At 40.1% G+C, this 144,179-nt stretch overlaps 4 protein-coding genes and 1 pseudogene across 5 annotated transcripts in view; 2 read left to right on the top strand and 3 right to left on the bottom strand.

Moving 5' to 3' along the window:
* Positions 1–2,548, bottom strand: part of LOC140329131 (eukaryotic translation initiation factor 2-alpha kinase 3-like) — a 17,733-nt gene extending 15,185 nt beyond the window's left edge. The window contains exon 1 of the mRNA XM_072409240.1: positions 2,266–2,548. Within this exon, the coding sequence (XP_072265341.1) occupies positions 2,266–2,382 (117 nt within the window). The 5' untranslated portion in view covers positions 2,383–2,548. The remainder of the gene's footprint in view (positions 1–2,265) is intronic.
* Positions 2,549–34,123: 31,575 nt separating this feature from the next.
* Positions 34,124–86,813, bottom strand: EIF2AK2 (eukaryotic translation initiation factor 2 alpha kinase 2). The gene is made up of 14 exons (XM_072409235.1): positions 86,743–86,813; positions 79,638–79,750; positions 78,510–78,657; positions 72,345–72,397; positions 71,515–71,557; positions 71,328–71,431; positions 63,575–63,707; positions 63,404–63,471; positions 62,776–62,842; positions 50,193–50,248; positions 50,034–50,102; positions 47,246–47,368; positions 44,322–44,438; positions 34,124–34,266 (listed from the first exon to the last, which is right to left on the bottom strand). The coding sequence occupies exons 1-14, from the start codon at positions 86,743–86,745 to the stop codon at positions 34,209–34,211; spliced, it is 1,155 nt and encodes a 384-aa protein (XP_072265336.1). The 5' UTR covers positions 86,746–86,813; the 3' UTR covers positions 34,124–34,208.
* On the bottom strand, positions 68,149–68,304 carry LOC140330176 (U2 spliceosomal RNA; annotated as a pseudogene).
* A 23,861-nt stretch (positions 86,814–110,674) lies between the features above and the next one.
* On the top strand, positions 110,675–118,405 carry TAF5L (TATA-box binding protein associated factor 5 like). Of its 2 annotated transcripts, none has more exons than XM_072409233.1 (5): positions 110,675–110,907; positions 113,180–113,324; positions 114,157–114,261; positions 115,062–115,789; positions 116,694–118,405. In XM_072409233.1, the coding sequence occupies exons 2-5, from the start codon at positions 113,183–113,185 to the stop codon at positions 117,489–117,491; spliced, it is 1,773 nt and encodes a 590-aa protein (XP_072265334.1). In that variant the 5' UTR covers positions 110,675–110,907; positions 113,180–113,182; the 3' UTR covers positions 117,492–118,405. The 2 variants fall into 2 exon arrangements, with proteins under 2 accessions (XP_072265334.1, XP_072265333.1); XM_072409232.1 differs by having other exon boundaries at positions 110,676–110,897.
* Positions 118,406–123,100: 4,695 nt separating this feature from the next.
* On the top strand, positions 123,101–137,934 carry URB2 (URB2 ribosome biogenesis homolog). Its single transcript, XM_072409231.1, has 10 exons — positions 123,101–123,219; positions 124,308–124,452; positions 126,015–126,191; positions 127,189–130,486; positions 131,566–131,726; positions 133,911–134,021; positions 135,691–135,933; positions 136,509–136,599; positions 136,846–136,985; positions 137,513–137,934. The coding sequence occupies exons 2-10, from the start codon at positions 124,327–124,329 to the stop codon at positions 137,711–137,713; spliced, it is 4,548 nt and encodes a 1,515-aa protein (XP_072265332.1). The 5' UTR covers positions 123,101–123,219; positions 124,308–124,326; the 3' UTR covers positions 137,714–137,934.
* The last annotated feature ends 6,245 nt before the right edge of the window (positions 137,935–144,179 follow it).

Genomic DNA, 144,179 nt, shown 5'->3' with positions numbered 1-144,179 from the left:
AGTTTCCTTTCGTAGACCTGGAAAATATCTCCTCTTTTTAGGATAAGGAGATGCTTTTTTCTATTGCAAGGCTTTACTGAGCAAATTAACAAATGCAGTCGCCAAAAAAAAAAAAAGCAAAAAAACAAAGTTTCTTTTCCAACTTCTGAATCAGAAATGTATGAACCCTGGGAAAAATCTGCTTGAACCATTGGTTCCTGATACTCAGAAGCAATATGTGGCTGGGGTTACAGTCACTAGTAAATTTACTTATCCTCTCAGAAATGCCTTGATTATTGTAACTTCCTTATCCCAGCATGCTACTGTAAAGAAAATTGCACAGACTTATTTAAATGATAAGGCTCTAGCTCCACAGAACCAACATGATCCTTTCAAAGGACATTCATTTGACTGACTTCTAGAGGGAGAGCACGTTTTCCTCCTATTTGAAAATTCATCTTGAGTTTTCCCCCGTCCCTTGAGCTCTTTAAGGAGAAATAACAAACCACGCTAGGTGATATGTTTGTATTTCCTGGCATCCTTCTTCCCAGGGCTTTTATCTCTGTAACAAAGATGCATACTATGAGGACCCTTTTAAATTCATGACTATAAGCAGCTTACCCTATACAGAATATTGCCTATCTTTGCCGCAAAGACAATGCTTGGGAAGGAGGAGAGGGTGAGCTTGGAGCTATAAAACAAAGTAAAAAATCCTTAAAGACAGCATAACAACGATAAAAACATAAATAAAAAATCATACCTAATATCCTACCAGAACCACAAAAGCAGCAGACACTTGTCAGTAAAGAATCTGGATTTAAAGAGGAACTAAACTAGAAAACTAATCTTTCAATTATTAATCTAATCTTACTTACTTGCACTAAAATGTCAGTTTCCCCTGGTGGCAATGTCTGGGTCAGCTTGTATCAATGAAAAATAAAATGATTTATGAAGTGTTTAGTGTGAAGTGACCAGCTTGTGACTGGCAAGTTTACGTTTTCTTCCTCTACTGACCTTCTCCACCCACTCCACCTCCCTCTCCCCACTAGCTGGAGCCCAGTAAATATCAGAAAGCAGAAAACTGCTGCAGACTGAGCAGTCGCACTCAAATGACATAAGAGGCGACGAAAGAAAAAAAAAAAAACCTGCATAATTAGGGCATTGGAAGTGGATTAGAAACACTCCCACCAAGGATGGCTTTTTCTGGAATGCACTTCACTGCCTAAAAGATGGAGAGCCCTAGGGGTGTGGCTAGAAAGTTTTTCATGTTTAAAGGTCAAAGCAAGCTGAAAAAAAAATATACAGATGATTATAACTTGGGCTTATGTTACCCATAAGCCAAAGTTGATTTTGTGATCAGGATGCAGGACGGTGACCATTGCCTAGAAATGGTGAAGCTATGATTAATATTCACCAGAGCAATTTCTCTTAGAGGCCAGATCATTAACAATATTGCTCCATTGTTGAACATGCATCTTGTCCCCTTGTGTCACCATTTACTCAGTCTTCACTTGCTTTCCCCATTGGTGATTCTGGACATTTGCAGAGAGCAGTGTTCACCACAAATGTTCCGGAAGACCAACGATTGAATGATTTGTCAGATGGGAATCATCAATTAAGTTTGATGTCAGTAAGCCTGAACTGGTGGGATTGTTGGTGAATACATGATCTTGTAGAAATAGAATTAGGAACACGGGATGGGGGAGGGGGGATTAGGAAAGGGAATTTTTTTAAAGCTTGGTATGTGGACCTGAGGGGTGAAAAAGGGCAGAGCTGACTTATGGGTGCACTGTCAGGAGTGGAAATTTTATTTTTAGATTTGTAACTAAATTTAGGTATAATTAGGTCATCAGCACTGATAAAAAAAATCCAAAACTACTATATTATATATATATATATATATATATATATATACACACACACACACACACATATATATATATATATATATACACACACACATATATCTATATACACACATACACACACCGCCAATTCGCCAAGAAGAATACCCTACAAAGCAACTTACTTTTATCATGCAGTATACATAGTTATCATTTCCTTTTTCTTAGAGATCTGCTACATATTCCTAACATTTGCAAGTGGAAGCATACAAAATAAAAAGTTCCAACAGGTGTCGAGGTGGAAAGAAACAATTTTATCAATGTTGATTGCTTGTTGTCAGGAACTCTCTCAGGACCAGGACTGTCAGTTAAATAACAAGGTCTACATGCATGTTAGGAATAATAAACTATGACAGTTACATAAATAAAGTGACTTGCTTACCTGTTCTGGAGCCATATAACGTTCTGTGCCTTTTTTAGCAGTCCTAACCATTCTTTCTTTATCCAGTTTTTCACTAATTGGTGTTACCAGACCAAAATCTGCTATCTTTACTACCATGCCATCTGCAAACAAAATATTTGGAGGCTGCAAACAGGAAACATAAGTGTTAAACTACATTGCAAACCATGCCATGCAATAGTCTTTAAACATGTCAGCGTAGTGCCTAAACAGGAGCAATTGTTCTGAACTACATAACCGAAGTCATGCTCAAAGGAAAATACTCAATATTTGAATTAGGTAATGAACCATTTCTAAACGTTCAATAAAGGGGACTTAAACTCACATTTTCATTATGGATGAAGCCCAATTTATACTGTTCTATATTGGTTTTACTTTTGTTTCAACCTCCTAAAAACTGTAAAAAAAATTACTGTCCCCTCCTCCTGGGGTCTTAGGGCTGTGACAGTAAAGAGGAGACTGCAGGTGCTTATGGGAGATCAACATCATCAGTCAAATAGAAAAAAACACTAAATATGTTAGCCAATCAGGACAATGAAAGTGGCCTAGAACTCAATAACAATTTTAGTGCTTTTTTTCTCTTTTCCCGTCATGTATCAGTAGAAGATGGGAAGGTCAGTCTGCCATACACAAGATGGGCACATCTATATATATATATATATATATATATATATATATATATATATATAATTTTTCATGGATGCAAGCTGTCACAGCCAGTGCCACTAGGAGGAACAGACATTACAGTGCAAGTAAGTGGGAACAGAGATCAAGAAGTGGGTATGATATTAAATTGTCTTATTAAAGGTCTGTATTAACTATACTTTAAAAATCATAGTTTTTTTTTTTCTATGGGCCCTTAAAGTTACTATAACATAATTAACACAAGTACATATGTATTACTAATACATATAATATATACATTTAATATATGTAATCTATATGTTTTTTTCAAACAAGTTTACTGGGAAGAAAGATAAGGTTACAATTATAACAATAAAATACAATTTAAGGAAAAATAATAAAAATAAAGTTTATACAAATATTAAAAGCATTAAATTAATAGGTTATATTAAAAAAATTTCTTGTAACTCCCATCAGTCCATCCAAATTCAGTGCCAAAAGCACTTCTATTTAAACATCAAGTTCAGGCAAGGTCAGGTGGGACTCTGATCACGTGTGCAAATTTCAAGTGCCACATTAAAAATGCAATGGGAATAGGGAATAGAACCAAGAAGTGTGCAAGAATTGGACATGCTAATACAATCCCATCCCATTCGTTTGGTCTGCTTCATCATTACCTATCTACCTGGACTCCAACACAACTGCTGCTGCCATTCTAAACTGCCTTTCCACCAAGTCATCTCTCTGACTGATTCATCCTATCCCATTTCTGGAACTCAACAAGCAGACAAGCTTCACTACAACCCATATTACAGTACCTGCTCACACAGACTTCAGTTTGCTACATTGCTTAAGGTATTCCTATGGCTCACAATTATCTGTTACAATGTATCATTCACTCTGTACTCTCTTTTTTGGCTCTATTCTCTCTCCTCCCCAGTCTGTTAACTCATTGCCTGACTGTTCCTTCACTCTCCTGCTTTCTCTGTTTGTGCTCCTGCACATCTCTGCTCGACTGCTCCTTGCTAGTGACATCTCACCCAACCCTTGTCCCCCCGTCTCTCTTTTCTGTACCCTTTCACCAAAATACACCCTCTTCTAACCTTATTCCCATTCACCCTACCCAAAATTCCTTAGCCCCTTTCTCTGGCAGTCTTTGGAATGCCAGAGCTGTTGGCAATAAATTAACCTTGATCCACAACCTTCTCCTCTCTAAATTTTCTCGGTCTCACTGAAACTTGGCATTACTCTTCAGACTCCGCCTTTACTGGACTCTGCACTTCATACATACCCTAGACCTGGCAACAAATTAGGGGGTGGTGTGGGTCTCATTCTCTCCCCTAACCATACAGAGTCCTTCTCACCCCACCCTCTCTCACCTCTTTTGAAGTCCACTCCGTCGGTCCTTTCTGCCCCCTAACCCTTATTGTTGCTGTTGTCTACTCCCCCCCTCCCCCCCTCCTCCCCGAAACACTTTCACAATTTTTACCTCTTTGCTCCCACACATTCTTTCCCATGACCTGCTCATTCCTAACCTCCATGACAATAATGTTGCAATGGATGACCCAACAATATTTCCTCAGCCAAACTGGTCTCTATTACCTCCTCCTTTGAACTCACACAGAACACAAACGACCCCACACATATCACCGGACACACTTTAGACCTGGTATTTTCAAAACTCTGCAACCTCACCCACCTTGACAACTCACCATTTTTCCCTTTCTGATCACAACTCAATCACCTTCAACTTATCTCCCCCCTTTGCCAAATCCCAGACCTGGGGGGCACTGGTGAGCAGTGATCCAAGATAGCCATTTGATCAAGCTCCGCAACTCCCAAAAGTGTAGCCGATCCAGGAATCAGTTTAGTAGGTCTTTTCGGTTCCTCTTGACAGGATTAGGTACCCTTATTCCAGTGCTGTTAGGATGGGTAAGAAATCAGACAGTCATGGACTCCCACCACTACCCTGTCTACGCGGCTGGGATCCAAGTTGGCAGGTCCAAAGGCCTTAGATGACACGCTGCCAGTCTCTCCTATACTCACTGTGGACAGGGACGAGATATTCAGCAAGGGCTCTACCCTATCATTCCCTCATCTTATCTTTCAAACATATATATAATTGCATCCATCTACAATTGCATTCATCTGATGCATCTTCTCCTGCCAAGTCACCACCAGTTCCTCTGTTCTGCAGTCAAGAGATTGCCTTTTCTGTCCAATAAAAAGAAAAAAAAAAAGAACTTCAACTCAGACCACCATAATTTCTTGTGCTATAGGCAATCACACTTTCTAGACCCCCTAGGGTGAAAGTGTGATTGCCTATACCATGAGAAATTATGGTGGTCTAAGTTCTTTTTTTTTTCTTATAAATTTAATATGTTAAGTGCCTCTTAGGGCCAATTTGATACTGCTTGGACCACAAGAGATTATTGTGGCCTATCTTTGAAACTGTTATGTTTTTTCGTTTATATTTGGTATTGTCTATTGAGAATATAATATACCATTATTCTTGTGCTAAAAAAACCCTGCTTTTTCTCTTCCTTCTTATCCTTCATTTCATTCAATAGTAATTCCTCATCTCCCACTCTCCTACCTGCTGAAGTTTTCTTTTTACTCTACCCCTCCTCTCACGGTAGTCCCATATCCTCCTTTGGTTTACAGTACCATCTGTATGCTGATGACACTCAAATCTATCTGTCCACCGCTGACTTGTCCTGACTTGTGACTCCTAATGAATGGCTGACAGATTTCTGAAACTCAACCTGGATAAAACCGAACTCATCATCCTCCCCCTCACATTCCAAATCTCCCTGGCATATATCTAACCGTCAACAACACTGTTATAAGTCCCTCTCCTCAGGCATATTGCTTGGCATCACATTCGATTCTGCCTCCTCAATTTCATCTTAGCAACATCTCAAAAATCCGCCCCTACCTGTCACCAGAGACCACCAAACTCTCTGTACACATTCTTATCATCTCTCGTCTGGACTACTATTACATCCTCCTCTCTGGTATTCCACTAACCTGACTCTCTCCTCTACAATCTATTAGGAATGCTACAGCCAGATGCCACACTTGGGGAGGCCACTAGAGGGCGCTACGGCTTGCACAAAAGTGGTGTAAGTCCTAAGAAGTGCCAAGGCGCAGAGTTCAAGCAGCAAGCTAGCTAAATAGCCCGGGATGATTAAGAGGCTATTTCCTAATTGGCCGGAGGGTTAGGGGAAACTAATAAAGCTTGAGAGCATAGGCATGCCTACGCTTTAGTGAGGAAAAGGTAAGTAACACTACCCTCCCCATTTTACAGGGCCTCCCCACCCACCGAGGTCCAGGTTTCAGAAAGAATCGAAGATGGAACCTCCTGGCAAGAAGAGGTGCAGACACATGTGTAGCTGGAAGACACAATCTCTCCTCAGGACTGAAACCTTTCCAGTCAAATAGGTACATCAGCTTCTTGCAAGAAATCTTGGAATCCAGAATTTGATGGACTTAATATTGCTGAGAAGAGACACATGGAAAGAGTTGAATAACTTGAGATTTGAAGGTAGGCAAAGTTATTACAAACTGGGGTGACCTGGGCAGCAAATAACATATGGACCAATGAAACACAGAGCAAACTTCAGATAAGGGCAACCGAAAGCTCCTCTGCAGGACACTGAGTGCAGGTACAGAGCAGGTATAGGGGACGGGAGGCAAGGATGTTTGGTGTAGACAAAGTAGAATGGGGATTCTTTGGTGCTGGTGCTGACATGGTTGTGGGTGAACTCCGCCCATGGTAGCAGTGCTACCCAGACATCATGGTGGGCAGACACAAGGGCTCAAAGATATTGCCCCAAGACCTGATTAACTCTCTCCATCTGCCCATTTTTCTGCAAGTGATAGGCTGAGGAGAACTCCGCAGAGATGTCCAGGGATTTGCAAAAGCCTTTCCAAAAGCGAGAGTTAAATTGCAAACCACGATCAGATACTATATGCATGGACATACAGTGAAGCCTAAAACTTTCACTAATAAAAATTGGCAACAATGCAGCTGCTGATGGTAAAGGAAGGGGTACAAAATGGTCCATTTTGAAAAAGCGATCCACTACCACCCTAATGACCACACAGCCATCAGAAGGTAAAATATTCATAATAAAATCTATAGACTGTTGACACCAAGGCTCCTTTGGAATGGGCAGAGGAGGAAGTGGTCCTGCTGGGGCATAGTTGGACAACTTTGTCTAAGCACAGGTAGCACAGGCCTTGACATAGTCCGTCACATCCTTATGAATGTTGGGCCACCAGTACAGATGCAGAAGAAATGTGAGTGTTCTATGAACCCTTGGATGACCAGAAAGTTTAGAATCGTGCAGTAAGGTTTTACCTGGGGAAATACCAGATTCTTGGATAGAGGTCAAGGCTAGGATGCGGGCTGGAGGGATGATAAACTCTATGCTCAGCAACAGTCTCAGAATCCTGTGGATCAAAGGAGTGAGAAAGAGCGTCTGTTCGGAATTAGCAGAACCAGGTTTGAAAGTAAGGAAAAAATCTAATCTACAAAAGAACAAAGACCAATGGGTCTGGCGAGAGTGGAAGCCACGAGCAGTCTGTAGGTAATAGAGGTTCTTATGATCAGTAAAAATAGGACCTTGTGAAGGGAACCATCCAAGAGGTATCACCATTCCTCCAAAGCTAGCTTGATGGCTAGGAGCTCCCTAGTATTTCCTTTCCGTTGGGGAGAATTCCCTTGGGAAGAAGGCACAGGGGCGTCAAGCTCTGGTGGGGGTCTCAAAGAGAATAGCCCCCACTTCAATGGAGAAGGGCTTGGTGACATCTGGGCTAACCAGAGCTGGGCCAGAAAGAAAGGCTTTCTTCATGGAATGAAAGGCCTCGGGGCCAGTTCTTAGGATCAGCATCCTTCAGGGTCAGTGCCGTGATGGAAGCTACCAGAGTGGAGTAATTCCTAATAAATTGCCGTTAATAGTTTGTAAATCCCAAAAAGTGCTTCGTAGCCTTCAGACCACAGGGCAGAGGACAGTTGGAAATAGCTGCAACCTTTTCCAAATCCATGGAGAGACCCATCTTTAGAATCAATGCTAAATAGCCAGAGATGATTAATAGGCAATTTCTTGATTGGCCAGCAAGTTGGGCGAAACTGATGAAGCTTGGGAGCGTAGGCACGCCCAATGTCAGAACTCCCCGCATGCGCAATAGAGGGACGCCTGCGCTTCAGTGAGGAAAAGGGAAGTCTGACACTTATGATAAGTCTGACAGACTTATCAACCCTTCCCATCACTCCTCTTCTGCTGCATCTCTTTGTAGTTCTCTTCATTGGCTTCCATTTTACCCTAGAAGCAAATTCAAGCTACTGGTATTTGCTTTCAAATCCCTCAACAGTTCTTGTCCCACTTACCTTTCTGACCTATTAAAAAAAAAATACTCCCCTAGCTGCTCTTTTTGGTCCTCCAATGACCTACTACTGACTTCCTCACTTATAACCTCATCACACGCACAGCTCCAAGACTTTTCCAGAGCTGCCCCGACTTTCTGGAATGGTCTCCCTCGTCCTATTCAGCTTGCACCTACTTTGTCAAGAAAGGGGCAAAGTGTAAGATTGGATTTCCCACATGAGGATGTGGAGGTTTAGTTAAAACATAAAGGATAATACGTCAAAGATGTGGTAATGTCCGAAGGATGTGTAGGAGAAATATCTGAAGGAAAATATTCAATAGGGTCCGGACTGAAGGTGTCCGTAATTTTCATGTGTTACTAAATGTGGATTGATGGATTATCATCCAGGGGTATAATTCCAAGAAGAAGGGCAGGATGATCTGTTGACATGTTGGGTCCCCATACGTGACTTCTTTTCTGAAGGTGAAGTTGTGAGAGACTGTCGCAGAGATGAGTGAAGTTCCAAAAAAATAAAAGTAAGCAGCGTCTTCAGGAGTTGATGTCTAGCATTGTTGGCAATCAAGGCATTGATAATAAAAAATAAAAAATAGGATGGGAAGGAAAGCCCCATTTAAAGGCAATTTGGTAATAAATGGGAATGTCAAGATAGGGTTTCATCGCTTCTCTTTTAAGATGGTTGAAGGAGATAAATCAGTAAAGATGTGGTATTCTTGCCCCTGAAAGATGAGTGGGTGAGATTAACTTTTGTCTGGCTGCTTGAAGAAGCCTCTCATTTGAATCATAGTATAGTAATTTACCTAGAATGTCTCTAGGAGGACCTTTGGGAGAACATTGTGTCAAAGCTCTGTGGTTTCATTCAATTTCTAGGCATTCCATGAAAATATCAGGAGTTAATTCTAAAATTAGGGTCATAACTGTTGCTTGTAGATCATTAATATGCTCCGGATACCTTGGATATGAAATTCATTCTGGATCTATTTTTAAGATCCTTGAGTTTGGAAAGTAGAGTTTTACTCACAAATAGAATTTCTTTGTTAGGAGACTCCAATGACCCTGATTGGTCGTCACAGCAGTATTCTAGTCAGGCTGATGGCCTATCTCTCCGATTTCTTTAGAGAGACAGTAAGTTATTTGTCTGGATGTCACCTGAAGTGCTTTCTTTACCATAGAGTCCTATTTTGGATAGTAATTGTGACTGGGAACCAAAGGAACAAGTTTAGGGCAGGCTAGGTTCTATTTCCAAATCGTTATGTCCTTCCAACGAGTCTTGAGGTGAATGAGAGTGTTCTTTGGTGACAGGAGCCGTCTTAGGTGTGCGCATAGTCACAGACGCAGAGATTTTTGAAAACTTAGATGTCTGTATATTGTGAACCATACCTTACAGCATTCCAATATTAAATGAGTTCCTGAAGATGTCTGAGTGACGAGGAAGCCATTTAGAGCTAAAAGATGCCTGTGTCTGTTCTATAGGCATGGTCTTTTAGCCGCTGCAAGCTCCCGCATGTAATCTATATTTTACTGTGATGGTAATGCCCTGCAAGAATATTTTTATTTTATATGCCATCAAAAGACAAAAATCCGTAAAACAAAATAATGCTCTTTTTTCTACTTAGATCAGCTTTTATTAAAATAAACATAATACTACTGTAGTTAAAATATATGATTTGTGTTCTGTCTATAATTGCACTAGCTTTATGGTTTTAGTACAATTTTTTTTTTTAATTGTGCTTTTTAATCTGACACTAGAAAGAAAGGTAATCCTGAGTGTGACTCGGTGGATTTTACTCGGGGTCGCCTAAAACCTAAAAAAAAAACACTGGTCCCCACAGCTTCTCTGCACAGGTCTTCCTTCTTCTATCTTCAGCTGGCGAATGTAGAGACAATCTCTGGGGTTTTCGGGTGACGTTGGTGCAGGCTGGAGGAGCAGTGGGAAATTCAAATCATTTTGTATTGAATTCAATACAAAATAGCTGTATTGAGTCCAATACAAAGAAATATATATATATATATANCTCTGCACAGGTCTTCCTTCTTCTATCTTCAGCTGGCGAATGTAGAGACAATCTCTGGGGTTTTCGGGTGACGTTGGTGCAGGCTGGAGGAGCAGCGGGAAATTCAAATAATTTTGTATTGGATTCAATACAAAAAAACTGTATTGAATCCAATACAAAGAAATATATATTTTATTATACATGCTACTGTACAGTTACTTTACGTTTCACTATTTTTTTTATTTTATTTTTAATAGATTTTTGTGTTTTTTTATTTAAAGTTTATTATTATTTATTAAATATTGGACATAGTTTGGTGAATTATGTCTAAGAATTATAGACTACAATGTAAAATAAATTTCCATGCAAAAAAAGTAACGCTTTTTGCATGGAAATATGGAGAGAATTAGAACACTATAATATCAATATTAGGGAAAATGTGTAAAGAAAAAACAATTTACACATTATTAGTTTACACAAAACAAACAAACAAGAGGCACTCACATATCATAAAATATATAAAAAAAGGGGGGGGGGGTCATTTGCTGATACCTGCACAAGCTGTTTTAAACCTTTGCAAGTTCATATTCAAGTCTATGGAGGTGAAAGGGGTGGCAAACTGCCTCTGAATGCTGCATTAGGCATCCCAAAAAAAAAAAACACAGCAGCGCTGCTGCCTTCTGCCAGCTGTCAAGTAAGGGATAATGAATTGACATGTTATCTCCAATGTAAACCCACCTAAGTCTGCTTGAAAAAAAAAACACCAGTCTTCACATAGCCTAAAGAATGTGGAAATGTGGAAAAGATATATGGATAAGATAATAGATATATGGAATGCATAATTGGATATTAACATTTAGAAGTAATAATACCAGAGACTGGTAATGCAGGGAATATCCAATTGCCTAAGAGGATCAAGAAGAAATGTTTTTCCCAGTTGAAACCAATTGGATGCGTGTGTTAGGTAGAAATAGATACCCTGGAATCCTATTTTTTGTTTGTTTTCATTATTTACATATTTGACAAACAGTAGTTAGCCGGTCCTGGGCCTCCCTTATATGAGCCCTGGAGCAGTTTTTGGAGCTAATGGCAGTGTTTGGAGCTGTTTACCACACAATCGAAATTAGCCTTATAGTCATGTTGTTGAGGCTTAAGTAAAGTAGTAGTACCGCAGTTAAAAATAAAATAATTTTCAACCAGCTCGAACTAGTATCTCACTTTCTCTGGTAAACTCAACATTCTGCATTTTATCTAATAAACCTAAGCAACTGTAAAGTTATCGATGACATACAAGCACAGATATTCAGTGCTTCCTAATATCTTCAATCAACTAATAAATGAACAGCAATTATTTGGTGCTGAAATGCAAATTTACCTGCATTTAAAATTATTTCGACTAACAATGTGCAAAAAAGCAACATCTACAATTAGAGTGCATCCAAAGTGTTCATGGTTCACAACATAAAAAGGTCATACTATTTTACAGTGTCCATAATGTAAAGTTATTGTCTACAAATAGGCAAAAGGGCTCAATCAAACAATCTTTGATAATCCTGAAGTACAAGGCCATAGCCAAATGTTTCAGCAGCGACACAAAGTTTGGGCCTAATTTATCAAAGCTCTCCAAGACTGGAGAAGATACACTTTCAACTTTTTAAACTATATTTTGACCCTGGCACAAATTAGTCAGCTAACTTAATTTCAGTATAGTCATATAATCAACACAGCTGAAGGTGTAAATGAGTACAGCTGAAATTGCTCTATCATTCTAGTTGAATTATAAGGTTAGACTGATTGCTATAAAAGAGGGACAGGTGTGCTTGAAATAATTGTCGTCTTGTATTAGCATTTGGTTACCTCAAAAGAACTGTGTGCAGCCTTCATCACTTTGTATCAAATTGCCCTCACATGCAAAGAAATTGCAAAAAAAGGCTTTAGGATGCCCAAGAGTCCCCCAGCAAGTGCCAGGACTGTCTGCTACAGAATCATGTTGCCACTAGTGCAGAGCTTGCTCAGTATTGGCAACAGGTGGGTGTGAGAGAATCTGCAAGTACAGTGAGACAACGTCTTTTGGAAGACCTTGTATCAAGAAGGTTAGCAAAGAAGCCTGGTATTTTCCACATCAGACTGGTTATTCCCTCAATCTGATTTTCGGGACAATTGCCTGGAAATGAAAAGGTGAATGGTACAATGAGTTCTGTGTCGTGCCAACAGAGAAGCATCCTGGGATAATTTATGTGTGGGGTTGTTTCTCATCCAAAAGAGTGGGCGTACGTCCACGTCTGTAAAGAACATTGTTATGAATAAAGAATAGTAACGTCCTCTAACAACAACTTCTCCCAACAATCCGAGCTTCATTTGGTGATTTTTCAGAATAATGGAACATCATGTCACAGAGCCAAGGTGATAACAAGGTGGCTCAGAGATCATGACATTGAAATTTTGGACCAGTGGCCAGGAAACTCGCCAAATCTTAATTACATTGATCAACACTAAGGCAACAATGGATCATTATCAGTCAGGATTTTGCACAGAAGCGGATATCCAGCATGCCAGAGTGAACTGCAGACGTTATAAAGAAGGGTCATTACTATAAATTGTGACTCTTTTCAAAAACAATTTTTGAGTTTGCCAAACTTTCAGAGTGGCAAAATCTACAGTTTGGTACATTCTGAGAAAAAAAGAATTTACTGGTGAACTCAGCAATGCAAAAAAGGTATGGACATCCAAGGAAGACAACAGTGCTGGATGATCTAACAATCATTTCAATGGTAAAGACAAACCCCTTCACAACATTCAGCCAAGTGAAGACCACTCTCCAGGAGAGGGGAATATCAATATCCAAGTCTATCATGAAAAGAAGACTTCATGAAAGCAAATACAGAGGATTCACCTCAAGGTGCAAACCACTCAAAAGCCTTTAAGGAAAGGCAAGATTAGAATTTTACTAAAAAAAAAAAACACTGAAAAAGCCAGCACATTTCTCGAACATTTTTGGACAGATGAACCTAAGTTCAATCTCTATCAGAAAAAAGTGTGGAGGTGGCATAAGGTAAGATGTAAGGGGAAGACGTATACCCCATCCAAAATTTTTACTACCATTTCCTGATATATGGAAGAAGAATACTTTCCAAGCTCTCTGAAAATCTATCAAGGTATCTGCTGGGTTTACATGCAAAAAATTTGTTTTATCTGTTTAATCCCATCTGGCATAGTCAGGAGTAGGTCAATAACAGAGGTATATACCTGCCATAGCATGTTTTGGTGAGTTTGGCAGTAGTAGTAGCTGGTCTGTAGGATTGATCCAGTCTTTCATATTTTGCAAGATGGAATAGACATATAACTACTTATGCAGGAAAGTTGAGGACACTTAAAAAAAGTGGTTTCTTAGTCAAAGGGTAACCAAAGATCTCACCTTCAGAAGACAGAACTCTGGATTCACAAGGAACCTTGATATACAATGGAAATCAGAGTTGCCCCAAAAATGTAGAAAGAGAGAAAAGTGACTATTATATTGGAACCTATCTCTAATCATGTGCCACACGTACCAACATGCATACAGAAGAGGGTTAGAAATACCTTCAGGGTATTAGCAACGGGGGGTGTTTCAAACATGGCCAGCAGGGTAAGTGCATCAAGGGTTTTATTCACTAATACTATTTTCACAAAACAACTGGCAAAATATACAAACAGCAAAATAAAGCCTGGCAACTTGGCCTCTAACTAACTGTTAGATCCCTTAACTAACAACCCTGCCCAAACTAGTGCTGCGCAGGACTCTAACCATACAGCTTTTCCAAATATAGTCTGTGTCTTTACTCACAGTTCACCTTGGACCCCCTGCCAGCTCACCTGCCAAGAACAGAGACACAGGAAAGAGCAGGCTGGGAGTTTATATCCACACTGTCAGCCCAGCAGATAGTACCTCAAGGAATCAAGAGCCCACTTCACAGCCAAACATTCTTTTTCAATCGTAGCATAATTTACCTCATGGGCCTTTAACTTCAGACTGAGGTAAAAATGGGGTGTTCTTCCCCATTTTGAACCTGGGATAGCACTGCTTCTAGTACAACATTGGACGCATCAGTCTGCACCACAAACTCCTTGGAGAAGCCAGGGGAATATAGCACTGGCTCGCTACACAAAGTCTTCTTCAATGCCTCAAAGGCAGCTTCTGCTTCTGGGGACCATTTAACCATTACTCATTCCTTCCCTTTTGTCAAATTTGTCAGGGGAACAGCCTGGGATGCAAAGTGAGGAATAAAGCGCCTATATTAGCCGGCGATCCCTGCTTCTTAATAATTGGGCGTGGCAAATCCTGGATGGCCTCTAACTTTTTTTCGAGGCTTTTTTATTCCTCTTCCAATGGTGTACCCCCAATATTTAGCTTTTTCTAGCCCAATAGCACACTTTTAGAGTTTGCGACAAACCCTGCTTTCCTCAGGGAGTTTAGCACTGGCTGAACTTTTACTAAATGTGAGGCCCAATCTGCACTATGGATAATTACGTCATCCAGGTAGGCCGCAGCATATTTTTGATGAGGTCGGAGTACCTTATCTATCACCCACTGGAACGCAGCTGGAGCATTATGTAACCCGAAGGGCATATTTCAATACTGGAATGCTCCGTCAGAGGTCACAAAAGCAGTTTTCTCCTTAGCTGACTCGGACAGGGGGATCTGCCAATATCCTTTGGTTAGATCTAAGGTGGTCATGCATCTAGCATTCCCAAACGGATCAATCAATTTGTCTATCCGGAGGATAGGATAGGTATCAAACTTTGTGATCTGATTCAGCTTATGGTAATGGTTGCAAAATCTCCAGCTCCCATCTGGTTTGGGGACTAACACACTTGGGCTTGACCAATCGCTATTGGACTCCTCTATAGCCTCCAATTCAAGCATTTTTTTTAACTTCCTGATGTATTACCTCTCCTCTAGCTTCAGGAATCTGGTAGGGTTTCAATCTTACTCTTTCTCCTAGAGGGGTGATAATATCATGTTTAGCCATGGATGTTCATCCAGGCAAGTTGGAGAACATATCCTTATTATGGAGCACAAAATCTCTCGCTTCCTGTTATTGACTCTTTGACAAAGTGTCTGGTATCCTGACTTCTGGAATTACAGAGTCAGACTGAGCCAGTAGCTCTGTGGTCCTTACTGTTAATGCTTCCCTTTCTTTCAATGGTTTCAACAAATTCACATGATAAATTTGCTCTGGTTTCCACCCACCAGGTTGGCTAATCTTATAATTTATGTCACTAAGTTTTTCCATGACCTCATAGGCTAGAAATTTACTTTCCACCGTAGGAACTAGTACTAAAACTCTATCTACAGGGGGAAAAGTACAGATACTGCAACCTGGTTTTAAATTCTCTGCTTGGTCAGATGCTCTTTAATTAAGTGCATTACCTGCGCAATTCTGTCCTGCGTTTGTGCCACATGCTCAATGACACTTCTATGAGGGGAACTTTCACTTTCCCTTGTTTCCTTAGAAATACCTAACAGTCTGCTGGGGTGCCTCACATATAATAATTCAAAGGGAGAGAATCCGGTTGAGGATTGGGGAACCTCCCTGATAGCAAACATCAAATATGGCAGTAGACAGTCCCAATTTTTCCTGTCTTTATCTACTACCTTCCACAACATCTGTTTTAAAGTTTTGTTAAAACGTTTCACTAAGCCGTCTGTTTGAGGGTGATATACCGATGTGCGTAGCTGTGTCACCTTTAGAAGTTTACAAAGGTCTTTAGTTACCCGGTACATAAACAGGGTTCCCTGATCAGTAAGTACCTCTTTGACCATACCTACTCGGCTGAAAACTTGGAACAGCTCCCGGGCTCTGGTTTAAGCAGAGGTATTTTGGAGAGGAATTGCCTCAGGTAGGCTTTATTTAGGATGTGTTAAAAAGAGGCGCAAGTCATCTGCAAATGCCATTACCTTGACCACTTAGTTACTGATATGTATGCTCTCACATTCAAAGAAGAGGATCAAGTGCCAGAAATAAACAATACTGGGAAAAGTAGGCATCTCTGTCTAGTTCCCCTGGTCGCAATAATTGGCTCCAAAAGAAAGCTATTGATAAAGAATTTGGTAGTGGGTGTTGTAAGCAATTCACCTGATCGGCGCCATTTGTGTTAAGAACTGCTGCCATCTAGTAATATGATAGTTGGAAGCCTCCTTAGTTTTTAGACGAGGATAGCTTTTCTGGTAATGACTGAAAATTCTTGTATATCTTTTATCTTCACACATGGCCTTGGAATGTTCTAAGTGAGATTCTGTTGCAAGGGAGTAGCTGGGACCAATACAGGGAGTTGATTAGGTAGGGCTAACAGGTGGTCTGGGGTGTTGGGCAATTCATGTGTAATACTGTATATTAACTGGAGTTTTTCAACAATAAAATTGTAATAGTTAACCATTCACCTTTGTTGTGTGGTTTCTGTTACCGGGTTGGTACCTACCCTGATCTCTTCTCTGCAAGATAGAAGTCATCACAGCACCAACAGCACTAACAGTTTTCTGGTGTCAGTAGAAGTGGCATCCTATTCATCAGGAAAGGTAAGTAGAGAATTGTTTTTTTTCTCTATTTGCTTTACTAGCGATAGGTTTATTGGGTTAGCACAATTTTACCTAATATCAATTATGTCTCACCAACAATAACGCTTTACCAATATATACTGATATATGTATACCCTATATGAAAAGTATTTAAAGAAACATCCACCTATATACATTTTTTATCTTAAACAGCCCACATCCCTAACATTCATAGGAAAAGATATGCGATTAAAGACATCAATTTTAAGCGGGACTTTTAAAGCCAATACTATCAATAATAATTATAAAAATAACAAAATTATTTTGATATTAAACATTAAAAACAAACATCATTTCAAATACATAAAACACAATAAAATCGTGGGTGTATATAATGACCTTTCCTTACAGAATACCCCCAAAGGGTTTCAATTCTGAATTACTTCTCGACGTCTTTCGCGGAAAAAATACGCTTCTTCAGGAGGAAGTAGAGAAGTTTGATGTTTGTACTTCCAGCAGCCCTCTTATTTAAATTTGTTGCAAGGAAGGAGGTGGGTATGGCGGCAATGGTATATTCAAATCCCGTTAAGCTAATTAGTGAGTAATCTCCTTCAATTTTCAATATAAATCACAGTGATCAGTTTCATGCCCTTAAGTCCTCAAACAAATATAAGAACAGGCAGCCCAACAGCACAACCATGTTCCTATTCCGTCAGGTTCCCTTGCAAGTGAGTCAGCCACTGATTTTCAGTACTGGTCAAGCACTGGCAATTGTCTTAGTTCTTGGGTAGTTTAAAACACAGTGCCACACCTAATTATCCAGTCTCAACTAGCACGTAATGTATGCAACATGTTTTTTGATCATCTGCCAAGGTACTGATTTACGGCAGACTCCTTGGGTGAATTTACCTTTCTTCTGGAGCTAAGTATCTTTTGTTATAGCTAATTGTTATTGCATTGTTTAATCTATCGGTCTTACTATTAACCCTCCTAGCGGTATTTCCAAGTGTGACTCAGGGTGGATTTACCATGCAAAAAGCAGTAATCCCAAGTCACACTCAGGGTTGCTTTAAACTTAAAAAAAAAACCCACTTATCTTGCTCTGTTGGCACCCCCGACGTCCTGCTGGTCCCCGCAGGTCCTGGGAACACGTCCTTCCTCTTCAATTTTCAGCCAGCTAATGCAGAGATGATCTCCGGGGTTTCCCGGGGACATCGGTGCACGCATTGGTGCGGGTGGGAGGATCGGTGGGAAATTCAAATCATTTTGTATTGAATTCAATACAAAATAACTGTATTGAGTCCAATACAAAGAAAACTTCATATAATATATATATGTATTATACATGCTTCTGTACAGTTAAATTACATGTTTAACTAAGTGGCTGTGTTTTTTTTAAGCTTATTATTAAACTTAATAAATATTGGACAGATTTCAGTGAATTATGCCTAAGAATTATAGCCTACAAAGTAAAATAAATTTCCATGCAAAAAAATGAAACGCTTTTTGCATGGAAATACGGATAGAATTAGAACGCTAGTATAATCTTTCAATTTTACTTGCTGTTATCTCTCTTTGTACACTTCAAATTTAACCCATCAATATTTACATAAACCATCACAAAATATATCCGTGACATAACACTTGGTACCAGAAGTGGGGTATGATGTGTGCAAACTAGAGATATTGATAGTGGGATAATTTTGATTGTCTTTGTGCTGATTTATTATTTTGGTTTTTGTATTGTAAGTCATTGTGAAATCAGAATAAAATGCATATGTTGTTTAGCTGGGGTAAAAGAAAGTTGCAAGATGATCAGAATGCGAGTCCATTCCCAAGTTGGGTGTCCACATCTGGACAGTGGAACCCAATTGCTTGCGAGTGTAATAAATATGTTGCACTGACCCGATTGGCAGATCCCTGCCAGTTGGTGAGGGAAATAGAGCAGTCTCGGTATGACAAAAAGGAGAAGAAGACCGCTGCACAGGTGGAGTGGCTGTGTTTTCAGGCGCTCCAAGCTGAGACAGAGAAAGGAGAGGTATTGGAATCTGTTACAGAGCTATTATCTCTGTTGAGAATGTGTTTGCGTGATACTGATACGCAGAGAGAGGAAGTTGTTTCACAGTTTTCAAAATATGTAGTTAATGCTGTGAAGAAAAAACAGTATCGTAAGAAACGTCCTCCTACAAGAGAAGGGGCTAAGTTCCATGTTAGAGCATTGATTTCAAGAGGAAAATGGGAGGAAATTGAACATTGGGACATCAGGGTCTTCTGAGTTAGATAAAGAAAATGAGATTAAAGAGACAGAGGAATTTGTAAGAAGGATAGCGACAATTAGACAGAGACGTGAAGTGAGAGAGAGATTTGGTTGGAATGACTGGAACTAATAGAGATACAGACATGAGACCAATATGACAGAGGAGACTCGTTCATATACTGCAGGGAAGCTGACCGAGCTAGGACAGAGAAACAGACAGATACCTGGAGAAAGAATTTTAACTTGGTTATTGCAAATTTGGGATGAGGGTGGAGAGGGTGTGATGCTGACTAATACTGAAGCAATTGGACTGAGAAGTGTATCCTTGGACCCCAGAGTCCGTCTTCAAATGCACAGGGCACGCAATACTGATCACTCTTTCAGTTAGTTGCATTTGATTGGAGACTCTGTGGCCCAAGTATATGAGAGTCCAACAGAATTGATGGATGTATCCTGTTAGCATACATTGGGCGAGGGGATTCAGAGAGTACGAGAAGCTGGGTGTATTACAGGATTGGTTAGGGATTTCCTTCCTTTAGATGGACGTTATGGGGTATCTACCACGTGGGTGGGGCCAGACATGTCCCTATTTACTCCTTTAATGAGACAGAAAATCCTTAAGACAGCGCTGCAACATATATGCCCTGCACTATTTACAGTATTAGGTGCTTTGGATGGAAGGCAGGGGAATGTGCATGAATGAGCTACATTAATAGGTCAGTTAGAGCATTTTGGGATAGAAAACAGAAAGGGGGGATTTCATAAAGAGGTTTAAAATGACAAGAAAACAGTTGTTTCTTGAGCTGCTTAATAGTGGTGTTCCCAAAGCAGAAACTGATGTGATTCCTACTATTGATTTGTTTAAGTGCTGGAAACAACTGAAGGAGAAGGGGACATTACAGCCAGCCAGACTTAAGAAGGTGTCAACTAGTGATGTAGATGAAACAACCCCTCCTTCTACACCTCTTCAGGTAACATAATCATCCAAGGCAGGAGCAGCCTTAGATGATTATGTTACCACACATCCATCGTCCAAGGGAGAAAAAGGGTGGGGGGGCCACATCATTTATGACTGACTAGAAGATAAATCCCCTGCTTCACTGATTAAAATTTGTGCAATAAAACCAGGGGATAGACGCCAATATGTATCAGTAGCAATTTGATGGCAAGGGCAATTACAGCCACAAAGGGTTACAACACTTTTAGACACTGGAGCTGAAGTTTCTTTGTTTCACAGCAATCGTAGCCCCAAAGGGACAGCCACTACATGGGTGACAGTGGAAGGGTTGGAAAGTCAGATTACATGGGCTTCTAAGGTTCACTGCAGACTACAAATTGGCAATGGTCCTGTCTTTAATGTCAACATATTTACATCAGAATTGCCAAACAACATAACAGAAATGGATATCTTACAGGGCCAGACTATGCATACAATGACAGGGATGTATGTGTTTGGCACTTCAGTTTGTTTCTTTTTCTGTGTTTGCAGTCAAACCCATTGTGAGGTGTCATGCTAAATAGACACCAGTGTACATTCCAACCCATGGAGCACACAGTTTTTTTGAAGCAATATCGGGGTACATAATAAAAAACAGAAACTATCTAGGCCCTGTTGGAAGCAGGGGCGTTCAGATCACCAGTCAGTCCTTTTATTGCTCCTGTTTTTCTAGTAAAGAAACTTGATGGATACTACAGAATGACCACTGACTATCAAGGGTTAAAAAAAATGGTCCATCTATTGGCTGATTTGGATATGGTGACATTTGTAGAGACTGTTGCTCAGTGGGGGAGTGGCATATGGTACTTGATTTATCAAACATTTTCTTTCCAAAGACCACTGATGTAGATTCTCAGGATCAATTTGTGTTCACCTGGCATGGAAGACAACATGCCACAACTGGAATATTACAAGGTTACCCACACAGCCCAATGATTTGTCATGGATTGCTTGCTAAAGATCTAGAAAAGCCTACACTGATTTCTTATCCAGAACAGCTCGATGAGGTACCAAACAGCAACCAGCAGTAATACGGAAAGAGGTGGGTTAAAGTGGTGGCATTTGCCAGGAACCAACCATTTTGAACCAACAATTAGTGTGACTGGTGACTGCATCTGTTGAACTAAGAGCACTTGTGATTATGATTGATGGGAAATCTGTCCAGGATGCTTCAGATTGGGAGCATTTGACAGCTGATGAATATATATTTGTATGATACACTGATGGTTCAGCTATGGACAAATTTTGACTACTACCAATTTTCAACCTCCCACAGAGACAATGCTATATCAGATTGGGAGGAAGGGTTTGGCTTTAATGCCGAATTACATGCAGTTGACATGAAGACTGAAGATACAACAGGTTTATCTGGTCTCAATGAAAGCGTTATTAGCTTGCTTAAAGAACAAATATAAAAGCTGACCCCCACAAATATTTTGATTTGTTTGGAGTTTGGATTTAGGTTGTGTCACAAGCCTCATTTTTGTTAAATCAGTGGATGGTGAGGGGTAATACAACATTCTTTCACATGTTAGGTCAGGGACAACATAATGTATTTTCTGAATTAGTATTAACTGTTAAAAGGTGAACTCAAGTACAGGACAAGATAGAACTGGACTACCATATTCTATCAGGCAAACATAAAAAAGATGTTGTGACTATGACTCATTGCCTGACTGATGTGACAGTGACTTGACCGAAGACATTTTTAAATAATGTTACATGAATATTGGCATGGATATGGATAATATCCAGTATAACAGATAGGGGAAAGGAAAGTAAGAAGAAAGATAAAGTATTTGCTAGTAAAAGCTAAAACTCAGAGATGTTGATGTTAACCCTGTTCATTTTCCTTCCCACAGACACAGGTTCCAATCTTGGTGGCTCTTCTTAGTATCACTATGGCCTGGAGTGGATTCTGATTATCAATGATTACAAGACACTCTTGAAAACAGATTATTGTATATGCATCATCGTTATGTCCAGCTGATGAATAAGACGGACTGCTGGATATGTACTTAGTCTATTGTCATCTAAAACTTTGCCATATATTGCCATTCTAGTACTACTGGAAGAACGTTTAAACAGGACGAGGACTGATCCTGGGGACTTGACATTGGGAACATTTAACTTCAGTTATGGGACTGCCAATAGTGGTTTAGTTCAGAACATTGGTGGACTTTAGAAATGATACATTTACAGGTCGAGCAGTAGATTGCTCCCAAACACTGCCAAAGGTTTCCACAACTATTAGTGCACCAATTAATTTAGGGAAAACACCACTGTGAACCACTATTAATCTATATTAAACAAAAACAGGAATCAAATATACTTTGATGGAAGAAAGAAAGAAAATTCAAAGAGCTATATAAAGACACTTTATATCGGGAGCCTTTGTTTTTGTTTGCATATCAGATAATCTTGGACAATTTCAGTTGCCACATGATTGGCATTATGCATATTGCTTATAAGAAGAGATGAGCGAATCGAAGCTGACGAAGTGGAATTCGATTCGAATTTAAGAAAAAATTTGATTCGCCATGAATCCGAATTTCCTTGGGATTCGTGGTAACAATTTTTTTTAAAATGGCGGCTACATGTGTGAGGACATGGGGCAAGGAACTCTCAGAAGGTGGGATGACCCATAAAGCCATGCATGAAGCCAATCAGCAGCCAGTCAGCTCTGTGATGTCACAGCCCTATAACTAGCCTCAGCCATCTTGGATTAGGACATTTTACAGCGTTCTGAGTCCAGGGAGAGACGTGTGCAGGTGCTAGGGAGAGTGTTAGGAGAAACCTCATTGTGAGAAAAAAACTCAAAAAACTATAAGTGCAGAGAAATGATAGGGAGGAATCATTTCACAGCATCTTAGTGCAGGGAGAGACGTCAGAAGGCGCTAGGGACAGTGCTAGAAAAGCGATTTAAAAGTGCAGGGAAAGATTCCTTCCAGCAATTTATATATCCAGAAAAGTATATACGCAGTTCACTGTTGCAGTTATTTGTGGTGAAAACGTTTAGTGGCCTATTTCAGTACAAAATTAAAAATTTATGCGCACTTCACTGTTGCAGTTATTTGTGGTCAAGGCGTTTAGTGGCGTATTTCAGTACAAAAATAAAAATATATTCTTAGTTCACTTCTGCAGTTATATGTACTGAAAGCATTTAGTGACGTAATTGAGTACAGAAAGAAAAATATATACGCAGTTCAATGTTGCAGTTATTAGTGGTGAAAGCGTTTAGTGATGTATTTCAGTACAAAAATAAAAATATATTCTTAGTAAAAGTAAAAGTATGTCAGACAGAGAAGTGACAGGCCATGCACAGAGGAGCGGCAGAGGCCTAATTGTTTCTGGTGCAGGCAGAGGTCGCAGCAGAGTAAGCGTGTCAGCAAGAGTCTCAGCGAGAGGCCTGAGCTCTCGGTGTCATCTAGCGGTCGTGTCTTGACCAGCAACACAGCGATTCATGATTGGTTAACTGGGTCATCCACTTCATCCCAAGTGACATCAGACACCCCCAGCCAACACTCGGTGGGTTCGTCAGACACAACCCTTAGTTGGCATGGCCTGGGAGCAGGCCTTGTGCCCTCACCTGTCCTCAACCTGCCTCTGTCCTTTGCTGTTCCCTCGGCCACAGAAGTATTGTATGCTGTGGGCTCAGCTCCACTATACAGCGAGGACGAGCTAGTAGAGGTCAGTCAGCAGCTACTGCCCAGCCAAGATCTGGAGGAGACATCTGCCGTTTCCTCTGCTAGGCAGGCAAGTAGTTATGAGAGTGGCGTGGGAAATGGTGTTGCGAGTGGTCAGGCTCCTGACCCAGAGACCGTTGAGGAGGACATCAGTGACGTGCATACATTACTCGATGATGATAAAGCCAATCGCACTTGGGAGCCTGTTGAGGAAGGGGCTTCATCATCATCAGGAGAAGAGGGTGGCAACTTGCTCGTGAGGCAGCGGCTGAGCCAGCAAGGTGGTAGCATGGCTGGTAGTCAGCAGGGTGGCAGCAGTGGGAGGTCGGGAGCCAAACGTGCCTGGGGTAGACCACCTGCTTCGCAGCAGCCTACCAGCCCGGAAAGTAGTGGTGCAGGCAGCGGCGGTAGCAGTCAGTCAGTGCGGAGTGTTGGGGGGAAAATCACCTACTCCATGGTGTGGCAGTTTTTTGTTATGCCGCCGGAGGAAATTAACATGGCCATATGTAGAATATGTGGGCAGAAGGTGAAGCAGGGCCAGGGTGCCAATGTTGGCACCACGGCCCTGCGTCAACATGTGCAGCGTCACTATAAATTGGTTCAGGAGAACCGTGGCTCCGATGTAGTGGTCCAGCCTGCCGCCGCAACCGCTGCATCACCCAGTGGCACGCACCGGCTTTCAGGCAGTCAAGGCCCCACCACCTCAGCTGAAGGGAGGTGTATGTCATTTCCATCTTCTGCTGGTCCAGATGCTCCTGCTTCTCCTCCTACTCCTCGTCAGTCATTCCGTCAGCAATCAATCACCGAAGCGATTGCCAAGAGACAACAGTATGCGTACACTCATCCAACGGCACAGAAGCTGAATGTGCTCCTGTCCAAGTTGCTGGTGCTACAGTCCTCCCCTTTCCAAGTGGTGGACTCTGCACCTTTCAGAGAACTAATGGCTTGTGCCGAGCCAAGGTGGAGAGTCCCAAGCCGTCATTTCTTTGCGAAAAAGGCAGTACCAGCCCTGCACAAATATGCAGAACAGAAGGTAAGCCAGTGCTTGAGCCTGTCGGTGTCTGCCAAAGTGCACGGCAGCGCCGACGTGTGGAGCTGTAACTACGGTCAGGGACAATACATGCTCTTTACGACCCACTGGGTCAATGTGATTCCTGCACAGCCACACCAGCAACTTGGTCAGGTGACATCGCTTCCGCCTCCACGTTCTCACGCCGCTGGTCCTGCGACAATGTCCGCCTCTGCCTCCTCATGCTCCACCGTGTCCTCAGCCTCCACTGCAGGGACAATTCACAGTGCCCCTCCAGCATACCACATGTGCAGGGCACGGCGGTGTCACGCTGTTCTGCACCTGGTTTGCCTGGGGGAACCGAGTCACACAGGGGAGGAACTGCTCTGTGTGATTCATCAAGAAATCAAATCATGGCTTTCTCCGTGACAACTCAAAATCGTAACTATGGTGACTGACAACAGGAAGAACATTGTGTCTGCGCTGCGTCAAGGAAGGCTGAGGCATGCACCCTGCATTGCACACGTCTTCAATCTTGTTGTGAGGGGGTTCCTGAAGTCTTCCACCCATCTGCAAGACATCATAAAAATGGCCAGGAACTTTTGCACTTGCACAGCCACTCGTACACCGCAAAGCACACCTTCTTGAGCTGCAGCAGCAGAACAGCATCCCCCAACATAGGCTGATATGCAACATTTCCACCCATTGGAATTCCACCCTCCATATGTTGGACCGACTATACGAACAGAGAAAGGCCATCAACGAATTCTTGATGATCCAAGCGGATAGGAGTACTCCCATGTGCAACTTTGATGTCAGCCAGTGGCAGCTCATGCGTGACACCTGCCGTTTGCTCAGGCCCTTTGAGGAAGCCGGGTTATTTGTCAGTCGCCAGGACTACGGGATGAACAACGTCATTCCACTGCTTCATGTCCTGGAACAGATGCTGATAAATCTGGCTGGTCAGGGGACTGGAGATGTGGTGCCTAGATCTCAGGGCCACATGAGCCCCATGGGGGCTGAACTGGAGGAGCAGGAGGAGGAGGACATTGGAGCAAAGGCAATTTATAGCGAAATGTGTGGTTTTTCTACTCAGGTGACTGGAGAGGAGGACCAGCCAGAGGAGCAAGAGGGAGATGAGGAAGATGTGGCAGAGGACCCAGACACATCGTAGCAGTATGCAGTGGAGATGGAAGCAGGGAGTCCCTCCGAGTCGCTTGCAGAAATGGTCCGCTGCATGCTCACTTACTTGCGCAGTGACAGCCGAATTGTCACCATTCAGCAGAGGGATGACTTCCGGCTCTCCACCTTGTTGGACCCTCACTACTGGTCTAAAATTGGGGCCTTTTTTACACCCGCTGAAAGGGAGGAACTAAACTTCTACAGAGACATCCTATGTAGTCAGTTGGCCGCTGCCTATCTGCGCCATCATCCATCCTCTCGCAGGTCTGACTCGGGGGGCCCTCTGCACTCACGTTCCACTGCCATGGCTGCTAGGGAGGGGTGGGGTGGCAGGAGCAGTACCAGCTCCATCAGCAGCAGCCTGGGTCTAGAGTCGCTGATGAGCAGCTTTCTTTACCCATATGGTGAAGAAACTACTGACCAGCAGCTAGACATAGAACAGAACCTGAACCAGCAGGTGGTGGCATACTTGGAGCGCACCCTGCCAGCCGTCATTGAAGATCCGCTGGACTACTGGGCAGCCAAACTGGATTTGTGGCCGCAACTGGCCGAGTTTGCCCTGGATAAGCTGTCCTGCCCGGCCAGTAGTGTGGCATCAGAGAGGGTGTTTAGTGCGGCAGGGGCCATAGTTACCCCAAGAAGAACTCGCCTGTCCACCCAAAATGTGGAGAGACTGACCTTTGTCAAGATAAATCAGGCGTGGATCAGCCAGGATTTCCACCCACCAATTCCTGATGCATCTGATTGGATGATCCATGCTGCCTGACCCAAACCTTGACAAAAGAGACCGGTTTCTTCTGGCTACCTGCCTCAGCTACCACTCTGATGCTGCCAAATTATCAATGATTGAAGTGGCATACCAAAGTAATAGCTCAGTAACGGCTTGAACTGGACTATATTTATTTATTCTTTTGTTTTGCTGTTTTATAACTAAGTGTACTGCTTCAATGGGGAAGTTCTGCCTTTGCGTACTGTTGGTGTCTCATTATGATGTTGGTGAGCCAGGGAGTGGAGTGTTGGGTTAGCACAATTTTATTTACAATCAATTTAGTCTCACCAACAATAATGCTTTACCAGTATTTACTGGTATATGTATACCCTATATGAAGTCATCCTAAAGCTATGCAGCACATACTTTAACTGGAATCCTTATACGGTAAAATGCTGGTTAAAGGATGATCATTGGTCAGTACTATTCAAGCACTGGCCATTGTCTTAGTTCCTGGGTATATATATTTAAAATACAGTGCCACACCTAATTAACTAGTCTCAACTAGAACTTAATGCATGCAACATGTTTTTTGATCACCTGCCAAGCCATTCAATTTGGGGACTCCTTGGATGAATGCAACTCACTTCCGCAGCTTAGTATTTTTGTTATATCTAACTCTTTGTTACTTTTATTAATAAATAGTATAATCTTTAAATTTTACTTGCAGGTCTCTGTGTTATCTCTCTTTGTACACTTCAAATTTAACCTAATAATATTTACATAAACTGTCAAAAATTATATCCATGGCATAACAAGGATTGCTAAAAAAAATATAAGGCTTTGGTAGTCGTAAGGAAATCCCAGGCTTTGGTAGACAAGGAGGGATAGTAGAATTGTTTTTTGCATATAAAATAACATAACAGAGAAAAGTAAACAACAACTTAGTACATAGTAACATAGTAGACAAAACGTAAAAAAAGAAATCATCAGTTTTTAACATATGAAACAACTTATAACATGAAGACCAAATCAATAACTAAAAAAGACAGGACAGTTCTAACCATCTGTCAATCTTTGCATATCCAAAGTATCATATAAAAGTAATACCATAACAAGCAGGATTTCATAACTTATTTTGGGGCACCTGGTGGCTGGCCTGAGTTCCCTAAAATTCCATATGATGGATTCCATGGCCCCTCGTGAACTAGCTGACTCTTCCAACTCCACCCATTGTGGCCGCACTCCTTGTGGCCGCAATGGGTGGAGTTGGCCGCACTCCTTAAAAAGTGCTGTAAGAAAGTTGAGAGATTTGGGCTGCTATATAGTTGTATTTAAAAGGGGGAACCCCAAACCACTCTGGGTTCTGGGTGCCAAACATTGTAGTTTTTTGAATTCTGCTTCTTCACAGATAAATTCCATAATCTTATTTTGAAAATGATTAAGCACCAAGAGTGGAACATGTACTGGGAGAGTGCTGAAAAGGTAAAGAACCCTGGGCAGGACATTCATCTTGATAGAGGCTATACAGCCTAACCAGGATGGGGGGAGCTAGACCACCTTTTTAACCACCTGGGCGTTACACTGATGTCTAGATTTCTGTACCAAAAGCGGTACACTGTTTTTCATGAAAATTTTTTTTAAATTGTAGACCTGTAAGTTACAGAAATATGTCCGAACAGGGTTCTAGTAGATATCATGAATATAAAAAAAAGTTTGAAACACACAATCATGTAAAAAAAAAAATGTACTTTTAATAAAATCCTATCCTATTTTTTTTGCATAGAAATTTTTGTTTATATTGTGGGCTTGTAATTCTTAGGATTAACTCCCGGGTATGATAATTATATTTATTTATTATATTATAATCATAAATTATAATATAATACATAATTATAAATAATAATTTAAAAAAATAATGAAATAATAGACAACAATGTAATCTAAAAATAAAATATAAAATTAAAAATGTACTTTTATTTTTATTTCATGTTGTGTGGGGTTTTTGTACTGTAAAAACCATTTAAAAGCAGATTACATTGTAATCTTTTAAATTTCCCTCCCAGACACACCCCCATACATCACCACTCACATCACCCGGAAGATGACTCATCCTCCGGAGTGATGTGAGGAGGGATTTCCCTGCCCTGCTCACAGAGACAGAGACGCTGCTGCTGCTCGCATCTCCAGAGAGATGCACAGCACAATGTAGGATTTCTGCATTGTGCTTCACATCTCACTGCAGATGCCAGCAGCAATAGCAAATTTTCTATTGCTGCTGGAGGAGCAGCAGGGACGGGGTAAGTATTTGCTTTCAGTTGTAATCGGATTGTCATACAATGTATGACAATCATGAAATGTATGATTGTCATACAATGTATGACAATCGGATTGCAATATAACGTTTGTTTACCTTTTTAACCACCTGGTGAGAAAAAAATCGGGTTTAACACTTTTTGCAAGTGTTTTTACCCCGAACATGGTCGGGTTTAACGGCCAGGTGGTTAAATCTGCATAGATTTTTTTGAGACATCCGCATAGCTTTTTCAGAGGCGTATAGTTCGCTTTAAACAAAGTTTGATATGCTAGTGTCAGCTGTATCCCCAAATACTGTACTAAACTTTCCTTCCAGCAGAGATCAAAATTTTCTTTCAATAGTGCTTAATGAGGTAGGTATATTGTTGTTGAGGGCCTGGGATTTAGAGCGGTTGACGTGAAGGCCCGAGAGACTAGTAAAGTCACCTAATAGTTTAAAGAGGTAGGGAGTGTTATAAGTGGAGATGTAACATACGTAAGTATGTCATCTGCAAACAGAGCACATTTGTGTTCTTTCCGGCCACTTTGGATACCTCTAATATCCTGATTTGCCCGAATAGCCATCGCCAGAGGTTTTATAGCTAGAGAAAATAGGACAGGAGACAAAGGGCAACCTTCCCTCGTACCTTTCTTTTTAGAGATATTATTTGCTACCAGATTGTTGTACAGTGACTGTAGAAGATTCACAAAGTAGGCTTGCCTTGGTCACTATTGTCGATAATAGAGTGGAGAAGAAATCAAGCCTTCATTGGGGGCATAATATGTTACCACAGTTACTATCTGGCCTTGTATCCTTGTATCATCCTCCCGGATCTCTAATCACTTCCTGGTGGGAGAAGTTTAAGTGACTCGAGAAGCATCACCTCACATTTCTTTTTGTCTGAATTTGCTTGATAGAAAAGAGGGAATTATTATTATTATTATTATTATTTATTTCATGTTGTGTGGTGTTTTTGTACTGTAAAAACCATTTAAAAGCAGATTACATTGTAATCTGCTTTTAAAATTCCCTACCAAGACACACCCCCCAATACATCACCACTCACATCACCCGGAAGATGACTCCTCCTCCGGGGTGATGTGAGTGGGGATTTCCCTGCCTGCTCACACAGGCACACAGACGCTGGAGCTGCTGCTGCTCGCATCTCCAGGAGAGATGCAAAGCACAATGCAGGATTTTTGCATTGTGCTTCACATCTCACTGCAGATGCCAGCAGCAATAGCAAATTGTTTATTGCTGCTGGAGGAGCTGCAGGACAGGGTAAGTATTTTCTTTCAGTTGTAATCCGATTGTCATACAATGTATGACAATCAGGTTGCAATATAACGTTTGTTTATATTTTTAACCACCTGAGAAAAGTTCGGGTTTAACACTTTTTGCAAGTGTTTTTACCCCGATCCAAGGTCGGGTTTAACGGCCAGGTGGTTAAAGAAAATGTTTTTGTTGAGTAATCAAACACACCAATAAAGGATCCTGTGTAAAAATGGAAACGGTATCAGCAGAAGAGAGAGGAGCTAAAAGTAAATGATTTTAATCTAAATACATTTTAAAAGAATGATGGAATTAAATAAAAATTTAAAAGCCATTGGGGCTCAGCTAACTTGCAAAATTATAATATAATACATAATTATGAATAATAATTTAAAAAATAATGAAATAATAGACAACAATGTAATCTAAAAATAAAATATAAAATTACAATTTGTACTTTTATTTTTATTTCATGTTGTGTGGTGTTTTTGTACTGTAAAAACCATTTAAAAAACAAACCTGCTCAGTAAACCTGCTCCTCAGGAGGAATTTTAGACACTCCTGAAAGCATGTGCTGCTCCACGAGAGTATGTCTCCAGTGCTCCATTCAATGATGGCGGCATGTTTGCATAACCATGGCAACCCCAACAAAACTGGATGAATGATCCAGGGAACCACAAAGAAAGAAATGGCCTCAGTGTGCAGGACTTCAAGTTTCATGGAGACTGGCATGGTGGGATGATGGATGCAGTCAGGTAGAGCAATACCATTAACCACAGAAACCACCAAAGGCTTGGATAGGGGCAACACAGGGATGTTATAATCAGAGAACAATTTGTTGGTTGGTGAAGTTTCCAGCAGCGAGTCCAAAAAGGCTTGGGTCCAGAAATGGTGTTTATCAGATGAGATGCAGACATGAAAAGTTATTTTAGACAGTGAAGAGGTAATAGGAGTGCTTAGGGAGCCCTCTCCCTATTTCCCTAGGCACTGGCGTTTGAGGCCTTCAATGGACAATTGTGCTTGTAATGGCCTTCCACAGCACAGTACAAACAGGGGCTCTGGTGCTTGCGGCGGGGCCGCTCCTCAGGGGCAAGTCGAGCATGGTCCACTTGCATAGGCTCTACTGTAGGAAGAGGGAGGATTTAAAAAGTAGGAGTCATTTTCATGGGACACCAGACTTTCTGGGTTTACTGAGCCCGCTCCTGGAAGCAAGTGTCTATTCGGGCACAGAGAGACACCAGGTCATGAAGGGTAGAGGGACGATCATGGCCACCAAGCTCATCTTTGATATGGACTGCGAGCTCCTGCCAGAAGACTGCCACCAAAGCCTCATTGTTCCAATTTTATTTTTCACTGCATATTGGCCTACCCAAGATTTCTGAGACTGCAATAGAGGCCCGGCCAGGTTCATCACAGACCTTGCGGAAGGTCTGTAAAAAAGGCGCTGAAGTCCCCGAGGATAGGATCGCCCTTTTCCCAGAGGGGCAAAGCGCAAGCAAGAGTCTCCTCTGACAAGGAAATGAAGAAAAACACCTTGGTTCCAGGGCTGCAATTTAAATTGAATTTGGCATTGGTTAACAAATCCACAACAGAGCTTTGGGTCACCGGAGTAGCACGCGGGGGGGGGGGGTTTGAAATCCGAAGCGCTGGAATTGTAGCAGGTACTGGAGTCTCAGGTACATTACAGTTGCAGAGGTAGGAGGCTCGCTAATGGCAGATTGGAGCTCATTCAGACGTTCAACATACCTCTGGAGGAAATCCACACTTTTAATTTGAAGAGACTTCTGATTTTGAATCCGCTCTCGCAGGTCCTGAATGGAATCAGGTAACAGAATGTCAGTGGGGTCCATGGCCTGGACAAACTGACAAAATGACAACCTGTGGTCTCCACAGGGCAAGGTGGTGGACCTTCTGTGTCACCAACCCAATAGGTGGAGACATGCACGGGGCGCAGGGTCTAAGCAGTAGCCCGACCTTCTTCAGAGCCTCTAGAGGTGAGGTTGTTGTGGGGCGAGCTGCTGCCCGGTTGTGGTCCCCCTGCCCGCCAAGGCAAGTGACTTCTAATGAGCAGAAACGTAGTGCCAGGGCGAAATCCAAAGAACAGTTGAACAAGCCAAAGGTCAGGGCAGGCTGCAATCAAGAGTCATCAGGAAACAAGACGGGGTTTGTACACGATAGATCAGGAACAGAACGCAGATACTGGAGCAGTGGAAACCTGTGAATTGAACCACAAGGAACTCCTTGTGCAGGCAACTTTCTGTTGCCAGCCACTTCCTTTAAAAGGGGATGTCATATGATGAGTATGGGTCATGTGAGCCACAGATGCCAAACCCACTAGCAGAGGAAGTGCTGGTGACAAGACAGTCTCAGGTGTTGTTCACATGCCTGCCAGTAAAAGGACTGCGTCTGCTAAACACTCTTGTCCTCTGAGGATAGGGAGCAGCTGATCAGGAATCACTTGACTCTGGGAGGGACAGATAAATGGGGAGCCTTGCAGGGAGAGAATAATGTCACCTGGAGCTTGATTTGAAGCCTCGCTGCCTGAGAGACAAACAGGTGCCAAATTGGAGGTCACACAGTGCTGCCTGTCTGCCTTGTTAGCACTCTTCTTCCGGGGGTGTGAGCATGTTCCCCTAGCCCATGCACAATAATGGGATCAGTGCATGATTGTTGTCGGGAGGTGTGCTGACAATTTTCTTATATAAAAGCTCTGAATTCAGACATTACCACAGGGGAGGTTCTTGAAGACCTAAAATCATTTCAGAATAACAACTGCCAAGGACTGGATGGTCTCCCTGCAATGTTTTATATAAAAATAAATATGCAGATATTCTAGCCTTCCCATCTGGTTCCTCTTTTAAACACTGTTCATGTTTAGGCTACAATAGTGAAACAGTGCTTAGGTTACCTTATCCACATAGACTAAACTGAGTTAGTGACCTGCAGCCAAGGTACTGATCAATTTTGAAGAGTAATACAATTAGCTAACATTACATAAGAAACAATATCTTGAGGCTTTGTTCCTCTCACCTGACCTGCATTCAAGCTTTGTATGCTCCACCTACCACCTCTTTGTGATAGTGTGGGTTTTAGTCTTCCCCTTTTCAAGTTTGGAACTTGTCAGGGGTGCCATCTTTTTCCAATTTTGTTTATTTTAGTGATTGAGCCTTTAGCTAACTAATTATCCTGCTACTTTCACTGACCTAGATGATCTTCTCAGTCATTGGTAGGCCCTTAGAATTTAAATTTGAATTTTCTACCAAAGGTACTTTACTAATTGTGAGCCCACCAAATTACATTTCTGGTACGGGTACTACAATCGCTGACAATCTAAGATTCTAAAATTTGAAGTTCTAAGAGACCCAGTATCTCTTGAAATTTCCTTTAACTACACAAAAACCCATGAAGGTAGTCCCTCTCCAGGTTATTTTATACATTCCTGACTGCCATCCTTCATCAATGGCTTCATTAACATGGTTGCCAGCCTCATTGCGGTGCTCTCCCCCTACACTTGTTGTCCTTTGCCCCTTTTCCCTTCAAGTTTGCCATTTCCCAAAGAGATGTTCCTGGTGGATCCAACAAAGCCTCAATACAGTTTCCTCTCTCCTTACACCTCAGGTCTTAATTCACATTTAACAATTAAAATAATCCAAGCAGGTTCCACCTCAGAATTTTTTTAAATATATATATTTTATATAATATATAATGTTTAATTATAATTTTTTTTATAACATTCTTTATTTACAAGACAAGTTTTTAAACTACAATGCGGAACAAACAAGCAACAAAGAAAAAGAGAACCACATTTGCAATGTCCAATGAAATAAAAGATTCTTTAAAAGCCTTGCTACAACAGTTACACTAGTCTCCATATCCAAAAATGAAAAAAAAGCCAGAAGAGCTTTTTGAAAGAGCCAGGATATTTACCAAGGATTTGTACAATTGTATAGTAAATACATTAAGTCTTGCCACTTTACCATGGGGGTGGACGCAGGACTTCAACCAGTCTTTTAGGAGCTTCCAAGGTCTTTCTGTCAAAACAAGACAATAAGGGGATTGTGGAGGTGGCCATTAATTTTCCCCAGTTTTTTTAGGCTAGGGCACCTGAAGTTTGAAAGGTGGAAAGGTTATAGAGTTCCATATAAATATTTACAGAATGAAGCTACTGTATTAAACTCTGCTGTTTTTGGTCCAAACTATATAATACAAATGGGACATAGGGAGGTTCATCTTCAGTACGCAGAACATTAGCTAGCATCCTGTTGGCATAAAAGGTCCTTCTAGGCAGAGGGTAGAAAGCTGAGCCCGGAGCAGTTCCAGTTGCTTCACTATTTGTGGATCTTTTGTAGCCCTATGGTCTATATTTCCAGTTTCTGGATTTGGGAGAGGGGTTTCAAGATCTCTAGCCTGTTTGAGACGGGAACCATACATGACTTTATTATATTATTACTTATATATGTAAGTATTCCCCAGATTACAGTCTTATGTGCTTCCTAGACAATCAGTGGATTACAATTCAGGGTGACATTGGTCTGGAAAAAGAATTGCAGTTCTGACATGACTTGCGATATGGCTATCACATCCCACAATAGTGATTCATTCAGTTGCCAATTCCACTGCGGTCCGTGGTGGCCAAGATCAATAGCCAGTGTGACTGGCGCATGGTCTCAGAACACTATATTTCCAATGGAGCATGTCTGCGACAGGTAGGCTTGACGCAGCGCAAAGTGATCAATACAGGTATGGGACTGATGTGCGGCAAAGAAGAATGTATAATGTGGGAATGTATAGCAACTGGTAGTGTTGGTAGTGGGGAAAAAAAGTCTCAGAAACTCCTGAGAGGACACAGGTTTGGAAGCCAGGGTGTGGGAGGGGTCGAGAACCGGATCCGGGGCTGTTAAAGTTAAAATGCCCCCAAATGTAGCATTCCCTATCACACAAAATTCATCTATGTGGGTCAAGTACCGTTCTAGAAAATGTACTTGAGGGTTTGGGGTAAATAAACAGAAACCAATGTAACTGTATGGCCGTTAAGGGACCCCTTCACAAACAACACTCTTCCATCATTATAACAATAGGACCTCTGAAAAGACCATGAAACCAATTTAGCCAAGAAATTACATGGACCCTTGGACGTGGAATCCTTGGAGTAGCTATGGTAGCCAGTCTGATACCTTCTACTACAAAGAGATGGAGCCTTGTCCACCCTGAAGTGGGTTTCCTGCAGGAAAGTGAACATTTAACATTCAAGGATAGTACTGTAAGCGGGGCCATACTATACTTAGAATACTAATTCATTCTCTCTCTCTCTCTCTCTCTCTCTCTCTCTCTATATATATATATATATATATAAACCAGGGATGTGGATGGAAAGAAGGGGGAACAGGAAAACACATGCATTCCAGGTTTGCTGGATTACCCAGGTTCACATACGAAAATGTACTTTCTCCAGCCTTGAAGAGCTTTAATAAATCAAGCCCATTGTTTCTAAATATTAGAGAATCTTTAATCCCTGGCATGGTACCAATGATTTGGCTTGAGGCCGATTTGGCACCTATCTTTAAAAAGTCATCACCAAGTAACTACAGTGCGGTAAGTTTAACTTGTATAGTTGGAAAGATCCTAGAAAGTTTGATGAAGAACTATATAGAGGAGTTTCTGCTACAAAGTAATATGTACATTATAAATGATAGCATGGATTCAAGAAAGACCAAAGTTGTCAAACAAACGTACTCTTTTTTTAAGAGGAAGTAAGTAAACAGGTAGACAGTGAGGTAGCAGTTAATGTAGTGTAGTGTACTTGGACTTTGCAAAGGCATTTGACACAGTAACCCACAGACTGTTAATATATAAGTTAGGGTCTATAGGTTTGGAAAAGTCAATCTGTAAATGGATAGAGAACTGAATTAAAGACCGCATCCAGAGAGTAGTGATTATTGATTCATACTCGGAATGGTCAAAGGTTATTAGTGGTGTACGCCAGGGTTCGGTGTTGGGACCTTTACTGTTTAACATCTTTATAAATGATATAGAGTTTGGAATTCAAAGTACCATTTTTGTGTTTGCAGATGACACCAAACTATGTAAGGGAGTAAGGTCCATACAGGATGTCTATAATCTACAAGCAGACCTGGATGCACTGTTTGATTATGCAGCCAAATCGCAAATGACATTTAATATTGATAAAGTTATACACTTGGGGACTATCAACATGCATGCCAGTGTAGAAGAAATACAATTAGGAGAGTCACAAATGGAAACAGATCTGTGGGGTTTGGTAGATCATAGATCACGGCATTGGTCAGACTTCTTCTGGAATATGCAGTCCAGTTTTGGGCACCAGTTCACAAAAAGGAAATTGTGGAATTTGAAGAGAGTGCAGAGAAGGGCAACTAAACTAATACTAGGAATGGCAGAGCTCAGCTATGTGGAGAGATTACCTGAATTGAATCTATACTTCTTGAAAAGAGATGTTTAAGGGGATATGATCACCCTATATAAATGATCGATACAGAGAACTTGCTTCCTAGTTATTCACTTTAAGGTCATCACAAAGGGCAAGACGGCACTCTTTACATTTGGAGGAAAATCCTTTTTTTCTCCAGAAAAGGAAGCGATTCTTCACAGTAAGCTCTGTTATAAATGTGGAAAAGGCTTCCTCAGGAAATAGCTTTAACAAGTACTATGGTTTGCTTTAGGAAAAGCTGGATGGTATTCTAGAAGCACAGACAACAAAACTAGACAACAGAGACTGTTGATCCAGGGAAAATTTGATTGGCTCACGGGATCAAGAAAGAGTCGGAATATCTCTGTAGGGGTTTTTTTTTTTCTGAAATATGTTTATTTTCGTGTCTTTTTTTTGTCTTTTTTCAACCTAACTATAACTATGTTTCTTGGAGTTCAGTAGAGCTGCCACTGGGAACCCATGGAAGGAGCTAGAAGCTCAAAGCAGTCCAGCCAATCGGGAAGAGTCACCCTGTGGGTCCAAAGAATGACAGATATGGTTCATGTTGATCGTGGCCTCCATAGCACGGTAAAGTAACATGTTGAACAGAGTGCTGTCACTGCCATGAGTAGTTCCTGGGTTTTTTTTGGCTTCCCACACATGCTAATGCTTCTGTTCTTGAGATAGATAATTTCGGTGTGAAATCATGCACTGCAATATGGTTGAGTGAGCATTTACAGTAGCAGTATGTTTACTAAGCAGTTCACGAATAGCTGCTGAGTTTTTCCCAATATCCTCAACCCGTACCGCCATATCACGTTGAAGGTCAGTAATTTCATAGCATACTGTGCCTTCAAAATGTTTCATAAAGTGTTCAAAAAACTCCTTAGAGAGAAAAGCAAACGTATTATAGTATCCCCCCTGGTCTACAAGAGGCAGGGGGAGAGCGAGCTGCAAGTTTTGCTACCCTCAGCATAGGCAGGCAAGCCGAGATCATTCTGTGAGGAACTTGGAGAGTGACTCTATAGGTGCTGGTGGGATCTGCAGGGTAAAAGATACCTGGGCTGAGTTAGCCATGTCTCCTGCTGATGGAACACAGGCTGTGTGAAGAGATTAGAGCAGGAGTCTGGACTTCTCAATTTCAGGTACTCCTAAAAATACACTACTTAGTACTTTGAGGTGCAAGAGGGGAGGCAATTATCACGTGTACCAACTGTGCCCATACTACCTATTCCCTTTCCAACACAACTCCCCCCACCCACCACTACCACCCACAAACTTTTCTGCTCTTATTCACTTTTTGCTTCATGAGCTCAGACTTGAATTGTTTATATTTGTGGCACTAATAATAGGTTGTTAATTATTATTTTCCTTCTCCTTCATCTTTTGGGTATAGTGTATAAATATTCAGTACTTTTGTATTTTTTTATGCTCAATTAAACCACTTTTATATATAAAAGTCTCTATTTCCAGTTGAAAATGAATCCCCACTTATTTACACCAGTATTCTAATAGTTTCTTTTTGTAGATTTTTTTTTCTCAATATTTGCAATATAATGGCTATTTTAATCCAAAAGTCAACCTCCAAATGCACATTTGTTGATCCTTCAAGTTGGTCCCTGGGTATAGAAGAAATTTTCTTGGATTAAAGCAAATGAAACTGAACCCAATGGTCTGTGGATTTGGATCTTACATCAAAATTTGTACGTAACGTAAAGTTTGTACTTTATTGGTCTATGCAAGTTCTGTTTTTATTTGTTGATGTGCCAAAAGAAGTGGGATAAAATAAAAAAGTGTGAAGATCCACAGATTGCATCTCATTCACTGGTTTATTTACTATAGTGCTGTCCAACACCAGGCTTCAGGAGCCATAAATAGGTCAATGGTTTAAATAAAAATAAAACATTTTTTGATTCTTTGTACACCATAACTTTTTACTGCTGTTGGAGAAATACTAAAAAGTTGTGTGGAGCTACAATACAACTGTATGTAAAGACGCCACAACAACATTTATGAAGTTTGTTTTTGAATTTAGAGGCTAAACATAAACATGTTAAGGAGTGTGAACCATTAAACTGTTGACTCAGGTGGGGTTTATATTATAAGAATATAGTTATAAGTTATAGGATTATGGCACCTGCACAAAATGCTTTTTGGATTCCTGGACTCAAATGATTGTGCACACGTTTCAGAGATGCCTGCAGGCCCAAGAGATCTGTGCTGCTATCAGTGTCATCCACCTCACATTCCTTTGCAGCCAGCAGTAGCAGCAACCCTGTTCTGGAATCCTGTTTGCTGGTCACTTCCTGGTCTCAATCATGTGATCCTCTGAGAGCTGCCACTTTACCCCAGAGAACCAAAGTATTTTGCAGAAGCACTCCCTCTGCTGGTGGGTTCTCTCACTTGCTAGTCATGTGACTCCCAGCTGCCACATGGCAACTGGAAGTATCCTGAACAAGGAGTTCCTTAGGCTCTATTTCCAGGTTCCAGTTATTCCTTCCTTCCTGGCTTTGACCTCTGACTACTCCTGCTTGCCACTTGCTCAGACCTCTGGCTTGTTTGACCACACTTCTGATTCTCGTTCCAGTACCTTGCCTGATTTCTGTCTGTCAGCCCTGGAATTTCCCCACAGAATGGTCTAAGGTAGTCTTTTTCATCTCCCTCCTGACAGAGGTGGCCCTGGTTTAGGCTAAGCCCCTTTCGGACAGGGGGGATCCTGTTTTAAGTAACTTTAAAAGTTTTCTGCAGAACTTTTGCAAAGTATTCCACGATCCTGCCCGAGCCTCCTCGGTCGCATCAGAAATCCTGTGCGTATATCAGGCGACCTATAGCTGGCTCCTAATTTCCAGAACCTTCCACCTCCGGCAATAAAACCCATGCAAGTGGACCGTCTTCAGAAGAACGCGCTCGCCGCAGAGAACAAAGTAACCAGTAAAGCTGCCCACGGGAGGCCCCAAAATGCCAGTGCCTAAGGAATTTGTGAGAGGGCCCTCTAGGCAAACTCATTTCCACTACACCTACCAGATTATGTTTATGAAACAGATCTCATTCAAGAGCTACTTTTTCTGGCCCCAGGCCTTTCTGGACTCTGGTGCAGCTGGGAACTTTAAAAACCAACAACTGGTGTCAAAGTTCACAATCTCTGTGGTGAATGGGGCAGTTCTGTCTGGTTCCTTACTTCCCTGTATTGATTACTTCCCTGTATTGATTTGTTTTGATACAAAATTACTTTCAAGAAAAAATATCCGTTGCCCCTTAAATCAGAACTATTTGACCAACTTCAAGGGGCTGATACGCATTTGTGAAGGGGACGAGTTGAAGACGACCTTCAACACCCAGGACGGCAATTGTGAATATTTGGTAATGCCATTTGGGCTCTGTAATGCACCAGGGGTGTTCCAGAATTTCGTTAAATAGATCTCTTTTATGTCTGTGTGGTCGTCTACCTAGATGATATCCTGGTCTACTCAAAGGATCTGCCTAACCACCGCGATTTATCTCAATATGGTCTTGCAACATCTTTGGAAAAACAGACTTGATGCCAAGCTGGAGAAATGCCAATTTGAGCTTGCCGAGATTCCATTTTTGGGGTAAATTGTGTCTGCGGAGGGTTTGTGCAGTTTAGGGTTTCATTCTGACAAACTTTCGGCTGTGCTAAACTGGCCACAACCACTTGGGCTAAGTCCTATCCAGAGGTTTCTTTAGGTTCCGAGGAGCAGTAAGTGGGTGTCACTGCTAGACTTGTTCAGGTGTCTTCAATTTTTTTTTTTTTTTAATTGCAAACCCCTAAAAGCCCTTGTAAAGCAGTTCTACTTAAGGGTGTAAATCTACCCTGCATATACCATTTGAAAAAACACATCGTAGTGCTGCCGTCTCATTAAGCATAGCATAGAAATTGGACATAAGGGCCAGTTTGAATTTCTTACATAGTACAAATTCTTATACAATGGGACTTTAAATTGTTAATACAAAATAAATATTTCCTGTTCCAGGAAAAAATAGTTAAAAAAATAGTACAGTAATTAGAAAACATCCGAAAAGCCTCCCTATTTCCATGCAAAAAGCATTATATTTTTTTTTTGCATGGAAATTTATTTTACATTGTAGGCTATAATTCTTAGACATAAATCACCGAAATATGTCCAATTTTTAATAAATTTAATAATAACTTTTAAATAAAAAAACTCTATATATATATATATATATATATATATATATATATATATATATATATATATTTCTTTGTATTGGACTCAATACAGCTATTTTGTATTGAATCCAATACCAAATGACTTAAACTTCCCACTGCGGGGACCAGCAGGACGCCAGAGGACAACAACGGAGCAAGGTAAGTGGGTTTTTTTTATGTTTAAAGCAACCTCGAGTGTGACTCGGGATTACAGCCTTTAGCAAGTAAAGTCCAGGGTTAATAAATATATCACTTACACACTACTTTTATAACATTTATGAAAAAGAACATTTAGAAAGGTTTATTTTTAATTTTAATATTATGTACAATTGTAATCTGAGTTTTAGTATTTTAACCTATTATCGCATTGTATCTATTTGAATATGGTTGTATTATTGTAACATAACATGGGTAAAGAAATGTACAGAAAAGAGATAGATAAAAACGAGATAGGACGTTTGAAAGTTTAAAGAGAAACTCTAAGGTTTCTCTAAACTTTCAAACTACTAGTTTTTCATGGATGCACCTAATTTATTGAAAATCATCATTCTCTTCCACCCTCTAATGGAAAATTATCCAATACAAGTAAGTTATAGATCTTGATTTATTGATTTTTTTCCAATTGCTCCTAATAATCCCTGCATTACTGTCATCTTTTCCTATTTCTATTACTTATTTTGATCCATATTGATGAGGTTATGTATAACAATATATTATTATTACTATCCTACCTAAAGGTATATACAGCCTACCCATACTGCTCTCCATTCTTAATCTGGACGCATCATCCTGCCAATATCTCATCATCATAGTAAGTGTTACCATTAGTTTATCCCATATATATGTCTGAACCATAACTTCAACTACTTACAAAAACTTAAACACTACAACTGAAACATAGTATTATAGACACTAAAATTATATGTACATATATAACAATTACTGTAACTAGTTATTTGACAAGTCATATAATTGTATATATGAAATTACTCTTGGAAAGTGATGGTGTGTGGCATCAGAAAAACCTAACAATATTCTATTCTATATACATATGTTTTTGAATGTATGTAGACAGCAACCGTCTCAATGTACCCCTGAAGAAAGCTAAGTGCCGAAATGTGTTGGGACAAACACTTGACTGAAACCATTAACCTCTTATGCGCTAGTAGTGAATTGTAAAGTATGAACGTCTGAACTCTGTGACTTTGTACCAAAGTTCAAGATATATAAACGTTTTTTCATGTATCTATGTATTACGTATAATTATTTACATAATTAATTTAACTGCCAAATGAACCCCCGTCTCTTCTCTGTACATTTCTATATCCAAATTTATCACAGAGTAGCAACAAATTAGTAACTCTTTTGAATATTTATTAGAGAGACAGAAAGAAGCCTTTTACCTCAATAACATAGGTAAAATAACATGGGTGGTTTTTGTAGTTTTGTTCTATGATTTTTGTTTCAAATTTCTTTGGGTATGCTCACTTAAATTATTTTCGACAGGCAGAGAGCTGTCTCCTTTTCAATCTGAGTACCCAAGGTTAAGCTGTCACCTTTGATGTTGGATCTACATGGCTATGCCAAGAGCCTACATCACATGCTAACAAAGAACTGTACCTTATATTCAGCCGCATGCCGCGGAGATGAGCATGGTTTACTCTGATACTCCCAAAACTGCAGCGTAAACACTGTTCCCAGAGCTTGGATAATAGTAATGTTTGTTATTACTTTTAAACAAACTCCCTTCATACAGCAATGAGACTGGCAACTAAAGTATTGTAAGCTTGGATGTCTGTTTTTTACCCTCTAATTGAGCTAGGGCTTTTTCAACTTAGTGGTCAAGCAATTTAATGGTTGTTAAACAAACAATCTGCATTTTGAATGATCATTTATACCATTTTTCACTAGGATTCCGTTAAAATGTTTTGCTGTGTTGGTTTAAATACTTTTTCATATTTCTACAGCACCTCTGCAGTTACATTGGCCTCTTTGCATTTAAATCAGTTTTGATACTGAATTGTACACTTTTAGGTTGGCGGCTTCTTTTTGGTCGCTTCTGACTATTGAAGGGTTTTATGGTTCTGGTCCTTGTAAGTGTACTTTTAATGTGTAAAATTTACCAGATATCTTTTTTATAATACTAAGGAAAATCTAAATGATACTTTCTATTTAGATTGCAAACTCCTGTTTCCAGGCCTGATGAAGCAGTGACTATAAAAGTGTGAAATGCGTACATTATACACCCAATGTTACTGTTGTAAAATTAAACCACCTACAACAATAACTGTGATATAAGTCATTTTAAACTCTATTGTCCCCCATTTACATGAGGTTTTGTAATGCTTTTGAATTGCTCTCTTTCACTTTTGGAATTGGAAAGTAAGGTTTAATAAAAAATTTTAACAGAAAAAATAAAATATTGCTTTTGTATTGCCAATCTAAAGTCCCATTGAATTAGTGTTTTCTGTGTTTAGACAACACTAGTTTTTTTCTATTCCTAGTAGGGGTCATGTAACAATCTGGTTGAGTTTATTATTCCTATAAAGTAAATGTAAAAAAAGTAAATTCTTGTAAAGTAAATGTAAAGTAAAGTAAATGTAACTAAATGCCAGTAAAGTAAATGTAACTAAATGCCAGACATTTCTCAGTTAGACTATATGAAAATGGTCGCTCCCTGGGGTAAACAGAGTCTTGTGATCTTGCTTACGATAAGTATTAACTAATAGTACTAATAATTATCCAAGTATTTTGTGCCATTCTTTAACCCTTTCTCACACTTTTTATCCCACAAACAATTCCACCTTGTTACAATGGAGAAAAAAAAAGTAAAAAAAAAAAAGCTCAGTTAATCTGTAGCTGATAGACCTGTGCATAGATTAAAGTACCTGACAGACCTATGCAGAGATTAAAGTTTATGTGTGTAATCCGATAACATTTTCAAAAGACTTCTAGGTCATTAGGATGCAGAAATAAAAGTCTCTCCCCTCTTTTTCAAGGGAAACAGTCAAAAAACAAGTTCCCTATTGCCCCCTGTAAAAGATTATATATATATATATATATATATATATATATATATATATATATATATATATATATATATATATATATATACACACACACAAACGTACTTTGGCATCTACATGCCAACCACCCTGTACTAGATTCTTCAAAGAAAAATTAAAAAACCCTTTCTGGAACACATATTCATGACTCTATAGCTGACAGAACCCAATCAATGTAAGGGTAATCTCCTAACCAGGCTGAACTATAGAAAACCCTTAGTAAATCAAACTATACCCCACACCACCCAAACTTGAGAAAAAAAAGTAGTGAAAAAAATGGATGAATAGCCTATTTTTCTTTACAATTTTCTATATTTTGAGATAGTAGAAAGAGACATGTGTTATGTGCTGACACTGTATATGTTGTCATAAATTGTTTAGCATTACCTGTCACCACTGCTGCTGTCATGAGAAAAGAAGTCTTCACCAACCCAGGAATGGTAGTATCGAACAATATGTGGATGCTCCAAATTAGCTAAAGCTGTAATCTCAGAGACATCTTTTCTAAGGGTAAATGTAGAAAGACAAAAATAATGTTTAATTTACTATAGTTGAAAACTTTTTTTTTAACTATATGACACTACCACTTTGATGAATATGAGTGTGTGTCCCTTTAAAAATAATTGCAAAATATCACATCCATATCCCTAATACCAAAAAAAACAAAAGGAAACCGTTTTAATTACATTAGTAGTAAAGGAAAAAGTAGGGCATAAGCACCTAATAAAAAAGTTTTCAGATTTTATTACATAAAACAGCAAAAAATAAAAATACATAAAAGCACATAGTATGATCAGTTAGACAAAAATGTGCTTAAAGTAGGCTAACAGATGTTTGTTTCCGTTACGTTTCTCAGATGAAACCACTTTTCCCAATGCGTTTCTCAGATAAGCCACTTGTGGCTTACCCCTACCGTACCATTGTGCCCTACGGTTGATCTATGTTTTGTGTTGGGAAAAAAAGAAAGACCCAACTTAAGAATCTCAATTTTCTCCAACGAAAAACTATGACTTGAGAGTTTAATCACATCTAAGGAAGATTGGGAGGAGTTAGTTTAGTCATGTATTGGTCTATCTGCCCTGTTTTCTTGGTGGATAATGGAAAGGAGATTTTGTGGATGGAATTTCAGGGATAGCTACCAATGAAGGGTTTGATAGACCCTTCTATCAAACCCTTCATTGGTAGCTATTACGTAGCTTCATTGCTTCATTGGTAGCTTCATTGGTAGCTATTACGCAGCTCTGTACAAAGTTCATAGTCGTGTCACTAACTGTCCCTCAAAGGAGCTCACAATCTAATGTCCCTACTATAGTCATATGTGGTTAATATAGTCTAAGGTCAAATTTTTTTTTTTAGGGGGAAGCCGATTAACTTAACTGCATGTTTTTGAGATGTGGGAGGAAACCGGAGTACCCGGAGGAAACCCACGCAGACACGGGGAGAACCTGCAAACTCCATGCAGATAGTGTCCTGGGTGGGATTCGAACCCAGGACCTAGCGCTGCAAAGGCTGGAGTGCTAACCCCTGAGCCACCATGCTGCCACCTGTTCCCCTATTATTAGAAGCGGGTGAAGTAGTTGCAGTAAAAATGTGAGTTGGAGGTGCTAATTGGAAAGTAGTGTTAGTTTTAATGTTGCCATTCGTGATTGAGTTAGGAGTTTGTGCACTAGAAGTGGGTGTAGTGGTGTGTTGAGTAAATTGGGTAAAAGAAGGGGCTCAAAGTTTGGTGTCCTTTGTATGTGTACGTCCATGCTCGCGTTTGTTGCGTTTTTTTCTTTGTGTCCAGGGAATTAAAGTGGTTTCGAAGGTTGTGTTTCACTTATTTGGGGTGCATGATCTCCCTGTGTCTCAGTGCTGGTAGCTTGAGCTGTTTCTGTTGTTGAATTGGAGGTTTCCCTTCCTAAGTGAGACGTTCTATTTCCATTATTCAAATTAGTCAATGTCCAATGATAGGCTTTATTATGCATAAAAGCTTAAAGATCTTTTTAAAATTTACGCTCTTTTATTGTATGTATGTCAGCATTAAACTCCTCTAGATGGGTTTTTAATTCCTGACTTTTGGATCTTGATTATAGTATCTAGTTAAAGGTTTCAAAAGTTCATGGGAGCATATATTTAGAATTTTCTCTGATTTTACTTTCACTCTATCTACATTCTTAATATTAGGGAACAACTGTATCCTTAGACTGAAGGAATTATACTGTTCAGAAATATATTTCTCAAAAAACCTAATATTGGTTTGGACGGTTGTTTTTTTCTGATTTTAAAAAAATTCCATCTTAAACAATCACCCTAACAATGTTTGCTATGTTTTATGTAAATTGCTCTGAAAACTTTCCTTAATTAGGTGCCTATGCCAGAAAACACTTTTCCCATCCAAGGCAACAAGACAACAGTGTTTGTTTAAAGCCCACCTACTACTTTATTACCATCTCTTTCGTGCCCATCTGCGTCTCCCTCCTTGATTTTGTGTTGATTAATCTTTAAGTTGTGACATCATAACCTCTGTCATATGCCAGTGCCAAGGTCTGGGAGGACTGGGCTTTACACAGACATCTGACTTTGCACCAAACAGTATTAGGCAAATAACAATACCCAAACGCAGTAAATTAAATTCCACCTTGAATGATAACTGGAACAGCCCCAATGGTGTGGGGTAGTTCCTGTTTCCTATTGTGTACGCGTAGCAAAGAAATGCAGAACAATCTCCCCAAAGGGACAAAGGCAAAACAAAGTACAATGAAAAAGCTTTCTAATTATTAATTTATCATTGAATGTATAATCTTCATTTCAATGCACACAGTGTAAGTACATACTTCTGACCTGATATCACTTCTTGCTTATGACTTGACATGACAGGCATAATTATCTCTTATGTCATAGGTTGACTTGACTGCACTACAGGAACACAATGGATCATGTTTTCATGTGTTAAATTCACATGACTTCTTAGATTTTAGGAAAGTATGTAATATAAAGTGTTCAAATTCTTCTAACAATATTGTTTGCAGAAAAACATTTTTTTTCTTTTTTGGTATTATACAAATATCAGTTTATTTAAGACTTGTGTTGGCGACTGTTATATTTCTTTTGACATTTAAAAAATATTTTTATTGGTTTTTAAAAGGAAAAATTATTGTAACATTGTAACAGAAAATAATAAATTGGGACACAAAATAGATAAATATAGAAATCAACAGTAGAGATTAAATTGGGATCAAGATAAGAAAAACTTTTAATGACTGGACTGTGAGACTGTAAAATGTTCAAATGTAATGCCTAACCAAAAACAATTCTTTAAAAAAACTTACTCTGAACGCCTCTTTACTTTTTTGACAACGTAATACTTGTGATCCAGTATTTTTCTTGCTTTAAAGACTGTGCCATATCCACCGGAATCAAGTTCTTCTATGTCGTCAAAATCTTGAAGAAATCTGAGAGAAAATTTTATATATATATATATATATATATATATACTATATATAGTATAATATTTTATATTACAATTTATTTCATGACGATTATTTTCATGACAATATCTCCTCTTTTACTAGCCTCATAATCTTGGTTTTGAATAATTCTGCTTTTCTACCAGGTCTTAACACCTCCATATTGTCAATGTTGGGTAGGAAGGGACCTTTTCTCGTAAGCAAAGGTTTATAAATTGGACATTTGCTTTTCCTGCTTACTAACCGAGATTGCATTGGCCAGTTTTATACTTTACCCTTCTTGTGCAGAATTCTCGCACACTTTAAAAAAACAATGCCTTTTTAAGAATAAGCCCTCTCACATTTTCTTTTATGTGTATACCATGATTTTGCAATCTACATTCCTGCAAGCACCCTACTATGTCACAGTTTGGAAAAGGAAGTTCAATCTAAAATTTAGTGACACATACCTACACAAAATAAATGCTTGGAAACATAATGTAAGTATTGCACGCAAAAGCCACAAACAGAAAATTCCAACCCACCCCGTTTTTTAACAAGAATGTTTCTCTCTTGATGATATATATATATATATATATATATATATATAGTTTATTTCCATGATTAATAGATCTTTCCTTACTTTTTATGTATCCAGCTTGCTCTTGCTGTGTTTTCTTAAAATGTTTTGCTTGCTTGATTCAGATTACATGGTTTATGATACACTCACTGGCCACTTTATTAGGTGCACCTTACTAGTAATGAGTTGGACCCCCCTTTGTTTTTCAGGGCTGGTGTAATTCTTCATGGTATGGATTCAACAAATAATAGAAAGATTTCCAAGTGATTTTAGTCTATAATAACAAATGTGAGTATGCATTTTCTGCAGATTTGTTGGCTACAAATCCATGATGCAAAATTCACATTTTACGACATCCCAAAGGTATTGGATTGAGATCTGTGATTGTCATGTAATTGTCATGTTCAAGAAACCAGTTTGAGATAATCTGAGCTTTGTTACAGGTTGACAATCGAAAATCTGGCCATCGATAATCTGTTTTTTTTAGTTTTCCGGCATGAATTTCGGAGCGCATTTTCAATACAGTGACTGCAGTACACTGTTTGGCCACTAATGTTTTCATGGCACTGTTCTGCAGAAACAGCTGTTAGGTCTTGCTTGCTACACTAAATACACGTAGAGATGTCCCTGCTGCCTGCTCCTTGGAACTGTGCCAGATGTCCATGGGTACTGCAAGAGGAAGGCTGGCCTGTTTGTGGAGGTATTTATAATCTTCAAAAATCCGGAATTTTTGGAAATCTGGCACTTCTCAGGTCCAGAGGTTGCTGGATTTTTGATTGTCAACCTGTATATCACGTGTTATCTTGCTGGAAGAAGCCATCAGAATTGAGGTATACTGTGGTCATAAAGGGATGAATATGGTCAGCTTTAATACTAAGGCACGCTTTGGAATTTAAACAATGCTCCCTTGGTACTATAGGGCCCAAATCGTGCCACCTAAATATCCCCCACACCATTACAACACTGCCACCAGTCTGAAGCAGTGATAGGAGGTAGGATGAATCCATGCTTCAACTTTGTTGAAACCCAGTTTCAACCCAACCATCTGTCACAGTAGAAATCAATTCTAATCAAAACAAGACAACATTTTACAATATTCTCTTGGTACAATTTTGGTGAACCTGTGCTCAGGTGCTGACAAGAGTCGTACCCAGTTTGGTCTCTTGCCCTGTAGCCCATATGCTTTAAGGTTCAGCCTTGAAGCATATTCTCTTTTGATCTGTGGCATGAACAAATCATTTCCATACAGAACTACCACTTGTTTATTTCCTCTTTGGACCATTCTTTGTAAGAAATATTTTTTCATTAAAATCCCAGCAGATCAGCACTTTATGAAAAAACAAACAAACAGCCCACCTGGCACCAACAACCATGCTATGTTCAGAGTCTCTGCAACCACCTTTCTTTCCCACCTTGATGCTTAGTGTGAACTTCAGTGGGTTGTCATGACAATGTCCACGTGCCTAAATGTATAGAGTTGCTGGCATGTAATTGACTAAAAAGATATTCGCATTACCAAGAAGCTGAACAATGTATACCTAATAAAGTGGCTAGTAAGTGTATTTGGATATATTGTAGGTAGGGGAGACAGCATAAATTTAGGAACTGATTATATGCTATTTAGAAATTAGTGTTGCATGGTTTTTACCTTTTTCATTGGGGATATCTCTAAAGGCCAATAACTTTATAACAATAACTCTGACCATAGAGGAATGTTTTTACAGAATGCTTCATGAAAACTAGGTAAGTGTATATTGTGTAGGGTGTGAGCCAGAATAGCTTGAAACAGAATCAAGGAAAGCCGTGTGGTTGTCTAAAATGACCTTTTAACATAAAAATAGGTCTTTAAGGCTGTTTCCGGATTCCTCCTTTAGTCAACAAAGAGTAGTTGATTTCAACATGTGATTAGATGTGCCCCATATGACAGAATAAAATAGGATAATTTCTTTGAAAATGGATTTAGGAAATTTTATACAAAAATGCTTTTGGATATAGAGGCATTGAGGTGGTATATTTTTATGATGTTCAGTTGACCCACCTGCTGATTATACATTTTAGTGCTAAGCTGCAATCAAGCAGACACAGACTCACGTTCTGTCTTTGGTGGCTTTATCATTTACTTGTTCCAGACTTGAAAATTTTGGTGCTAGTTCAATATGCCTAAAGTAAAAAAAAAAATCACATTGTTAAATTGAATCAATCAATCACAAACATACAGTTACATAAAAAACAGAGCAAAACTTATCTTACCTGTGAGGTCTGCTAGGGTGAACTGGGGTTCCATTGTATGAAGAACGAAATGTTATCTAAGTAAAATTAAATTTTAAAATTTAGAAAAACGTATTATGAATGTTTTATCAATTTAATTACAATTCCTCTTAGCCAACCAGCAAACACCACCACATGCCCTTCTCTAAAACAGGTTATAGACCGAGCAACAGTGCTGAAAGAAAGCACTTGACTTTCTTCCACTCCTTTAAAAGGTCTAGTAGACTGAGACAAAGACCCTGATTAACCAAGCAAAATCAGAGGCCCGGTCGCGCATTCCTATTCGCGATCCAAAATTGGAAGCCTTCGCTCAAATTACCAACTAAATTTCAGGTGCTGGCGTATTCGCGTGGAAGTTAGTAACAGAAATGATCTCGCTGCTGGAGCCGCGCATCCCTGGCAGTTTTACACTGGCGAGCTTGCATTAAAAGTCACTGTTCCCCTAAAAAAGCATTCTTTCTAATGGCACACATATTACCCTTAGCCCTAAAAAAAAATGTTTGTGCTGTTCAAATGTTTAAAACATCTATATGCGCTAAGAAAAAAGCATATTTTAAAATGACTTATTTCTTTCCTGTTGGGCAAGAGTTAACTGAGTTCAGCTCCTCTACATAGGCGCCTATCTAAACGCTTACGATGCCTGATCGGAGGAGCCGCCTGGGGGTAAATCTTGCGACTTTCCGTGGGCGAAACCTCAGCTTTGCCATCAGATTAGATTTTCCCACAGACGGCACAAGCACAAACATGTTCTTGTTTGCTTCTTTTTAGATATATATATATATATATATATATATATAAATATATATACACATACATATATACACACATACACTATATACTAGAATGAGTATGCAACTCAGCTGGACAACTAATTGACAATCAGTTTGAACAGCAAGTGGAAGTGTGTTTGTATACATTAGTGCTAAGATTAGGCAGCACAGCACAATGATAACAAACCTATGACACAACTACAAATGAACAGAGGAGTTGTGTGGGGACAAATCAACATGAGTGCAAATGTCAGACTATTCAAAAAAAAAAAAAATACATGACAATTTATTCAGAAAAGGACTATGTACATTACATTCAAGTACCAATATGTGACAATGGGACAAAGGCAACGAGGGGAGTCAAGTAGGAGTTTGGTATGGAAACCATGCAGACATTTGTACTATTGTTAAAATAGTACTAATGAAAATGCATATGTATTTGTATACATTTAAATGTATTTTGACATACACACACAAATGAAATCACTAAATGTTCCTTAATACATGTATTATACCATATTTGCCTATAATCCTTTACTAAAATATTTGATTTCTCTAAAGTCAAACTAGAATTAAATTTTTATCAGGTCACAAATGTTTGTTTACATATTTTTTTATACTCTTTATTGTGTGATGACATATTTGAAAGTGCCACTTAGTATATATCCAGGTTGATAGAAATTAGTTTGCAGTGTTGCAACCAAAAGAAAAAGTAACAAGAAGTGCAACAAATGTAACTATAAATGAAGCAAGTTTGTGATTGAGTAGAATGTAACAAAAAAGTAGCACTTTTTCCCCACAAAAAACATCAAGCATTAAAGTCTCAAACTGACCTGTAAAATGGACTGGAGATGTGCACAGAACAGGGCGCAGGTGTGCGCTAATCAATTGCTATCACCTAACCATTGAGGTTAACATCTCCTTCTGAATCGCGCAGCTGAAAATTAATCGCCTTAATTGGCATATTCGAGATCTTTGCAGGAAACTGGCAGGCGAGTTCACTAGAACTCAGGCCCGACTCGCGCTAATAGAGTTTGCTGACCAGAGTGTACGCCCATTTCATTGATGAATCAGGCCAAAAATGATGAAAGATTAAATGCTGTTAAACTTTGTTTATTCCTTGTGGGGCTCCTCATCTCATGACACCTTTGGGTAGTTTAGTAAAAAAAAATGTAGGGTCATCAAGTAGATTAAATCACCAGAAAGATTAAAAAAAACCCATATTATCCTCTCAGATCATGACTAGGCCTGTAAAGAGGTCATAAAGTAACCAAATGGTCCTCTGGCACCCAGTTTGATACTAAAACTTATTAAAAGAACCTTTAAAACATATAGTGGACCAATTCACTGCTGGACAATAAGCCATAGGCTTCGGAAACTTAATAATTAAGCATTATTTTCTTTGAAAATCAGTCCAATCCCCACAGTCAATGACAATGACAGTGTAAGTGTCAAATACTATTTTTAAGTTAGAATTGGCTTTCCATTTCCCATGTTTAAAATTAACTGGAACAACAGATTGATATACTGACAACCCAAACCACATCTCACAACCAAGAAATATCCTCCCTGCGTGAAGATATGGACACTGTACTTTTATGTTTGGAAGATGCAAAGAACAGAGCAGGCTGGGAAAACCTTTGAATCTGTGGGGCTACCAGAATCTATAGAAGATGTAACCTCCACTGTTACCAACCTGCTACAAGAGCTAATGCCTGCACCCCCTATTGACAGATTTAAACGTACATTTTAAACATTGCACCATGGGCCCCAACACTCCGACGGCCGACCAAGGGGTATCATCCTGAAACCCACCTTTTAACTCACCATCCTGCAGGCAGCAAGACCCAAATCAGGGCTCCTATTTCAAGGATCACAGTGCTAGATCTATGCAGACCTGTGCCTGACAGCGCTCCAGAAAAGCCAAGCCCCTTGGTCATTTCTTCAAGTCCTCCAGGAGAATCGCATCAGCTACAGATGGGGGTTCCCATTCGGCCTGTACTTAATAATACCATAGTACCATAATAACAAGCTCTACTCCTTTTCCTCACCTGCAGAAGCATGCAAGGTGTTCCATCATCTTTCCTTACCACTTCCTCACGGTACCATTCCATCTTCACCTCCATGTTCTCCAGCTGTACTTGCGGAACTTAAACCAGTCTGCTCCCCCTACACCGCCTCCAATAAAATCCCAAGCTGATGGTTATATACATACCTGGTCCTTAAAGGACTTTTGGATGTATCTTTCTTCGTCTTTACACCCTTAAGGGGATGTACCTTGGTTCGCCCCAGCTGAAGTTTCACCCACGATCTGACTGTTTTGACTCCTTCATCCCCTACAGTTGGACCCACTTCATAAGTATACCTTACATTTTACTGCTTACAGAGGGCATATTGTTTAGTTCTTACAACTAATAGTTTCACTTATTTTTTATTGTTTTTTTATTAACACATTAAATCTGCCTACTTGCCTTATATCTTCCCCCATTCCTCCTTCTCCCTCCCCCCCTCCACCATGTCACCTCTGCTATCCAAGAGAGGAAGGAGACGCACAACTGAAATGTTATACCTCACTTTTTACTGTTATTGTGACCTACTCAGGGTATATTGTTTAATGGTGCAAATACTGGTTTTACTTCCTTATCAATGCTTTATTCAATTTATCAACGTCATAATGCAATACTCCTGCTTATATATATACTCCCCCGCCACTCCTCCATCTCTCCCTTCATCCTCCCCCTCCCCTTTTTTCTTCCCCACCTACCCCCTTTTACCCTTCTCATCCCACCCTCCTTTTCTTTTGTGCCTCCCCTGTGGGGGTTTCATTTCATTTAATCTCCTCTCTTCTTTACCCTGAGAAGCGATCCAGCATGGGACATAGGGTTAAACTGCTTGGAAGAAACAGCGGTTAATTTGACTCTGGTTTCCCTGCTTGTGCTAGAATCAATACCTCTCCTGTGAGATGCATCCTATTACACTATATACCTAGTAGCCAAGTGCCTGGGCGGGCGCTTCCTCTCACTTACCTCACTAACTGAATTAGTGTTAGTATGCTTTGTTGTAACCCCCACCATCCTGTGGCGTGCCCTCCCCCCTTCAACCCTGAGGAGGCAGTCAGATCCCTCATTGTATCTCATAGCTTATGGTTCAGTTCCCCAGTTTGCCATATGATATTTTCCTAGACCGAATTCTCCGCTCAGTTTCAACCCTCCTTCCTTTCTAAATAATATCTCCTGGTTTTTACCGCAAATGCATCAGTGAAAACAAGAGGAGTCTTAATTGCTATTAGATCGGGCCCACCTTTTACGTGCACACATTGTTTATAAAGTCTCCCGTACCGAACACACAATGTCTCTCCTCTGTCTGGGAGATAATTAGGTCAGACACCGTATGTATACCAATCATCTCAACAGACAACCAGAGAGCCTTTGTTACATGGCTCCCTCTTAGTGGAACACACTGGAAGACCCAGTTTGACCCTTTTTCAGGGCACCCTGGGGCTGTCTAGTCTCCGTTATTCAGGGTGGAGATTAGTCTGCCGGGATAATCCAATAATCCTTCTCCACCGCCGCATAGCTGACCTCTCGGGGAAGAAGCTTTCTACTAATGTAGGCGACAGGGTGCTCTCCTCCATCTTCTCTAACCTGGCTCAAAACTGCTCCAGTCCGAACATTGAAGCGTCTGTATGAACAAAAAAGCGTTTATTAGGGACCGGGGCAGCCAAGAGGGGAGCATGAACTAATGCCGTCTTAAGGGCTTGGAACGCATTTTCACATTCAGGTGACCACCTGACCTGTCGGGGCAAATTTTTCTTGGTCAGATCAGTCAGCGGTTTGGCGATGGCGCTATAGTCTGGCACAAAGCGTGCCTGAAAGCCATCAAGGAGTCTATCCACCAAGCGCTGGAACGTGGCTGGGGCATTTTTCATCCCGAACGGCATTACCCTAAACTGGTACAAGCCAAACAGAGTGACAAAGGCCAACTTGGGGATCGCCTCCTCAGCTAGAGGAATTTGCCAGTAACCCTTACAGAGATCAATGGTGGTTAGATAGTGTCCCCTGGCTATGCAATCCCAAAGCTCATCTACTCGCGGCAAAGGGTAGGCATCAGTCACCGTCCTGTCATTTAACTTGTGGTAGTCCACACAGAATCTGGTGGTACCATCTTTCTTGGGCACTAAGACGACCGAGGATGCCCAGGGGGTCTGAAGGTTCGACTACCCCCAAACTCAGCATCTCCTGAATTTCCTTCCGCATCCTCTCTCGGACTGCTTCCGGGATGCGGAAAGGGGCCTGTCGAAGTGGGGCTTTTCCAGGGGTTTCTACTCTGAGTCGCGAGAGTGGTGTACCCAGGCTCTTGGGAAAAAGTAAGGCTCTTAGCCTGTAATAGGGTGTGCAACTGTTCCCTCTCAGTGGGAGTGAGTTTGTCCCCTAATTGAACCTGGCTAAGGAGATCGGCGCGTGACCCCTTCTCTAAGAGGTCTGGTGGGGTAGAATGTCAGGGTCCTCCGTGGCAGGGTTACATACAGCAGACGCATTTTCCGGTCTCTCTAAGTATTCTTTTAACATACTAATATGAAAGGCTCTTTACAACTGGCGATGGCATAAGTCGTATCGCACAGCTTCTCTATCACCTTATAGGGTCCCTGCCAGGAAGCCTGCAGTTTATCCTGCTTCCCAGGCTTCAATACTAAGACCTTTTGTCCTATAATGAAATTATGTTGTCGGGCACCCCTGTCGTACCATACTCTCTGTCGCCCCTGGGCTACCTGGAGATTGTTTTTGACTGCCCGGCCAGCTGCCCCATGCGGTCCCAAAGCTCCAGGACGTATGATACGATTGGGGTCCCTTCATTCTCTGTTTCCCCCTCCCAATGCTCCCTAATAAGATCAAGTGGTCTTCGTACCTTTCTCCTATATAGAAGCTTGAAGGGGAAAAACCCAGTGGATTCCTGCCATACCTCCCTATAGGCAAATAGGAGGTGTGGTAAGAATCGCTCCCAGTCTCTGTTTTCGCTAGTGAAAGTCTTGAGCATTTGCTTCAAGGTTCCATTGAAGCGCTCACAGAGACCATTAGTCTGGGGATGGTATGGTGAACTAAGTAGCGATTTAATACGGCAGACCTTCCACAGCTGCTGTGTCAGTTCTGCAGTAAATTGTGTCCAAGAGGATTTATTTGGGAATCCCGATTCGGGAGAAAATCTGTACTAGGGCGGTAGCTACAGTGTCTGCCTGTATATTTGACAGAGCAACTGCCTCGGGATAGCGGGTAGCATAGTCCACTATGGTAAGTATGTACTTCTTACTGGATGGATTAGGGTTGGCAAGGGGTCCCACAAGGTCAATGGCTACCCTGCTGAAGGGTTCTTCAATAATGGGCAGGGGTACCAAGTGAGCCCTGGGGTGATCCCCTCGTTTCCCCACTCGCTGGCACACATCGCAGGTTCGGCAGTAAGTCCATGCATCTGCGTGCACCCCAAGCCAAAAGAAGGTCTGGGTTACCCGGTGTAATATACGGCTTACTCCTAAGTGTCAAGCCAAGGGAATGTCGTGCCCTATTCCAAGGATTTCCCTTCGATACTTGATGGATATTACTAACTGGCGCTTTTGGTAGGGGTTCGGTCCTGCCTGTTCAGTGACCCGGTATAACTATTAGAAACCCACACAAAAACTTTGTTGTCAAACCCCCCAGCCCCGATTCGTGCCCTTTCACTATATTTCTGAAGGGACGGATCCGCCCTAGTCTTCCTCCCAGACTCCTCAGGTGTGTCCCAAGCTATCGAGGTCTGGGTATTAGTCACAGTCAGGGAAGGTCTCACCTGGGTCTCCCGATGGATCTCTGGGTAACTGGTCTGTTCGGTTCTCGCTTGGGCCCTGGTCATCACGGGGTGTGCAGCTGTGGCAGAGGTGGGGACGTAGGCGGAAGTGAGAGGACCCAAATCATTGCCAAGTAAGACCTCTGCAGGTAGGTTAACCATTATGCCGACTTTTACTACACCGGATCCAGATCCCCAGTCTAGGTGAACGCGGACAATAGGCCGGCGAAATACAGCTCCCCCAGCCACTCGAACAGCTACGGTTTGACCGGTACGCTTATGGGCTGGAATCAGGTGCCCCTGTACCAGTGTAATGGTAGCCCCAGTGTCCCGTAATCCTTGGGATACCTGTCCATCGAGGTTGACCTCTTGTCGGCGTTGCTGTCTATTATCCCCGGAATCAGGCTGGATAGGATTGACCTCGTACAATACCCCCAGATATTCCTCAGGGTGAGTGTCCATGTCCACGCAGTGGACAGCCGGGTTATGGGATGCAGCAGGGGTTGACCCAGTAGTTGAGTTGTTCCAGGAAGGTCGGGGGGCCGAAAGGGCAATTGGCCACTAGGTGTCCTGGTTCGTGGCATCGGTGACACTTCACCTTGGAATACTCTGACCGATTCCTGGAAGGGCCAGCAACATGAGGGGGGGCTGGGCGGAACAGGGGCCCTGAACTCCAGTCGTGGAGAGGGTCTGGATACACTGGGGACCCGGGTATCCACTCAAAGATTAGGTCGGGGTAACACTGGATCCAGTCGTCGGGAATCAGTATACTCATCAGCCAGGCGGGCCGCCTCGATGAGGGTGTGAGGGCGTCGGTCTCTTACCCAGTTGCTTAAGTCCTGCTGTAGATTGCTGTAGAAGAAATGCTGCAAGAGAAAAAGTTGTAACACCTCCTCGGCAGATACAGCCTGGCATCCATCAATCCAATGGGTAGCGGTGCAGTGCAACCTGTTAGCCCATTCCATGTGGGTGTCACCTCCCCGTTTTTTTGGTATCTCTGAATTTCCGCCAAAATGCCTTGGGGGTTAGGCATACCGTTTAAGTAAGGTGTCTTTAACAAGGTGGTTCTCTTGCTTCTCTCCCGGATAGCTGGCCAGATAGAATGGTAACCCATTCCTCTGGTGGTGCCTGGTGATGCGCACACTGCCTCTCGAAGTCTGCCAAATAGCTGTCGATTTCCCCCTCTGTCTCTGAGAACTGTTTAAATGCAGCAAATGGTATCTTTTGTCTTTCTGTGCTGGCTGGAGTAAGGGTTATCGGGGTTGGCTCTGGAAGTCGCTGGGCATTAATTTGTTGCAGCTTGTATTCCCTCTGTTCTCGAGCTTCCGCTACTACCTGGGCAAAAATCTGTGCAATCCATTCCTCAGAGGGGTTTGGCCCATATATCGCCAACTGCTCTCTCACTATGCGAGCTGTTTCATCTCCGGATGGGATGTAACTCCGCAATCAGCTCCCTCTTAGGTCAGCTGCTGGCTCTCCCTCCACGGCTTTCCAGTAAATCCTTGAGGGTCGTCCTTTTTAGCTGCTCATATCGGCTGTCCATCCAACCTGCACGCCTCCCGGGGTAGAAGGACCATCCCACCGCTGTCACCAAATGTATTGGCATCAACCGTTGGCAACATCCTTCCCCCTAGTCCGATGGTCCTGTAGAGTTACTCCAGCGACTGCCCAAGCTGAATTGTGATTCCCCGTAGTTCTTACAAGAGCTAGTACTAATATAGCGGTTCCCTACGACACGAGGGACGGCTGCGAGTTGAGGGTGAAAAAGAAAGAAGAAGAACACTTTATTGATGCCACACTTGGTATTATATACAAGTCACCATGCAAGGGGACCACCCCTCTGGACCTGATGGAGAACTAGGCGATAGACACACCGTCCAATGGAAATACCCACCCAATCCAGGACACTCCCACCCAATGTCTCCCCTCTGTCTGGGAGATAATTAGGTCAGACACCGGACATAACCCACTCATCCCCAGACAGTAAAAGCACATTGTTTATAAAGTCTCCCGTACCGAACACACAATGTCTCTCCTCTGTCTGGGAGATAGTTAGGTCAGACACCAGACGTAACCCACTCATCTCCAGACTCTTCCTCTCCCTTCTTTCTGAATAACACATGACAGACACATGGTGAGAGTGGCACCCTTCCACCAAAGATATCACATATTACTCCCACCCTCATGGATCACTCTAACCCCTGGTCTGACCACTCTCCTGTCTCCACTGCATGTGCGTCCACTTTCCCCAGCCCCCCAAAAAATTCTGGCTGATAAATAAATCCCTTCTAACCCACAATGAACTCTGAGCCCAAATCCGGCTCCAACTTAAGAAATACGTTCCAACAACACAGAAGATATATCCAGTCACCCTGTTGGAAGTCCATAAGAGCACACTCTGGGGCCACCTCATTCAACTGGCCACCTGTCATAATTGTGAGCAGAACCACAAAATTGTCGAATTACCCACAAATTCAGTGAATTAGAGGAATGCTGGAAAGCCCAGCAGACTGCCTCCTTAAAGTCAGAACTACCAGTGGTAAAGGTAGAACTGAATCTATTAACTGATAAAGCCAAGTGTGAACTGAGATGGACGAGGCACAAATACTACTCGCAAGCTAACAAGTGCGGACCTATGTTGGCCAAACAGTTACGCCCGGGTTCCCATACATTTATACCTTTCTGCATAGGCAGCAAAGATGGCAAGCTTACTTCCCATCTTAATAAAATTGCAGACCAATTGGCCTCCTCCTTATATTCTCACCCTTCGGCTTTCTCAACACATTTGGCTGGGAAATCATTTGAAGACCTCACTCTGCCTACAGTATCATAAGCAAGTATGGAAGGGCTCTGCACAGATATTTCTATCATGGAACAGTGAAACTCTCTAAATTTCCCGTCCCGGAAGGATTCTCCGCGATCAATTATAAAACGTTTGCCGACACCCTTGTACCATACTTAACCAGCCTATTTAATTCTCTCAAAGCAGAGTGCTCCCTCTCACCTCCCTTACTGTCTGCATTTGTCTCCATTATACCAAAACCAGGCAAGGATGAACATGATGTTCAAAATTATTTCACAATCTCCCTGTTAAATCCAGACATCAAACTCATGGCTAAAATACTTGCTACCAGCCTCAACTCATTCCTTGGCACCCTTATACACAAAGACAAGGTGGGCTTCATCCCACTCAGGCAGGCAGATGACAATATTTGAAAAGTAACACATCTTATCAACTTCATGCATGACAGGAGCACTCCAGACTTTCTTCTCTGACATGACAGCATGTCATGGCAGTATATTTATTTTGGGCTTCAAAGATGGGGGTTCCCAGCTGAGTTCATCTCCTGGCTCTCTGCTCCTTACAAAGACCCCTCGTCCTCTGTAAAATATGCAGGCCACTATTGTGTCCCTCCTATCAAGCAGAGAACGTGGCAGGGTTGCCCCCTGTCTCCTGCCATTTTTGCCCTGGCCCTAGAACTCCTGGCTAATCTTATCTGACAGAACCCTGCAATTCATGGGATAACAGTAGGGGACAGTCAATTTAAACAACACCTATATGCAGATGACATGCTACTTACACTGACCCTGACTACACTGAAAGTTTTCCTGCATTTCTGGCTTGAAGATTAATATGGACAAAACTTTGGCCCACAACATCTCCCTACAATAGGCAGTCCTCTCTCAGGTAGAAGCAAACTTCCCCTTCCAGTGGTCCTCCACTGCAACCACATACCTTGGGGTCAAAGGGCTTAATTTTTTAAAGCTCTCCAAGGCTGGGGAGAATACACTTTCATCAGTGACGTTGGGAGATCCAGCGTGTGTGAAAGTGTTTTTTCCCCTGCCTTGGGGAGCTTTATTAAATCAGACCCAAAATCTCCAGACACTACCAGTTGCTCTATGCTACCAACTACCACCCCAATTCAGTCCCTGACCTCTGTCTTGCAATCCTGGTCAGGAGACATATAAAACCTCGGCGCATTTAATGTCCTCTTGGTCCCCTTTGAGACCCCCCCTTCACAACTCTCAATTCCTACCTGGATGCATGGACCCCCTGGCGCTTTGTGGTGGACAACGAATGACTTTGAATTTGTACGTGGGGGTGCTGAGAAGTCCCTGGCCTTGCCCAGAAAGAAGAGAGCCAGAGTTATGAAATAACACATTTATTCAGCATATTCCCCCCTGAGATTGATGCACTTGGTACAGCGTAGTTGCAGCTTTTTCAGACCGTTCAAATAAAAGTCCTTTAGTTGGGCCGCAAACCAGCTCCAAGCAGCATCTTTGATGACAGAATTGTCCTCAAAACGTTGCCCCTTCAGGTGTTTCTTCAAATTCGGGAACAGATAGTAGTCTGAAGGGTAAGGTAAGGTGAGTATGGGGGATGGTGGACCAATTGGAAACCCAGGTTGTTCAATTTGGCAGCCACAATGTTGAATGTGTGCGCAGGTGCAAAAAAAGGATCCCTTTGGTCAACTTTCCACGGTGTTTCATCTTAATTGCCTCCTCCAGCTGGTCCAGGAGGTTAGCATAATACTGTCTGATGATACTAGAGCCCTGAGGTAGGTAGTCCACCAACAAAATACCAACTTTGTCCCAGAAAACGGATGCCATGACTTTTTGGGTCGATTTCTGGGTTTGGAACTTCCTTTGACTGTTCCTTGGTTTCAGGATCATAGATGTGGAGCCAGGTTTTATCCTCAGTCACTAACCTAGCCAAAAAGTCCTGTGCAGCTTCAAAATGGGCCAAAACGGCTTTGGATGCTTCAACTCGTTCCTTCTTCTGATCACTGTTCAAACATTTTGGCACCCACTTCCCTGAAAGCTTGCGCATGTCTAGAATAGTGGTGATAACAAACCCAACACGCTCCCGTGAGATGTAAAGTATCTGGGCTATCTTTTTTGCGGTCCTCAAAAATTAGGTTGCCGGGTCAGTTGAGGTTGGGGGCGGGCCCACTGCGGGCTTCTCTTCAACAGTTTAAAATGCCCAGTCTTGAAACAAGATATTTAGGTTTTGACAGTGCTGTAGGATGGACACTTCTTCCCCAGTGTTTGTGACATCTCAGTGTGAATGTCCTTTGCTGACTTTCCCTGGAGAAACAAAAACTTTTCGACTACCTCTTGAACTGGATTTTGACTGCCTCTTGAACCTTTCCTTCTCCTTCCCTCCAGTATTTGTCCCCTTTCCTGTTTTTCATCCCTCACCACGTTTGCTCCTCTTGTCACTGTTGTATTCACATCTTTGAAAGGGCCCCAACCTTGCCACACCCCAGCATTGGTCCCATGTTTGATCGATGTACAATCTGGAATAATGCACCCTTTTTTACCCAGGCCTGCGTTCTACTCCTGACAGACGCTCCTCCACATGAATTGTTGTGGACTTCGCCATTGGACTCTCCGGGGTGATGCCCTGGTTGACCCTTCACCTAGTTGTTACCCCTTGATCTCCTATGTTTGTTAATCCCCCTCTTTACCTATTGTTATATATATATTATTCTGTTCTTGTGATTACTGTTTAAACCAATAAAGAACACTGTTAAGGAAAAAAAAGAAAAATATAAACACTTACTGAATCAATTTGATGCAAATTATAACAGTTCATCGTTGCTACAAAATTGCCAGATTACTTCAGTCAGTGACAGGTATACCTCTCTGCATACTTTTTATCCTATCTACATCAGGGAAAAACACAGCTCTATGATTGGGGGACACTGGTTAGTGATTACATGGAGATTTCCATCAGTCCTTTTTTCAAAACAAAAGATGTCTGCTCCTCTCATGGGATAGCTCCAATTCACATAACTCCCTCCCTGCATAGGGACTCAACATCATGCACTCAAAGAGAGAGAGAGATAACTTGTTTAGAGTTGCTATAAAAAAATATACAAATAAACATACCCCTTATGAGAGCCCCTAACATGTGATAGAAAACATATATATACATGCTCACACACATAAAACTTTGCATTCAAGTTGTAAAATACCTGTAAGTCACAACTCTCCGACGGTATATCTTCTAAAGTCTGTAGGATTGAAGATGTTTTGTCTGTACTATAAAAGAAGAAAATGGTGTAACAAATGTACACTAAAACAGTCACATAACAGTTAAAAAGATTGCATATTTTTAAATAAAGGAAACTAATCCTTGTCTGGTATGTTATGGAGTCTACATAATCCTTAAGGGAACAATCAATAATGTTCATTTCAGACATGGCGCAGATGTGCATTGCAGCTGAAAGACATAGACTTTTTTTTTTACAGAATCCATTAAATATTTATTTGAATATTTTAGAACAAGTCTGTCAATTGTTTGCATGTAAATACCGGCGACGAAGCGAAAATAAAAACGCAATTGGTTTCATTGAGCTCCACATAGTAAAAATCTAGTGTGAAATTTAAATCAGTAAATCCACTTAACTACTTTAGCACCAACATACTTAACTACCTTTTACCAGAACAGACGGTTTAGTAAAGAAAAAAAAATTAGGTGCTTGAGGAATTCTCAGAAAAAGGTTATGGCAAATCTCTTATGGTATATGGTGCTTATGACTAAAACACATTGTATTTTTTTTTTTTACAAAGACTTTAAATGTACTTTAAATGTACAATTACCTTTTGGTTGCAGAAGCACTTATTGCTTGAATCACATTAGCTTCATCTAGTCCTGGGATCTGTTGCAACTGTCAAAAATGATGTGAGTCAAAAATCACATCACTGTTAATAATTGTTGTATCAAGTATTTTTATTGTAATATACCCTGCCATGACCCAAAAAAAAAATTACCTGAAAATTGTTAGGATGCTCCACCTTGAGGATGTTTAAAGCCAAACGTGCAGCATTCTTTTTTGCTTCTTTCTTGTTTTTCCCTTTAGCTTCAGGAAACTTTCGCTCACCAATAGTAGCACTGCAGAAAAATCTTTAAAAAAAAGTCTAAGTGAAACGCATACTTTTAACATATGGCATACGATGGCATACTCTTTATACCCTACAACAATTATCTGTAGACATGTATGGGTTATTTTAATAAAGGGGTAGAGCCTATATTTTTATTATTTTATAGGCATTTTTTATTATTTTATAGGCATTTTCCTTCTCACACAACTGCAAAGCTTGACACAGCTTTACCTTTTTTATTAACATTCACTGTGCTAAATGCTTCAGCCCTAAATAATTTAGCAAATGAACCAATAAATACTTCTATCACACTAGGGTAATGTTTTCTTGCTGCAACCTATACCAAGTCAGTTGCAATGTTGTGAACTTGGAAGGCCAGCAACCATGCAACTATCATGCAATGAGTAGTGTTGGTTGAATATTTCACTATTCTATTTGATGGCTATTCGATCGAACAGGCCGATATTGTTCGGGCGATTGAACGTCAAATTCGAACACCATTAAAGTCAATGAATGGGGGGAAAAGTTGGGTTATTTTTCGAGACTGTGTAGAGCTTCTACAAACTCCAAATACATTAAAAAAGACATGTCAAGACTCCTACAGCTCTGCACAACACTGTGCAAGGCATGAAAAAAATCAGGAAGGGTTTTTTATGATGCTGGCAAGGCCATTTTAGAGGCAGAGAGGGCCCTGAGGGGGTTAATCCTCCGGGCCAAAAATTAGCTGCCAGGTTTCACTGCTTGGTTACAAGCCATACACAGGCTTCAGAGTACAGTCAAAGGGCCCTGAGTGGGGTCTTTCAGTCAAAAAATTAGCCAGTTACACAGCTCCGTTACAAGTGATATAGGCCTCACAGTAGATAGAGGCAGGGGGTCACGAGGGAGGTCCTCTGTACAAAAATTAGCCATTTACACAGCTCCATTGCAAGTTATAGGCCACAGAGACAGAGTAGAGGTGGAGGGCCATGAGGGGAAGAAGAAGGAGATGAAGAAGGCTGTGAAAGTGCTCATTCATCAAGGTGTCAGCAGGCCGTGCGGCAGTTGTCGACTAATCAGTGCACTCTGCAGAAGGTGTGTTGAAGTCATGGCTGATCCAAGCCTTATTCATTTTAATAAGAGTCAGTCAACATTTTTTGCGGAAAGGCGAATGCGCTTGTCACTCACTACACCCCCAGCTGCACTGAACACTCTTTCAGATAACACACTTGCACCGAGGCAGGCAAGGATCTGAATGGCATGTTCTGCCAGCTCCGGCCACTGCTCAGGCTTGCATGCCCAGTAGCGCACTGGGTCCCGGCTTTGCAGGTTGCAGATGTCCTATGTAGAGCTCAGGTATTCCTGCATCATGACTGAGTAGTGCTGCTGACTGTCATTGGCAACTGCTGCACGACTGGCAACTTTTCTCCACTCAAAAAAAGCCTGCCTAGTTTGGCTTAGACGGCCTCTCCTGCTGCTGCCACCCATGTCGCTTAAGGTTTTTGTTTGGCTGCCATGGCTGGTGTAACTGCCATAGGGATCCTGCTGCTGCTTCTTCTGGCATACGGAAAGGCTGAGCACAAGTCACTTACAGGCACGTCTTGGTAGTGCTGCATTTTAGGTCCCCTGTATTGGGGCAAGATGAGTTGTTCCATCTCAGGCTTGTAACGTGGATCAAGTAATGTAGCAATCCAATTGTCGTCAGTGTTTGTTTTTATGTGCTGTATGCACGGATCTTTGGCTATGCACTCCTGCATGAAGGCTGTCCACAGCTGAGGGAATTCTGGACCCAGACTCCTGTGGGTCGAACAGCAGCACAGGGTCGTCGCATTCCTCCTCCTCTGCCTGGTCTTGCCATCCACAGGAAATGCCGCCTTGTGTTTGGGTGGATGGATGCCATGTACCCTCCATATCCTCCTCTCCCCCTTCCTCCCCTTCTCCTATGCCTGCAATTTCCTCCTAATCCTCATTCTCTTCCACCTCCTCCTATTCCGGGATTTGCGGAACAGTATACTGACTAGGCACACATGTCCAAGATGATGTTGTAAACGTCATCTCTTCATGCAGCGTCCGTTCTGTGTCATTGTGCCGGAGCTCCACTATCATCTGTTCCAGCAGGCATATGATGGGGATGTTGTCACTGACACAGATCCTTGCTGATCATCCTGGTCGCCTTTTCCAAAGGTGCCAATACAGTGCACAAGTCCTCAATTGCAGCCACTCCAGAGGGTTGAAGTAAGGTAATGTAGGTAAGCGTCTCAAACGGGTAGACTCGGCCACGTATTCCATCACCGCTTTCTGTTGTTCAGCAATGTAAAAAAGAGAAATTTCAATGAGTGGCCACATCACAAATTAACCTGTGCACTGGCAGATTGAGGTTTTGCTGTGGATCCACCAATCTGGCACTTGCTGTGTACGACTGGCAGAAATGCACTGACAACTTTCTGGCCTTCAGCAACAGCAGCTGCAGGCCTGGGTACTTTGCATAGTTGTACTATGAGGTTCATGATGTGCGCCAGGCAAGGTACATGTGTGAGTTTCCCATACCAAAGGACTGCCAGCAGATTGGCCCCGTTGTCACACACGACCTTGCCTGGCTGGAGTTCGTGTGGAGTTAGCAAATGATGTCCTGCTCCCGCAGGGCACTTAGAGTCAGTGCGTCCGTTTGGCTGAGGGAGCCAAGGCATCGCAACCTTAGGACTACGTGGCAACTTCTGACTTGTGCACCGCAATAGCAAACTTCAGGTTGTTGCTGGCGGGGAACAGATGCCTGTGGTGCTGGGTCTCCACGGCAAAGTGTCCCTGGAGGAAGAGGTTGAGGCAGACGAGTCAAAGGAGAAGGTGGCAGTGGAGGTTGAGGAGGAGATTGCATGGCGATGTGCTCTGGGCGGTGCTAGGTATGCAGGCCTTCCTGCAGCTGAATCTTCCCCAACTGCCACCAAAGTTACCCAGTGAGCTGTGTAGTAATATATCTTCCCTGTCTGTGCTTGCTCGACCAACTGTTGGTTGTCAGGTGCACCTTGCCAGAGTGCTGCAGGGCCACAGACACACTGCTTTGAACCTGTTCATGCAAAGCAGGACCACATTTTTGTGCAAAATACTGCCGCTTGGGCATTATGTACTGTGGGTTCGCGCAGAGGAATGCGTAACGGAACGCATTGGAGTCCACTAGCCGGTAAAGAAAGAGCTCAAACACAATCAGCTGTTCAATTGATTAGCTTTGTTTTGGGGTCATTTGGGCCATATTTCCTCTTGCGCTCCAGCATCTGGGGGATGGAAGGTTGGATGCTGCTAATGCTAACCACAGAAATATTGGACGATGGGGTAGAAGGTGGTGGGATGGTAATGATGCCTGGTCTTGACTACTAGCAATGCGACAAACACCAGCCGCTCTGCAGAGCCTGAAAACATTAATGCTCTGCTACATTCCCCACTCAAATTGCTGGCAGCAGCACGGGGACCTTTGGCGGCAGAAGGAGGAAAGGCAGCGGAAGAAGATCTAACAGCTACAGCTTGCTTCTGGGCTGGAGTTCGGCGCACAGAGCTCTATGCTTTGCCCAGGTGTTCCCGCTAGGTTACCGGGTGGTGTCTTTTTAAATGTGTGCTCATGCAAGTTGTTTCAAGTTTGTATGGGTTTTTGCCCCTTTCAACTTCTGAGCACACAGTTTGCAGATAACCATAGTGTCCCGCGATCTGTGCTAAAACACACCCCGTGAACGGTAAAAAAGTGATAGTGCAAAAACACCACACAAAAAACGTGCACTGGGGTACTATTTGGAAAACCCTCCTCTAAAGAGGAAGGGCCACCCTTTTCTCCAAACCCTCCGAAGCGAAGCTCCAGATGAGGGCTGGATACTAAGCCCACCCAGCCGAAGCCGGAATGGACACACATGCCCCCCTGACCGAAGCCACAGAGGGGCCTTTTCTCTCTGGGACTGCCAAGGCAGGTCCCACAAGATACTAAGCTGGGAGCTCTCCCGAAGAGAAACTCACACTAAGGGAGAGCGCATGGTTTTTAGGCCAAGGCATTCTCCCAAGACAAAAGGGCTAACCCATAAGGGAATAGCACCCTCTATCAAAAAATGGCACACAAATACCACACCAGTGACAGTGACAACATAAAAAACATTTAAATAATAGAAGTGCTCTGTGCATATCACACAGGGCAACAGATTTTAAAAATTGCCCATCTGCACTAGCTGCAGCTAATGCAGAAAAAGGCGATGTGCCAAATCAAGTATAAGCAGTGACGTGACTGTGCATCTTAAAAATCAGTGGGGTCCCAAACCCAGTGATTCTAAGGTGCCCCTGGATCGCCACTCCAAGGGTACGACACTGGAGCGAGATTCGGACCACTCGTCGGACCGATTGGTAAGACCAAGCTTTTCTCCATTCCCACCAGTGGGTCAGTCAAACCTAAGGGAGCTACCTTATCAGGGCAGGCCCCATGCTCTTCCTCCGGTGGACAAGGCCGGCAGGTTTGCATAGGGCGGTCCCTTACAGAGCTACACCAAAGGTAGACCATCCTTAACAGAGGTACTTGTGCACTGCATTCCCCCTCAAGAATGCAAGTGCCTTTCCACCCTGAACACTGATAAGAACAGATACTGCACTTGATCTTAGCCAAAAGGCCGAGAAGCGATGTCAACACTATGGACACCAAAAAATGCCCACACGGGCGAACATCAAACTGAGCCGAAAGGTGCTCTGGAGCTGGTGCTGGCGGTCTGCGGTTGTTGAGGCACACCTGTGGTGACAGCTGCCGACGATGGCTGACCATGACTTGCCTGACTGGTACGTGAAGACTGCAGTGTTGGCAGCCTTTACTCTCCTCCTCCGTCGGCCCCCTTTAAGGGCACTCTGCAACCTCCTCCTCCTCTTCCTGCCTATGATGATCTCCTTGTTGGCCCCATTTCAGATCAAGGACATCATCATCATTATCATCATCACTATAATCTGCATGCTCCTCCTCTTCTTTAGAAGAGACAGTTTCCCTGTATGTGCCGTCGCGAAGCAGCGGCCTTTTGCAGCCAGTTTGAAGTGGCTCGTCTGGCTCAGAGTGTTGGGGTGAAAAGTAAGAGGGAAAGCCTGTGAATTGACTCTCTTCATCAGATGACCCAAACAACTGTGCATCTTCAAGGAACTGCACCTTGGTGGGACTCCTCCACGAACTCATGCACATTCTGCTCTACACGAGACTTTCCAGCCTAGGAAGAAGAAGTAGAAGGAAGAGGTGAATCAGGGAGTATAGTTTGGGACCCCTGTGAGGCCTGTGTCTGGAACTCGGAGGAAGAGGGGGTGCAATCACTTGACCAAGGCTGGGTCATGTACTCTACTACTTGTTGTTCAAGGCGCTAAATGTCTAAGGGCTGTCTGGCTTCTTGTTCTCGAGTCTGCAGTTGAGAACCAACCCATACTGCATTCCTTGCCATCCCTGACAGCTGCCCCTTTCTCTCTGGCTATACAGAGTCAAAATGTTTGTGTGGCTTCACACCCTGCAAAATACTTTTGAGCTAATATGCTTCACAAACTGTAAATTATTACAGTAAGAGGATTTTTTTTGGGGGGGGGGTTTACCAAAAAAATGCAAGTACGCTGTGTGTTTTATGCAGCACTTCCTTCAGCGGTGAGGCTTGTAATATGCAGCACAGTATACAAATGTGACGTCCGTCATTGCATCTGTCTGTGTGATAGTTTGCACGCGGTCTGGGTACCCTGGCTCTGGCTGCCTGTATGTAACACACCTACTGACTACAGGACAGGAGCAATACAGTACAATACGACTATCTATCTGACTAATAGTGAATTAGTCTAACTATCAAACTACAACAATATAATTTACCTTTAACACTGCCAGCAGCACAGATAGGCTGTGTCTGCTAGCAGATCTCTGTCACGAGTGGTAAATGCCAATGTATATAGGCCAATGTATATAGGCCAACGGCTGCCTGTTTGGCATGTGGTGACAGACAGCCAATCGGCTGCCTGCCACCACAAAGATGGAGAAGAGGATCCCTGCTCTTTTTGGAGGGTCCTAGACATTATGGGGGAGGCCCTTAGGCACTGTGGGAGCGCTAAATTTGCGCCGTTGAATCACGTGTTTTTCGGGTTGGGTCTATCCGAATTTGAACGGCCGAATTTGGGTCGAATATAAGGACAACACGAATTTGAACACCGACATCAGCAATGAGTAAGCAGCACAGTGTTCAACTTTGATTTTATACTGATTAGATTGAATAAAATAATTTCATTTCTAGGACAGACAAGCACCAGATCCCTTCATTAGAGAATTATGCATGAGAGACACGCTGTCAAAGCGCACCAATCAACAAAACACAACTAGTATGCTCTGATGACACACCTCTCCCACAAATAAAACACTGAACCTTCCCTAAACAGCCTGCAGTAGACTGTAGAGTTAATCATTGATGATAATGTTCACCTGACCTGATATTACATCTCCTGTACTCCCGAAGAAGTTGTATTGTTTTGTGAATATAACTACAAAACATGTTGAGGTTGTAAGCATTCATAAAGCATTCACTCAGGGTGTCAGTTTTTCTGAAATGGACTTTTTCATTTTGTATTCCAATTACCGTATTTTTCGCCGTATAAGACGCTCCGGAATATAAGACGCACCCAATTTTAAAGGAGGAAAATCTAGAAAAAAAAGATTCTGAAAGATTATTCCCCTTCTGATCACTTATGTGCCATTCATACCGGTATTCCCCTTCTGATCACTCATGTGCCATTCAAATTCCCTTTCTGATCACTCTGTGCCTTTCAAATTCCCTTTCTGATCACTCTGTGTCATTCAAAATTCCCTTCTGATCACTCTGTGTCATTCAAATTCCCCTTCTGATCACTCTGTGCTTTTTTTCCACTGTACGGCAGTTAGGACAGGGAACAGCAGGTGGCGCTGTGCCAGCTTCTTTCGGTCTGCTTTACAGACAGGAGAAGACACGATGCTGCCAGAGAGGAGAGAAGAGACAGACGCTGCATGCAGCCAGAGACACACGCAGGATCGGGTATCGGGTGAGTATATTATTTTAATTATTTTATAACACATTTGTCGTATAGGACGCACTAACTTTTCCCCCCCAGTTTTGGGGAAGAAAAAGTGCGTCTTATACGGCAAAAAATACGGTAGATAGCAAGACTGTATATTTTGAATTTGTATTTGCATGATGTTGAATAATGTTTGCACAGTATTTTATATTAAAATAAAAAAATATGAAAAAAAATGAAATTGCATTAGAAGTATTTGCTGAGCATCTTAAAAATCACATTTATTCTTGTTTTTATTCACACTGCTTAGATTACAAAATATTTGTGTTTTTTTATTATTGGATTGATGTAATATAAACACTACACCAACTGGGGATTTTTACATTTTCTTTTCTTAGCCTTTGCAAAGCAATATTACTGTAAAGAACTATCATGGTGGGAACAAATTGTTTAGAATTTAAAAACTCCTGTATGAAAAAAAAAATCAAGAGTCTCAAGAGCGTGTGAAAGGGCCATGGTAAAGCTGGCATTACCAATGACCAAGTGGATATGGGAACTCTTAAAAAATTAATTAGTAATGCGAAACATCAAAGAAGGTGTGTGTATTTATGTGCACACAACAATTTCATTTTTACTCACATTTCAAATATTTACTTACTCAGGAATATGATCAGGCCCTCTTCGATCATCCTCAAAACTGTAACTCTTCAAACCTTTTTTCTGGCAATATTCATTGAACTTTCCTATGTAGTTTACTTCTTGCTAAAATATTAAAGAAAAGCCATTATACCTATTTGGCCAGTGTTAGACTATTACAAAAACGCAGGTTTAAAATAAATACATACCCCAGCTAAACTTGTGGTATCATTTACTGGACTGCATTTCTTACTGCAATGAAAAGAAAAGTAAACTGAAATTCCAGACCAATTACCATTTTTTTTTCAATATACTTTTAAACTATACTTTAACCCTAAGGGCTTTTATACAAAGCTAGGATTATTTTAGGTGCTTCAATATCCTATCTATAATCTAATATCATGATATGCCTGGTATGAAACTCATGACTTTAGGTTTACTAAATAGGTGCACATGTTCCCTTTGATTAATAGGATACAACTCTCACTCATGTGGAATTACCTTTGTCTCTCGTCCGTCATTTACCACACCCATTAACCTAAAATGATATAAAATCACTGCAACCCCATTTACTGAATACATTTTAATGAGGATATGTCAGCTCAGCACAGTTTGCTCAGTGGCTAGCACTCTTTTGCAGCACTAGGTCCCAGGTTTGAATTTGGCCAGAATGCTATCTGTTTATGTTCTCTCTGTGTTTGCATGGGTTTCCTACCACATCACAGAAACATTCCGTTTCGTTAAATGGCTTCCCCTTAAAACTGGCCTTAGATTATGACATATGACTAGTAGTAGATTGTAAGCCCCTTTGAGTGGCAGTTAGTGGCATGATGATGGACTTTTTTTACATTCCATGTTGGTGTTATATAAATACAAGTAAATGATTATGAGGTGTGGGAAATCATCTGAAATAACAGTTATGGTTTCAGGCCATCTTCACAGAGAAGAAAAAAAATGTATGGGCCTCCACCCCATCCCAATCTATTGTATGGTCTTACGTTTGACACTACAGTTTGCCATAAAAACATGCAAGAGATACCTTAGGCTTAAAGCAGGAGTTGCTGGGTGAACAACGGGTTCAGGTGGCTGAGCCTAAAACACAAACAGAGGTAATGAGCTTAGAGTTTGTTGCCTACATTACTTCGTTGGTAATAAGGTTTCTAAAAATGTAAATGATAAAAATAAAGTGCAAAGAACAGATTACAACTTTTTTTTTTACCAATCTCAAGAAAAAGAAAACTATTAAAAGGGATTAAAAAACCTAAAAGATAAGGCAAAAACATACCGTATATACTTGAGTATAAGTCCATCTGAGTAAAAGCCAAGGTACCTATTTTTACCTTGGAAAACAGCAAATGTTGACTGACTCGAGTATAAGCCAAGGGTGGGAAATGCTGCAGCTACTGGCAACTTTCAATATTCAAAATAAATACCATTAAAATTGCTTAATACCGCCATTACAGCCATAATATGGTAAACAAATGCCACAGTGAGAATTTAGTGGTTAGGTAGGTATACTACTTACTGTACCTAACCACTAAATTCTCTTTACCCTCCCTGGCGGTAAAATTCTGTTCGGAAAAAGTGGTACAAAGCGATACTGCATTCAGCCACTGTAGCCCCCTAGCGTTCTAATACTGTCCGTATTTCAACGCAAAAAGTGTTACATTTTTTTGCATGGAAATTTATTTGACATTATATTCCCATAATTCTTAGGCATAACTCAACGAAATATGTCCAATATTTAATAAATTAAATATTAAACTTTGAAGAAAAAAAAATCTGTAAAAAAAAAATAGTTAAACATGTAATATAACTGTACAGTAGCATGTATAATAAATAGATAATACAACTATATATATATATATATATATATATATATATATATATATATATATATTAAAAGATTTCTTTGTATTGGACTCAATACCGCTATTTTGTATTGAATTCAATACAAAATTATTTGAAATTTAATTTAAAAAACCCATATTTTTCTAATATAAAAAAAGAGGAATGTTACTCTTTATAAAATTTAAAAATGTGGTGATGCTTAAGAGTATCGTGCATGTGCTAGAACATTGGAGCAGGACAGCAATTGCTTCCCCCTCCCCATCACTGCCCATATTCAATGGACAAAACAAAAACTGTCTGTGAAATTTATCCACCAGCACTGTGATAGCTGTGTGTGTGTAAAGGCTGCTTGTCATATTCTGCAGCCTAACAACTCACTGTGATCAATCTTTCAGTTCTCCTTAATTGATAGTTGTAATTACTTTAAATGTTTAGGGTACACAGGGGACTCTCATAGCTACTAATAACCAAAATTTCTCTTTTTAATTTTAGGAACTTTAAAATATGGAGATCACGAGTATAAAAACTTGTGGAAATTAAACATTTGGGTTGCTGTTTCAAAAGAAAGTGCACCTAGCAGCCCAAAATTGAATATGCAAACTAACGACCCCCAGGGGCCACTTACATAGCATGAAGCATTGGGATGGGTCTCCTAAATTTTTTACCTACCTTTTACAAAACTATATTTGTAATACTACATTACACTTTCTGCTTAAGTTCTTTGAACCCCAATTTATCTGGAATGGGGAGGTGCAGGAAACTGAATTTGTAGGTGCAAGTGGGGAACAGATGTAGAAAAACACATAAATTTAAATAACATGCCATCATTAGAACATAAAAAACAACCTCTCCCCATCAAACTGTCCACTTCCCCACCCTGAACCCTAATTTCTCTAGAACAGAGAGGTGAAGGTAAAAATATAGGTGTAAGTGGGGGACACTTGTGGCTAACATCCCCCAAACTTTCATCACCATGGCATCATTACAAAAAAACTCTGGCAATAAATCAGGCAAAATTCTAATCTGGTACGTACGGGCTATAAACCAACATATATTCCAAAGTTGCGTTCCTCCACGGGTGAGATGGTTACTTCACCCAAGGAAGTGAACCATTACTTGGCTCAGTATTTCCAGAAACTGTATTCATCCCCAGAGATGGATGTCCAGGCAGGGGCAACATTCTTATCGAAAGCTGACCTACCCTACTTACAACAAACTGAAATAGATGCACTGAATGCTCCTATTACTAAATAACAGATTTTGATGACTATCAATAGTTTGAAAAATGGAAAAGCCCCAGGTCCTGACAGGTTCACCACTGAGTTTTTTAAATTCTTGAGGGAGGAGGTGGTGGATGATTTGCATGCACTGTACTCTAGGTGTGTATTTTCGATCTGGACAAAAAGCCTATATAAAGCTTCTCTTGAAAAAAGATAAAAATCCATGTGATCCAGAGTCCTACCGTCCTATTTCTCTGGTGAATATCGATGCAAAAATTTTGTCCAAAATTCTTGCAGATAGATTGGCTGGAATATTGCCATCTCTTATTTCTCCTTCACAAGTGGGTTTTGTTCAGGGTAGAGCTGCGGTGACTAATATTAGAAAAGTATTGGTGGCATTGGAGATTGCGAAACGTCAACCTGACCTAGATTTGGCTATTATCACGATAGATGCACACAAAGGGTTTGATACGGTAAACATACCATGGCTGTTTGCTGTACTCAAACATATTGGATTCCGGGGCCCATTCCTTAAATTACTAGAGGCCATGTATGCCTCTCCGATAGCCAATATACACACACCTTGATTTTTGTCCACCCCCATCGCCCTCCATAGGGGAACTAGACAGGGATGTCCCCTGTCCCCCCTTTTGTTTAATCTCGCGCTGGAACCATTAGTCAGACATCTAGATAATACCCCTCTTTTGCACGGCATAGAGGTTCATGATAGTGAATTACGAACCGCTTGTTTTGCGGATGACATTTTGATCTTCACCTCTAATCCCAGGCATGATAGTCATACTATTCAAAAGGTGTTTAGCATTTATGAAAGTTTTTCAGGGCTAAAAATAAATTTTGAAAAAAGTGAGATATTGTCTCTGGCCAGATCTACGGAAATGGTAGAGAGTTGGAGGGCACATGTACCGTTTAAAGTGGCAACACACTCTATAGTGTATCTCGGACTTCGCATTGGACGTCTGCCATCATCTTTATATACATTAAATTACCCGCCCTTTATAACCAAAATACAAAAAGAATTGAAAATGTGGGAACAATTGCCCTTGTCATTTCTAGGCCGATGCCACCTAGTGAAAATGATCTCTTTCTCTAAATTACTCTATCCTATGCAGACATTACCTCTGCTACTGACCCATGCTGATGTCAATGTTCTCAATAAGGCCTTCAGGAAATTTCTATGGTCCGGCAAACGCCCAAGGATCTCGCTGACGAAATTATACTTACCTAAAACTGAAGGAGGCGTGGGCTTTCCTAATGTAAGACTTTATAATTTGGACTGTCTGACAAGACATGTTGTGGACTGGCTTAAGGGGACATCCTGTTACTCCAATGTACATCTGGAAAAAGCTATGTCATATCCATGGCATCTCTGTGCTCTATTACACAGTAAATTCTCAGTGATTCCAGCTTTTCTGCGACACAATATATTAATTAGAGACACGGTGGTTGCATGGAAGGTGACTAGGCAACTGCTCAAACTACCAGCTTGTCTATCTCCATATCTGCCCATTTGTGGTAACCCTATGTTTCTGCAAGCACATGAGCATGCAGCGTTTCAATTATGGAAACGCAAAGGCTTAATATACATTAAAGATCTCTTCCGAACGGAAGATCTGACTAAGCTATCCTTGATGGATTTACAGGCTAAATATGGTATCCCGCGATGGGCACTTCACCCGTTGTATTACAATCAGGTTATATCCTACCTTAATTCTTTGGTACTGCACTATGTAGATGTCTTTTGCCCCAAAAGTTTTGACAAGATGCTATCATTGTTATTGACCAAAGTGTTATGAGTGTTTACCCCTCCTCCCCTCATGTGTTTTGTTCCCCTATTGGTTTCAGATGTTTGAGTGTATTTGTATTTTTGAAAATAAATAAAAACATTTTGAAAAAAAAAAACTCTGCCCATCAAGGGGCACCTCCGTGTTACAGATGACTGTACCCTTCCAGCACCTGAACCTCAATTTTGTTTTGATAGGCAGTTTTTTATGTTCCAATGATACCATAGTGATCACATTTTGGAGGGTGTTATGCACAGACATTCCCCATACGTTTTCAGTTTCCTACACCTCCCCATTCCAGAGAAATTGGGGTTCCAGTGTTGAAAGTGGGCAGTAATGTGTAACAGGGCATTGTGTTTGTCATAGTAATGAAATTTTAGTTGGGGGGGGTAGCCAAAGGTATCCCCCCACTGCACCCACATTTTGGGTTTTGCACACCCCACCATTCTAGGGCAATTGGGATTCAAAGAAGAAAAGCAGACAAGGTAACATAGCATGACAGTTACAGATTTTTGACAGGTAGGTAATAATTTAGGTGCCCCATCCTAATGCTCCTTTCTATGTAAGTGGCTCCTGGGGTCCCCAATTTACATTTTCAATTAAGGACTCCTAGGAACACTTGCTTTTGAAACAGGAACCCCAATGTTGCATTTTCACGTTTTTACAATTCTGATACCCATATCTTGAAATTGTCTTTGAAATTGTGCTTACTGCTAACTATAAGTGTTCCCTTTGCACCCTGAAAATTTCAACTCATCATGACATATGGTTTAGGAGATATGGATGCTTATACACAGAGAGCTGTAATACAAAATGACATGCTGTTACACACACACTTAAGCTACGTACACACTTCCAATAATTATCGTTGGTAAACGAACGACGAACGATCCTGCACGATATCTGCGAACGATCGTATAGCACCGATCCTGTACATGCAGATAACTCGTTCGTTCATTTCCAACGATAAAAATTGGAAGTGTGTACGCAGCTTTAGACCGCTCCAATTACATCATTACACACGCCCACTGGGTGAATACATTGTAACACAATGTTTTTTTTTTCAATAGGAGACTCAGCACAGCTAGAGAAGAGGAAGGGGCAGCCTGTGTCCCGATCTCATCCATGCTGTGCTGTGCTCTTCTCACTCCGCCCGGCTCTAATCAGCAATCAGCTTTTATCAGAGTGAGCAGCCTCTCCGTTCTCAGCTGCTGATAAGAGCTGGGCGGAACAAGCAAAGCCACTAGGCAGCCTGCCCACCAAAAACGAGCTGGGGAGAACTATGTGTATATAACAAGTATATATATATTACTATAGAAGTACATATATAACATATTAGTATATAAGTAACTTTAAATGGTTCTTATAACATTTAGATTACATTTTGAAACTTCAGGGAAGGAATTGTTGTTCCATGACCCAACCAAAAACCTGTTAATAAAACAGTCAGTACCCATTGCAGATTATATACTACTATAGGGCAGTCATTTATGTGCAGTCATGGGAGTCAGACAGTATTTGAAATAGGAACGGTGTCAAATGCTCCAAGGGGAATATATGAAGTGTAATGAAGTGTAAGACTAAAGAACTGCTGTCTCAGATTCTACATGGAGGAAAAAAAACTGCCTGTACCAAGATGTCCACTTCCCATAGACTCACAGCCCAACATGACATTCTAAGTTGGTAATGCGGTAGGTTCAGCTACAGAAAGACCTAGAGGATACTAGTGTTAATTAATTTCCCTCTCTATATTCTAAAAAATACCAACCTGCAGCCAAAAAAGTATAAAAACGGATCTGTATACTTAGGCCCATGTACACTGTCTCATGCTTGTTGGTAATTCATGATGTAGTTTAATTTTAAATGGGTAATCCCACAAATTTTCAGTGGACCACCACAAAAACTAAAAAAAAGAGGTGTCAATTAATTTGCCCAGGGTGTAAAAAAGCTTGAAAGCCACAAGGTAAACACACAAAACTCACACTTTAATACAATGCATCAACAATTTACTCTGTGAATTCCATATTTTGCTCAGCTCTACATTACACACTTTGCTGCATGGTACATGCAGCAGACATCTCTTACGTGTATAGTACATGTCACTGTCTGCTTTTCCTTTTTTTACTCAGATTGCATGTTCAAAATGGTAAGTTTTGTCTAGTTTTCTCCCTCAAGTTATGCATTCTAAACCAAAAAGCAGACGCAGGTGCATAACTGCAAGTTAACAACAATATTTTCCCTAAAGTTTTCTTTATATTAACTGCATTATTTTTGGAAGAATAGGAATGAAATTAAACTTTAAAAGGTGGTGGAAAATGTTCAAAAACTAACCGTTTCAAGCTCCACCATCTCCGGCTTAGGTTCTCGTATTTGCAGGAAAATCAAAGCATTTTTGGCTGCAATGTTAGTAGCTGCCTTTTTTGTTTTATCTTCTCCTTTTCCAACCATTTCATTGTTGACAAAAACAAGAGAAGTAAATCTAAAGAATGTTTACAAAGAAAAAACATATTAAAGAAATCATCATGAATCTAACAAATGCATGATACTAAAATTAAAGGTAATACTAAAGAATAAAAAAGGGAGGAAAAAAGCAGAAGCAGAGGATTTTTTAATACTCATGTTTGTTAAAGGCAAGAGAAAGACTGCTAACCTGTAAGCCTCCATGCCACCCAAATTTATTGCTCCTCACAGTTGCTCCAATGGAAGATGGAAGAATGTGTGACAAGTGAATAATGAAGAAGAATTTTGAGAAATAAAGGTGACACTGCTCTATCCCTAACCGTAAACAGTGAACATAAACCAGCATGGTAGAATCACAAATTGAAGCTGAAGCTACAAATGTAAACATATTGACATTTTCTTTAAATTACTTTCACATGTTAAAAGTTATGAGATTTTAATGACTTTAAGTTAACATATACTGCATTTCTCTCTTCCATACAGGCAAGGGACAAGCATAGAGAAAGTCAGATTTCCATTTATTCCATTTTTATTCAGATTTTTCAATGTTACTGTTGGGATACAGGAATTAATCATGGAACTTGTAGTTTATGTTTTTTTTTTTTTAACCTCAATTGAACATGCAAACTTTAAATCTTCATTCAAAACAAAATAAAAATTAATTGGGGTTTTCACCACAGCCATTGTTAGAGGGTTTAATGGTGTATGTAGAAGAAAAAGGGGGCCGGGATTTTTTTGTTTGTTTTTCTGTTTAACTATATGCATTAACACACATGATTAACACTGTTATGCCCACATATGCATCAAACCTAGGGCGACTGTAAAGATTGTTTAGGAGAAAAAAAAAGAAAAATAGAACAATAAAGGTGAAAGTTTATATGTAAATAGCTTACATATGATTTCAAAAGTATAACTTTAAAGACTGGCACCATTAAATATGAGTTGTACTGAAAAAAATACATTGCAATCTATATATGATTTATTCAAAGTATTTTTTACCTTGGATCATGAGGTGGACCAGTTGAAAATTCTTGAAATCTTTGGGTGAGTTCCAATTTGTTACAGTAGGCTATCAGTTGACCTTTAAAATTCTGTTCTTCCATTCTTAGGTCCTGAAAAATGATAATAATTTATCATACATCATTTTTCACAGAACAAAATGCATATTATTATGAAAACAGCTTTAATAAGAGCTTTTCACTAATTCCTCAGAAAACATGCATTAAGCAATCGCAGAAAAAACTAGGTAATTGATCTCAATTGTGAGTCTGTCTCTTGAAGCTTCAAAGTGGTCCCATGTCTGCCAGGCAGGGTCCTTGCATGCCTCCCCTGGCTGTAGAGTCCACGTCTTTTCCAGTCCCTTTTTCCATCTCAGATGGAAACCTTTTATCAGGAAAGTTTGTCGCCACTCCCAGTTGATCCACATTCTTTTCCATTCAAACTTAACATTGCAGTCTATCAGGGAAGCAGTCCTGCCTGCAAACTCTAGATGGCAGTCTTGCACTTCATTGGTCAGCCACGATTACCGCCGCATTTTTACTCCTCCGGTCTCTTTTTGGTGCTCTGTAAATCTGACTCACATGTTTGAACATGGCAAAGCAGTTAAAGGGAAGACCCGAGCCATGTAAGCCTAGCACTTTCTTCTGCCCACCTGAGATGCAGAACTCCTAACATGGCATCGCTCCGTTATCCCTGGCGTCTCTGGTAGCATCTGCATCCCCCAGATCCACTACATTCTCCAGTCCTTGCCTAGGGGGTTGGACCGGCTGACAGGTCTGTGAGTCCTCTCACCCTGTACTTTCTCCACCATCTCTCCCCTGCTCACAGCAGCAGGACGCCAAATTCCAAGTCTTACACACAGCAGCACAAAGAGGCACAGACAAGCTTTTGGGCCCCGGGGAGAATCTCTCCCCAGTGTCACGGCAAAAGGTTTCAACACACACCACGAAAAGGCACACTCCTGTCTTTAACATATTTGTATCACATTAACTCTCAGTACTCTTTTTCCATTATTTTTTGTATTAGTAGTTTTGAAGTGTTACATCAGAATAAACATTCCTCTCCCTTCTTGCTCTCTATACCATATTGTCTCGCAGCATGAGCTCCCTCAGTTAATGCTGTTTTTCGAAAGTTTATTGCTACATGATTAGGCTACTGAACTTAACTAATGGGGGTTCACTTTGTGTAACACTCACAGTCTGAATCCATCATACGGTTGGACCATGCCCCAGTTACAATGGAATTTGGAGATCACCAACCAGCACCAGATAGATTGTGGAGACTAAAACCCCTTCATTTTACCACAGCCTAAGTATAAAGACTAAGGAAGCTCAACAAAACATATGGTATAGATCCTTCTCTTTCATGAAATGCCCATAAGGCATTCACAAGGGTTTCCTTTATTAAAATATTCCCATGAAAGGAAAACAGAGGATGAGCCAAATCAAAGAGCTACTTAATAATACTTGTACAAAAAAAATACCTCAAAAACAGGTCACCCTCCTCTCAATTGACCAAATCACTTTTCAATGATAGATCGGAATTCTAAAAATACACCAATGTGCATCCCCCCATCTGTGGGGTACTGTGTCAAATGCTTAGCAAAGTCCAATTACACTATATCAACAGCTACTCCACTGTCTACTTGTTCTTACACTGTGTACTTGTACTTACTTCCTCATAAAATTAGAGTAAATTTGACAACTTCTGTCATTCTTGAAGCCATGCTGACTAAAACTTATAATAATATTATTTTCTAGCAGAAACTCCTCTATGTGGTTCTTTATCAATCTCTCCAGGACCTTTTCAACTATGGATGTTAAACTAACCAGTCTGTAGTTACCTGGTAATGACTCCCTTTTCCCTGCTCCCTTTTTTTCTATCTTATCTTGTTTGAGTTGGATCCACAGTTGAGTGGATCTCACTCTGCTGGCCTTCAAATTCTACTATTTACAACGCTGCAGATATCGTGATATTGTTGTTCTCTTTTGATACTGTGCTTATTCAGACAGCTCAGATACCTTTTTATTTGTGCTTTGGGACTTTGGTAATATAAGCTCATGTTTAAATGATCACTTGTTACACTGGTCTACTTAATGGTGGGGGGGGGGGGGGGGGGCACACATGCCCTCTGCTATAGGGGTTTAATACCCAGGATTCAGTATATGTACCGGCCCGTTTGGTGTTACCCTTGTGTCATGGAGCTGTTACACTGAGGGGTCTGGGGTTGGTCCACTACCAGGGGGAGGTGGGAGGGCCTCCCCTAGAACTCTGCTTCTTGAGTTATTGAACATTCTACATTGTTGTTAATTGTTCGTTTCCCTGGTGTTTTGTCCCTAACTACCCCACTACATCCCCACTTTCGTGGAGACCTATTGAAATCACACGAAGGCTTGCCTTGACAAATTTCCACTGATCCTAGTGGTTTACACCAATCGCCCCCTTTTATAACGGTTCTTACTCACAATGTTCAGGGCCTAAATTCCCTGTTAAAGAGATCCAAAGTGTTTTCCATTACTAAAACTCTTTAAAAGTGGACACGCTCATTTAGACTATGGTTTTTGCCAGCCTGCCAGCTCTTAAGGCAAGGGTTTCCTCTGATACAGGTGCGATTTCTTGGTCAGACCATGCCCTCATTATTTGTACGGGTAAATTGGGCAATATACCCCCCCCCCCCGCAAATTATTTGATTAAACGATTATCTTTTGAAGTATGGACCTACTAAACAGGCTAATCAGCTAGAAATTCAGAGGTACTTTATGGATAATCTGGGCTCAGTGCCACAGACCTCTACATTGTGGGAGGCTCTTAAGGCTGTGATAGGGGGACACTTTATTAAAGAGTCCTCCAGACCTAAATGGAACAAGGAGGCACTTCGTTTTCAATTGACCTCTGACTCCAGGGATTTAGAACAATCTTCTTATGTGTAACAGAGCAGGCAGCACATTTTGCTAGGTAGAGAGTTATCTTCTCATAATGCCATACTAATTACATTTTAAAAAGGTTTAGCCACAAGTGTCCCCCACTTGCACCTACAGTTTTAGTTTCCTATGCCTCCACGTGTACCTTAAAAATTTCAAATTAATACAACCAACGTTTTAGGAGATCTGAAGGTTTGAACACAGCGAGTTGTTAGGCTGCAGAAAATGACATGCAGCTTTTACACTCACAAAGCTATCACACTGCGCTGCCGATGACATTACACACTGCGGATAAACGTCACAGACAGTGTTTTTTTTATAGAATATGGGCAGTGATGAGAGGGGGTCACTGTCTGTCTTGTCCCTATCTGATATCACATGCATGATGCTATTAAAGCATCTCCACATTTTTAACATTATATTTAAGAGTGACTTTCTCTGTTATGTAATGGAAAAATGTGCGTTTTTTGGTTTTTACACTTTTGTGGAGAGGACCTCTCCCCTTCAGTCTTCACTTCCATTTCGGTAAAGACCGAAGGGGAAATCAGCAGCCTTCTGGGATATTTGTGTCACATATCCCAAGAGGCTCCGCACTGCTCCTTGTGTACATGCACCTTTAGAGGATTTCTTATAATGTAAAAAAAGTGTACAATCTCATGCATGCGCAGTGCAAGGCAGCACTGGACGTACAAGTGAGCATCAGAGAAAAGGTGGAAGCTGAGCCAGCATGGGCTAATTTTGTAAAAGAATCGCAGTGAAAAAAAAATGTTTTCACAAAAGTTCACTTTAACTAAATATAGACAGAGGAGCACATCTGAAGTTAGGCTGAATTCACACTGGCAGTAAGGTTATATTTGTCCATTCCTCATGCCAGGAACCACTGCTGCTTAAAAAACTTCTAGCTCTGAAAAAGCCCAGCACTTACCGCCTATTACAAATCCTAGATGCCCAGCACTTATCACCTGTTACCAATCCTAGCTGCCTAACAGTTGCCAGAAGTCACTCAGAAGGGGTAAATGTTTTTTGCTGCTAATATGAGCTAAGCCTAACTTGTTACACCACATTCATTATACTATTACACTACTACAAAGGAATACACTCTTAAAACTTAGAACACTAGTAAGTTGGGTCACAATACACGGCATAGGACAGTTGTGGCAAAATACATAGAATTGAAAAATTGGATATACTAACGGGGCAGGCATTACAAAGTTGTAACAAATAATTGGGAGAAGGTAGAACACTGAAACAATAAGAGGTTACTGGATACCCATGGCATAAACAACTGGGAGCACTAAATTTGCCGTGTTTTGCCACACCCCCTTTTTTACCACCCGGCTACAGCTTCCTACCACCCGGCTGAAAAAAATTTCTGGGGAGAACACTGAGATGGAAACTAAGAAAAATTAAGGTGCTCCTGCTGCCTAGTCAAAATGATTCACACAAAAATACGTTTTAAACACAAAGCAAGTACAAAGGCAAAGGAGGGCACTCTTCAGCTAACTTTCACTGAAACGGTGCCATGAAATGTCCAATACGATGAGGAGGAGAATTCACAGAAGGTAAAAAATTAGCAGATAAAACTTCAACTTTAAAAATTTAGCTTCAACATCCAAGTTGCCTAAGCCAGCGAATAAGAAGTAGGATCGACAACTAGACTTTAAGACAGAATGTATGGTTGACTGACTAGATAAAGGATGTCCACAAAAAGCCAACCTGGTTGATCCTTTGGTGATCCATCTTGTGATAAGGTAACAATCTGATGGTTTACAGTTCTAAGATATCCAAAGAAAGAAAAGTAATGTGAGGAAGAAGTGCATGTGCCGCCGGCTATGAGGAACGCCCTCTAGTCGGATCGTCTCCTTCCGGCTCCCTTAACGGTCTCCCTGAATGAGTGGATTGATAGCCCTGTTTCTGGAACAAGCAGGCACTCAAACACGCCACAGACAGGAGTAAGCACATGGGCTTACCCGGCTTAAGCTGATTATGACTGGGAAATCGGGGACAAAAAACAAGGACCGTATGCCACGGTCTCAGACACTGCGCCTGGCAACCAAGATGGCGACTGCACAGGATGAACAAACAGCTGCAGGCTCTGCACCTTAGGCGGCAAGGAGGACATCACTAGCACGTTGGAACGGGGGCCTTAATGAATCTGGAAGAGGGGGAACCTCACCTCGATTATTACTTACTAGTCCACGGGTAGAACAGATGCCTCCCGCAACTTTCCTCTTTTGATACATCATTAAGCGCTGCTCATAACACAACAACAAATCATGGGAGAATTAACACCTAACAGTCCTCATGAACTAACCCAGATACCAGGTTCTAGGTTCAGTGTCTTAACTCAGGACCCCCTATGTGCAAGCCCCCCCATTAGAGCTCTCCATGAAAGAAAGTAGGCTGTTAACACATATGACAGTACTATTGCAAACAGAATTAGCCCAAACTACAATTATTACTACTAAAATGAGGCAAGATTTGCAAAACCTGGGTAATAGAATTGATGCTTTTGAAAATAAAGTGGATGAGGCCATTTTAAAGGTTTCACAACATTCTAAGGAAATTGTGACATTGCATAAACAGATAGAAGACTTGCAATTTAGAATTGATGACTTGGAAAATAGATCCCGCAGAAATAACTTTAGGATAAAAGGGTCTTCTAGAAGCTGTGAAAGATGTTACGGAGGCAACAAAACTTTTCCAAAGTGTATTACCGTAACTCCCGGAGTCCCAGCAAAGAAGCCTTAATGAAGGTCTGGAACACATCAATATGGAAGGTCATCAAATTCAAATATTTTCAGACCTGACACCATTTACCATCCAGCGTAGGAGGGCACTTAAGCCTTTGTTACAGGTTTTGGTTAACCATAGGATCAAATATAGATGAGCCTTCCCTCTAAAATTGATTTTTCAAGCACAAGGGAAAAGTTTCTCTTTCTCCTCATTTGCTGAAGGTGAACAACTCCTTAAAGATCTGGACTTTATCCCAAGGGAAGAGGCACCACCCATGACAGAAATGGAGGCATCAACCACTCTGTATCCATTATGTCATAAAGTAAAAGCAGGGGGCAAACTTTAGCAAAAACGCCCTGAAACGACACTCTGGACTCTTTTCCATAATAAGTTTGGCTTAATTACTGATGAGGAATGGTAGTTAAAAGAAGGATGATGGTTACATTGTGGCTAATATAAGATCACACTACTAAACATGTTTTTATATACTAATGCTAAAAATTTAGATAGATAATCTCTGTCTGATATTATTAGTGATATTGCTATTTAGTAGATCTGTTTTGAACTCAAATATTAATGTGCATGATAATGGCTGAAAAATGTAACCATTTACCTATGGTAAAGAACTGAATCCTATAGATGGTGACTATGGAATCCATGAACAATGTAAAATCTAGTGGAAATTTCCCTAAGGAGTGGCTTTAAATAATCTCACTACTATTCCACTAGATTCAAAAGTTAAAATTGGGGGGTGGTGGGAGTGGGAGGGTTTACACATGCCCTTAACTAACGGGGAATCTTGCTTGGGCCTTATTTATTGTTTCTAACCCAGACATTATATCCCAGAACAGATGGAGCCCAAGGAGGCTCCCAGAAGCTTGAGGGGAGTGGTCCTCAAAGGACGGGGCCAGGTTTTTCCCGTTTTTTTGGATTTTTATTTTTTATATTATTTTTATTTTGAATTTGGTTTCTGTGATCTTGATATTTTTAATCTTTGGGAAGATTCTCTTTTAAAGCATATGCACACATAAGCACATATTTCTTTAGAGCTTGATGTTTACTGATTCACGTCAGGTCCACAATGCTTTATCTAAAATAACAAATTTTCTCACATAATGTTCAGGGAATTGCCCGATAAAAAGATCTAAGGCTTTTCACTAATATGATTCACTAAAAGTTGATATACTGGCATTGCAGGAAACACATTTTCCCAATAAATCACGTCCCAAATATCTACATAAAAATTCCCCTAATATTTTTTAGGGCAAATTTAGATAAAAAGAAATGTGGGGTTCTACTATGCTTTAGAAAAAAACTGAATTTCAGCCCTCAAAAAATTGTGAGAGACCCAGGAGGAAGATTTATAATGGTAATAGGCCATGTGGGCACTCAAATAATATCAGTGGTTTCATATTATGCTCCTAACGACAGTTAGTGTTCTTTCATACCATGTTGAGGGAGATATGGTCTGAAGCACAAGGGTCTATTATGTTGATGGGGGACACAAATATAGCATTGGATCATACCCTAGAAAACAAAACAAAATTGAGCAAATGAGTCATCATTTATCTCTATTATTAAGAAAATATAATCTTATAGACTCTTGGAGGTAAATACATCCCTCCACTAGGGATTATACGTATTTTTCAAGCGCTCATAATCAATATTCGCATATCGATCATGTAATTGTTCAACCTTATATGCTGTCAGGTATTCTAGGGGCTCGTATTCTGTCAACCCCCTGGTCGGATCAAGATCCACTGGTTGTTTCTTTAAGGGGTTTTAGCAGGACCCAATTAGAGTTTCGATGCAGACCTAATGAAAATCTGATTTCAAAGCCAGCTATGCAAAGAAAAATAAATTGTTACAACTCTATTTTCAAATCAATAAATCTAGTGATACTTCTCCAGCAATAAACTGAGAAACTCACAAGGCATATGTTAGAGGAGAACTTAAAAAACTAGGCTCCTCTTGTAAGAAAAATCAAAATAAATTGATTGAAGACCAACCTAAAGAATACCACGAGTTACAAAACAACATAAAAAGAACCCCCGGGCTGGGTTAAAAAGACAACTGGAGGTCAAACAAACAGAACCTAATTTAATCCTTACAACTAGGGCAGAGAAATCAATACGCTGGGCGGCACATACATTTTTTGTGTGGAGTAATAAGCCAGGTAACCTTTTAGTCAATAAACTCAATCCAAGACCAAAAACTTAAGTCCCCCCTAAAATAAGGTTTAAGGATGGTTGACTATCCCAGAATCCAGAGAAAATAATGGCTACATTTGAAGATTTTTATGGTCAATTGTAAAATTCGGTGGACTCAACATCTCGAGAGCGAATAGAGGCTTTTCTCCAAGATCTTAATTTATCTAAACTTAAATCTAATCATAAAGATCTATTAGAAAAACCTTTTACACTAGACAAACTGAATAATGCTTTTAGATTAATTAAATTAGGAAGCTCGCATGGACCCGATGGCTTTTCTAATATGTATTTTAAATTTTTTGGCCGTATCTTGACACCACATTTATTGGATTACTTTAACTTTTTGAGAGATGTCCAATTATTGAGAGATGCCAATTGAGCATTTATAAGCATGATCCCTAAACCAGGAAAAGATGCAGCAGAAATGTCCAACTACAGGCCAATCTCAATAATAAATTGGGACCTCAAGATTATGACAAAAATACTTGCATTACGAATATGATCATTCTTGGGGGCTTATATTCATCCGGACCAGGTGGGCTTTATACAACATAGACAGGCACCGGATCAAACAAGAAGAGCAATCAACCCTATCGGTTGTGCATTCCAATTGGGATGGGGGATTACATTGTCAGGCTATGTTGTTATCACTTGACCTCCAAAAGGCATTTATTTGACAGCTTATCATGGAAATATTTACTCCAGGTGCTTTTAAACATGGATTTTGGTGAGCATTTTATTAATCTATTGTTGGCCCTTTATGATACTCTGGAAGCTAAAATATCTTTAGGATTCTTTTCTGGCTCTATCTTAATCAAAAGGGGAACAAGGCAGGGTTGCCCACTTTCCCCCCTATTGTTTGCTTTGGCGATAGTACCATTAGCAAAAGCAATACGTACTAAAAAAAATATCAAGGGCATTATGTGTGGTAACACAGAACATAAGTCTGCCTTATTTGCTGATGATATATTGATGTTTTTTACATCCCCGGTTACTACATTGCCTAACCTTTTTAAATTATTAGATGAGTTTGCTATATGCTCAGGTCTCTGGGTGAATAGAGCTAAGTCCAAAGCCCTAAATTTTAACATATCGATAAACATAATAAATGCCATTAAAAGTCAGTATGATTTTAGTTGGGACGAGGGATTCCTACAATATCTAGGTATAACTTTGAAACCCCCTTTGGAAATCTTTATAAGTATAATTATACTCCCGATTAAGAAACTTCAAGCTGACCTTCAAAGGTGGTCTTATTCACCTCCATCATGGTTGGGGAGGATTACCGCTATCAAAATGAATATGCTCCCCAAATTGTTATACCTATTTAGAACTCCCACGATTAGAGTTCCCCTGAAAGAGATAGTGCTCCTTCTATTGAGAATGATCAAATTCATTTGGGCAGGTGTAAGGAATATAATTTTGCTGAGTTTTGAATTTAAGTTGTTTTTGTGTTTTTGCTATATTTTGCAGATAATTGAGTTGTGTCAAAACTAGTTCTATCCTCCATATCAGTAGGTCAATATTTGCTCCATCCTTACCTTGAAGCTTTTTACATTGAAACATCTTGCTCAGCGAAGTTGTTAATTAAGTTTCTTGTTATTGACTAACTACTAAGTCTTCCACCTTGTTGTCTGACTATATAAACTGCGATGTGATATTAAAGTTTTGAGACGTGATATAACTACATGCTTGAGCTGCTTGTGTGTTATTCACTGCTCCCAACGCGTTGAAAACAGAAGTCATGATAGACAGGGATAAACTGATCTGGGATCAGCAAGAAATCACCTTAACAGCAGGAAAACGGGGCAGAATCCAAAAGGCCACCCTATATGCTCCCAAGCAAATGGGAGGACTGGGAGTCCCAAACCTTAAATACTATTATGTAGCAGCACAGGTATCACAAATGTTAATGAGTAATTTGCCTGGTACTAGACCTCAATAGGTAGGGATGGGGAATCATGATAATTTTGCAGGCTGAATAGAAGCCCTCTTGTGGAAACAGAAAAAGCCTAGGGGGGAGATAAGATGTCCCTCTTTGTTATATTCCATTCAGCTTTGTGGTAGATACTCCTTTCATGAAACAATATTTTCTCCACATAAACCTCTAACTTCGCTATGAAACAACCCAGATTTTCCACCAGGACTACAACCGGAACATTTTAAATGGTGGACCTTAAAAGGTTTTAGGAGCTTGGAAGATTTATTAGATGTGCAAATGGTGATTTCTTGAGAATTTCTAACCAGTAAAAGAGAGGCCTCGATGACATAGTATTTTTGTTATCGACAACTCTGCTCATTTGTTAGCAATATAATCAGGCAATCACGGAAACCTATGAGGTCCACTCCTTTTGAAAGTACCTGTGCATCAATATCTTCGACAAAAAGGCAAATTTCTATTATTTATTTAGCCTTGGTGGCCCCCTCTGGCAAAATGAAATATATGTTGGATTGGGAAGCTGAGTTGGGCAACTCATGGGAACAAGAAGAGTGGGGAAAGATGGCATACTCCTTATCTAGGGTATCCCTGAATTCCACTCTTGTGGAAGCTAATTACAAAGTGATGCTCAGATGGTACAATGTTCCAAGCAAAATAGCAAAGTATGTCCCATCGATTTCCCCAATGTGTTTTCGAGGATGTCCTGTTAAGGGCTCCATGATACATATTTGTTGGAGTGCCGAATTGGGAATACTGGGATGAAGTGTTTAACATGATTTCACGGAATTTGTAGCTCCCCTGAAGCAGCTCTATTTAGTAAAGTGGACCTTGCCCTCCCAAAATCGATATTGAAGTTGATTAAAATGATACTTCTGGGAGGTAGGATTGCATTAGCGAAAGCCTGGAAAAAGCCCACCATATCTCTAGAACCAATCTTTTCCAAATTAAATTGGATCATGATAAACGAAAAAAAAACTTACACCCTAAAAAACTCTTTGACTAAATTTGATGATATTTATGAGCCTTGGATTTTTTTTTTTATCTTACAGATCCCAAGTGGCGAATAGCACAGAGGAATAAGTAAGGGAAAAAATTGGGTTAAAATAATGGAAATATCAGCACAAAATTGATTTATTGGTTGTTTATTGTTATAATTCACAAATAGATTGGTTACGGACACAGATTGTGATAAGTTGTCAATACTGTATACTGAGAAGCACTGTATTTTAGTTTTTTTTATTGAATGACGATTACAAAAAATAAATATTTGGGGAAATGCTTCCTCTTTTTTTTTGTTATTTTTGGTTTAAGTTAGCCTTAGGTTTCTAAATATCAACTGAATTTTTCATCAATGAATGATACAAATCTGCCCCCAGACGCACACGCATACAATAGCAAGTTTTCTAAAACTGAGAAGAGCCAATATCGGGGCTAAAACCATTTGAGGAGCAAAAATTAGGTCAAAGGAGATTATTAATGCCAGGAACCTTTCTTTATGAAATGAATCTACTAATACATAAATTAATTCATTTTGAATCTCCTCAAGGAAGTATGAAACTTCTGAAAACTGAGTTTCTTTTGAGGAAGACACAAAATGATCACGCCTTGAGCTTCGTGATAGCTGAGCACAGATATGATAACTTTTGAGAAATTTGATATAGGTGATATGCAAGGTGCAAGAACCAACCCAGAGAAGCATGGAATTCTATTTTGCAAAATCTCAAAATTTCACAAAATTAGTAAAAGCTCTGGGCAATAAGGACACACACATCGAGTAAGAAAAGGATAGAGATTTTCCAGAACTTGTATGTAGTATATACTAGTGTATACTACTACTTGTGGTGTAAATTAGGTGCTTTCTAAAGAGAGAAGAGGAGCAGGGTTTTTTAGGGCAACCTCAATTGAACACATGCTTACAGTGAGGATCAGACCAGTTGGTCAGAAAAAAGCAAGCACAGTGATCCTAAGGTATGACATTTTTGGGATAGGCATCATTGCTTGGCAACTGGGTGACTGCCACTTCCAAGATGCATGGTTGTATGTGGTAACCCTGTTGCAAAAAAATAATAAAAAAAAACAAAGCAGCCAGGAGTTTGCCATTTTACCTGCCACACAAACAAAAAAAATGTCAAATAGTTGGGCAAGGGTGGTGAACACAGCATGCAGCTATAAACCAAAAACTGACAATGAACAGGTCTGCAGATACCTCCAGGATCTGTGTCTATCTGGGGACCTGCAGCTATACCCAGTTATATGCTTGAAAGAACAAAATAACAGGGAAGTACACCAACTCGAGTCACATTAGGAACTCCTGGAATCCAGGTCAGAAAAACATATGTTACATCTAAACACATTTAGAACAAACAGGCCCATGTCTGACACACCGACCCCGCTTTACTCAGAGTTATAAGACAAAATGAATTAACATATGCACTTACTCTGCCCCACTTCCTCGTCCGGCGGCCAGGCACAACGTTCTTAACTTCCTACCAGCAAATGTCAAGCAGTAACCCGGAGAGCTCCTCAGAAACACACCCATGACACTAGGAAGGGCACTCTGCTGGAGTTGATTGGGGGACCGACGATAAATGGGCGGGAAGGAAAGGTGCTGTCATGCCTTGTACAGTTTTAGTTTCGTTTTCTGCTGAACCTGTGTGGAAACCGAAACTTTCCAGAAATATCCTCTGGAAGGCTGATGGAGTGACAAAATTTTATACTTTACAAAACTTCACTACTATTCCAGCCTTCATGAATATATTTTATAGAAATTATATGTTTATCATTTTATAGTAGAAATATATATAGAAATTTTCTAAAACCCTGTCTTTTTTACTGTGAATGATTGTTCTAGAATTTTAGCAGGATACAAGAAAATTCTCTATAATCAATCGTGTGGCTGATTCTAAAGGAAAAAGACCTCTTTGCACCCTGTTTATGGCATCAACATTTTACAGGCTGGGAGTAGAGCAACGGATATATTACTTATTGATTACCAGCCTGCTTTGTAAAAGATCCTAAACTTTTATATGGATTTGATGTTTGTATAAAGCATATTTTAGTCATACCCTTATGGGCAGAGTATGGAACACCTCCAAGCTTCTTTTTGGCATTTGAGACATAACTATCCCTCTGTAGTTGAATAACTGCCTTAGGCTGGGTCTATATGAACGATTTTAAAAAAGGCATAGAAACGTTACTACCACATTTTTTTGCTTTTTTTGCACTTTTACAACCGTTTGAAAGCTTAACTTTAAAATGCTAAAAAACTTTTATAAAGGCCTATGAATTCGCCGCAATTTTACATAAGCGTTTATAAAAGTTTTACTTTTAACTCTTTCAGGGATTGAGTACAGTGGTACATAAAACCCCTTATTCATTCCCTGAAAGGGTTAAAATGTGTAGAGAAATTGGACAAGGCTTTAATGGTAAATTATTGCTGACAGCTCCGCTCCCCTGATTGCTCCCGCAGCCCTAGAGGAGCTGTGACATGTGTTCTGTATCTGTAATACATGTCACAGCTCCTCAAGGGCTGCGGGAGTAATCAGGGGAGCGGAGCTGTCAGCGTAGTAAAGCTCCGGTGACTGCTCTGCTCCCAGATTGGCTGAGGAAAGCGAAATCCTGATGATGCTTGAGCTGTCTTTAGGGTTTACTATTTCTCAGCCAATCACAGAGCACTAGAGATGAATGGGCACAAGGCTCCCCATTCATGTCTTATGTACAGCATCGTTCATGCATCGTGCAGTCTTTTCTCGTTGGAAAGGATCGTGAAAGATCCTTTCCAACGAGAAAAATTGCAAGTGTGTACGCAGCTTAAGTTTCCATATCAGAGCACAAATACATTAAAACATGATTTAGGTGGCATTTTTGAAGGCTGCCGGAAGGAGGTTTTCTATTTTTTTCCCAATAACCTCCTTGTCATATTCTAATAGGCAAACTCAAGTCTAATAATTCCTCAACAGTATTTGACTTAAAGAGCAATCCTTGCTGTTCTAGATGGGGAAGGGGCCAGGAAAATATGCTGTATTTGTTGTGGAGATTCCTCAGTTGTACCAATTCTGGAATAATGTGATATACTCGCTAAACTCTGTGCTTACTATCTCACTATTTAATGAACCTATTACCTGCATTCATGGTTACTTTTAATTTATCAGTTTGGATAGATGTATGGCAGATACTCTATCTGGAGCCCTAATTTCTGAAAAATTCAAAGATGTGCATACCTCCATGTTAAGGCGATTTCCTATTGATCCCAGATCAATATTTCCCTCTCTATCATGACCTCTGTTTTCAACGCGTTGGGAGCAGTGAATAACACACAAGCAGCTCATGCATGTAGTTATATCACTTCTTCTCAAATCTTTATTATCACATCGCAGTTTAAGGTGGAAGACACTTAGTAGTTAGTCAGTAACAAGAAACTTAATTAACAACTTCGCTGAGCAAGATGTTTTAAGGTAAGAAGCTTCAAGGTAGGGATGGAGCAAACATTGACCTACTGATAAGGAGGATATATCTAGTTTCGACACAACTCAATTTTCTGCAAAATATAGCAAAAAACACAAAAACAACTTAAATTCAAAACTCACCAAAAATATATTGCTAACAGTTCCCTTCCTTTTATCCCTGAACAAAGGATAACTACTTAACTTCGTACCTTTGTTTCTTTACATGCAAATATACAGCCCCAGGTTCTTCAGCTACATAACTCAAAGAAGCTGAATGATTCTAGATTCGCATATTGACAATAACATATTCAGGGAGTCATAGGTTTGACAGGTTTTACAAAAGTTATCCGAGTTATGAGATAAACGTATATCACTTTCAATAACATCAGTGTCATTATAGATATTGCTAAACACTTCAAGCAGCATGCTGATTGGAATAGAGACAGCAATCAAACAAGAAGTTAACATATCCTGAGTACTATGCATATCAGATAAGCGAAAACATAAACTATTATATATTTCTTTGGCAATACGTTCCCATATGTTACCCTGGAAATCAGTCCAATCACTATACTTAAGTCTTCGCTGGTGCATAGACGGGGTAGAGTAATTCTTTAGGTTATGGCTTGATTGGGGACGAATGAAAGGCAAGTCTTGAGGGTGATAGTGGCAAATTGTTGTGACCCATACAAGACAGAATATGATAATCAGGGCTCCAAAACTGCAGACAAGCATCCGGGCTGGTACACGTGGATCAAAAAGCATCATCCTGGCGCTGGGTCGGTGGCATGTATCCAGGTGGGTCCTTCACTGGTCAGCACGGATGTTCTAGTGATGGCTTGCAAGGTGACCGGAGGTCCAAAGGTTGGATCCAAGGATTTGTGCTTGTGGAGAGCTTAAAACAACATTATGTCTCCGGGCTTGAATTGGTGCGTCGGTTGATCTGTAGGGAGAGGAAAAGAGAGAGAGATATCTCCGTAGTTGCTGTTCAATTTTCAAAAAGTTTAGCTACATATTGGACTTGGATTTGTTGGAGAACCCCGGGTAATAAAATTAAAGGGTCTTTAGCCCAGGGGGTGGGAAAAGGTCTTCCCATTAAAAATGTCAAAAGGTGACAGCTTATTAACCGGATTGGGTGTCATTCTTATTTCAGCTAGCATGGCTGGTAGTTATTGGTCCCACTTATGGAATGTCCCTCCCTATTTGTCCTTTCTACTACTCCAGCACTCTGGGTGGGATATGGGATGTGGAACTTCCATTCTATGTTCATCATTTTTTAAATCTCCTGCGTGACTTTAGAAGTGAATGTCTAAGCTTATTCTCACTGGGCATCCAAATCTGGGGATGATCTCCTTGAATATTATTTTAGCTACTGTCCCTGCATTTTCTTTCCTGACTACAAAAGCTTCTACCCATCTGCTGAATGTGTCTGTAATCACTAACATTATCTGACATCCATTGGAAGCCTTTGGCATGTGTGTAAAATTAATTTGTAACTCCTAAATGGACCCTGTGGAGGTAACAAATGTTCATGTTGTCCTACTTTCTTCCCTTGCACAATTTTTCTGGCACATGTTAAACAGCGAGAAAGTATGACTTGCGTCTGTTCCTTTAAATTTTGGGCACAAAAGCGCTTGTGTATTTCTTGTGTTGTGGTCCTAATGCTTTTATGTCCTATACCATGGATTTGAAAACAAATGAGGGGTACTGCTATCTGGAGCAGCCCTACAATCCTTCCTTTTGACCAGATTCCAAAGGAATCTAGGGTCAATCCTTCCTTTTCCCAAAATTCAATGTCCTGTGAGGTGGCAAAGGACTGTAATTGTGTTAGAAGTGTGTTGGTTTCAGTGGAAGCTGGGATGGCAAGCAGAAGTGTATCAGGGGGTCTAGTGGTGGGTGTGGTAGACTAAGCAGCGGCTTTGGCATGAAAATCTGCTAGTCTGTTGCCCCTGGCATTGAAGGAATTGGAAGAAGTGTGTGCTTGACATTTGACAATGGCTATTTGATAGGGGGGGTGAATTTCAGTAATACATGAGTGTGACTCTGGCACTTCATCCTCTGGCCGCTGGTAGCAGGAGCATATTTTACACCTAATCCTGCAGTGGATGTTAGAATAACTTTATAACCAGACAACCTTTGTGGTGTTAGGTGTTAAGTGGTTAAAATCTTAAGCAAATGTATTACAGCATCGGATGTGTAAAGTATCGTCTCGTGACCCAAAGTTAGAAGTGAGACACTTTCTACAGCCAATGCGCACACCGCCAGCACATGCAGACAGGCTGGCATGCCTTGCACAGTAACAGGCAGTGTCTTAGAGACATATGTCAAAGGCCTCAATTTACCTCCATGCATCTGAGCAAGCACAGCAGCCATGGCTTTACAATACTGTCTTGCATACAATACAAATGGTACATTAAAATTCAGCATTCCCAATGCAGGGGCAGAGGTCAGGGATTCTTTTAACACCACATATGGTTTAGTCATTTCATCATACCATTGATTGTTATTAGGGCACTGGTGGTAGTGCTGGGACTGAGCTGAGAGTCCCAATACGAGCAGTCAGGAATCCAGTGTCTGCAAAAATTGATCATGCCAAGAAAGCTGAGCAGCTTTTTCTTTGTCTGTGGGCAAGGCAGACTGGTAATGGCATGTACATGGCTGGGAGCTAGCAGCCAGGATCCTGGGGTTAAAAGCATTCCCAGGAATGTGACCTGTTGCAGACAGAACTGAACCGTTTTCTGCGACACCCTTTTCCAGAAAACACAACAATGACAGTGTCCCTCTGACATGCCTCCTGAGAGGGGCTACTGTACATAACAATAAAGTGGAACTATGCTGCGGCTGCCAGTTGGCAACCACCTGCTGGAGGGCAATTGAGAAGACTGCTGGGGAGTCAACAAAGCCCTGGGGCAAGTGGCACCAGGTATATTGTTGTCCCTTGAAAATAAAAGCCATAAGGGGCTGAGCCATCAGGCTTTTTGACAGGATTTACTGGAGTATTGTAAGGAGAGCAGGTTTTCTTAAGTATGCCTTGCTGGCAGAAAGATTGAAAGGGTGCTAAGGAATCTTCCTTGTCTATAGTTAACGGATACTGCTTTTGGTATATTGGTGTATGTGGTTTTGTAAGTGCTGTCCAGGAATCCAATGTTGTATGGTCCGGTGGACCATGTGCTGTCAGGAACTGGAAAATCTAATAAGGGCGGTTGCAAGGTTGTACTGACATTAATCCCTCCCTTTGGGTCAACAACCAGTGACATTCCCAGAGATCCCATCAGGTCTCTTCCTAACAGGTTAACTGGACAACTAGGTAATACCTTGAATGAGTGATGTGTAATGTATTCTCTATGTACTGTATGGGAATATGAGGTGTGCATCTTGTAGGGGTGATGACGTTTATTCCCACAGAGGGCCCACCAGATGTAGTTGGACCTGACCAGGATCGGAGGACAGAACTTGTCGCTCCTGTGTCAACTAAGAAATCTATCAGGAATTGTCCTACTTCTAATGTGATTATTGGGTTTTCATCAGCCTGGTTAGAGATTTGTAACATAGTGGTGGTGGAGTCCCTGTACATGGGGTTTGGACGACTTAAGCAGCTCAAAACATCCTGCAGCATCCCTTGTTAATAACTGGGCAAAAATGTTTGGGGCATCTAAAGTGCTCCAGTTATCAATAATCAATTTGGCAGTGCGCCCATGTTCAGGAATCATTCCATTAATCAGTGACTGAGTAAATACTATACTCAGATCTCCTCCTAATCCTAAACCTGCTTCCTTCTTCCACACTTTCCAAAAACATTTTAGCATAATCACTCATAGTTTCTCCTGGCTTTTGCTTGCATGCTAATGCAGTGGCCATGGATTTCCTGTCTCCGTGTAATCTTACAAACTCAGTGTGTAACTGTTCCCATAACGTTTTGAAGTGTGCTTCAGTTGTGAGGGGATAATAATTTACATTTGTTTGTGCAGGACTTGGGATGGATCAGGACATTTTAAGTTCTCCGTTTCATTTTTCATGTGTAATGTAAAGGGGTAAGTGTAATATTCTCCTGCTCTACAGTTAACATTATAGGGGGCATCCCAGTTGTCAGGTTTCTAGCACACTTTTATATGTTTTTTTACATGTTTCTTATAGGGATATTTGGGTTCCTCTGGGTTATTCCCCTTACCTTGGGAATTTCCCATAGTTGCAGTATAAATTACAGTATAAATATCAGACGGTTATACACAGTATTTGTTAATTCAGTCAGTTCAGTTAGTTCAGTTAGTTCAGCAGGTAGCTGCAGTGCTCGCTGACGTCCTGTTCCCAGGACTGCTTACCAAAACGCAGCTTAGGTCATGTTACTGCTTGCCCGAGGCAACCACAGCAGTGAGGATTGACCCAACCTCACCTTGGCAACCAGATTAGTACACAAAACATCTTATATACAACATTTCTTATACTTCTAAATCATGCAACAAAATTCCTATACTCTAAAAATTAAAACAGAAGTCATGAGTCTGCACATATTCAATAAAAGATTTCCCAAATCTTCCTAACTAAGGACCCAGTCCTTCTATGAGGGAGTCTACACTGCCGCAGTGCTTAGGTTCATAAGATATCTACAGGGACACGGGGAAGGGCAGAGGTAGAAAATAACATTTCTACTTACCCGATCCTGGTCTTTTTAAGGTAGATGTCCCACTTCTGACACCAAACTGTTAAGGCGATTTCCTATTGATCCCAGATCAATATTTCCCTCTTTATCATGACCTCTGTTTTCAACGCGTTGGGAGCAGTGAATAACACACAAGCAGCTCAAGCATGTAGTTATATCACTTCTTCTCAAATCTTTATTATCACATCGCAGTTTATATAGTCAGACAATAAGGTGGAAGACACTTAGTAGTTAGTCAGTAACAAGAAACTTAATAAAAAACCTGACGTGATAGAAGAAAACTAACTGCACTTTCAGAATCAGCATACCTATTTTAGTGTAAATAAACTTAAAAATTAAAGTCAACAAAAAATTTGTTTAAAACTATTCCCAGTGTAGTAGGTTAGGTTGAAAAAAGACGTCAAGTTCAACCACTAGGGAAATAAACATATAACAGATATAAAACCCTATGGACCAGTTGGTCCAGAGGAAGGCAAAAAAAAAACCCTGGTACTATTTGCTTCGACAGGGGAAAACATTTTTTTTTAATTCCATGAAGCAATCAGATGTTCCCTGTATCAACAGTCTCTGTTATCTTTACTTAAAAGCCTTAATACCCAGTTATAATCTGTGCTTCTAGAAAACCATCCACCTTTTTCTTAAAGCAATATTTAGTAGTTGCTGAAATTACTTCCTGAGGCAGCCTATTCCACATTTTCATAGACCTTACAGTGAAGAATCCTTTCCTTAGCAGTAGATTAAACTTCTTTTCCTCCAGACACTAAGAGTGCCCTCTTGTTCTTTGTAATTATCTCAAAGTGAATAATTAGGAAGGGAGTTCTCTATATGGACCATTTATATATTTATACAGGGTTGATCATATCTCCCCTTAAATGTCTCTTCTCAAGGGAGAATAGATTCAGTTCAGCTAATCTCTACTCATAGCTGAGCTCCTCCATTCCTTTTATTAGTTTAGTAGCCCTTCTCTGCACTCTCTACAATTCCACAATGTCCTTTTTGTGAACTGGTGCCCAAAACTGGACTGCATATTCCAAATGTGGTCTGACTAATGCTTGGTACAGGGGCAGGATTATGGCCTTGATTCATCAATGAAATGCGCACACGCTGGACGCACGTACGTTCACGCTTCCAGTGAGCCGGTTTCCTGCAGTCCAGGGCCGAGTGTGCTCGTACACGCCCCTTCACTGCCAGCCGGATTCCTGCCTTGATAATAATGAGCAATAGGGGTCGCAAATTTGCCAATTAAGGCAATTAGATTTCAGCTGCGCGATTAAGGAGGATCTGTTAAGCTGTCAATGGTGAGATCATAGCAATTAATTAGCGCACACCTGCTCTCTGTTCTGTGCGTATCTACAGTCCATTACAGGTCAATTAGAATCTTTATCTCAGTTTTTGGAGCAATTTTCTCTTCCAGCAAGCTGTACAGGTGATGGATGAAGTGGCGAGACAGGCGGAACGCCTTTTGACATCCTGGTCACGCAAACTTTCCAGGCAGCTACGCTCTGAGAAAATGCGTGGTGCCTGTACTGTTTGAGAAGTCTGAGCTTGCTCTTCTGGTTGCTGCTGTTGTTGCTGTTGCTGCTGCTCTTCTTCTAGGATCAGATATGTGGTGTTTATTGCCATAACAGCAGTTGTGAGGAGCAAGTCGAGGTCCAAATTTGGATCCATGACAACAGCAAACAAAATCCTTGAACATGCGCACATTTGAATGAATGAATGTGCGTGCGTGCGTGTTTGCATGCGTGCGCGTTTGAATCCCTATAAATTTGCACAGTTTCTTAGTCATTCTGGTCATGCAAACCAAAACTTGCTGAAAAAAAAAGAAAAAACGGAAAAAGAACAAAGAACAAAGGAACAAGAACAAATAAGAATACACCATTGACTTTATTCCTCCAAAAAATGTTTTGGGTGTGTTGTCCCATAACTCTTTTATTTTTTGACTTCAAGTTACATGGAGCCAAGGAGAATGGCCACCACCACTGCCACCACCACCACCACTACAACTGCTGCTGCTGGTGGCCCCACCACCACCACCACTACCACCACAGGGTCTTTAGTCCATAGACCAACAGGCAGCTCCCTCAGGCCAGCTAGGTTGCTCTGTGAAGCAGGCCAAGTAACATCTAGGCCCCTGGTCCCTCAACCTGGCACCTCAACCAGTTTGAGCCAGACCAGGGATTCTGCTTCCAAGGCAACCAGCTTCACTCCTGAGCAAAATGCAACCCTCATGGAGTCCTATGTACAACATTTTCCTATACTCCGTGGGGACTTGCACTCCCAGACTTCCCATGCTGTAAAGCCATTACCATGCCATGACCATTACCCACTGTCAAAAACGTGTGAGTGACATCTTCAGACACGTCAAAAGGCTCCTGGGCACAGAGCATGGAAGGAGTGGGACCTATTCTGAACATCTTGTGCAGCGTCTCAGGGAGTACAAAAGATTGGCGTTGGCATTCATCGGGCCAGAAACGGTGGTAGGGGTGGACTACTAGGATGACTCCGATGCTTGCCAACCATGTTCAAACCTTTTACATTACTTAATTACAAATGTAATTTATTTTTGCAATTTTTGGGGATTTCAACAGTTTAGTCATTAGCAATGAGAACAAAATAACATTGTGCTTTTATGTATTTATGCTTGGGGGTGAAATATGAGATCATTTTTTGAAAATGACCTCTTTGGTGTATTTTTACCTTCTTTTGACTTGCATTAACAATGTGTGTATTTCCGTTTTTTTACAATAGTACGCATCTTTCTATAATATATCTATATATAGATAACATTTGTTAATTTTTTGCCAGATTCTGGTGCAGCCTCCCTTTGGGAATGTGTGAGCCTAATATGTCCATGTCTGCTGGTTTCTGGTTCTGAAGAATTTTCACGGGCTGCATCCTCTGTGGAGGTAGGCAAGAACTGGTCAATTAGTGTTTATTTTGGGATGTGTTGGGGGAATGAACCTTTCACATTGTGTTCCATTTGTGTGTTTTTTTATCATTTTTTTCGGTCCAAGAACAATCGGCCAATTTGGGTGCCTACATGTTCAGAGTTGACCATCTCTGTAACATGTTAAGTGAATCCGTAGGCCAACAATCTCACCTACATCAGGCGATTATTCAAAGGCTGGCCCCCCATCTCCTGCAGAGCAGCCAGCTCCATTCTTCCCCCCGGCTCCACCCTGTGCCCCTGGCTGTCCACCCAGTGTGCCTGGCAGTCCACCCTGTGCCCCTGGCCGTCCACCCAGTGCCCCTGGCCGTCCACCCAGTGCCCCTGGCCGTCCACCCAGTGCCCCTGGCCGTCCACCCAGTGCCCCTGGCAGTCCACCCAGTGCCCCTGGCCCTCCACCCAGTGCGCCTGCCTGTCCCCCCTGTGCCCCTGCTTGCCCACCTCCTAACACACCGGCAACCACTAGACATGCTCTGGAGGTGGGCCGCACTCGTGCCCGTGCTGTGCAGGTGCACCGTGGGCGTGCTGCGGGGGTGTCCCGTGGCCGAGGCCAGGAGGTGGAGGTGACCCGTGGCCAGGCTGCTAGGGTGGGCCGCGCCCGTGGCCAGGCTGGTGAAGTGGGCCGTGGCCGGTTTGGGCGAACTATATAAGCGGATGCTGGGTGCCAGGTGAGAACATTCTTCACATTCTTCCTGTCAGTCTTCACTCAATTTTTTCAGGACTTCATGAGCTCGCCAGTGTGGGTTTGAGTTGGTATCCTGTGTGAAGACGCTTGTTTGTATAAACTAGCTTAATCTTTATTTTGTGTTTGCCCAATGTCCACAGGTTAGTAACCCTCACACTTTGACACTTTACCTATCTAAGTTTGTTTCGATGCGGCCCAAGTATGCTCCAAATGCAGTTTTGCTATGTACTCCCCGAAGAATGTTCCAGTACATTTGTCAAAGTTATTCTAATCAAGTATGAAGTCTCAGCTCAATGCTCTCCAAGTATTGCTGTAATGACCTTAAAAAAAGCTAAAGATTCTTTCAAAATACACGATTGCATCTTTGTTCACTAAATGAACACAAATCTAGTTATCACTCACAGTATATGTCTTCTGAGTTGAATGATGGTGGGTGATTCCATGATGCTATAGGATGAGCAATATTTTTAAATATATATATATGTATATAGATTATATATATATATATATATATACACACACACATATAAATATATATATATATATATATATATATATATATACACACACATATACATAAGAAGCAAACAAAAGAACGTGAGTGTGCTTGTGACTTTTGTGGGAAGATCTAGTCCGATGGCAAAGCCGAGGCTTCGCGCGCGGACAGTCGCAAGATTTACCCGCAGGCGGCTCCTCCGATCAGGCATCGTAAGCTTTTATATAGGCGCCTATGTAGAGGAGTTGAACTCAGTTAACTCTTGCCTAACAGAAAAGAAATGTAATTTTAAAAAATGCTTTTTCTTAGCGCATATAGATGTTTTAAACATTTGAACAGCACAAACATTTTTTTTAGGGCTAAGGGTAATATGTGTGCCATTAGAAAGAATGCTTTTTTAGGGGAACAGTGACTTTTAATGCAAGCTCGCCAGTGTAAAGCTGCCGGGAATACGCAGCTCCGGTCGCGAGCTCATTCAGTTGCTGAATTGCGTGACGGCTTCTGATTTCGGATCGCGAATACGGATGCGCGAGCGACCTTCCGATTTTGCTTGATAAATCAGGGCCTATGTCTCAATCTCTGCAGTCTATTCCTCTTTTGATACAAGAAAGCACTTTACTAGCTTTAGATATTGCATCTTGGCATTGCATGCTGTTATTAAGTCTATGATCTACCAGAACCCCCAGATCCTTTTCCATTTCTGACTCCCCCAAATGTATTCCCCCTAGACAGTATGAAGCATGCATGTTGTTAGCCCCCAAATGCATACTTTTACATTTATCTGTATTAACCCCCCTAGCATTCTAATTCTGTCAGTTTTTTGATGCAAGTGATCCTTTTTTTTTTTGCATAGAAATTTTTGTTTATATTGTGGGCCTGTAATTATTGTGGGTCTGTAATTACCTCTTTGGTATAATAATTATATTTATTATATTATTATAAATAATATTATAATCATAAATTATAATATAATAAATAATTATAAATCATAATTTTAAAAAAAATAATGAAATGAGATGACAACAATGTATTTTATCAAAAAAAAAATTAATTTATCAAACATTTCTCACTGAAATTTGTCCAAACAAGGGTGCAATTTTCTTCATAAATAATAATATAAATTAAATGTAGATTTTAGATAAACAAATATTTACATTTTAGGTAGACATCCTGGGTGTGGTAGATTTTGAAACAGGGTGCTGCACAAAGTCCAACATCACAGTCAGGACAGTAGAACCTGGTTTCCTTTCTGACCTTCTTTCCTCTGTCATTGGTCTTTGAGCAGCAAACCACGCACATCCTTGTAGGTGCTCCCTTTTTCTGGGTTGGTGGGATGTATTCAGTGAAGTGACAACCAGTCAGGCTTTCTGGGATGACAGCGGTGGAAGTACGACGTCTAGGTCTATTCATAGCCACTTATGGTATTTGGTGGTTCTTGACTATGGATTTGGAAACTTGCAAAATGAAGTCTGAATGATTCACAGGCTTCTGACAATTTTTTCTGTACATAATGTAGTCATTCCATAGGTACTGCTCAACTAGATGCCTGAAAATCTTCTTGTAGTACTTCCTTTGCTGTTTCCTCATCCCTGGGTGGAATGACATAGCTTGGTCAGCTCCGTCGACACCTCCCATGGTGTTGTTGTAGTCAATCACCACCTGTGGCTTCATCACTTCTTTCCCACGTTTTGTGTGTACCAGAACAGTGGAAGCATTATGGACAGTACCCATCAGGCACACATCTTTTGTGTCGCGCCATTTCAGGGCCATCATCCTGCTTTTCTTCCTGGCAAAATTTCTCCTGTCTTCAGCTTCCTTTTTGTAAACATTGATGAAACTTCCCAAATTTTCTTCAGTTTTGGTGCAGGATGGGTAGTCTCGGTATTCTGGCATGCCTGTGCCAAAGAATGGAGTGGCAAGCATTTTGTTCTTGGACCAGTACCACTTCTGCACGAGTTTGCTCACAACTCCCTGCAAGATCACCAAGCCCAAAAAGAACCAAATGTCATCCTTGGTCACAGGTTTTCACTTTCTGCTTCTTGCAAACCTCAGGTGTGGAGCACTTTGTTGTTGTCCAGTGTACCTGCATAAAACAGAATAAAAAAGTTTTTTTGGATATGTTCTTTTATAGTGTGGTGAAGGTTGCAAGTAATATGTTAGCAAACACAGAGCAGCATATATGTTTGCATTAAAAAAAGGCAAAAAATGTCAAAAATTTAGCAGACATAGAGAAGCACACGTTTGCAAAAAAAAAATGTAAAACGTTAGCAAACACAGAGCAGCATACATGTTTGCATAAAAAAAAAATTAGCAAAAAATTTCAAAAAGTTAGCAAAAAATTTCAAAACTTTATTAATGTTATTTTCGATAACTTTATTGCTCAAAAACAACTTTAGGTATGCCAGGGGGTTGTCGCATTCAGCCTCAATTTTCATCCCAGGTGCGCTTGTAAATGGAAATCTTGGCGGTGCTGTCTGGTCCTCATCAAGATCAATGGAGCGCCATGTGCGCACAGCACTGACCTCAGGTTCAGAATCGTCACTCAGTTCAATTTTGCGGTCTGATGACAAATTTCCTGGTGAATCACTATTGCTCAATTCAACAAGGGACTCCAAATCGCTATCGCTGCTTTCATGTTCCTCCAAAACAGCGCTTGCGCCGGCGGGATCCCTTTTGGATGCCATGTTGTCAAGTCTCCAAAATTCAGTCTGAATGTTCAAGGTCAAAGACAAAGTAATCAAATGATACATTCAGGAAATGATTTATAAGTCATCAAAAGGTCAGAGTGGGCAAAATGTATGTAAATCAGGGCACTGGGCAATGATGCTTGACGCACTAAAATGTGTATTTATACTTTTACTTTGTGTTTTTATGTGTATTTTACTGTAAAAAATATTTAAAAGCAGATTACATAGTATTCAGCTTTTAAATTTCCCACCCCCAAAATCCATCACTTCACCACATCACCCGGAAGATGTCACATCTTGCCGGGTGATGCGATGGGGATGTCCCGCTCTGCCTCACCCCCTAGATTCACCAACGGCTGCTTGCATCACCAGGATGCGAGCATCACATCTTCCAGGTGATGCGATCAGCAATAGTAAATTCCGGGCGTGATGCCAGCGGGAATTTACTATTGCACACCCAGAATTTACTATTGCTAATCGCATCACCAGTTAGATGTGATGCACCATGCAGAAGTCCCTTCCTAATCCTTTTTTTTATATATTCTATATTATAGATATATAATTTATGTATATATATATATATATATATATATATATATTATGTAAAAGGAATTGGTTAAATATTTTGGCAACTGTTTTTGTATATGATTATATTAGAATTGACCTTCTAATAAAGAAATATTGAACTTAAACGATTGGGCACTACTGATTTAGATGGATTGGAGATAAGAGTGTTCAAAGTGTTTGTGATAGATGTGGTAGTATTCTAAGACAATTGATCAGCAGACAAAGCCCATTGTTTGTAGTCCTGTATGTACGTTCTCTCTTATTACGTTTTTTGCCTTTCTGTCCTTGAAAAGGACGTGATTAGGAAATTGATGTTTGGTTACTGAAGATTATTAGTTATTCCTGAATCAACATTAGAGATTTGAGAGGGATCTGATATTTGGTTGGACAAGACAGCTATTATATTTCTGCTAATGCAATTACTAGTTGTCCAATTGTATGCTTGATTCTGCATGGAGGCCCAAAGGTCGTCTTGAAATTTTTGATCTTTTTTAGTGAAAAGGTCTGCATAAAAATACTCTAAATAGCTCCAAGTTCCTGACTTTTGGCTTTAAATATAGGAGTAGTCATAAGAGTACTATTTTGAGTGGAAACGAGAACCAATTCCTGCTCTAATTTTGTTAATTCCTGATTGTAATATGTAATAGGAAGTTTCACCAATTCCTCCAAACAATCATCAAGGGTTCTTTCCCATTCTGCTTAAATTCTATCAATATTTTTTATATTAGGGAACAATTGGATCCTCAAACCTTCTCAAAGACGTTTATCTTTACACGTCTTTAAATGTGAATCCAACTGAACTTTAGTTGATAAAAAACGATCCCATTCTGTTTTAGAAAATTTTATCTCAGAAAGATGTGTCAAAATCTGATTAACTCAAAAATTCAGATATAGACGGGAATTTGAAAGAACAGGTGTTTGCCACCCTAAATACAACTAAGAACACAAACATAGTTCAAACCTCCCTAAGATATTATCAACCACATGCCATATACCCAAAAACACAATGATAAAAAACAAAGTCCCACTCTACCAATTTATGTGTGTAGGCCCATGGGGAATTACTAGCATACCCATCAATTAAAAAATATATAATTTTTATTTCAATGTATTACAAAAACTTTACACTACGCATATACGTTGATAAAAAAGATTAGAACAAAACAAAAAAATCACAACATAAATCATGAAAAAAATTTACTCCCGACACATTTAGTGGCTACAACTGCTTCTTTAGGATATATATTAATAGCAGAAAAACATGTACAGATGTCCAAAGACTGGTTTAAACTGAACGGGCCACTATAAACAATGTATACAATAGTAATTGCTAGACACATTATCATAAAACATTTTACCCAAGCTAATGGTGAAATCCAAAGTCCAAAACTACACACAAGACAATATAATGTAAAACAATGGAATTATGTCAATAATATCAGGCCAGAATGATGTTTCCCAAAAGTTTGTTTCAGCAAACCTAAAGTAAAAACAAAAGGCATTTAAACCCCAAGCTGCTAGAGTATCAACTATGTTGTTACTATAATAACTATGGATATGTGAATATGCACTCCAGTGTCTCAAACAGAAAATCAGGAAGCAGTAACCACACAGCAACCTCAACTCAAGTCTAAACACAGCCTGAAGTTTAGTTCACATAAACATTTTTGGAAAACAGTTTTAAAATTTCTTGCAAAAAAAGAACAACATTGAAACAAATAGTTCTGATTTTTTTATTTTACAAGTAGAAGGTTGTAGCATTGCTATGCATTTTTTCTGAAGCTACAAGCAACATTCAAGGACAATTTATCACTCCAGCCATATAGACTTATAGACTTGAATTGGATGTGCTTGTCAACAGTAACAATGCTTTTTAACCTCCCAACCGTTAAGCCTGAACTTTTCCGTGCTAAAAAAAGTTGCAATTATCGTTAACCCCGAACTTTTCTCACTATAATAAAATCCCCACTTACCTGGTCCCGCTGTGCTCATCCAGCGTCGTGTCCGTGTTCCAGCGTCGATCTCCCTCTCTAGCGTCGGGTGCCTTCTCCTATACCAGCGGGACCGGTAAGATGCCGGCCGGCGGAACACAAGATGCCGGCCAGCTTCTTACCTGGTCCCGCTGATCATCCAGCGTCGTTCTCGTTCCAGCGCCGGGTGATCTCTGAAACAAGAAGCCGGCCGGCGGAGGATGACGTGCGTGATTACGTCGGCGCGTGTGCGGGAAATTCAAATTTAAACTCATTCATTCATTTTGTATTGGATTGAATACAAAGTCCTGCATCCAATCCAATACAAAATAATAGAAAATATATTTATGTGGTTTTGTCTATAGGTATGTGACGGACACTAGGGAGGTGTTTTAGAAAAATATATTACTATACAGTATACCGAATTATCGCATTTTCAGTATTGAATTGAATACAAACTCCTGTATCCAATCCAATCCAAAATAAAATAAAATATATTTACCGTATTTTCCGGCGTACAAGACGACTTTTTAACCCCGAAAAATCTATGACAAAGTCAGGGGTCGTCTTGTACGCCGGGTACCAGTACTTACCTGCAGCGTCCGGTGTCCCCGCGAGTCCCCTCTCTGGTCTGGCGTCCCTGCGAGTCCCCCTATGCCTCCTTCTGTCTTCCTGCTTTTCAGCTTACACGAGTCCTCCTGGGCAGGCTCGCGTTGCTTCACAGCAGGACTCGTGTAAGCTGAAAAGCAGGACGTGAGCCTGAATTGGCTCTCCAGTGGAGAGCCTGGATTGGCTCTCCACTGGAACACGCCCATTCATTAAAGGAACGTGCCCATTCATTACTAAGAACTAGTAGTGTACAGTTCTTTCTGCTTCTCAGTTCTCTCACAATAGTGAGATCTGACAGGCAGAAGGAACAGTACAATACTGGGCATATAACACGACCCCCAAATGATTGGTTAGAGTGGGGGGTCGTCTTATACGCCCAGTCGCCTTATACACCGGAAAATACGGTATGTGGTTTTGTCTATAGGTATGTGACGTTGGACACTAGGGAGGTGTTTTAGAAAAATATATTACTATACAGTATACCAAATTATCGCATTTTCAGTATTTTTCATTTATTTATTTATTCTTGTTTAAGCTGAATTTTGTGTTTTTCCTTTAATTTTATTAAAAGTAATTTTTTTTTTTTTTTTACATGATTGTGTGTTTCAAACATTTTTTATATTCATTATATCTACTAGACCCCTATGCGGACATATTTCTGTAAAATACAGGTCTACAATTTGAAAAAAAAAAATTTCATGAAAACCTGTAACGCTTTTGGTACAAAAATCTAGACATCAGTGTAACGCCCAGGTGGTTAAAGAAAAAAAAGGGGTGGGGTTTGCTAGGCTTGCAGCTATTTACAAACATCTAAAAATACGTCGGGTTTGGAGATATTATACGATACTATGTAATTGGTATTCGGACCACTTTTCTTCAAGATGTACTTGTAAAGTATATATGTACCTATTCACAGCTGAATATTTTAATATAATGTGTTCATATATTTTAAATTACCCTAATAAAGTATTGTAAATTTTATAGAAAGTCAATTTGAGTGCCATCTTAAAAGCCTTTCGGTTTGCCCCCCCCCCTTTTTTTACCCCCCTCCCCTACTCTTGAATAAAAACGCTACCACCTATTACCACTCCTGTGTGCCTAGTGGTTGTAAATAAGCACTATCTATTCTAGCCCATAGTGTTAACGTGCCATGCATGTATAAATTCACATTGGTGCAATTTATTATCAAGGGCACCCCAACACACTAAAGAAATGAAACTCCTAGGACAAAACTGTGTGTGTGATGCACTCCATAATTAAAGGAATCCATTTAAGATTTGCGTACATAGATGGGGCTGTTTCCTGAAATGCACAGTTGAGATCGGCACTCTTTTTTTCCCCATTTACAGCAGGCTACATCAATCGAACTTGCACCTGAGATACACAATGCATTAGAATGACTAAATGCACAAGGGCACTCTTGGTAAAATCTTTATTTATTATCGGATTCCAAGTTTGGATGTCTGTAATCTCCAACCTAAATAGTGTTTGCTAGTTCTAATAATAAAAAGTTGGGGAGTCCTTGTCGTCATCCCAATGCCCATGCATATTTGTGCTAGCATAGTCAGTGTGCATCCCCCTTGGGACCTACAGTGTGCCTATAGTCATATATTAGGCCTGTGATTGACTAACAGGCATCCATGAAGTGTAAGAGCCCCTGGGATCTGGGAGCTAACAGGAGCTGACCTGACTAGTGAAAGAGAGAAGGGGGAAATATATGGACACTTCTATTTAAATACTTGTTTCCTGTCCTTAGCCCCACTTTAATCTACACAAAACGTACTTGGGTCCGGCTTAATTTGGGTTGCAGACGTTATATGTTCCAGTATGACAACCCCTTGATCTCTCAGTTTACATAAGTGAAGCCACATTCTAAAATCGCTCACTTTCCCCCACTGCTAATAAACATTATATATCTCTGTACATTTATATTCTACACGCTGACCATAAACTCCATGTTAAAATGCTAAATGTCAATGTTTTACTACTTCCCCTCTATTGCCCTCCATCCGACCTGCTGCCAAAAACACACTTCCTATATCCCTCATGCTACCTATAGGATTCTCCCATATTCTCTGCCTCACAGAGGGGATGGAGCTAGGACGCATGCCCAGGGCGTAATTTCCTCGTTCCCATAATTCATTGATAATGCCTAACGAGTTCTGCATTTCCCAAACGCTACATCAACCTAGAGACCAGCCTTGTGGTTCTACAGCATTCGCTGCTGTGTTAGACCGAATGACAAGAGATTCGAGAACCGGAAATGCTGTATTACTGTTTACACACACGTCACTTCCGTTCTACGCTCTATGCTGGTTTACGACGGTGCTTGATTTCGATGAGCGCGCTTCAGTAGCACCCGGGAATTGGACGACGGCGAGCCTACCCTGAGTACGCCTTGGTCATTACCAGTAAAACTACAAAGGCTTTATTAGCGGGCAGGGGGTGAGGGTGTTCAGTGAAGATAGCGAAACTATCCATACTAGTCCTCTCAATGACTGGGCTGTTCCTATGAGGGAGGACGGTGCCAGTCCGTGTTTGTTCATCACTTGCTGGATGAACTGACCGCTCACATGGGGGCCTCTCTTGTTTGCTCTGTGATGTTAGTTGATGTTTTGTGTAAACTATTTCCCAGGAAATTTATATGTGTGTACTTTGATTCAGTGCTTGTATTGGAATGTAATGGCTCTAATCGCTTAATAGGTTTGCCCAAAAGCAGTTTGCCACTTTTATTTTTTAGGGAACCCCCTAGGTTTATTATTTGATGTTACTGTAATGCAATGGGTTAGTTGGCTAGTGTACTCAAACATCTGCTTACTTTTTGGTGAAAGGATAGTGTTCCAGGTCACATATAAAGTCATAGAATGAGTATTGTATTACCTGTGGGGTTTATGTGAGAACCAGGCAGTTTATTATTTTTTGTTATGATATATTCACAATTTGTTTTTGCAGTTTCCTCTTCCATGTAGTGCATAAAACTTCCTAAGGCTGGGTCTACATGAACAGTTTTAAAAACGCATATAAATGTTCCTACCACGTTTATATGCGTTTTTATGCACTTTTTACTTTTTTAAGTTTTACTTTTAAGGGAATGAGTAGAGGGGTACATAAAAACCCTTTACTCATTCCCTGAAAGGGTTAAAATATGTGTAAAAAAATTGGACGAGGCTTTAATGTTAAATTATTTTATTAAATATGTGTGTGTTTGTGTAAAAAAAAAAAAAAAAAAAAAAAAAAAAAACTGCAATGAGCACAACCCTTGGAATCCTCCTGAGGTTTTACGTTTCTCAGCCATTTAGCACTAGACATGAATGGGGAGACTTGTGCCCATTCATCTCTAGTGCTGTGTGATTGGCTGAGAAATAGGAAACCCTGATGACAGCTCAAGCATCATCAGGATTTCCCTTTCCTCAGATAATCAGGGAGCAGAGCAGTCAGCAAAGCTCTGCTATGCTGACAGCTCCGCTTCCCTAATCACTCCCGCAGCCATGGAGGAGCTGTGACATGTATACAAATACAGAACATGTCACAGCTCTTCTAGGGCTGCGGGAGCAATCAGGGGAGCAGAGCTGTCAGCATAGCAGAGCTCCGCAGACTGCTCTGCTCCCTGATTGGCTAAAGAAAGGGAAATCCTGATGATGCTTGAGTTGTCATCAGGGTTTCCTATTTATCAGCCAATCACACAGCACTAGAGATGAATGGGCACAAGGCTCCCCATTCATGTCTAGTGCTAAATGGCTGAGAAACATAAAACCTTAGCCAATCACAGAGCACTAGGAGTGAATGGAGAGCCTTGTCCTCATTTAACCCTTAGTGCCCTGCGATCCCTCACTGTCAGGAGGAGTCCCAGGGCTGTGCTCATTGCAGCCCTGGGAATCATCCTGTCATTGGGATAACCTGTAAAAAAAATAGTTTAGTTACACAAACACACATTAATTAAAATAATTTAACATTAAAGCCTTGTTTTATTTTTTACACATATTGAGTAAAGGGTTTTATGTACCCCTGTACTCATTCCCCAGGATGGGGTGGTGGAGATCTTGGAGTCTCCTTATTAAAGGGGGCTTCCAGAGTCCAAAGTCCTGCTAAAACGTTTATAAAAGCCCCCATTTTTTTCAATGGAAGCTTTCATAAAAGCTTAAAAATTCTTGAAAAAGCCTCCATTGAGTTCAATAGAAGCATTTTCAAGCATTTTCCCGCATTTATCCAACGTTTTAATTTTTTAAACTTTGCAAGCAACGTTTACGATCACGCTCAAAAACGTGCCTGAAGGAAATGTCCTGGTGTAGATTAGCCCATTGGAATGCATTGGGGCCTTCAAACATGGACTTTAAAAGTCTCAGGTTAAACGCTGGGGAAACAGTCTGTGTAGACTAAGCCTAAAGGGTCTTCTTGTCCAGTAAATGCCCCAGCCCCTTTTAGTCGAGTACACCACCCTGCACTTTTTAGTAACCACCCGGCTGTTTTTTGGGTGGTTACTGATGAGTTGGTTCACAGTGGAGGGGCTGCCACCTGCCTACCATTTCTTCCCACCCAGCTAAAAAAAAAAATTCTGGGTCGAACACTATTTATGTATGTATGTGTGTGTGTGTGTGTGTATATATGTGTGTGTGATATATATATATATATATATTTATATATATATATGCAATTTTTTTAAATCTTTTTTTCAGACCATGAAGCGGGTACGCACAGAGCAGATTCAATTGGCAGTAACTTGCTATCTCAAACGTCGTCACTTCATAGATATAGAAGGATCCCTAAAGCAAGGGCTGAGGCTTTGTCAGACTGCAGAGGAGATGGCAGCTAATCTAACTGGTAAGTGGATATTCTTCTATAAACTTTTGTCACCCAAAATGTCTAAATTTTGGCTTTTATTTTATGCTTGCTGCCAATCTATTTTCTAAATGGATTATTTTTGGGTTTACAAACATATATAGGGCAGGTAATTTTAAAAAGGCACCTAAAGAACCTTTTCTCAAAATAATAAAACTGTGCCCATATATCAAGGCTAGATACATATATAATGGTCTCTAAATGTCGGTACATTTCTGAGGAAACTAAGGGTCCCTTTCTTTGTATTAGAGTACTGACCTGTGAAAGCTATATATCTGTTGCAATTTATATTCATCTGCTGCCTGTTGGTGCAGAGACTACTTTGTGTGTGGACTAAAGAACACTGTATTTTTATGTTTCCCTGTGTGGTTATTTATAATATATATATCAACCTATCATTCAGAATATTACAGAACACCTGAAATTTTACACATCAGTCCTTGCCCAGGAGGCTACAGAGTTCAGGGTGCCTATAAAAATGAGAGAAAATTTACGCTAAGCTCTGACAGTTCATAAATTAGAACTCAGAGCTGAAAGGCATCATAGGTGATGCACTTAGCGAGTGTGTTGAAAAAGTATTCTTTTTATACTGGGTAGAGTGTGTTTTGAAAACTAATATTTAAATAAAATGCATTGCAGGCTCAGTGAAATGACCACGAGGACAAGGGTGTTCGGTTATATGTAGTAAATGAAAAAACTGAAATTTCCTTTAAGGGAAATAGAATCATATCATATTACATATTGGTACAGGCAGTGATGTTTGCTCTCCTCTTCTAGTTTATAATTTTAATGAATTATTTTGCACTTTTTTTAGTACAAGCAGAATCTAGCTGCACCAGTGCAGTGTCTTCAGCCCCTTGGCAGGTTGACCCACATCAATATGAATTGCAGTTTGCAAGATTGAGGAATTTCCTTTCAGGTAAGTAGTGTTATTGTTCCATGTGTATTACATATGTCCTGAAAAAAATTGTACTCAGATAATTTTATGTAGGTATTAATTATAACAATAATATTCAGTATATGATCTGTATGTGGCAGTTTCATTTTTTTTCTCATATCTTGTCTGGTAAAAGTGTTGTCAGCGGGACAGAAATTTAGAAAAAAAAAAAAAAAGTACTAGAGAGCAATACATTGACTCAGAAAACCACAATTGTTTGCATGTTAGGTCTTTTGCATTGGTATGTTATCAAAGTGGACATTTGTAATGTTTAAAAAATGTACAATTGTCCAATGAAACTTAAATGTTTTAGTCTATGTATACTGGTTGTTTGCTTTAAAATGTTGGCTGATATATACAGTAATACTCCGAAATTCGCTGGGGTTACGTTCCTAGACACCCCCCCGCCCCCCCGCGTCTTCTCTGAGAAGCTGAACTTTCATTAGAAATAAAATTACCATACTTTCAGTAATAATCCGTCTTCTTTTAACAACTTAAAAAATTGTTTTCCTTTGGTTTTATTATTAATATTATTTTTTTTTTTCTTTATGCTTTTATGGATCAGCTGATTTGGATACAGTTTATGTCTCGAATTTTAGGTGTTAGGTTCCAAGGAAAAAATATGTGATATTGTGATTCAGAAGCTCAAATTTTTGGGGTGTTACTGTAGGGGACATTTGAAGATATTGAGTGTAGGGTTGGCTTAAAAAATCAAAAAAATGTGTTTGCAATGCACAATAGTATATTTTATATATAAATATATTTATTTATTTTTTTTGTAGAAGAAAACTGCCCTTACAGTCAAGATGTAACATCTTTGCTATATCCTCTGTTTGTCTACCTCCACCTTGACATGGTCCAGAATAGCCTTAAAAGCATGGTGGATAGTTTCTACAGTCGATTCCATGGCATGTTTCTTAATCATCCAGCGCAAAAAGATGTAATTGAACAACTTCAGACAACGATGACCATGCAGGACATTCACTCAAACACCAAACTGAGAGCTTTTTTAGATAACAAATATGTGGTACGCCTTCAAGAGGAAAGTTACAACTACCTTTTGCGCTACCTTCAAAGTGATAACAACAGTGCTCTTCTCAAGGTGCTCACTCTGCACATCCAACTAGACGTACAACCAGTCAGACTCACAGAGTACCAGCTGTATACAAGTGAAACCTTTTCTTCAAGAGGAGAGAGTAACAACCTTGACTCACAGGATGTTCCAACCCCTATTTTGCAAAATGAAGCCGCTCTTGAACAGTTGCACGACTGCATAAAGAAAGTGAAGGATGGTCCACCTTCATTGACAACTGTGTGTTTTTATGCATTTTACAACACCGACAACTTGCTGAATACAGCTGAGATCTCTCCGAATGGGAAACTTCTGGCTGCTGGATTTGACAACTCTTCTGTAAAACTTTGGAGCCTGAGGTCAAAAAAATTAAAAACACAACCACACACTGTGAATGTTTCTCACATACGACTAGCTTGTGATATTTTAGAAGAAGAGGTATGAGCCCTGCAAAAAAAAAAAAAATTTCGGTCCATGGAGGTGGCAAACTGCTGTGCCAAACGTTCTCTTTCCTGGACGTCTACTATGCATGGCTAGACATCCAGGATGGATTTCAGGCAAAAACATCATTTGCAACTGCCTATATTGGCATTTTTTATTGCTTAGTTCAAGAGACAAAAAAAACCTAAAAGACCCATACAGGCAGTTGCAAATGCCCGTACAAGCCTTTTTAGGCATGTTTAAACGCATCTATTTCGGTCCATGGAGGTGGCAAACTGCTGTGCCATCTAGAAAACTGCATGGAAATGCTGCTACTTCCTTCCGACTGTCAAATGAAAGAAAATGAAAAAACTTTTTTGGACAAAAGTTTTTGAGCAGTAAATGCTTGAAAAAGAAAACTCAGGTCTGATCAAACCCTAACTATTTTTAATTACTATATTAATGTACAGTCAATACCTAAAATAATTTGGTTTTGTGTTATATGTTATAATTCTGCATGTCGTGTTAATTACTGGGAGATTTCAATGATTTAGAGATTAATTATTGGATAAAAATTGGGTAAAGCCACTTAAATACTACAATTAAAGAAAGGTTAAATATACTTTGTCCATAGATGGTCAACATATGTTAGCTTGAGCAGTTGTTTGACGTTCCTGATGGTTTGTCAACTTAATACTTAAGCTGTATACTATTTTTATTCCCACTGCGAAATAACTCTGACTTACCCAGGGGAATACAATTGTTTTGTTTAAGAGCATTCTGTTAACTTTACTCTCAGGGTAAAAGCAATATTTAAAACTGTTATTTGTATTTCTTTGATACAATGAAGTGGCTAATATACTGTAATCTCTAAAATTTCCATTATGCATGATGGTAACTTGTTACTTTTTTTTTTTTGTAGGGTGAAGATGAAGACCAGGCTGGTAGTGAAATTAAGATACTTAGAGGACACTGTGGGCCAGTTTATAGTACCCGTTTCCTTTCTAACAGCTCTGGCCTTTTGTCCTGCTCTGAAGATTCATCCATTCGCTATTGGGACCTTAAAACCTACACAAATACTGTCCTGTACGAAGGCCATGCATATCCAGTCTGGGACCTAGATGTTAGTACCTGCAGTCTTTTTTTTGCAAGTGGTTCACATGATCGCACAGCCAGGCTCTGGTCATTTGATAGGACATTTCCTCTCAGAATATATGCAGGACATTTAGCTGATGTTGACTGTATTAAATTCCATCCAAATTCTAATTATCTTGCCACAGGATCTACTGATAAAACAGTTCGATTGTGGAGTAGTCAGCAAGGAAACTCTGTAAGACTCTTCACAGGACATCGAGGGCCTGTGCTTGCTCTTGCTTTTTCCCCAAATGGACGTTACCTGGCCTCAGCTGGGGAGGATCAGCGTCTTAAACTTTGGGATTTGGCATCAGGGACACTCTATAAAGAGCTGAGAGGGCACACTGATAACATCAACAGTCTTGCATTCAGTCCTGACAGCAGCTTAATTGCTTCTGCATCTATGGACAACTCTGTCCGTGTATGGGATATTCGAAATACATATTGTAATGCCCCTTCTGATGGTTCTTCTAGTGAACTAGTCGGTGTATACACAGGACAGACTAATAATGTGTTGAGTGTTCAATTTATGGCATGTAACCTGCTTATGGTTACTGGAACTGCACAAGAACACCAGGAACATTAATGTTGGTTTCCACTGAAAACCTAATAAGACTAAAATTTGTAACCTTTTTCCAAGGATAATTCAATCCTAAACCTCTGAAAAAAACAATTTAGTGTTTGCACACTACTTTGCAGCCTTTGGATGCTCACTTTACTTCAGTTCAGGTTCATACCTGCCATTAGTTATGTTATATGCAAATGAAGAAGTTTTGGTTGTCTTAAGTTTTTCAGATTACTTTCTTACATGAATAGTCACAAGCCCATTAAAGTCTTTAATATTAAAATAAGGTAAGAGATTTATTTAAAAGAAAAAAATCAGATTGCACTAAGCGTCTTCAATGTGGATATCCATCTGTTACATAAACTTGACTTGTCTTAAATGTCCTACATAATGCCTTTTATAGCACAGAAAAGCCTACTCTCATTTTGTATGACTTTGTAATTAGTGCTTGACTTTCCTTGTCTTGATGCTATTCCAGTGAGAATGAAATAGAACTGCAGTGAATTGGCGAAGGGACCACATCGAATGAAACCCATGAATAATGGGTTAATATATGTTTAGAAAATGGAAGTTAGGGGAGCTGTTAACCATAATGCTTTTTTTTAAACTTGCAGCAACAAGCATGACATGGTGACAGCCATTAAACCCCTCTTGCTGGCAACAACTGAAGCACCTGGATTTTTTTACCAGTTACCCTGAATGTTGTTTTCGCAGCAGCACCTGAATGGTTAGAAGTTGCATGTTGGTGGTCATTCAGCTTACAGATGACTGGACTTTTGGTTTGTGTTATCTGGTTATTTATGTAGGCCTGAGCTGGAAAATCTAGGCCTATTGTTTGCGTTTATGTTATTTGCTGTTTTTATCATTCTATTGAGCAATTCCTAAAAAAATTACCCTGGTCTCTTCAAACCCAATAAAATGGTGTGTAATTTATATGCAAGTTGTCATTAGCTGTGTGGTCTTATCATGCATTAGATTCGCAAATGAGAAAGTTTGGCAACAATGTCAGAGGAAAAACTCAATTGGAGAGATCTTGTTGTGTTTGTTCATAAATTGGTCGTGGAGTACATGACTAATTTAAAGTGACCCTGTCCGCACATGGTCAATTCATAGTACTTCCCAGTCCCTTTCTGGTGGGTAGAGCACATGGCTGTCCTGCCTCTGCAGGGGAAGGGGGGTTTTCCACAGCTTAGCATAGCTAAAATGAGATTGGGAAACAATCCCACCCCCATCTGCTGTCTGTGAATTGTTGCCATATAGCCATTGCCGTGTGTGTGTGTGTGTGTGTGTGTGTGTGGGCAGCCTGGAAACTTTGTGTTAAAACCTTTATATTTCCTAAACCATTTCACGCAACAACTTTGAATTTTCAGGCTGCCCAGGGGACAGTCATGGCTAGTAGTAAGCACCCCAGCTTTTGAGAATATTAAGATACGGGGATCACAATTTATTAAACTTGTGAAAATAGAACATTTGGGAATACTGTTTGAAAAGCAAGTGTGCCTAGGAGCTCCTAATTGAAAATGGAAATTGGGGGCCCTGAGGCCAATTAAATAGCAAGCAGCATAGGCAGAGTGTCCCAAAATTTATACCTACCTTTACACAAAACTATAACTATCATACTATGCTACTCTGCCTGCTTCTCTCTGATTAACTCCCCCTAAAATTTCAGTAAATATGGAATCATTAGAACATGAAAAACTTTGCCCCTGAAAATGCACTGCCTTGTTACACACTACTGCCCAATTCTAGTGGGGCAGTATCTGTGAGGGACATCTGTGGCTAGCCATTAAAAAATCATCACTATGGCATCATTAGAACATAAACTCTGCCTATCAAAACAAAATTGGGGTTCAGGTACTGGGAGGGTACAGTGATTTGTAACAAGAAGGCAATTTTTTTGATGGGCAGAGTTTTTTTTTTTGTCTTGTAATGGTACCATGGTAATGAAAGTTTGAGGGGTGTCCCAACTTGCATCTATGTTTTTGTTTACCTGCATCTCTCTGTTCTAGAGAAATTGGGGTTTAAAGTAGAGAAGAAGACAGATATGTGTAACAGGGCAGGGCAGTGTGATTTCATAAGTATGAGTTATTCTACTACATTATGTTCTTACATGTGTCCCCCACTATCACATAGGTTTTTGGTTTTCCACATCTTCTCCTTCCAGATAATTTGGGGTTCAACAAAGTGAAGCAGATAAGGTAGCGCAGTATGACAGTTATAGTTTTGTGAAAGGTAGGTATAAATTTCGGGGTCCTCCCCAATGCTATGCAAGTGGCCTTAAGTGGTCCTCATTTTGCATTTTCACTTTTGTGCTCCTAGACACTCGCCTTAGAAACATCAGCCCCAATTTTCACAAGTTTTTAAACCTGCAACCTCTATTTCTAGAAATTTTCCAAAGAAAGCCATAGCTGTGAGGGTTCCCCATGTACCCTGAAACTTTAAAGTTGTTACATCTGTTGGTTTAGGATATATGATGGTTTGAACAGAGTGAGTTGTTAGGCTGAAGAAGCTATCACACTGTGCTGCCGATAACATCATTACACACTCCCATTACACACTGCCTATTTTTTTATGTACAGTGATGAGGGTGGGCTACAGACTGTCCTGCCCCATCTGCTTACACTTGCTGGGCAGTATTGAGTGGCAGCACTAGCTGTCCTGCCCCCATCCCACTATCACATGCATGATGCTCTTAAAGCATCTCCACATTTTACCATTATTTAAAGGGTGACCTCCCTTTTATATACTTGAAAAATGTTTTGTGTTTTTTTTTTTTTAATTTTTACTGCCATGGTGGTAAAGACCTAAGGGGAAATCTGCACATATTACAAGTGGCTGTGATCTGCTCCTTCTGTGTATTGGGGGCATTCCTATATTGTAAAAAAAAAGTGCTTAATCTCACACCTGCACAGGTTTGCTGGATCACCCAGATTCTCCAATATTAGTCTATCTTGACCAGTCTTGGAGAGCTTTATTAAATCAGACCCAGTGTTTTCACTCTGTCACAAAAGGTGTGAGGAACCATAGCTTGCATCAAGGGAAACAGCCAAAGAGCTAAATGGTGCGATTCATGAAGTGGCAACAATTTTAACACAAGCAGCTGAACAGGTAAGTACAATATGTTACTTCTAAGGTATGTTTTTGAATACAAATGGCTATGTAATGGCTATCTTTTCAAGGCCCCTCCTCTTTCAGAGGAAAATCAGACCTAACTTTAATCCTACAGTTCCCTCAATGGAGCTGGTGCTTCCCGCATCGTCCTGGAATTCCTCTTTGTCCCAGGGCTCAGGAAGTGTTGGCCACCGCCATCTTCAGTCCTCTCTTCCATCTTCTTCCTTAGTCTTCTTGGCACGTTACCCGATCCCGCACTGTGCAGGTAACCTGTAGACGTAGTCCGCTGTAAATGGGGAAAAAAAAGGGAACTGATCTCCCTGTGCTTGCACGGGATCAGCATCTTTCACTTATTAAAAAAAGTGCCCCTTTTGCCCATGTCCGTGATTGGATTATGCACTTATAAATAAATAACATTTTTCCTTTACATATAGGGGTTGTCTACTTTTATGTAAAGTGAAAATCTTGAGTTAAGGCACGTTTTAACAGTTTCAAAACGGGTTTGGGCATGGTAAAGGAATGTTGGGACTTGATGTCCTGTGTATAGGGTAACACAGTGGTTTAGAAATTTGAAATAGTGTTCTTTAAATATGTAGTCCCTGCTTCTGTCTTTCTGAAAACCAGAAACATTTGGAATAAATTAATATTGCATTTGTGGCATTTTTACTAATAATTGCCGATCTTGAAACTGGTCAGAGGCAGGGGGATTTATTTTGGCCAACAGACTGTATTTAAATTCCTAATGCTGTATCTAAAGAGTGTATCTTTGTCCACTAATGTCATTGTTTTATCACACTCGGCTTTGTAAAATATTTAGTTGGGTCATTTGCCTAAAACGTAACTAAACTTAAATGAAAAAAAAAATCCTACTTACCTTTACTTGTGCAGAGAGCCTGATTTCTCTTGCCATCCTGAAATCCTTCCCATGCCATCCTAAAATCCGCCTTTGTGCCGAACGCCGACATCTTCCTCTTTATTTTCTTCTGGCTACATTAACCAATCTTTCACTGCGTAGGAGTGAGATCAGTTGATGTAGCCTGCTCTAATTGGGGGGAAAAAAAAGGGGCGATAATGGTAAAAGGAAAAAAAATAAAAATAAAAAAACAGACATCACCCATATCCAAATACATAAAAACCCATTAAGAATATAACAAAAGATGTAAAAGGAGATAACATGTGCAACACGTCACAATGAAAGACAGGTTGCCAAAGAAAGTAAGGCAAACACACAATTTATTTTTTTAAATATATTAATAGCAAAAAGAACAGATCTGAGCTTGTAGGTCCCTTAAATGGTGTTCCCGGCTTGGTAACTTGGTAAATGTCAAAATGGTACATTTAAAAAAACTTATTTTCAATTTCCTGCCTGATCGCGCCCTCCAGTGGCACGCTCGCACGGCCCGGCTGACATGTACGTCCCCTAACCTTCACACACCAGAGACGCAGATGCCTGGCATCGCTAAGAGGATGCCACGGGCACGTGGGGACCAGGTAAGACTGTGAAAACTCCCTGGCAAATCTCTCCCTCTCTCTCTCTCCCCCCCCTCTTCTCTCTTCTCTCTCTCTCCTCTCTCTCTCTCCTCTTCCTCCTCATCTCTCTCTCCTCTCCTCTTCCTCCTCATCTCTCTCTCTCTCGTTTCATTTTTACCTATATGGGTTCTATCACAAAGGTATACCAAGGAAAATTTTTTGTGTCCAAACAAGATTTATACCAAGTTGGAGTTATTCAAAAGTTGACATTGTTATCGAGGTACCACTGTATATATGTATTTATATAATCCTGCTGATTTTTTATTTACAAAATAGGTTGTAAAGTAGAAGTTCACTATTTCAAACATCTGTCTAAAAATTGTCTAATCCACCTCTCATCCTGAATGGACCAAGCCCAGTCAAAGTCTCCTGGTATAGGAACTGATAACCATCACAGACATTGTTTTGCATTGGACAATGAAGTCCCAAAGAATGAGCAGCATTTTATTACAGTACATCACCATGTGCTACAGTAAACTCATTCACCTTTTCACATTCATTTGAACAGCAGCATAGGTTACAGGCACTGCCTTGTTACAACTCCTTCCTTCTTCTAAAATAAACAGATCAGATGCCTAGTTTGCCTACCACTCAGCTGAACCCTACTTACTGCTTTTAGAAGCATACCACCATACCACCTTGCATTCTTCCTCCATGATGCTGGCAGAGCAGCAGAGGGGCATTAGCCCTAAGCAAGCTTTTTCACAAACCATAACCTCATTTATACAATCCACCTGCATGAAGACGAGCACACCACTTCTGCTATGGAATTCATGCAACTCATATAACAAAAACTAAATATTTACCACTTCGTACAAATTCCTGTCCTATAGACTCAATACACGTTTAATATGTTATAATTACAATTCAATTTATTAAATACAAGCGTACATATGTATCCAGCGCCAAACAGCATAATCGCACACAGCACCTCCCTACTCTCAGTCTGGTAGTGAAACTGCAACTCAAACGGCATTACATTCTCCAGCCGCTAGGCTCCTCCCCTTCCTACAGGTCGGTCATGTGACTTATGCTAGCTGCTGTCTTCCTGGAGAACACGTGGTTTTTTACTGGGGGCTTATTTCTGGCATGTGCATGATATCCTTGTGTAAGTATTACAATGCATGGGCATGTTTGTGTTGTTGCGTGTGGTCGAGTGCTGTATGTGAATTTGCTTGTTACAGAGAAGAGCTGTACGTTCATTGCAACTTATTTTTTGTGTTTGAGGAGTTTTTAGCTTCCACTGTCCCAAGAGCTGTGTGCTCAATGATTAGGTCCTTCTGGGTAAATCTTTGGTAATTGTTATTTAGTGATAAACGTTTGTGCTAATTAGGGAGTCTAGTTGTCTGCATTATATTCACAAATACTTTACCTGGATATGTGTGCTAAAAAAACAAAAAGTGGTCACCCAAAGACAAAATCCAAAACAGAAAAAGTCAATGGCCAAGATGATTAGATGTATAGTCATTTGATAGGTAGACACTTTCGATCTGTAGTCTGCTGGAATATTAACCAATATCAATCAATCACAAAGTGACATCTGTGTTTGTTATAATTATTATTACACAGTATTTATATAGCGCTGACATACTACAGAGCACTTTAGAAAGTTCATAGTCATGTCACCTACTGACCCTCGAAGGGCCTCACAATCTAATGTCCCTACCATAGGTATATGTCTTTTATTAAAGTCATATACCTATGGTCACTTTTGGGGTAAAAGGTCACTTTTGGGGTAAGCCAATTAACTAGGAAATGGTAAAACAAAGCAGCTCTTTCATTAGAAAAGAGAAATATATAAATCTGATATTAAAAATATAATAAAATTGGTTCAAATCATTCCAATGTACAAAGATCACCCAGGAATGATTTTTTTTTCTTCTCAACAAGTGGAGTTACACTTTAACCCTCCTAGCATTCTAATTCTGTCCCTATTTTCATGCAAAAAACAATACATTGTTTTGCATGGAAATTTATTTTACATTGTAGGCTTATAATTCTTAGGCATAACTCACCCAAATATGTTCAATATTTAATACATTTAATAATAAACTTTAATACCACTAGGGGGTTAAATACTTGTTACAGTTTCAATGTAATGCAACAATAAGATATTTTTTTTCTTGTTTGATGATAAACTTTGACACACATCATTTACTATGTTAATGTAAATATCCATTTTTTTTACCTTTTTAGATTGGAAAAGACTTGGAAAATGTCTGCGCTTTATTCGGGGATCCATACGAAACTAAAAAACACTAAAGTTCCTTGGGAGGACAAAATTAAACTAGCTCATTTTGCTTGGATTTCCCAGCAGTGTTTTCTTCCAAATAAGGAACAGGTAACTCCTATCTTACCAAAATATGGATAAGCTGTTTACCTTGCTTTGTATGCCTTGTTTTATGTTCTTTACCAAAAATCTTTGTGCTAGTCAGGTTTTACACATTTAGGGGTGGTGCACAAACTGTAACTTGTGGCAGTAGTCAGCCTTGTAATATTTAAGTTTTATATCGGTGAAAAACAAGTAACTTTTTTCCATTAAATCACAGTTGAGTAGTCGGTACAGAATTTGAGTCAGTTAGTGGCAAAATTACTTTGTGTGTATTTTCAGAGGAAACATACACTAAGGAAATAAAATTTTCATTTGGGTTATATAACTCCAGTGTAAAGCTGGCTGTACATTTGGATTTTGCTATGCATTGTGATACATTACAGTGCTAGGTATAATGGGAACAAACCTAAACAGGCTATTCAGTTTTTGTCAAACAGGAAGGTTTTTATATTACATTGTGCTACTACATTGTAAAACTTTATATACCACACAGCAGGAATACTGACATCTTTGTAAATCTGCCTAATTCCGCATAGCAGTAACTCGTCAGCCTTTATGCCTTCTACCCTCTACTGTAAACATGGGATTTATGGTTGCGAGGGTTTTTGAGTTGATTTCTGGGGGTCAGTGACCTGAGTTGACTTTACTGACTTTGGTGCTTGTGCTGTGAACTTTGTGTTATTTACCCGCAGAGAATAGTCAGGAATTTCTTTACCATTACTGTTTAGGAATATGTTAACACTCACCCAAAGCATTGCCACAGGTTTTATTTTAAAGGCCATTCATTAAAATTAAAACATTTTTTACCCTTTTAATGATAACACAGAGAACCTAGATTTAAATGTACAATTTAATTATTGAAGTTTTTCAGGGTTTAAACAAAAGAACTCTATTTTATAAGGAAGTCATGAAGCATGGCAAGATTTGTAGTTTCTATCAATCACTGAACTGCTAAAAGCCATTTGAGTCTTTCTTACGGTATTGATATATTTGAGTACTTCTTATGTGCAGTTAGGAAAATTTAAAGATCAAGTTTGACATCCATTGCACACTACTAGAAAGGGAGTCTTCGACCATTGCATACATTTTGTCAACTACAGGTAAATGATTATTTGAGACATCATCTAGTTTAGGTCCTCACTTTTAAAATCAAATTTTGGAATGCATTCACAAAACCTGTATTGATGTGATGTGTGTCAGTTAATACGTTTGTCATTAAACAGGCAAAGTTGCTTGAGGATTTTTCTTTTTTTGTTTTTACTAGAAAAGGTCTTTTCTCAAAAAAAAAAAAAAAAAAGACTTTAAAGTCCTCTGTTCCTGTTTGCTGATGTTGGAGCATGTTACACTGATTGTCATTTTTATCACAGGTCTTTCTGCTAACTGATGTTTGTAACAGTGTAATATATTTATATAATATATGCTATGCTTGTCCTGTACTGATATAAGCTTATATACATTCCTTCTTACCAGTGCTTCAACTAGTGTTGCATGAATTCAGAAGTACAAAGGGACATTTTTGTGTACTAAACAATCTTATTCACTCTATGCCATATTTTAATCTCTTTTTACAGGTCTTACTTGACTGGGTCTGCCATGCTTTGGTTGGAGTTCATTCCAAGAAACTAAATCTAGAAGAAGATGTTCACCAGAAGCTCTGGTGTTTTCTGGACAGTATTTTACGAAGCAAAAGGTTGGAATGTCTAATAAAAGATGGAAAGTCTGTGAATCTACGCTTTGCTATTGCACAGGTATGCAAAGGACTAATGTGTCTGTCTGACAGGTGGGCTGCGGCTCTGGCCGGTGCACCCCTGCAAGTGGTGTCCTTTGAGCCAGAGCCACAGACCATGTCTCCGGTCCGAACACAACCCGCCCACTCTTCCATCGTAGGCTCGGCCCGGGGATGGGAGAATGGGTGGGTTCTGGCATCATGACGTCACTCTGGGGGAATTTTCTTACTTTATATTTAGTGAATATGCAAAGAAAATAGGCATAAAAAAATTCAACACAAAGTATAACAAATGAAAGTATATTGAAAAAAATGTATGTCAAAAACACAGAGGCTGTGGTAATGTGAGTTCCTTACAGCATATGCATTGCTGTGCAGTGTGCTAATGCCTGTCAGTTAGCAACTCACAAGAGTAAATAGACTGTGAAGCTGGGGTCATACCTTTGTACTTTTTTTTTTTTTTTTTTGCTTGATGAGTTCTCTAATGGGCTCTTAAAATTGTCACTGATCTTACTTAAACAGCTTATTTTTTGCTACCTTTTTGAGATATATATATATATATATATATATAATTTCATCAATCTGTGCAAAAATACCTGTTGCTTATGTCAGAAATTTAAAGCAGTACTGTGCACATTTCCTGTGGTATTTCAGTCTGAAGCTGCACTTGTCTTAATAAAAAGTAAACGAGAAATTGCAGACATGTGCTGCCTGGGTATATGTTTTTGTTACCATAATATATTTAAGAATAAATAGGAAACATTACACTATTTTGCTCTTATTCACATTGCTAAAATGCAACATGCTTACAACAAAAAGAGATTGAGGTAAACAGAAAGTAGGCTTTGCACCATGAAACTTCCTAAAGTATCAGGTGAACTATGCTGAAAATACATTTTATCTAGTCCTTAATCTTAGAGTTAGGACAATTTGGTCTTGTATATAATTTATTTAGTTATCAGTAGTACAGTTTATTTATGTGATTTTTTTTTTTTTTTTTTCCCCTGTCCTAATTTTAGGTTATGAATGACTACATTGATATTTCACCTGCACATCAAAGTCCTCCAGCTGGCATTTCAACCATTTTAGGCTGCTGTCAAACTGTTCTTTCTACTCCTACCCTTGCCTTTGTCTACACAACGAAATATGAATTGTTGGTAGACTTACTATCAAAGTTGTGCACATTGGCTTGCCATTGCTTGAACAACCCATCTGAACAACTCACAGTTCAAGTACTTAAAATCGTTAACTTGTGTTTTACCCAGTATCAACAAGTCCAGAGACAACAAAGTAATCCAAATAGGGTTTTTACATATGTAATAGCACATCTTTTTCAGCCATGCTTGCTTTTAAGGCATATCTTAAATGTTCGTATTTGGAGTAAGGATGATAACAATCAAGTACGCCACCAAGTAATTAAGGATATTCGCAATAACATTGAGACACTTCTGCAGAGTGCTCTTTTCCAGCCTGAACTACTGACTTTATACAAAGAAGAGCTTCTTCCTGTAGGAGATAGGCCAGAGAAAAAAAAAATATCACCTAAAATACCGCTGATGCCTTTAACCTCTCTTTTGGCAAAACTAGAGGATAGCAGTTTCTGTAATGCAGACACCTATGTTTCACTATTAGCCAATTCTATTTCTCTCGTCTATAAACTGTTTTTAGACTCATATTGCAAAGAGGGAAAGGAAATATTCTGCTTTCATATGTTTGTCAAGCTGTTTCAGTGCCTTAAATCGACTATTCCATTCAAGCAAGAAGATGAAGTAACATCTTCAGGTTACTCCACGGGTCTTCTTGCATTAGAACACCTACTGGACCTTGCTCTCAGTCATGACATATACAATGTTGCAGAGGACCACATAAGGCATAAAGATGTTCAGTACCAGTTCTATCGTATTCTGGCAGAAATGTTAATATGTAACCCATGTACTTCTTCACAATCTTGGTTTCGATGTATAAAAACATTAGTTTTATTAAATCACCTCATTGTTGAGCCTGACCTTGATGACCTATTGTCATGTGCATGGATTGATGCAGACATTTCAGATTTTCGCATTAGAAAAGCTCAGGAAGCTTTAATTTCAAGCCTTCTTCAAACATATACTAAGCTTCGACAGTTTCCAAAACTGTTTCAGGAAGTTGTAATACTAATTTGCCGCCCTGCAGCTGATGAATTAAGACAGCCAATTTTTACTTCTAGTCTGAATGAGAAACTTGCAGATTTTCTGATTCAGCTACCACCTAATCAGATTTTAGATGTGTGGGCCTTTATTTTGGAAAAAATTGATTGTGATATCTTTCCAGATATTAAAGATGACCCAGATGTTTGTTTGAAATTGCTGTCCCTCAGCTCCCTTTTGCATTGCTTGTTGTTTAACATGAAGAGTTTAGACAATTATTCCCCAATGCCTGTTCTAGCAAGGTTCCATGATCTCATGAAACAAATGATGGATAAGCTGATAATGCCTTCCCTAACTCTCATTAAGGAGCATAGTGTAAATACTCTATTTTTGACTTGGCTTCCAAAATTCTGTAATGCCATCCTTTTGCTTCTCTACACGTGGATAGAAGTAAACACTGTGACTAAACTGAACTGCAAAAAATACATCTCACAGCTAGGAGATCTAGCCCTTCTTTTGGAATCATCACTTGAAGGGTGGGATTTTTCTATGTTCAGCGGAGATAAAGATTGTTGGAACAAAATCTATAAACACTGCACCCAATCAAATCCACTCTGCAAATTTTACCTGGAGCTTCTTTCTATTCAGAAAATTAAATGTGTTCTTATGCACTGTGTTTCTACAACTAAATCCATGCAACTTACTCTTCAGAATGCTGCACACCTAATTATTCATCCTATCAGTGATCTTAAGGTGCTAGAACATCACAAACCTTGGAGTGGAAATGCTAACATAATTGATACAAGTTCATTTCATGTGGCTCACTGGCACCTTATTGTATCAAATCTTCCAATTATCCTTCCATACATTCCACAGGAAGAAATCTACAATATAACAGACTTTCTGCTGGAAACTTTGCTACCTGCACAGTACAGAAAAGATCAAACCGACAAAGAAATCTCAGTTTCATTTGAGGATATTTCAGTGGCTTTACTGAAAAGTGATCATTTTTCTGAGCTACCTGTATTGCAGTGTGCTTTTATAACCAGCATTATTACCAAATGTGCTATTACTGTAAAAGAGAAAAGTGTTTTATATGCCATTTTTGATCGTCTCTCTGCTAAAGACTTAAATTGGCATGAAGATTTTCTCTCATCCTACAGTAAAGGCACTAAATTATCTTCCAGTGATATGGAGGGTACACTCAATAATCAAATCTCTGGTTGTGTGATAAATTTGGAGGAGGTGGTACAGTGTATATTATCAATGACTGAGCAAAATACATCTGATGCAGAGGTCAACCATCTAACCATTGTATTAGAATTTATTTCTGCGTTAAAGCCAGACAGCCTGACACCCTCAGATCAGTGCCGCTGCTTTTTGCTGCTGCTGTCTATAGCAAAGGCAACATCCTTTAGGAATCTCCAAATTTTATGTGTTTGTTATAGACTGATGGTATTCCTTTTAAGTGGTAAACATGCTAAATCTTTGTTCAAACTGCTGTATGCTAGTGACATTCTAAAAACTGTTATGATATGCTTTAAGCCAACTGCATTGGAGTTTGCTAATGACTTGGAGAACAAACCGTACTGGCCTGAATTTGTTTCCATTATACAGTCTTTTTTTGACACACTGCTTTCTTTGGTTTTGGATCGGAAACAGAGCTGTCTCTTGAATTTGGAAAAATTTGCAGAGTTTGTGTTTCAATTTGTCCCAAATCCTAAAAGCAAAAACTGGAACTCTTGCATAGGTCAGCTGCTTATTTCTGTTCTCTGTAGTTTGTGCCGGATCTTAACAACATGTATCCAAGAACACATTGTGGATAAAAAGAAGACTGAAACATTTTGTGCTTTGCTGCAGCAGTCTGTTGTTACTATGAATATAGTTGTTACGCAATGCTTGAAGGTCAGTGCTCCATCTGAGATTTTACCTTCGTTCCTCGTATCTTGTACAGCCACTCTTCTGGAAGCCGAAGTCAGTTGCCAAGATAAAATCAATTCTCAGAACATTGAAGTCTACAGAAGTTTCTGCTCCCAAATTCTGAGAGAACTACCTTATGCTGAGAAACAAACGCTGTTTATAAGAAATGCTTTTCGCTACTTGTTAAAAAGTATTAATGTAGAAGAAATTTATGCTGCTCAACAAATGCAGGTCACCTCTATATTCGGTTCCATGAAAAAGCTACTTTCTAGTGAGTATCATTCATATTTTTATTTTTTAATTATGTATAACATAATGTTTGCCAATTATTTTTTACAGTTGACCTAAAACTCTGCAGGAAAGAATTAAAAGTCCTAAAGTCTTTGGTCCTTAAATGGCATGTGTGTACTTGTCTTCTTTTTGCTTTGTCGTGAAGGTATCCATAGACATGGGATGACCATTGGCTGAATAATATTTCTACTCCCAGAATAGGTTGGTGCCATGGAATTGTGCAGAACATGCTCACAAAGACTAGGTACACATGTGCAATGGTTCTCATCCAATAATCAGCTTAGGGCTGATATCGGACAAGAATCTTGCGTGTGTACAGTGCTCGTTGTCCATTGTCTGAACGACCGTCCTGGCTGATCCACAGATGATGGACGACGAGCAATCCTAATGGAAGTTAAGGGGAGAGAGCGCAGCAGGGTGCCGTTCCGTCGTTCTCTCCCACCCCTTTCCCTAGAGCAGAATGGTGCTGTATGTACAGCACTCGTTATGCATTGGCATCGGCAGTCGTTTGTCTTTGTATAGGATCGTGAAAGGTCCTTTCCAATGACAAATATTCCACACGTGTACATAGCCTTAGACAATTTATTTTTCTTGTTTTGCAATATTTTCTTTGAACCTAAATCTCCTGTCCATGGCTATCTTTAGCAAAGGTTTGTGAGAACTGTCTTGGAGCTTTTTATAAATTGAGGAAGATACAAAAATACTAAATACTAATTGGAGGAATTTAAAATGGTCATAGCTTACTAAAAAATTGTTTAGACAAGTAGCACTTGTCTTTGGATTAAGTTTAAAAAAAAGCCTTCCATACTGGCCATTCCTATTGAGGGCATTGAACTGTTTGTGTATATTTTTAGCTGGCTTTCCTGAGCAGTACATTTATATTAACTTGTTTAGAAATTTAGATAAGACATTTTAATAGATTACCCGTGTGTGTGTGTGTGTGTGTGTGTGTGTGTGTGTGTGTGTGTACCGGTGTATATATATCTCAATCATTATACACATTTACACGGATATTTTGTATTTCTTTTAAAAAAAAGACCTAATGCTTCCTTGTTTTAGGTCCCTGGATCAACAGTGAGATAATTCAGAGTTTTGAATTGGAGCTAAAGGATTTATTCAGTCAAATGATGGAGCGCTGTAGCTGTGAAGAATTTAACGCAGTTCTACAATTGACACTGCAAGGACTAGAAGTCAGCAACCTGTGGAAAAACAGTGATAAGGTTATTTTTTTTTTAATTCTTATTTTTTATTTTACAGTGTTTACAAATTTTAAGGCTGAATCCATTATATATTATATATAATATGAATCTTATATATGTATGATCATGGTAATATTTGTATGCAAACAGACTACATTTCAGAGTCGTAATGTGAGGTACTAGACTCAGCAAAGTATGTCCTGCAGTTTTACATTTCTCTAGCTCTATTAAAAATTTAAGTGCTACCTACAGTCTGCCATTTGTCTGTGCAGATTTCAGCTGCCTTTAAATGATGCTTTTTGCTTTTGGAATCCAGTTTGAAATACACACTGGCATTTTGGGTGTAACTCCTTCTTTTATACTAAAATCAAGTGTAACTTTTTTGAGCTAAATTACACCGGCATGCATTGGTGTCTTCTTCTCTTTGACTTGATGATGTCTAACCTAATAAACAGTGTACACCTGATAACTTCTGGTCCTGTTACCATTAAAGGAGCATTTTGTTTAAAAAGGGATCTTATTCCATTGTGGATCAGGCAATGCCCAGCCTTAACAAAGAAGTTGCTATTATGTTTAAGGATGTTACTGACAAGGGTTTGAAATCCCTTTGCAGTGCTGTGTTTTCACTTGTACAAATCGTCCCTGGACCCCAGCTGGCTCTGTTGTCCATACAAATGTGTAGTCCACTAAATTCTTTATTTCAGCGCATTCCTCTAAAAAGAAGTCTGCAGGGCCTTTAAGAGACATTGTTGTTTCTCGTGTCTTAAAACGGAACTAAACTCCAGAAATAAAAAACATCAACCTTACCTGCCTGATTGCAAATTTTTTAAAATGCACTCATCTGTCCTTTTATTCAAGAGCGCAGCTAAGTGTTTTTTTTTTTTTTTTTTTTCTCCAGTGAAAACAGGTAAGGCAGATAGGTATTTTTTTTCTGGAGAAGGGACACAAGAAAAAGTTTTTATTTTCTTCCAATTTATGTCTAGATCCTAAAGGTAGGGATCCCTGAGTCCTCCTGCAAGTCTTTTTATTTATCTTCCAAAACCTTGGACAAGCCTTCCTTAATGTGAATGTACAATTTCTATAGTAGGGTAAGTTTGCTAAAATTTGCAGACACCTGGAGGGCATTTGTCCTGAATGCATGCATATCAGAGATTGTCTCCTAGGGTTGCAAGCTAGAATTTTGGCTCAAGACACTCTGTTCTTTCATGAGATCCCAATCTGGTTTTCTCTGCACTCAAGAAATTGCTTCTATCTATTAGAAACAATCCTCTCGCTATTCTAACTCACAAAAAAATGGTGTTTCTTATAGCCATCACTTTTGCAAGAAGAGTGTATAAGCTGAAGGCCCTTTTTTGTAAGGAAACATTTTTGATCTTAAAAAAAATTAAGTGGTCTCTGGGCCATTAGTCTGACGGCTCCATTTCACCACAGAGATTTTCCTTTATGTATGAATGACATTCGAGCTGTGAGGGTCTAGATCTCATTCACAACTTTCTTGTCAGAAAAACTGATTTCCTATTTATGGTCCATGCAAGGGTAATTGAGCATCTAGGTCCACCATCTCTAGGTGTGTCACGACTGCAAAACTTATGAAGTATCATCAGATTTGTTAGTGTCTCTTCAGCATACTGATTTTTTTGCTTTTGTTTTCCACATTTAAAAGTTCTATCAAGTTATTATTCTGGCCTCAGCTGGTTGCACCACTGCTGCAGTCTCCAGTTCTTGTGGGCCTACTAGTATTTGGTTTGCTGTTACCCACCCTCAGAATCTTTTTGGATGTTCTGAATTTGAGTTTTTGTCTCCGATTCTTGTTCCCCCTAATGGACTCCAGAAAAAAAATGTTTATATTTTTAAGTTATTACAAAAATGTACTTTTTTAGACAGAGCTTATACTACTTGTTGTGCTGGGATTTTTGGATTTATACAGAACTGTATAAACTGTCAAAAGTTTGCAACCTGTATAATTTGAAAGGGTAAGCAAGAGAATCGACAGGGGCCACTCTAAGTATGTTATGCAGCAAAGCAACTGTGTATTTTCAGTTCAGTCATTTTTGTGGGGAATGTTAAATAAAGTAAATGTCATTATGTGTGCATATGAGCTTTTATTACTGGACTATAACTAGATGTTACTTGCCTGTGGGTATATCTCCTGGCAGATACTCAGCTATTGTCTATATAATTTTTTTATGAACATTTATTTTGCAGGAAATAATTGCTGGCATGACAATAACTAAACTGCTGCTTAACTGTTCTTTGAAAGACGAGAAAGGAAAAGTGTTCTGGTTCACTGCCTCTCAGATCATGACCGCTCTTGTTGTGAGTAGTATGATATTTATTAAGCCTGTTTAATATTTTCTTTGTATGTACTATATTTGCACAAGTTACCTACATATGTGTATGCAAACTACATTTCCATCCATTTCTATCTGTAAGCTATATAAGCCTATTATAAAAAAAGGAAAGAGATGAAAACTTTGTAACTATTTTTTTTAAAGTCAATAATACAATTTCTTTTAAATTTAAAATAAAAATTAAATTTCTTTAAAATTCCAAGTGGATTGTTGAATATCATCAAGGTTTGACTTTTAAAGATCAGGTTAAGTCATCTCCTGGATTTACCAGTAATTGAAAGCTATGAATCCATATCAATACCAAAGAAAGTTAGTATAATCTACAAAAACCCACAGGTTAAGATCTAGATCTTAAAGCAGCACCTTACATAAAATTATTTACCTCTGTTTGTTTAATGTTCCTTTAGCTGGATGAGTCCTGACATCTAGTGGTTCATGTTGTCAACTACATTTAACTTTTCAGGCTTGTGTGAGGTTGCAATTCTTTAATTATGTTTGTAGCACATTTCACTAGTTTAATTTAGATATTTTATATGTTTCTCTTTTTTAGAAATTGTATATATACATAAATATACATAAATTTAAAAAATTATTACTACAAGTTTGAAAGACATTTTTCCTTACCTATACTTTTCCGTACTTAACCTACATTTTACTTCACCTGAACTTTTCCTTAATCCATGAATTAGAAACAAAAAGACAATACTATCAAATTTAATTTTAATAAAATGTAATTATTCAACAAATATATTATAATGCACATATATATTCCTCTGAATCAACTATGTCTATGAGGTTTATATCTGGGATATGTTTATTTCCCTATAGGTTAAACTTGATGGACTTGCACCTTTTTTCAACCTAACTAACTATGTAACATAAAATGAAAATAAATATTTTTCTATTTATTGGATTCTAAAAGAAATTATAGAAATGGTTGCACTTTGTTGCACCTTTTCATGTCTACAGACTTGTGAAGGTGATGCTCCTGTGCTTTAAGCATTTCCAGGTTTAGCACATTCTGTTCTGAACCAAATCACCTTTGTGAAAAAAAAAAAAAAAAAAAGTTTGCCATGTTTTGTTTCAGAAATGTAATTTTTGGCCGTTATTTATAAAACAGAATTAGACATTGCTCCTTGGGAATCTTCCAGGTCCATGTGTTTCAGTGGAAATAATTGATTCCCACCATGTTTGGGGGAATGTCATATTCTGTTTTATAAAAAAAAAAAAAAAAAACCCTTAATGTAAATTATATAAGGACAAATTGTAGAATAAATGATTTACTGTTCACCTAAAATACTCGTCGTTGGAAGAAAACCTGCTCAAAATAGAAGCAGACACATGTTTACATTTTTTTTTTCTGTAGTATACATAGGCAAAAAACAGTATGGCAGGTCTGAAGGAAACACACAAAACAATGAGGACATGCAAAATCTGTGCTTTTATTGAGCCCAGAATTTTAAGACTGTTATGTAGTATTACAAACATTAAGATACAAATATCATTGTCTTGTGTGAAAATTTATTTATAAAAGGCACATTAATGTGATGATTGTAGTGCAGATGTTTTTTATGGTATTCACATAATAGTTTGCAGTAGTAAATTTACTTTTTTTTTTTTTCCATTTGTTGCAGACTCTTGGCAATGAAGCTTGCAAGGACCGTTCACTGTTCTCTGATATTGTCGTGCCCGTGATAGACACAATGGCCTTGTTACTGAGACGTGGCGAGATGTTTATGAATAACCCTCATCATGTGACTCTTTCATTTAGAACGCTCCTTACTGTGCCCCTGGATCATCTGAGGTTTGAGGAATACTACAGTATATTCCTGGCAGTACATGAAGTGCTCTTTTCAATACTGCAATGTCATTCCAAGGTACTTTTGCATTGTAAAACAAGCAGATTTTATGGAAAATATATGTATTAGTACACGTTTTAATGTGTTGGAACTAATAAATCAAATATTTTTTAAAAATTTTTTACACTTATGGATTGCATAAATTAAACAATTTTAGCTAAAGATATATTAAAAATGTTATGGTTTTTTTAACTAGATTATTTAATTAATGTGTCAGTTATAGTAAAAAAAAAAGGCCTTGTTTCTATTGTACTTTGTTTTTACAAGTGTACAGCATGTCTCCCAAGCTAATAGTAGCTGGAACGGGAGTTAAACTCTGCGAACAAAGGAGGTTGAGGTCAGGATGCAACGGAGTACAGACTATAAGGGAGTGTTGTGGACTGGTGCAGCACAGGGTGAAAACCAAGTTACTTAGCTGGTTGGCTGAACTCTTTGTATGTCATTTCTAAGTTAAATTGTCAGTATGGACAGTACTTTTTAGAGAACATATCTTAAAAGTATTTCTCCTATGTGCTTGTTTTTATTTATTTATTTATTTTTTATTTTTTTTCATTTTGTGTTGTTTATATCTTGTTTTTGTTTCCTACCTTAAGGCAATGCTAAAATCGGTTGCACCATTTTTGAGTACTTTCCATAGACTGGTTTCCTCTGTCATGCATGAGGGGCAACAGAAAGGCGATAAAGGTACTGTAATATTTTTATGGAAAGTTTGAATACAAATCTGTGCACAAATGGTGGAGTGATATGTTTGTATGTTAATGTTCATTATTACTTCCAGACCATACCCTGATATTAACACGATTTATATGTTTTGTATAAGAGACCAAGTGTGTATGACATTGGCTGTGTGTATAGGTGCACAGTTACAGGCAATTACATTCCTATTAAATAACTAAACATATTTTGTTTACATTTTTTATATTTTAACAGGTACAGCTCATGAAACAGAGGTCATACTAAAATGTGCACAACTAGTAGAAAGAATGTACACTCACATTGCAGCCAAAACAGAGGAATTCACTGTGTTTTCTGCGTTCATGGTTTCACAATATGTCAATGAACTACAGAAGGTAGGATAAACATTTCACCGATTTTTGTTTTTTATAGGATCAGTCAATTCAAATTATTTTAGTTTTGTGTTGGGGAGTGAAGGTAGCTGGTCGTGGTTTTAAAATGATTTAGTAAAATTGCTAAAATTAGATATTTAGTTTATATTTACAAAACACAAATGTTTAATTTTTAGACAAATATGTCTAGAAATTATTTTCTCTTTGACTATGCATGAATCAAAATTTTAAAACAGAATATCTTGCGCATGTTTATTGTTTAGGACTATAACAGTAATTCTACCTCCTTGCAACCTGTAAAGGATAAAACATGGGCCTCTGCACTACTTGCTTTTACATGCTTTACATGGCAGGCATGCCATGGTGTCGTCTGAATGTCACATAAACCCTAAAGATTTCATTAGTGTTTCCATTTCATGTTTACTATTTCTTATGCTGACTGCAAAGAGGTCTTGTATGAGCATTTGCTGCTGCATGTCTGTGTATGTATATGTATTATGTGATTATGGAACAAGCCTTTTTTTTCTCAGGTTACACTCCAGCCTGCTGTAAAAAGGCACCTCACAGGAGGTATTTTTCACATCTTGGACCTGTGTATTGACCGTGATATCAAATTCCTAAATGCATCCTTACAAATAGGAGTGAGAGAAGTATTCAAAGAACTGTACCAGGAATATACTCACCATCACAAAACAAGAAGCCAAGTAGAAGAGAAGTATACTGCACTTTAATGTGCAGTATGTACTATGCACTGAAAAGATTCAACTGTGGTGTGCCATACCTGCACACGTTTTTCTAACTTTTGTATCTATCTATCTATTGTATTGTATCTATCTATAAACATCTATCCTGAATATCTATAATAATTCACAAAATGTATTTTGTGCATATGTTTTGTAATTGGTATACTTAGTAGAAGTGAATAAAAATGCTAAAAAATAACTAACATAAAGTGTCACTTAGGCTTTGTTTATTTCACAATTATAACTGTAATGCTGACACTTTTCTGTATATTTTGTATAATAAAAAAGTATACCCTTTAGAAATATTATCTTTGTTCATGTAGGGGGTATACTTACATGTTATTAAACACAAAAACTAAAACTAGTATGATGAGCAATCCTCAGGTCAATGGCAGGACACAGAGCAAAACCACACTTTTTGTTTCAATAGGTTTATTGATTTTTCAAAAAGATATGGACATTTTACGGAACAAACCAAGCCAATAGTAAATACATCATAACACAAATGCAGTCAACATAATGATTACAACAAATACTAAACTAGGGAAGTTAAGGGAACAAGAGAACAAAATAAAGGGGGTGCATGAACAAAAACATGTATTATGTTCAGCAAGTTGGGCAAACCACCCATTCAAGTGGCCTTTAATGTCTGTGGTGTTAGTCCATCATACTATGATGACCTATGTTACCCTGTTTAAAACTCTCATCCATGACTTTGCATGCATGAGTTATGACAGAACCACCTCATAGTTATAGCAACACTACATGGCCCTTCATGACTGTATATTCATTCTACATGGGCAGGTAGGCTGGTACACTTATGCCTGAAAATTCCATTGCTATGTTGACCTCCGTTTACCATGGCTCCTGAGAAGTGGGCATCTATAGGCTGCCCTTTGTAAAATGTACCAACAGGAGGGGGGTGCAAGCACGCAATGCTCAATTCCATGGACTCTTTGAGGCACTTGTGAGTGCATGCTTTTGTTTCCGTGCTAGGCTCTTTCAGCCCAGTCATAGCCAGCCTCAGTGCTAAACGGTCCTAAGCAGCACTTTGGCTTACTGTTTGGCACTTTGGCAATGCGTTGACCAAAACACAAACAGTTAAAAAACAGGGATAAGCTGAAGCCCAGGGACTCAAACCGACCAGGCCAGCATGGATCAGCTTCACAGGAAAGGTTATAACAAGTCATACATTAACAAAGCAATAAAAATACATATAAACTACAGTAGTATACAAATCGTAAATAAGCATATTTAATTTTTTGGTTTACTTACACTTTACCAACTGTATGTGTTAACTTGTCATACTTTCACAAATGTAAAGGAAACCTCCTGACAGCATGTACCAATGGGTTAGCTCCCCCCTTGCTCCCATAGGACAACTTTACCAAATCAATAAAATTAACCTCCCTCTGCCCTGCAGGTGTTCTTTTTCTGTGCTCACTCCAGGACCAAGCAAGTGTTTCCCCTACCGCTCCCCCCCTGGTTCAGCCTCTCCAAGGGAAGTCCCATTGCGGATGGTAAACCCTGGTGGCGACGGTATGGTGATATGGAGTTTAACCACCTGAGCGTTACACTGATTTCTAGATTTCTGTTCCAAAAGCGTCACAGGTTTTCATGAAATTTTTTTTTTTTAAAAGGCGAAAAAATACGGGCTTAACCAAAAGAGCAAAAATATTTAGTGCGAGAAATTACGGGCTTAGCGGTTAGGGGGTTAAATAGCCCTTTGTTGTGGGTAGGTGAGCAGCAAGGACGTTTTTTTCTTATCTGTTTCAATTTTCTTTTGCTGTCTAAACAGTTGCTCAGTGCCTTGCACGGGTGCAGCAAACTTCAGCTTACAGCCATCATGCAAATGGCAGTAGTAGAGAGAGATGAGATGAGCTTGAAGGAAAGAATGTCTTTGCTTTCTGTTGTATCTCTGGGACCACCTGCTGTATGGCTTCATGAAAGTGCAGTCTGAGTCTCAATAAATAGGCATTGCATATAATTTAGTAGAACTTTGTTGTTTTGTACATACAATATGGCTTAGTGCACTATTGTTCTGCCTGTTATGGTGTTTTTTTACCAGGATTCTGTTATTCTTTAATTATACATACCTGTTTATCATCTTGTGGCATTTGTGGGAAACACCTGGGGTGTTTTTTCTTGGTTACTTGTACATTTATTATTCATTAGATGTTAATGGGTGCAATTTGCTATCGTAACACTGTGAATCTTTCAGCAAGGTGTATTTTGCTCTAGTTAGCAGCCTTTGTTAGGTGACCATCACCGTCCTGCTTACAGCAGGCGCCATTTTTTCTATACTTTTTCTCTTTTCTACTTTTTTGTAGCTGCTATGCTGACTGGTAGGAAGTGAGATAGGAAGTTTTATTTGTAGGTTTTCCTAGGTACATATAGAGGAAAGATATATTACTTGTTTAAGTTGCTGGATCACCTAACCTCGCCTCACAGGCACGAAAGCTGCGGCATAGGTAGGGGATGGATTCAGAAGATTTATTTCTGTTGTGGGATAAAAGCCCTTCAAGAAAGCATACCAGGATAACGGAGCATGCTATTCTCCAGCTCAGTCTACCATACCACTAATAGAGGGTGTGTAACAAGGGATGTATCTCCATGTAGGCCGGTGTCAAAGGGTGCATTTATCCTACTGACTAGCAATGTGCAATATGTGCCCCTCAGGTCAGCTACCATTGACACCAGTTAATGTTTTGGCTATTTGTAAAGGTGACATTCTTCCCAATGGCAGCAATGCAGCCAGGCTTTTATCCCACTGACCATCACACTGAACAGCAATGTGCAATCTGTGCCTCTCAGGTCAGCTAACTCTGACACCATATAATGTTTTGGCTATTTGTATGGGTGATATTCTTCCAACTGACAGCAATGCAACCAGGCATTTATTCTACTGACTATCACACAAGTGTTCAGTGATCTGTGAATGTGTGGACTGTGGCAATAGTCTCTTAAGACTCACAAGTTGTTTCAGGGGTTTTTCCCATCTTAAAAAGTTTAGAAAGATAGATTTAGTACTCAAGCAAATATAAATCTCTTGCCTATTTTAAGTCAGTCCACATATCACTCTGCTAGGTGTGTGGGACAAGGCCTTGCCCTACCAGCTTACCTGTGCATTTTGCTTTCAAAAAGCAAATAAAGATAAAGAAGCACAACCCAGCCATGGTTTATTTCTGTGTTAGATAGTTCCCTGCCTGCCTCTCAAGTACTATCTGTTCAGCAAAGGGTTAAAAACCCTGGAAAAAAGCATCTCAGAAAGACAAGACACCTGGCCTCTCCCAGTCCTTTTCGTTGATCCTCTAGAAGAGGTCAAGGGGCAGGAAAAAGTTCACCCTGTGAAATTACTAATAGAAAGAGGTCACTCTCTCATTCCAGAAGCAAATCAGTGGAGCACCTGGAAAGTGAATCATGTTGGGCATGTGGCACAAGAGTTACCATCTAAGCGGGCTATATGCTATAAAGAAAGTGAATCAAGGCTAGTAAAAAGTGGTCTTCACCTAAAGAAGTTATCCCACATTTTAGGATGGGGACTTGAAGCAAATCTACACCACAAAAGTCTGGTTGTTGCCCAGGAGTAGTATTAGCATTAGTTTCACTTTATATGGGGCAGATAAACAGGTCCTGTATACTGCCCAGAACCTATTTGGAAGAAGGTATACAGAGGATCACAGGGGGCAGGTTGCCAGTGTGTGGCATAGGCATCAGTAGCTCTTTACATAACTGTGCAGAAGGCAAAAGATTTCCTGTCAAGACATTTGTTAGCCCTCTGTAAATGGAACCTAAAAATCCTAGGTTCTGTTGTCAGTTGGTCTAAGAAGAGCCTAGGGAAAGCATTTTGAGGGTGTACCCATCTAGACATCGAAGATAGAAACAAGTTTGTCAAGGTTCTCGGCATTTGAAAAAGCACGTGGACACCCTGGGTGATTTCAGTCAGGTAACAAGGTTACCGGATAGATTTTTGTCAGGCTCTCTGTGATCCTGGTACGTTCATACAAGAGTTCCAAGAGATTCATAAAAGTGCAATGCACTTCTCTATCTTATGTGCAAGGAATGGGACAAGCAGTGGTGGGGCTATCAATAGGAAAGCAAGAAAGGATTCTATTATAAACTGTTCATAGTAAATGACCTCTAACAAGTTTAGGTCAATTCTGGACCTAAAGGATTTAAATCCTTTTTACACTAGAAGGTTTTGTATAATAATCTTGCAGATGATCTTGTCAGTCATTTGTCTGGCTCATTGAATGATTTCAATAGATCCAGCAGAAGCTTACAGGCCTGCCTCAATTGGGGAATGCCACCAGGCATTCTTCCTGTCTGGTATATTTCAAACACCTCCTGTTCACCTGTCTACCCTTCACTCTTTCCACAGCTCCAAAGTTGTTTAATAAACATTTGTCACAGTGATAACCTTGCTGTGGTTCAGGGATGTCACTACTTGAACAACATTCTTTGCTGACAATATACAAAACCAAGTGGAGGGTCACAAGAAAACAATTCTGCAAACTCTGACTCTGGTGAACTATCAGACGAGTCAGTTAAGGGCCTATGCAGGGAATAGAAATTTGAGGATAATATTTATTACGCTGAAATCTAGAACAGCAGTCGCCAACCGGTGGTCCACAAGAAAATTTTGGTGGCCCGCGGCTCTGGTGATTTTAGTGGTCCGCGGGACTGAAAAGGTTGGTGACCACTAATCTAGAACACTTTTGCCTTCGTACAAAGTGGCACAAATGATGGTGTGGGCTCAAAGAGTTTTAAAGGGGTTGACACTGCCAGTGAAGGCATTATTTTTAAAATTTTACTCTAATTATGCAGGTCAGATCTTCTCATTACTAGACAAAGTGGAACAAAGATTGTCTATTTCCATCAAGTCACAGTCAGTTTTTTTGTTTTTTATGACAAAGAAGCATTTCAACTTTTCTGTCTCCCCAACCACCAGCCTAAAATCTGTTGGGTGATCATATGAGCTGATCATTTCTTAACCAAAAGTGGCCTCTGGCACAGACACAGTTTTTCAAGTCGATAGACCTGGTTGCATCTCCAGTTATGTCCATCTCCAGAAAATACTGGCCGTGACCCCGACACGAGGAAATTGATTTTGTTCCCTACTCCTTTTATTCTTTTTGCCAGGACTAACTTTTCTATGATCGTTAGCAGCATTCTATCCCTGACTGCCTGGGACTGAATGCTAACTTGATGACAGGCAGAGGCTCCTAGCATCTGGTTATTCTCTGGGGTGGCAGATACGCTTAAAGCTTACAAACATCTATAATTAGATGCCACAATATATAGAAAGTTTTTTTTGTATAGTAGAAATCAAGGGTTTTCTTGGTTAACCCCTAACAAGCACAGGTTCCAGAATGTTCTGCATTCAGCTTCGGATGAGGAACTCTGGGTCAACTTGTTTAGGTCCAAGTGTCAACCCTCACAACCACCAAGTGAGCGGAATGTCTTTTGTGGTGACAGTTCTTCAAAGCCTTCAGTAAAGTAATTATTTTCAGCATAGGACTTGCCTCTGGTCCTACAAGTTCTCAGGGAGTTTCCCTTCCATCCAGTCTAGGTCTGCTCAATAAGACAATGGACTTGGAAGATGAAATTATTGACTGTGACCATAACATGCAAGTTTTCAGAACTATACACCCTTTTGGGAAGGAGCCTTGCACCTATCTTCCTGAAATGTGATTGCATCTATCATTGAATGTCTTTAAGGTATTTAAGGTGTATCCTGTGTATCACTCCAACTGAGAAGTAATTCCTCAGCATTAGGACACTCATTTTCTGAAGGTTCTCATTTTCTATATTTTCGTAGACAGTAAGAATGATTATGTAGTTTTGGATGTTCTAGTCAGCCTCCCTAGCAGTCCTTTATGGAACACAGCAAAATCTTTGACAGATTTTACATCCTAGGGTTGTTAATACCATGTGGTATCTTACATCATGAGGGCTTGATTCCGTTGCACGAAGTCAAGAGACATTCAACTAGGGAAGGGGCAACCTTAAAGACTTCATTTACAGAAGTATCTACGGAAGTGATCTGTAAATAACCAGTTGGAAGTCTTTCAACATTTGTTTAGCTTTATAGGTTTGAGCTTTAGCCACCTTGGGGCTTCCATTAGACAAGTGCCTCTTTCTAAAAAGTAATCTTGTTTCTGTAGTTTTGGTTGTTGTTTTCTTCCCTTCCTTTATGTTATTGCTTGCTACATCCCATTGGTACATGCTGTCCGCAGGAGTGTCAGGAATATGGAAAATTCTTGTCATACTGAAATTTTCATTTCCTGTAAAATCTTCCTGACAGCATGTTTCCTTGCTTATCCTGTCGCAAGCTTACTACAGAACTCCTGCAGGGCAGAGGGAAGTTACTTTTATTGCTTTGGTAAAGTGGTCCTGAGGAGAGCAAGGGGCGGAGCTAACCAATTGGTACATGCTGTGAGGAGGAGTTTAC

Source organism: Pyxicephalus adspersus, chromosome 4 (assembly GCF_032062135.1).
Source record: "Pyxicephalus adspersus chromosome 4, UCB_Pads_2.0, whole genome shotgun sequence".
NCBI classification, from domain to species: Eukaryota; Metazoa; Chordata; class Amphibia; order Anura; family Pyxicephalidae; genus Pyxicephalus; species Pyxicephalus adspersus.
The sequence above is the reverse complement of the archived record's forward strand: the minus strand, read 5'-3'. Positions and strand labels throughout refer to the sequence as shown.

What these genes read in the sequence shown, in the direction of transcription:
- TAF5L (XM_072409233.1), top strand. Translation starts at nt 113,183, where the DNA reads ATGAAGCGGGTACGCACAGAGCAGATTCAATTGGCAGTAACTTGCTAT. An exon ending in GATGGCAGCTAATCTAACTG is followed by an intron (nt 113,325 to 114,156) that starts GTAAGTGGATAT and finishes CACTTTTTTTAG; the next exon opens with TACAAGCAGAATCTAGCTGC. An exon ending in ATTGAGGAATTTCCTTTCAG is followed by an intron (nt 114,262 to 115,061) that starts GTAAGTAGTGTT and finishes TTTTTTTTGTAG; the next exon opens with AAGAAAACTGCCCTTACAGT.
- EIF2AK2 (XM_072409235.1), bottom strand. An exon ending in GGGCCTGATCATATTCCTGA is followed by an intron (nt 63,708 to 71,327) that starts GTAAGTAAATAT and finishes TTTTTTTTAAAG; the next exon opens with ATTTTTCTGCAGTGCTACTA. An exon ending in AGCATCCTAACAATTTTCAG is followed by an intron (nt 63,472 to 63,574) that starts GTAATTTTTTTT and finishes CATTTTTGACAG; the next exon opens with TTGCAACAGATCCCAGGACT.
- URB2 (XM_072409231.1), top strand. Translation starts at nt 124,327, where the DNA reads ATGTCTGCGCTTTATTCGGGGATCCATACGAAACTAAAAAACACTAAA. An exon ending in TACGCTTTGCTATTGCACAG is followed by an intron (nt 126,192 to 127,188) that starts GTATGCAAAGGA and finishes TCCTAATTTTAG; the next exon opens with GTTATGAATGACTACATTGA. An exon ending in TACTGCAATGTCATTCCAAG is followed by an intron (nt 135,934 to 136,508) that starts GTACTTTTGCAT and finishes TCCTACCTTAAG; the next exon opens with GCAATGCTAAAATCGGTTGC.